The sequence below is a fragment of the Dromiciops gliroides genome, chromosome 2 (assembly GCF_019393635.1).
Source record: "Dromiciops gliroides isolate mDroGli1 chromosome 2, mDroGli1.pri, whole genome shotgun sequence".
NCBI classification, from domain to species: Eukaryota; Metazoa; Chordata; class Mammalia; order Microbiotheria; family Microbiotheriidae; genus Dromiciops; species Dromiciops gliroides.
This window is the reverse complement of record NC_057862.1, coordinates 297,555,735-297,699,913: the sequence shown is the minus strand read 5'-3', so window position 1 is coordinate 297,699,913 and position 144,179 is coordinate 297,555,735. Positions and strand designations below refer to the sequence as shown.

The 144,179-nt window shown below is 40.9% G+C and overlaps 1 protein-coding gene across 1 annotated transcript; it reads left to right on the top strand.

Annotated features, from left to right (window-relative positions):
• The first annotated feature begins 29,275 nt into the window (after positions 1 to 29,275).
• Positions 29,276 to 119,844, top strand: HHIPL1 (HHIP like 1). The gene is made up of 9 exons (XM_043985987.1): positions 29,276 to 29,881; positions 55,442 to 56,088; positions 59,917 to 60,060; positions 62,620 to 62,948; positions 64,873 to 64,999; positions 72,334 to 72,479; positions 100,677 to 100,758; positions 111,499 to 111,581; positions 119,028 to 119,844. The coding sequence occupies exons 1-9, from the start codon at positions 29,594 to 29,596 to the stop codon at positions 119,615 to 119,617; spliced, it is 2,436 nt and encodes an 811-aa protein (XP_043841922.1). The 5' UTR covers positions 29,276 to 29,593; the 3' UTR covers positions 119,618 to 119,844.
• The last annotated feature ends 24,335 nt before the right edge of the window (positions 119,845 to 144,179 follow it).

Genomic DNA, 144,179 nt, shown 5'->3' with positions numbered 1-144,179 from the left:
TTCACAAAAGCCCAGCAAAGTAGGTACCATACATTTTGCCATTATAATCAATCATCATAACTATTTCCCTCCATCCCACTCCCTTCCCATGACATTTACTCTATCTTCTTTTTACCTATTCCTCCTCAGAGGTGTGAGGCCATATTTGAACTCAGGTCTTTCTGACTCCAGGACTGATGCTCTATCCATCATGCCACCTATCTGCCCTTTCAGAAAATATATACTTTCTCTGTTTTTTGTTTCTTTGCTATTTGCCATATATGTACTCATTGTGAAACTGTTATTTAGTGGGAAAGGAGTCAAGCCTTGGCTATAAAGCTTGAGGTCCTTCTTCCCCTCCTTAATGAAACAATGATCAGAAGTTAGCTTGAACCTGAAAATCACATCCCCCCAGATGAACAATATTTAAGGGAATAGATCTCTATCTCTATCCCTATCCCTATCCCTATCCCTATCCCTATCCCTATCCCTATCCCTATCCCTATCCCTATCCCTATCCCTAACCCTCTCTCTCTCTCTCTCTCTCTCTCTCTCTCTCTCATCTCTATCTCTATCTATTTATATATGTATATGTATCTGTATTTATATATAAAATTCTAGTCTGGTACCCCGTCTTTCTGGGAAGAGCAAAGAATTGGCCTCTGCCTTTTCTTCCCCATGTGTCAGGGAAGAAAGACTCTTAAAGAAGGGGTGGGAGGAGAAAAGGATAGAACTGTCTATTCTGCCTCCTTTAAGCCACACAATGACACCCCATGCTACATGTTGGGGACAGACCTCTTAACATCGTTGTTGGTTTTGGTTTTTTTTGCAGGGCAATGGGGGTTAAGTGACTTGCTCAGGGTCACAGAGCTAGTAAGTGTCAAGTGTCTGAGGCCGGATATGAACTCAGGTACTCCTAAATCCAGGGCCGGTGCTTTATCCACTGTGCCCCCTAGCTGCCCCAGTTCTTTTTTTTAAAACATAATGAAACAAAGCAAAATTAATTCTTAAGAGACAAAGGTAGGGGACACAGGCTCAGTGGGAGAGTCAGAATGATGCTACCAGTTGTATTCTTGGCAACAGATGACTATAGCTCCTCTATATCTGTTCCCAAGTTCAGTTACAATCTTTTCCATGTTTATTTCACACTCTCCCTCCTGCTAGATCACTTTTGGTCACCAATCTTAGAAGCAGTAGCAGTGGTGAACCCCTTTCTTTTTGCCAGCAGCTCCATCCTCTCACACTTTGTTGACATCAGCTCTCAAGCTTCTCCTCTTTTCCCCCTCCCTAAAGAATTAGAGGTTGACGACTCACTAGAAAAAGCACAAGAGAACTTTGAAAATCAATAGACTAAGTATTTGATGTCAAAAAACTCCCTGTGGGCTCAAATGACAAATGAAGAACTGCAGAATGTCAGAGATGAGAGTTGTAGTGGATTTGTATCATGTAACAAGGCTGTTGGCTACAAGACAGACCATCCAACTAGCACAGTGCCTGGCACATAGTAGGTGCTTAATAAATTGTTTTGGTTTTTTCCCCATTCAGCTAACTTGATGCTAGAGCACCACAAACACATTTCTGGTCTCAGTTGTATGAGATAAAGGTTTGGTCATTTGTGTAAGAGACCCTCATGATCAAAGGGCCCAAGCATACTTGGAGGGATTTTTGTACTCTTTTCACACCACTGCCACCCATAAAACATGGGAAAAAAGTAAACCTGGTAACCCCTAGAGTACCGAGAACAGCTCCTCACTTGTAAACACACATACTTTACAAAGTAACAGAAATAAGTTGTATTGACAAGGGGGAAAGAAACAAGTATTTCTTATTAAGTTCTCCAAAATCAAGATTTTCTGAGCAACCTGACCCCAAAGATCTTTAGAGACTGTCAATAAGTACCATGGGTTTAGTTGGAGGCCTACCAGGGCCCCCAGCTCCTGCAGTGCCTTGGCAGCTCTAGTAGCATACAGCACTGGTCATCATGGTTCCTCTTCCTGCTCCTTGTAGCTCCCAGCAGGCTATACATTTGTCACTGTCTGTTGTAGTTCCTCTACAGGTCTGCCTGGCATTAATCTTCATTCTGGCTCCTCTTGTGATTTAATACAATTCTATAAGGGCCATACTATTGCTGTCATTATGTAAACCTCCCATCCCCACCCCCAGATCCTCTACTGGAATCATTTTGTCATTGGGCATAATCTTCCACCACAGAGGGGAAAGATCTGCAGGGTGTCCTAATCTTCCAGGAGATAGATTTCTCTCTATATCACAGATTTAGGACCAGAAGAACCAGATGAAGCTATTTCTCTTTTGTGTTACTCTTGCAAGACTAACAAACTTTGCCCAGGGAGTAGGGAATTTGCCACTTTTCATCTCCAAGAGAATCACCAACTCTAGGTAGGAGTGAGATTTGTAGTTATTACTACTCATTGTCCTGTCTCCCTCAAACAATAGGAAAAAAGGTCTCTCCTATCCAGGTGATTACTCTTCATTGAAACACTTGAGAGGAGCAAGAATGTTCCAGCCCCCCATATCCACTAAATACCCCAGACATCAAGCATCTCAACTCCAGAACCTCACCCAGAAATAGTCTTAAATATTATACCTCTTACCACCAGGGCATTATCTATAAGAAGAGATTCAGAAACCAGGGTTGACCAGGAACCATACATAAGTCCCACTTTCAGGGAATCTTCTGATTATGCATCATCCATCTCCCTGGCTTGCCATGTTGGAATGAGGAACTGGCACAGGTATTGAATTTATTCCAGCTGCTGGAGACCCAATCTCTGAGTATTTATTGATGCATATACCCTGGGCTGTGGTGTTGGAGAGAGAGGAAAAATTGATGCTCTTATCATTGCAGAACCCTTGAGGGTGACTGTGGAGTTGGGCTCGACTCCTGTATTAACACAGCAGCTCCCTCCTTCTGACCTTCCAAGCTGTTCTTGGTTAGAAGATGATTTCAGCACATTCTTCTGTGAGTTTTGCTGCTCCGGGCATTTTCCTATGGTGTTATTTGGATGCTTTTTGGGGTGATCGTGTCATGAGTTTGGGAGCTCGCTGCCTTTCCTCCACCATCTTCGCAGAACCCTTGAGAGTGGAAACATCAGTCAAATGTCCCATAGCTAGTAAAATTCTATACCTCCTCTCCAAATCTCTGTGATCCAAAGCCACCTGATGCGTAGGCTAAACTTCTTGCCCTTTCTACAATTCATTAATTTATCATCCTCTTCTACCTCAGCCCTATACCTTCTAAGTTACCAACTAGTTCTGCCCATCATCATGCTTCGGGGAACCCTTGTTCTATTATTTAAAGACTTCCCTTTGATGTATACTTCCTCTCAATACTTCTGGTCCCTTGCTGTCAGTTCCAGACCCTCCTTCTCAGTGAGGTTCACTCAGTGTGTGTATATACATACATACATACATACATACAACATACTTATTTATATATAAACATATATGTGTGTGTATATCTGTATAAAACCCTACACTTGTTACTAGTATCTTCTGGATACCACTGGACATACCTGTCTGTCTCTGTCTCTCCTTTCTTTTTTTACACTTTTTAAATCAATACAAATTTGCCTTCTCTCCCTTCCATTTCCCCCAGTTCCCATTCATGAAGAAAGAAAGACAAACCTTGGTCACAGACATGTATGGCCAACCAAAGCAAATTCCCACATTGTCCATGTCCAAAAAAGATATCTTCTTTCTTTTTTTTTTTTTAAAAAGGAGTTCAGAACCTGGATCAGATTCTTCTCATCCTATCTGTGTCCTTATACAGGGGGTTTCAAAGTGCATCAATTTATTTAGACTTTTATTTTTCTCAAATTTACATGTAATAACAAATTTTAACATCAATTTTTTAAACTTTGTTTTCCAAATTCTCTTCCTCCCTCCCTCCCCACCCCCTTAAGAACTTGAGCAATTCAATATGTTATACATGTGTAGGCATGCAAAACATTTCCACATTAGTCAGGTTGTGAAAGAAAATAGACAAAAAACTTTAAAAAAAGGAACTAACAAAAAATTATGCTTCAATCTGTATTCAGATACCATCAGTTCTTTCTCTATAGATGGACTGCATTTTTCATAAGTCCTTCAGAGTTGTCTTGCATCATCAAAGTACATCTTGATATTCTCTCAAACACTCAGGCTACCGCCCACATTTCCAAATTCTACACCTTTACTTTGTCCTTCCCATACATAGAAATGGTCATATCTTTGCCGTCACTGCTAGAGTCTCATAATTGTCAACCAAAATTGTTTGTCTTCCATGAAGAAATTCCATCTCTGAAGTTCTTTTCTCAGATCACAACTTCCTATACTTCCATCTTGCCCTTTGCCTCATGGCTCCATACTGGAAGCCCCCAGTTATTCCATCTCCTTTTCTACCCTCCTAATTCATTAAGATTATGACCTCACTTTCCTCCCTTTTTCAATCTTGACCCTTTAGTTAACCAGATAAATTATATATTGTCATCTACTTTTGGATCCCATGCCCCCTTGTCCTGTTACTTTTTGCTTTATCAAATCCTAGCCTACCACCTACTTTCTTTTTTTTTCTTTTTTTTGTGGGGCAAAGAGGGTTAAGTGACTTGCCCAATGTCACACAGCTAGTAAGTGTCAAGTGTCTGAGGCCGGATTTGAACTCAGGTCCTCCTGAATCCAGGGCAGGTGCTTTATCCACTGTGCCACCTAGCTGTCCCATGCCCAAGTTTTTAAGGAAGAGAAATGCATCACTCAGTGGCCAGCTCTTGGATGATGAACATCTCTATAATTGGACTGGTCCTTGGACAACAAACATACAGTATGCTTCCAAGCTTATACTTGGAAGTGCATAGATTTAAAAAAAAGTTTTTAAAAAAATAAATGTATTTATTTTATTCTGAATTTAAGAAGTAAAACAAGCATTTCCATTACAAAGTGGGATAGAAACACAGAACACTGCTCTGAGATTGCCAATATGCTATGTAGAACTTGCTATTTCTTTCAAATATACCACCCAGTTATCATGGAACTTTCTTTTTCTCCCTTTTCCCCTCCCCCTGCCAATGGCTAACATTAGACATAAATCTGTATGTGTGTGTGTATACAGTGTACATATATATGTATGCATATGTAGGTATGTGTGTGTATCTATACATATATGTGTGTGCCATTTCTCTTTTCTATGTTCAAGCTTTTTTCTGTATTCTATATGTATAGATTTAAAACTGGAAGGACACTACAGAATCTATCTAGTACAACCCTATAGCATTTTTTTTTTTTTTTTGCAGGGCAATGAGGGTTAAGTGATTTGCCCAGGGTCACACAACTAGTGTCAAGCGTCTGAGGCTAGATTTGAACTCAGGTACTCCTGAATCCAGGGCCAGTGTTTTATCCACTGTGCCACCTAGCTTCCCCCAACCCTATAGAATTTTATAAATGAGGAAACAGGTCCAGTAATGTAAAGTGATATGACTACAGTCACATAAATAAATATTAAGCATCCCGGGTGAGATTTTAACCAAGTCCTGTAATTCCAAAGCCAGAACTCTTTCTTCCATTACCACATTGACTTACAGTTTGATATGACCTATTACAATGTGTGCTCTGTTGGTATAGCTCATAAGAGTTCAGAGTCCTTTCCGTACCATGAGGAAACATTGAAAGAAGGTATCTATAGTGACTCGTTATTTATTATTCATTTTAAGTAGAGGCCTTTTGCTGGCATAACAAGGTGATTATTGCTGTGCTCATTGGTGCTTGCTATGGGACTCTAGTGTTGTCTGCATAAACCCCGGGAAAATCTCAGAAAGAATCCGTGTGCAGTGTGAAGATAAAGGATTAATTTACAACTTGGCTGATCACCTTGAAATAAATGTGAATTCACTCCTGATTAAAGGAAGTTTAGCATTGCTTTTCAACTTTCTTATCCTTTTGTCAAGGCTTTGCCTCTTCCAGAAACATTCTTCACCAACATACTGCCTATTAATGAAGAACTGGCAGCTCTGTGACTAGGTGGGAGGTATGAAGACCGAATCAGAGACAGAATTTAGACAGGTCTTTGTGGAGTAGGGTCAGTGACCATCAAGATCCTAGAAAAAATATTAGGAGGGGAATCTGGGTAGGATCCTCACAGGGAATGGGCATAAGGGAAGAGGCAGAGTTCCATGCAAAGAGATGGTCAGCATTAGGGAGGTCTGGCATCAGGGTATAAGGAAATAAATACAGGGTCTGTGGTTTATAGACAGCTTAGAAGGAACTGGAGTCTCATGCCATTCTCCTGCTCAAAAATGTTTAGTGGTTACCCATTGCCTACCAAATAAAACAGGAATGCCCCCACTTGGAATTCAAGGACTTGACTTACATAATTGGTAACTGAGCTACCTTTGCAGTTTTAATTCCCATTATTCCCATTTATAGAATGTAAACTAAATGAGAATAGAGATTGTTTCATATTTATATTTTTATCTCTGGGGGGCAACTAGGTGGTGAAGTGGATAAAGCACTGACCTTGGATTCAGGAAGACCTGAGTTCAAATCCAGCCTCAGACACTTGACACTTACTAGCTGTGTGACCCTGGGCAAGTCACTTAACCCTCATTGCCCTGCAAAAACAAACAGTGCCTGGCACACAGTGGTTGTTTAATTACATCAGACTCTTTGTGACCCCATTTGGTGTTTTCTCAGCAAAGATACTGGGGTAGAGTGGTTTGTCATTTCCTTCTCCACCTTATTTTATAAATGAGGAAACTGAGGTAGACAAGGTTAAGTAACTTGCCCAGGGTCACACAGCTAGTAAGAGTCTGAGGCTGGATTTGAACTCAGGTCTTCCCAACTCCAAGCCCAGTACTCTAACCACTGTACTACTGAGCTGCTGGTGGATAGTAGACATTTACTAAATACTTGTTGATTGATTCATACATTCTATGCTCCACACAAATGAGGGTTACCAATGGTCTACAGATGGATATGAATGAAGGCTTTTGATAAAGCTGCCCAAAGAAAAGGACTGATATCCATTCCCAAGTTTGGTCATGTTCTTTCCCAGATCCATGCATTTGTACATGAATCTGTCCTATCTGTCAGTCAGTCAGTCAGTCAATAAGCATTTATTAAGTGTTTACTGTGTTCCAAAGGTTTGTCATGCCAGGGTGGGAGTGGGTATAAGCTCCCACTCTCTATAAAATGCTCCAATGGCGTGCATCTCAAATAACCTCTGATGACCGAAGCCCAACTCCTGGCCTTCTCGGCGGAACTGTTTTCACTAACAGAGGAAGGGGCAAAGGCGAGTCACTGGTGCCTTAAAACCAGTTGCTTCGGGTAGGTGGGGCTCATTAGCTTTGGCAGGCAGGCACCTTGGGGTGTTTTGCAGCTATACCCATATATGGGAAAGGTTTCGGGAGTTAACCCCAAGGAAAAAACAGGAGTCGGAGTCCCTTAGGCAGTTGGATGTTGGACATCACATTCCTCTGGCAACTCCTGCAGTGGCACTGGTGCCAAACTGTATTGACTCTGCCTCTCCTTTGGATCCACCAATGTCACGGAGAGGGAAAACCTGCTGCATGGGCAACAGCTTGTTTTCCATATTGATCTGCCCAGGCCAGTGCCCTGGAGAAGACTCTCTAGCTACTCCTCATGGGGTGAATACAACACAGGATGTGGCAGTTACTGGTTATAAATCAGTGAGGAGCTGTGTCTCCCGTATCGGACTGCACAGCCACACTGTGGCCTGTGGCTCTTCAAGGTGCTGATCCATGGTCCTCCGAGACTGGTGGAGGCCTACTACTACTACTACTACTACTACTACTACTACTACTACTACTACTACTACTACTACTACTACTGTGTTTCAGTATTGGTGTGTTCAGGGAGGACTAGCACCTCTGGTGTGAGGGCTTGCTGAGCCCTTTTCAGGGCTACTCATCCACCTTTGGAGTCTAGCTGTCATTCAACTCTTATCTATGACTCCAAGGAACTGTAACATGCATAGCAGCCATCCCCCAGTAAAACTGTCTTGGTTGATGGGCTAAACCAAATAGAGGGTAGCTGATAGGGTGAATTAAGGGGATGTCTACCTCAAGCACATGAAGACCTTCCCCAGTGGAATGGGTAGAATGAGAACAATTTGTTCAAATGCCCACAAAGGCAGCTGAAGCAGGTCCTGTGGAGCACTTAGAGCTAGGTCAGACAATCGAACATGCCAAGGTCATGCAATGCATCTCAGACCATGGACAGTGCTCATGATTTTGGTCTTGCCATTGGACTTCAAAAATTCTGAAAGATATCTGGCTGATAACTGTGCAACTCTGCCTCACAAATCTATTTCACACAAAAGTCAAGACATTGTCCATCGCCCTGTGATGTCATGAGTCCTCTTAGAAAATGAGGGTTGAACAACAAAAACAACTCTGTTCCAGGGACTCTAGCAAGCACCAGGGACACAAATACAAGCAAAAAGAAAGATGACCTTGCCCTCCGGGGGCTTACTCTCTAGTAGAGGGGGGGGAGACAATACCTAAAAGGGGAGCTGAAAAGTGTGGTGGAGGAAGAAAAAGAGGTACAAGCATGGGGGAGTGGTGGCTAAATCCCAAGAATCAAGGATAGCTGCTCTTAGGCCCTTCCCCAAAATGGAAGTTCTGGGAAGAACTTGCCAATGGAAGAAGGGGCATTCCAGAGCTGAGTCAGGAAGCAGCTGGAATGGACTTCTAATCTTTTTTGGATTTCTTTCCAGTCTTCAAGGCAGGATCAAGTTTCACCTCAATGAAGTCTTTCCTCCAGCCAGAAGTGTTCCTCTTCTGCCCAAATCTCTTGTAGGATTATGAGAGATTAAGTCCCTCATAGACTTAGAGCTCAGAAGAGATCTTGGAGGACATTGAATTCAACTCCCTCGTTTTACAGATAAAGAGACTGAGATCAATGTGGGTTAAGTAGTTAGCCCAAGGTCACACAAGTGGCTAATGATGGACTGGGATATACACCCAGGTCCTCTGACTTCAAATCATCTCTATCTATTTGACCTCCCATATGTTATATATTCCAACCTGTATTATTTTTATTTAAATTCAATTCAATAAAAATTTATTAGTTACCTACTGTGTGCAAGGCATTTTTATCATACAGGTCTCATCCGTCTATACAACCATAAGCTCCGTGGAGATGGACACTATACATTTTCATCTCTGGCCGCACCAGGCACATAGTAGGCACTTAATAAATAAAGGTACAAGGGGCAGAGGCAGGGTTGATCTCAAAGTACAAGGCAAAGGAGCCCACATGTTAGAGCCACGGTCTTGGGTCAAACTCCAAGGTTGAATTGGTACTGATCCTTTAGATCCTGGGGCCTTAATTTTTTCCTTGCTAGAGGCCATATAAGTCTCAAAGTCTGGAACACAGATCAGTTGTGTCTGACTCTTTGTGACCCCATTTGGGGTTTTCTTGGCAAAGATATTGGAGTGGTTTGCCATTTTCTTCTCCAGCTCATTTTACAGATGATGAAACTGAGGCAAACAGGGTTAAGTAACTTGCCCAGGGTCACATAGCTAGTAAGCGTTTAATATTTGAACTTAAGAATATGAGCCTTCTTGATTCTAGTCCTGGTGCTCTATCCACTGAGCCACCTAGCTGCCTTAGCTGAGACTGCAGATTTAAATGACTCAAGCAGGAGGAACCCTGGGAAAGGAAGCCAGTCCATTCATTTCAACTTCCAAGCTTGGCATTCAAGGACTTTTTTGTTCTGGTTCCAACTTACCTCTACCAGCCTTACTTTTTCTGTCTTATCTTTATGTCCTGGATATTCTAGTCAAACTAAATTCTCCTTTTCTTTTGCTCACGATGTCTATCATACCTTTAGTGGATTCCCCCTTGGCCCCCCCTTTTTTTTCCTGTTCAAATCACCTTTTTCTCCCCTCACTGACTAGCCTTCTCCATGATACTTTCCCTGACCTGCAGAGATGAATCAATTTTTTTCCTCTTCATATTTCTCATAATACCTTTCCTGAACCTCTCTTTTCTACTCGTCTCACTCCCCTCAGGACAATGTTTTGTATACATTATCTTTCTCCCCATTAGATTCTAAACTCTTTGAGAACACAGCTTCTTGTCTCTATATTTGTATATAAGCAGAAGGCCTTGCACACAGTAAGCATTTAATAAATGTCTGTTGAGTTGAATCGAATATTAGCTCTACAAAGAGACCTTGGTAAAACCATTGACCCATAGAAAGCCAGAGCCAGAAGGGACTTGAGAATTATAGACCCATAGAAGGATAGAACTGAAAGGGACCACATAGATGAGGGTTTCCTAAACCCTAATCCATCCACCTCTGGCTCCATAGATATATTTCAGAGGGATCATGGACTTGACTGGGAAATAAACCACATCTTTATTTTCACTAACCTTTAATTAAAATTTAGCATTTCTTTCAATTATGAAACTTTTAAAAGGAATTTTAAAAGAAAGGAATCATAGGTTTCACCACACTGTTGGTATAAGAAAATGTTAAGGACCCCTGCCATAGATCACCCATTCTGACCTTTTACTACATGAAAGAGATGCTAGTTGCCTTCCAGAGTAAAGGAGGGTGTGTAGCCTTGGTTTCCACATATCCTTCTAGGCTCTGTCATTCCCTAGGAAACCTGGTTGGGTGGGCTACAAGAAGTGAGAGCTGGGTTGGAAAACTGGCAACTCCACAGACCTCTGCCTTGGACCCTCCTAAATGCTCTGAATGCCTGTCAGTGCTGGTGTTATTGCTAAGGAACCAGTATTAGAAGGGAAAAGGAAAAAAACAGAGTTGGGAGTTTAGGCGAGTTAAGGAATCTGTGACCAAGAAAGTAGGTCAAAATTCTAAGTGCACATGAATTTAGGGAGCCAGAGAGTAGGTAGGCAAACAGTCTAGGGCTCAACCAGTGGTGGGATGAGTCAGTAGGGATATGGCAAATAGAAATAATAATAATAATTAAAATAATAATAGTAATAAAAATCATTCACTCAAATCTGTCCTCAGACACTTGATACTTACTAGCTGTGTGACCCTGGGCAAGTCACTTAACCCCAATTGCCTCACAAAAAAAATCATTCACTAGAGTTCTACTACAATGCTTAATTGTAGTATGGAGGTGACCCTGAGTTCTCAAAGATTACGCAGAAAATAAGCTCCAGCACCTATGAAGTCTTTAGATATATAGGTTTGTCTTTGGGGATTCTGAATAGCTAAATTAGAAGCAACATCACCAGAAGGGGGTCTAGAGGTGGTAATTTTATTTCTTAACAGTTATTCACAAGGACCATTCACTAAGACATAGAGGGATTACATTGAAAGTACCACTCACACCAAAGAAATTTGTTGTTCAATCATTTTTCAGTCATGTCTGTGATCCCATTTGGGGGTTTCTAGGCAACGATACTAGAGTGGTTTGCCATTTCCTTCTCCAGTTCATTTTACAGGTTTAAATGACTTGCCCAGGGTCACACAACTAGTAAGTGTCTGAGGTCAGATTTGAACTCAAGAAGATGTCTTCCTGACTCCAGGCCCAGCATTCTATGCATTATGGCACCACTTAGCTGCCCCAAAGAAATTAAAGATCCCCTATGGAGGTCCTTAATGATTATAATGCAATTGATATTTATTATCCCATTTGATCCTATGTAGTAGAGTCTACCATGTCCCATATCTGTGGGAACCAGTGGTACCCTGGGGGCTGCCACAGGGATAACTGAGTTAGTGGGACATTGAAAAGAGGACTGTCTGAGGATGGGTTTAGGGCATGGATGAAGCCATGCCAGAGATATGAATGAATAAGAATGTCTTGGAAGGAATATTGGTCTTCCATCCATTTAATGTGGGTGACAGAAAGGAGACACTGTGGGGTGACTGAAATCTCTGCCTGCCATATAGCTAAGTAGCAATGGGTTTGAGGAGTCAAATGTCTTGGGTTGCTAACAGTGCAGTTTGAGCCTCTGATGTGAAATGGGGGGCTAAGATCCAGATCTCAAGTGGCTATGTAAACTGATGGCTGAGGTTGAGGGTAGTGTGGCTACTGGGGTGAGTTCTAAAATATTGGGTATAGCCAACTAGAGCAGAGACAAGCAGTGAGTGGGGGCACTGTGATGGAACTTTTTTCTTGTGCTGCTCTTACCTTTCAATTTATACTCTGAGATCCCATATATACAATTCCTTGCCCTAATCTTGCTTTGTCGTTGTTCAGTCTTGTTCAACTCTTCCTGATTCTATTTGGGGTTTTCTTGACAAAGTTACTGGGGTGGTTTATCATTTTCTTCTCCATTCCATTTTACAGATGAGGAAATTGGGGCAAACAGTGTTAAGTGTCTTGTCCATGGTTACACAATTAGTAAGTTTCTGAAGCCATATTTGAACTCAGGGAGATGAGTCTTCCTGACTTCAGGCCCAGCACTCCTATCAACTGTGCCACCTAGCTATCCATCCCTAATTTTGCTGCAACCCTGCAAATCTGACATTCTCTTCTCTGCTGGTTAATCCACTCAGATTTAGACTTGAACCTCCAGGTTAAACTGCTCTGACTGGTGAGTATAACTTCTGAAAACTTATATCAAGCTCTCCCCAGAATATTATTCACATTCCAGCTAGCAACCTACACTAGATATCTTGCCATATTCCTCTTTTTCTCCCCATCCCCCCCCTCCTTTCTCTCCCCTCTCCCCCTTCCCCCCCCCCTCCCCTCTGCCCCGATTTTCTTCCTTCTGCCTGCTCTGGAAACAGTAGTCAAATCAAACCATTGCTTTAGGAAAGGGCATGGCAATCAAATGCCTTGTGGCTTCACTACTGTGACTGCTAAGACCAAAATGACTTTCCCGGACTCTACTCAAATATTTGAATGTTGTCTTCCATCATTAGAATGTAAATTAATGATAATCAACCATGAAAAATTTAGCTACTCTGATCCAGACAAGGATCCAGGACAATTCCGAAGGACTCAGGATAAAGAATGCTATGCACCTCCAGAGAGAGAACTGATGAATGTTGAATCCAGGTTGAAGCATATTTTTTCTTGTTTTTTTTTGGCAACATGGTAAATGTGGAAATATTTTGCATGACTTCATATGTATAATGGGTATTGTGTTTCTTACCTTCTAGATGAGTGGGGGAGGGAATGGGGAGAGAGAAAGAATTTGGAACTAAAACTAAAAGTAAAAGAATATAAGTTACTTAAAGGCAGGGAATGTCTCACTTTTATATAGGTATATTTTATATCTGCATTTAGCAAAGTTCTTGGCATATAGTGGGCATTTAATAAATGTTTGTTTATTCATTCATTTAATAAATTATTGTTACCTTTTGTTTTTTAAATCACCAGAATTTTTATAGTATTTCCCCTCTTCCCCCCATCTATCCCATATAACAAATAATACTCTTTAAAGAAAAAATATGAAATGAAAAAAAAGTAGAGCTCCCCCAAATCAGCAAGACTGGCCAATATATTGAAAAAGTTCGACAATATTTTCTATCTACTTTAACCATAAGCTTCTTATCTCTGCAAAGGAGTTGCATGAGAGTGTCTTCTCATATCTCTTACTTGGTATCATACTTGTTCTTTGTAATATTGTAACATTTCCCTTTTTTTTTTTTTACTTTTTTTAGTGAGGCAATTGGGGTTAAGTGACTTGCCCAGGGTCACACAGCTAGTAAGTGTTAAGTGTCTGAAGCCAGATTTGAACTCAGGTACTCCTGAATCCAGGGCCGGTGCTCTATCCACTGAGCCACCTAGCTGCCCCAACATTTACTTTTGATTGTTTCATGGTTATGCTTTTCATTTACATTGTTATAGTAATTATGTATATTGTTTTCTTGTCTCTGCTTACTTCACTCTGCATCAGACCATATTTTCCATGCTTCTCTGTATCCATTATATTTGTCATTTCTTAGATCATAGTAAAATTCTATCACATTCATTTACTACAATTTTTGTAATCATTCCCTAATGGATGGGCATCTTTTTGCTTCCAATTCTTTACAACCACATGAAGGGCTATTATAAATATTTGGCTATACACGGGGACTTTTTTCTTATCAATAACCTTCTTGGGGTACAAGTCTACTGGTGGAGTCTTTGGGGCAAGCTGTATAGGCATTTAATTTCTTTTCAAAACAGCTATACTGATTCATAGATCTGTCAACAATGCATTAGTGTACCCATCTTCCCGAAACCTCTTTAATAATGATTATTCCCATCTTTTGTCATCTTTGTTAATTTGCTAGTTGCTTAGTGAAACCTTGGGGTTATTTTGATTTGTGTTTCTCTTATTATTATTAGTGATTTGCTGCATTCTTTCATGTGGTTAATAATCATTTGCAATTCTTCTTTTGAGAACTAGTTGTTTCTTATCCTTTGACCACTTACCTATTGGGGAATGACTTTTGTTCTTATACATACATATATATATATACATATATACATAAATATATATCTATGTACATATGATCTGGTCATGTCTATATATCTTGGATAGCTGAAAGATTTGATACAAAGTTACACCCCCCCCCATACTTTTGATGTATTTTTCAAAGGCTTTTTCTGCATCTAATTAAGATCATCATGGTTTTGGATGTTTTTCTTTTTCTTTCTTTCTTTCTTTTTCAGGGCAATGAGGGTTAAGTGACTTGCCCAGGGTCACACAGCTAGTAAGTATCAAGTGTCTGAGGCTGGATTTGAATTCAGGTCCTCCTGAATCCAGGGCCAGTGCTTTATCCACTGTGCCACCTAACTGCCCCCTGTTTTTCTTTTTAATATGATTATCGATCCATCCTTGCATTTCCTAATATATCCAAATTGAATAAAAAGAATGATATTCTAGATGAACTTTTATAATCCAACAGGATTTTAAAATGTTTTGAATTAATATTCATTAATGGTATTGATCTATAGTTCTTCTTTATTTGTTTTATCCTTCATTTATTAGGCATTAACAGGGTATGACCCATCTTTATTTTAGGTTGGTGTTACTTGTAAAGCTTTCAAAGATTGCTGAAGCCATAAAGCCTATTTATAATATGACATAGGAAATACTGAAGAATATGGGGTACAAGTGATGCCTAGGTTCTAGGTTGACAGTGTGGAAGCAAAGGATAGCTATATACCTTGTTATAATAATAGCTAATAGTTACCATTTATATAGCACTTACCATGTGCCAGACACTGTGGTAAGCACTTTACAATTATTATCTCAATTGATCCTTATAATTCCCACTTTACAAATGAGGAACCTGAGGCTATAGAGGTGAAGCCCAGGGTCACACAACTCTTAAGTGTCTAATGACAGATTTGAACTCAGGTCTTCCTGACTCTTGGCCTTGGGGCTTTATCCACTGGGTCACTTTTGTTACTCAGTTGTTTCAGCCATGTCTGATACTTTGTGATCCCATTTGGGGTTTTCCTTTCCTTTTTTTTTCATTTGGGGTTTTCTTGAAAAAGATATCAGTAGTTTGCCATTTCTTTCTCTAGCTCATTTTACAGATGAGAAACTGAGGCAAACGGGGTTAAGTGACTTTTCCAGTGTCACACAGCTAGTAAGTGCCTGGGGCCAGATTTGGACTCAAATGAGTCTTTCTGACTCTACCTATCTACTCTAACCATTGTATCACCTGGCTGCCCCAATAGAAACACAGAATTTTTGAAAATAATTGAAGGTCACTGGCCTGTAGCTTGAAGATTCTGCTCTCTCTCTCTCTCTCTCTCTCTCTCTCTCTCTCTCTCTCTCTCTCTCTCTCTCTCCCCATAGTTTTTCAAATTTCACTCATAGTGAGTTTTTTTTTTTCAGGGCAATTGGGGTTAAGTGACTTGCCCAGGGTCACACAGCTAGTGTTAAGTGTCTGAGGTCGGATTTGAACTCAGGTCCTCCTGAATCCAGGGTCAGTGCTCTATCGACTGCACCATCTAGCTGCCCCCTACCCATAGTGGTTTTAAGTGACAATTGTAAGTTTGTTCAAAGTTCCAGGACACAGTTGATGCATGTCTGCTGACTTGAATTTATGGTAAGTAGTTAGATATTCCCTTTACAACCTCCTCTCTTATCTTGACTTTAATTTTGTTAACCATTTTTTGTTCTATCTTTTCTAGGCCTAAAATAAATCTTCTTGGTACAGAAAGTGAGATGAGAGCTGAATAGTTCTGCCTTTTCTCTCTTGTCTGTTATCTTTTCTTAGGTCTTCTTCTTTTTTTTTTTTTGTGGGGCAATGAGGGTTAAGTGATTTGCCCAGGGTCACACAGCTAGTAAGTGTCAAGTGTCTGAGGTCATATTTGAACTCAGGTACTCCTGAATCCAGGGCCGGTGCTTTATCCACTACGCCACCTAGCTGCCCCAGGTCTTCTTATTTTTTAACATTCTTTTTGGTATTCTTTATCATTCTTATCATTATCATTTGGCATCCTTTATCACCAAGTGCCCTCTTATTTTGAGCTTTTTAGGACCATGCCAATCTTTGGTGTTCACTCTTAACTACTTGTTTTTTCTTCCATCTTCTGTACCTGTCTTTGAACAGCCTAAGCCAGTCAAGATGCTCCCTGTGAATAACAGCAATAACTGATACTTGCATAACACTTTAAAGTTTGCAAAGCTCTTTAACAAATTATTTCATGTGAGTCACAATTATCTCCATTTTATAGGTGAGAAAACTCAGGTTCCTAGAGAATGAGTATCTTGTTTATGGTCAACAGAGCCAGTTGTTATCACACATGGGATTGGAAATCCAATCTATCCAAATTCACCTGTGATTCCACAAGTTTCTTTTGACAGTTTCTACTTTAAAAAGCTGAAACCTAGAGAGGTAAGAAATTTATCTAACTAATAAGTGGGTAGAGGCAGGATGCCTGAGAGTCTTCTGATTATATTCATTCTATTACCCATCATGCAGAAGGGAGGAAATCAGGAAAGGCCCTATTAAGTCCTGTAAGGCAGACAGACAGTTGTCAAGGGGAAAGTTTGCATCAGACAAGGCAGATGTCTTAAGCCCATTGACGGTTGGAATCTGGTAAAGAGTAACAGATGGCAGCCCTGGCAGTTAGTAGGTCATTGTTAGTATCTGGCTGAGGGCATAGGGACCTAGCTGGGAACAAGGGGATGCTTCCATTAGAATTCTATCAAATGCCCTAGTGTATAAGGATTGGCCCCAAACTTTGGGTCCAAAGGGAAGCTTGTTATCAAAGATATCTATCTAGGGATAAAATGAACCTGGTGGGACAAAGGGGATAAGATGGAGGAGGGAAAATGCACTGGGCAAGTGCAACAAGAAAGGAGGGGGCAAAGATGAAATAAGAGGATATCTAAATGAGGAGATTTCCATGGTCAAAGGCAGGTACATACATAGGGGCACTTATTCAGATGCAGAGAGGAAAAGGACCTGAAATGAAGGAGGGGAGAGTGGCAGGTTAGAGGTGAAGCAAAACATGAGGAGGTACCTGGTTATTTGGCTTTCACATCCCTGGTCCCTATCATGATACCTTGTACTTAATATGTTCTTTATAAACAAACATTGAGTTTAACTGAATTGTGGATGGTATTTAATGCTATGTGTAAGCAGCAATAGAGCTGAATTGGGGATCAGGGCCATTCCCTTGGTGAGGCCTTGTATAGTGAATGAATAAAGCTGTGCCAAATATTTTGATCACAATTTGCTTGAGTTATTCTGACTCCTGCATGGGGTGGGAATGGTAACAACTTCAGGGAAGGAGAATAAAGATAACAATCAACCTCAGACTTTGTGATGGACATTAGTAAGATGGAGCTTGTCCAGAGGAAGGCCACCAGGATAATGAAAGAAGAGTCCAAACAAAACCATACTTGTTTTTTGTTTTGTTTTGGCAGAGCAATGAGGGTTAAGTGACTTACCCAGGGTCACACAGCTGGTACATATTAAGTGTCTGAGGTTGGATTTGAACTCGGGTCCCCTTGACTCCAGGGCTGGTGCTTTATCTACTGTGCTGCCTAGCTGCCCCCAATACCATACTTGTTGTTTGTCCTTCATTCTCAAAGAGGACCATGATATTGGAAGGTGATGTCATGACTTGCACTGAATTGGATTTTAGTGAGGGAGGACTGTGCAAAGTCACCAGTCTCACAATCTCCTCCAGAGCCATCTGGGTCCAGTGGCAAGATATATATCAGGATTACTGGAGATGGCCCCAGATGTTTTAATGCAATTGGGTGTGTGTGTGGGGGGGCAATTGGGGTTTAGTGACTTGCCTGGGGTCACGCAGCTAGTAAGTGTTAAGTGTCTGAGACTGGATTTGAACTCAGGTCCTCCTGACTCCAGGGCTGGTACTCTATCCACTGCATCACCTAGCTGCCCCAAGGCAATTGGGTTTAAATTACTTTCCCAGGGTCACACAGCTAGTAAGTGTCTGAGGCAGAATTTGAACTCAGGTCCCCTTGACTTGAGGTCCAGGGCTCTAACCACTTTGCCACCTTGCTACCCCAAACAACACCATGCAATGATTAGTTGAAGGAAGTAAGCTGGAGAGTAGGAGAATTAGAGGAGATATGATAGCTGTCTCAAATTAGCTAGAGAATTCACACAGGGAAGGAAGATTAGAATTATTTTGTGTGGTTCATTCAGGTTTTTAGGTCGCTCTCTCTTCCCTGAATTCCTGGATGAAGGTGAAGAGGAGTCTTAATCTACCCCCACATAAAGAGGGGAATCATTGTTCAGTCATTTCGGACCTCATTTGGTGTCTTCTTGGCAAAGTTACAGGAGTGCTTTGCCACGTCCTTTTCCAGCTCATTTTATAGATGAGGAAACTGAGGCAAACAGGGTTAAGTGATTTGCCCAGGGTCAAACAGTAAGTGTCTGAAGCTAGATTTGAACTCATCTTCCAGACTCCAGGCCTGGTGCTGTATCCACTGCACCACCTAACTGCCCTAATATATCATATACTTTTTTTTTTGGTTGGGCAATGAGGGTTAAGTGTCTGAGGCTGGATTTGAACTCATGAAGATGAGTCTTCCTGATTCCAAGCCCAGTACTTTGTGCAATATGGCGTCACCTAGCTGCCCCCATCCCCTCAGTAGAGGCTACTAAAGGGGCAAGGATTTTATATTATCCCTCTGATGGGGCTCCCCAGTAGGGGGTTATAGCTGGTGGGCTGGGAAATACTCAGTGGATAATAGTAAAGATCAAGTTCCAGTTTTGACTCCAATCCTGGGAACAGATTGTATGGTCTTGTATCTTCCAGGGATAACCCTGACTGTGGTTGGGATGGCTGAGGGGTTAAGTGGAGGTTTCATCACTGGCTGCATCACCCTAATGTTCTTCTGCTACTATTCATTATTGACATTTTGGATCAGGAGGCATGAACAGCTTTTGATATTATTCCCATTGCATGAACTGTGCTTTTTGTGCGTTTGCGTGTGTGTGGTTTTTTTTATTTGTTTGTTTGTCTTGCGGGGCAGTGGGGGTTAAGTGACTTGCCCAGAGTCACACAGCTAGTAAGTGTCAAGTGTCTGAATCTGGATTTGAACTCAGGTCCTCCTGAATCCAGGGCCCGTGTGTATTTTAAAGAAACTTTTAAGTTGTTTGATATTTTTGTCTCTTTCATTTGCATTAAGTTTTCCTATGGGGCAGCTAGGTGGTGCAGTGGCCCTGGAATCAAGAGGACCTGACTTTAAATTTCACCTCAGACATTTACTAGGTGTGTGACCCTGGACAAGTCACTTAACCCTGATTGCTTCAAACATTGAGGGCCCATCTACAGTCATCGTGATGCATATCTTGCTACTGGACCCAGATGACCCTGGAGGAGAGTGAGGTTGATGACTTTTAACAGCCCTCCCTCACTTAAATCCAATTCACCCTAAGTCATGATAATCACCTCCCAAAGTCATGGTCCTCTTCAAGAACAAAGGACAAACAACAACAAAGAAGCTTCTCCTCCAGTGCTAGGCTTTTTCCCAAGGTCAGAGTTGTTTGGTCAATAGTTTCAAAGCCATTTAAGTAGTTGAAGGTGCCCTGGAGAATTTTTTTTTGGTGGGGGCATTGTCACCAAAGTGTGGGATGGGTTAAGTGTAGAATCTTCTTTACATAGGGTGGATTGGTTTCCCTTTAAGAGAGTGAGAAGCCTGTCTAGGATTCTGTTGGTCTGGCTCTGGAGGACTAAGGCTCAAACTCCTGCTGTAGCTTCCTTCTTGCCTGAAGCATAAAGATCCCAAGGATTTAGGAAACATTTTTCGGGAGCTTTGGCAGAGTTCCCCTGGCTCTACTGGGTTTTTCTGACCCAGGTTTTTCTGCCTTGGCAAATGTGGAGATGAAGGAGAGCTTTGTCTACTTTAATTGGATTGTATGTTTTCCATTTTATTGAATTTGATGGTCCATGAGTGTTTCATCAACTTCCAATCCTGAATCTGAATCACTGGATTGCCCTGAGCTAGGCTTGGCCCAGAAATACGTCCTTTACTTTATGGAAGCAGCTAGATGACATAATTAATAGCATGCTGGGTATGGGTTCAGGAAGATACCTGTGTGATCCTGGAAAATTCACTCAAACTTCTAGGAGCTTCAGTTTCTTAGAGTGTAAAATGGGCATGATCATAGCATTTATCTTACAAAGTTGTTGGTTGTGGGAATCGAATTAGACAGTACATATGTGTATAAATATATGTGTACATGAACACATGCATATGTGTACATAGTGCTTCATAAACCCCCAAAAAAGTTATTATCGTTAGAGTTCTTAATTTGTTTGGTGATGCAGCCTGTTCACTCCCACCCTTGTCCTCTGTTCCTCACTTTAAATTCTTCAGAGACTGTAGTAGTCCATGCCTTATACCCTTCAAACAACAATGGTAGATGGAAGGAGGGCAGGAAGGAAAGAAAGAAGGAAAGATGGAGGGAGGGAAGAGAGGGAGGAAGGAGTACAGGGTCAGAGAGAAGACAAAAGGAAGGAAAGAAGGAAGGATTCATTAAAGAAGCTTTGCAGTTTTCAAAAGGCAATACATTCTGTTCTCTCCCTATTTAAATGACTCAAGTAAGTATGGCAAGGATAGAGGGTACTGATAGGTGAGGTAGGGTCACAAAAATGAAAGTGATTAATTTCACAAGCTTCCCCATTCTTAGCATGGTATAGTGGAAAGGCCATTGAACTAGGGGTCTGAGGATCCAGGTTTGAATCCCATCTCTGTGACTTACTAACTGGCCTCCAGTCATTCCAGGTTCAATGTTCTATGTACTTGGGTTCTAAGGGCCTATTTAGAACTATGGATGCTCCTCAACCCTTTGCCTTTGCCTCAGAGAGAATCTTGCTCTGTGCCTTTATCATTTTTTGACAGCACTGAGGAAATATTTGAGGGAAAAAAATTCTTGAGGTTATATGAACCCTGGCTTCCCGGTGCTGATTGCTTTCTTTCTATTAAACAGGGTTTCTTTCACACTACAGCTGACTCAAAGTAACAACTTTGTAATTTCTTCATTCTCTTTTTTTTCTATTCCCAAACCCTGTTTTTGGAAGTGTATCATAAGATCACAGGACTTAGAGCTGGAAGGGTCCTTAGAAATCATCTAGTCCAATCGTCTGATTTTAAGGATGAGGAAACTGAGGTTTGCAAAAGGCTGGGGGACTGCCCGTAGTTATTTGGAGAATTCAGGGAAAGTGCTCAGAACTGAACTAACCTTTCTTTTTTTGTTTGTTTTTTGTTTTTGTTTTTGTTTTTTTGTTTTTCAGGGCAATGGGGGTTAAGTGACTTGCCCAGGGTCACACAGCTAGTAAGTGTCAAGTGTCTGAGGCCGGATTTGAACTCAGGTACTCCTGAATCCAGGGCTGGTGCTTTATCCACTGCGCCACCTAGCCGCCCCTGAACTAACCTTTCTAATGGGGCCATTGTCAGGATCAAATGGCAGAATATATATGAAGTACCTCCTTAAAACTAAAATTATACAAATTAATTCATTCAACAAACATTTCCTGAACAACTGCGTACTATGTATTAGCCACCCACACTAGACACTCAGAGGGATACAAAAATGAATGCTGCTATTCCTTGAGTCAGCAGGACTCTTTCTAGAGTCGAAATCTGACTTCAGACACTTACTAGCTGTGTGATCCTGGGCAAGTCACTTAACCCTGCTTGCCATTTTCTTCTCCAGCTTATTTTACGGACAAGGAAACCACTCCACCATTTTGCCAAGAAAACCCCAAATGGGGTCACAAAGAGTTGGATGTGACTGAAAAAAGTGACTAAACAACAGTTGCTTAGAGTACAGAGAACTCTGAAAGAAATGAGGCATTTTGGTTTCGTCCCCATGCCCAATTGCCTAACCCACAGTAAATCTTCATCCTTAAAGATATCTGTGGCTGCTCTGAAGCAGTGTTCTAGACTAACTAGAACAATGCAGCAAATTATTATAAATCCATGAAACTGGTACTACCAAAGATCTTGCCTTTTTTTTTGGAGACTAATTCTTTGGTTTTTGTTGTTGGTTTTTTTGTTTGTTTGTTTGTTTGTTTTTTCCCCTGGGGCAATGAGGGTTAAGTGACTTGCCCAGTGTCACACAGCTAGTAAATGTTAAGTGTCTGAGGCCGGATTTGAACTCAGGTACTCCTGACTCCAGGGCCAGTGCTCTATCCACTGCGCCACCTAGACACCCCATGGAGACTAGTTCTTGACCAGCAGTGGACACTCACAGGCCCAATCCCACTACTGATCACTATGGAAATGGAAGTTTTGACCTCCTCGGTTGCTGACCTGGGAAAGTCTGTTCCTCCTTAGGCAGTTTGGTGGCCCCTGATCCTGAGGGCTCACCATACTGGTGCCAGTCTTAGTGCTGACACTAATCAGCTTTGGCCCTACTGCAGCTCAGAACTCCTAAACTCAAGTAATCCACCAGCCTCAGCGTCCCTAGCAGTGGGGATGGCAAGGCATGTGCCATATTGTCTGATTAAAATCTGTGTACTTTAAACATTGACCCTTTTTTCCCTATCCTCAATCCTAGGCCCTGTCACTTCCAAAGTCAAGAACCTATAGAGGATAGAACAGAAGTATCTGCCAGAGGATGGAAGTATTTTACTAATCTATTTATACCTTGGTTTGTGAGTACTGCTTTAAAATAGTATTATATGCACCTGTCAAAATCACAAGCCTTAATAACTTGGTCAAGTTGACACAGAAAAGAAACAAGCAGAGAGCTCGCAATTATAGCTCCCATTTCTATGGTACTTTTGGCTTTTTTATAAAATTTAAGCTGTCTCAGATGAAACAAACTGGTATGGAAGAGAGAGAGAGAGAGAGAGAGAGAGAGAGAGAGAGAGAGAGAGAGAGAGAGAGAGAGAGAGAGAGAGAGAGAGAGAGATGTCTACTATGTGCCAGGTCCTGTGCTATGCCCTGTACAAATAAATCTTATTTGATCTTCACAATAACCCTGAGAGGTAGGTACTCTTATCATCCCCCTTTTACAGATGAGGAAACTGAGGCAGACAGCAGTTAAGTGACTTGCCCAGCATCACGTAACTGGGAAGTGTCTAGGTCTGGATTTGGATTTGAGTCTTTCTGACTCCACTCTATCCACCCAGCAGCCTTAGCATTAGGAGTTACTGACTGGTCACCTTAGGAAAGTCCTTCACCTCTCTGATCCTCAGCTCCCACATCTGTCAAGCAGGGATATTAATCCTTCCCTATCTCCTTTATAGAGTTGGTGTGAGACTCCAATAGAGTTATGGGCATCAATTGCTATAGAGATGTCACCTGCGATTTCCAGAAAGATGACAGAGTGGTGGTAAGACAGCCCAGATCTCCTCAAAGCAGCAGCAGCAGCAACAACAACAACAACAACAAGAACAGAATTGCCCAACAAGGGGAAAGAATAACTAAAATACTGAAAATGAAAATCACTGCGAGCCAGGTGAGGTAGCACACAACTCAAACCTTGCTACTGGAGAGACTGAGGCTGGCATATCTCTTGAGAGGGAGAGAAAGAATGAGGAATGAAGGAAGGGCAGGAGGAGGGAAGGAAGGAAGAAAAGGAGGAAAAGAAGGAAGAGAGGAAGGAGGGAAGGAAGGGAGGGAGAAAGGAAAGAAGAGAGGGAGGGAAGGAAGGGGGAAGGGAGAGAAGAAACAAAGGAAAAGCTTAAGGTGGGTCAAACTAATAGGCAAAGATAACAATTCTGCCCATTATTTGGTAATTTTCTCAAGGAGCACAAGATCATAGTTCAAGAGTTGGAAAGAGACCTTAGAAATTTTACCATCTAAACTCATTTCAAAGATGAGGAATCAGGTCCACAGAGGGTAAGTGATTTGCCAGTCACTAAGGAAATAAACAACAGAGCTGGGAATAAAGTCTAGCAACATGGTACTAAACAATGCTTTTTCCACTATTCCATACCAAACAACATACTATTTTGTCAGCTGTAGAGTGTCTTGTACATTGTCAATGTAGAATAAGTATTAAACATGAATTATTTTAATAGTGAAGAATGTTATTAACCTATCTGACTTAAGGATTATAGAATAAGTAAAACAAATGATCACTTTAGATAAATTTTGTGTATAATCAAAGTCTGTTAAAAGTGGAATAGAGATTAGACAATCCTTGACTTTTGTTGAAGTAATCAGGTCTAAAAATATTGAGGATCATTATTGAAAAGCATTTTTTGTGTACTTATATCTAAAGACATTTTCATAATTGCTAGAAATGTATATCTATACATACATCTATATATACACAATACATATTCACATAAATACATGTACATATGCATTCACAAACACACACATACATACACATATATGTGTATAGATATACATACATATATGTATACACAAATATACCTGTGATTTCATTAAAACAACTGGGCCCCATCACTAACCCAAATGCCTTACCCTCCTATTAATGTTTTGTCCCCTATTCAGAGATAAGATCCTTGAGGGTAGGGATTTTCTTTTGTATTCGTGTCTCTGGGGGAAGTTAGGTGGCAGTGGAGATAGAGTGCCAGGCCTGGAGTCAGGAAGACTCATCTTCCTGAATTCAAATCTAACCTCAGACACTAGCTATATGACCCTGGGCAGGTCACTTCACCCTGATTGCCCCTGTTTCCTCATCTGTAAAATGAGCTGGAGACGGAAATGGCAAACCACTCCAGTATCTCTGCCAAGAAAACTCCAAATGGGGTCACAGAGAGCCAGATATGACTGAAACAACTGGACAACCACAAAAATGTATTATTATCTCCAGCATTTAGCATAGTGGTTGGCAAGTAGTAAGTGCCCAATAAATGTCTTTTCATTCATTGCATCCACTTGGGGAATTTCCAGTGTAGAAATTAAATTCTCTTGCACTAAAGCAGATCAGTGACTGCAATTTCTAATCTTAAAATGTTGTTTATCTTAAAGTGTTGCTTAGGAGCCAGAGAGGCTGAGCTAATTGCTTTTGTCACACTTTCAGTGTGCTAGTATGTTACAGATAGGACTTGAACTCAGGTTTTCTACATCCAGGATACTGTCTCTCACCTATGTAGACTTAATGGAATAGCACTCAAAGTATCAGTGGGGTACTTAGTATTGGATAGAACAATACAATTTAATTAGTGGGACAAAAGGTCAAGAATATAGTGGGAAATAATGGAAAGAAAAAACAAACAACTGATGATGCTGGCAATATGAGATCTCAAATTATACACTAATGTAGTAAAAATAAAAATTATCTGGTGTTGGATAAAGAACAGAACAACAAATCAAAGGAACAGATTCACAATCTGGAATATAATATATGGAGTAGACTAGTGCTTTATAAACCAAAGATCACTGAAACTTTGGGAAAGGATTTAATTATTCAATAAAAATGCTGAGAAATTGGATGGCAGTTTGGTGAAGATGAGCATTGACTCTAACCCACACTATACTACACAATATATTTCAAATCCATTAATGTTTTAAAATATTTGTAAATCATTAAAAATTACAGAATAATGATATGTTGTATTTCACAACAACGGAAAGGGGGAACATCCTTAACCATTCCTGAGTTAAAAGAAATCACAAGAGAAAAAATGGACGAATTTGATCATATAAACATGAATTATTTGTACAGAAAAAATGCATTTAGAATAAGAAGGAAAGAAACAGACTGGTAAAAATATCATTACAGTAAATAGTTATGATCAAATTATGTTATTCAAAATCTAAAAGAAATGAACATACATTTGTAAAAAACATTAGTCATATCTCTGTCTCTATCTATCTATCTATCTATACTATAAGGATTAGAATGATGTCACCTGCTGGAGACTTACTATAGGAAAGCTCTGCCATGAGGAGAAGGCGTCTGAGGGCAAGCCATGTGGCTTTTCTTTGGGGTCAGGAAGTGATGTTTGCTTGTGGGAGGAAGAGAGGGTGAGGCTGGCTCTCTCTCTCTCTTTTTTTTTTTCGTGAAGACTCTTGTGGAGAGTGGAGCTAAAATGTGCTCTCCCTTTGATAGATAGATGAATCTAGGCCTTTCTCTCTCTCTTCACCAAATTCTTATTCTCCTTAATAAATGCTTAAAAGTCTAAACTCTTGCTAAAGCTTCTAATTTATTGGTGACCACTCATTAGGTATTTTAGACAGACTAGCTAGAATTTTAGTCCCTTACAATACCAAAGGACATAAATAGACAGTTCTTAAAAGAAGAAAGACAGGTTATTAATAACTACATTCAAGAGTCCAAATTCTCTTACAGTCAGAGAAATACATGTGAAAAGAATTCCAAGATTGCATCTATCCTTTTCTACCCAACACCGTACTCATCAAATTGGCAAAGATAGTAAAAGAGGATAAAATTCAAAACTTATGCCTCTGGAAAAACATTCCTTGAGAAGCTCTGAATTTATTCCATCTTTTTGGAAAGCAATATGGAATTATACAGTAAGAGTTAGAAAAATGTCCATACCCTCTTACCCAGTGATCTCACACTAGGATTATCCCCTAAACAGAACACAGACAAGAAAAAGAGACAGATCTGTTAAAAAATATTCCTAGCAGCAGTAGTTGTAATAACAAGATTGCAAACTATGCCTCCAGTGATGGGGGGATGGCTATAGTAATTATAGCATATGAATTTAATGGATGATGATGGTTCATAAGAAATGACAAATATGACTTAGTCAAAGAAAAATGAGAAGACATATGAAATGATGGAGATTGAAGAAAACAGAGAAAAAAACCCAATATACACATTGACCACATGCAGCTAAACAAAGACAACAATAACTACAACCAAGCCATTTAAATACGCAGGAAAGTACAAAAGGGGTTACAGAAACAAAACAAAACAAAAAAAAGGAGGATTTTGTTACTCTCATTAAAGTTAATCTATACATCCTTTCATTTGTTTAATGAACTATAAATAAGAGATTTTGTTACATGTACCATCATTTAAAATATATTTTTTTTGTTTTTTTGTTTGTTTCTTTTTCTTTTTTTGTTTATATAGTTGAGTGCTTTGGTGTTGGAAGTTAGACTAAAAATCATTTTGAGGAGAAAAAAAAAGAAATAAAAGCTATTATTACTATTAGGTATCAGTCTGTGCCAGAGTGTAGGGACTGAGCAAAAATGACTTTTTTCTTGTGTTTTGTCACTCTCTTATTTCCAGGTTCATCTCTGCCCCTCACTGAAAGAGGAAGAATGATTACCTACTCATTGACTCCTCTCTAGGGAGTTTTCTTTTTCTTTTTTTAATTTTTATTTTTAATTATGAGTTCCCTCCTTCCCTCCCTCCCTCCCCTCCCTCCTCCCTGAGGCAGCAAGCAGATATGGGTTATACATGTAAAACATGTATATATATATATATATATACATATATATGTATATGTATATATATATATGTAAAATTACCATATTTGTCATTTTGTATAAGAAAACTTCATTAAAAGAAAAAAATGAAAGAAAATGAAAACTAGCATGCTTCAGTCTGTTCCATCAATATCAGGAGTTCTCTTGACCTAAGTGACCTAAGCATCTTCAGCCCCATCAGCCAGGTAGGTATTACTTCTCCTCTAGATTCAATGCACTCTTTTTTTTTTTTTGGCGGGGCAATGGGGGTTAAGTGACTTGCCCAGGGTCACACAGCTAGTATATGTCAAGTGTCTGAGGTCGGATTTGAACTCAGGTCTTCCTGACTCCAGGGCTGGTATTCTATCTACTACACCACCTAGCTGCCCCTTGAGTCTAATTTATTTTCAATTATTTGTTCATATTTCTTATTTCCCTAGGGTACTTATGCTGCTCTTTATTCCACCATGATTCCTGAAATAGCAGGATACTTTACGGAAGGGTCCCCATTCCCTAGTTCTTGAGGTGAGCCCCTTTTGAGGATTTGCACAGGAGGACATAAAGAAGAGTAGCATAGGATGAATGGTGTGAATGGGTTGTGATCTGAACCACTGGAGGGAGTAGCCAGTTGCCTGAGGTCACAGATCCAACTGTAGAAGTCTATTACTCTCCTTTGCGACTCGGTCTCCAGCACATAGTTAGGTCCTTAATGCTTGCTGAGTTGAACTATCTTCTTGACAATATTTCTTTACAATTTCTTGTATTCTCCTTTCTTCCTTAAGTCCATAGAAAGGCTTTTAAATTCACTACCTCTAAGCTGAGTTAAAGAAAGAAAGACAGTCTAGGGGGCCAGGGCATCACAGCATGTTAGAGCTGGAAGGGAATGTTAGAACTGGGGGAGAGGGATCTTAAAAATGCAGTACCATAGAATGTTAAAGACCTTAGAGACCTTAGAACAAAGAAAAATATCAAGCCAGAGATGTTTAGAACATGAAATGTCAGACCTGGAAGGAGTCTTTTAATATCATGGGATCATAAATGATCAGAACAAGAATGGGCCTTAGAGACCCTCTAGCCTAGGGGTCCTTAACCATTTTTGTTTTCAGAAATGTCTGTTTTCATTGGCAGCGTAATAATGTTTTTAAATAATGAAAAGAATTACTAAATTTCAGTCAGAAGTTAATAAAAGTAAAGATGTTTTTCCCCCGTCCAAGTTCCCTCTGAATTGTATGTCTGTGGACTCCAGGCTAAGAACTATTGCTCTAGTCTAGCCCCTTGATTTTAGTGAGGCACAGTGAGAGAAGTGACTTATGCAAGAACATTAAAATTCCCTTCAGGATCTGATGAAGGTTTGTGGTTTGGGGAGAGAACACCACGGGAAAGACTTCTGGGCCCAACGACTTTGCCTGCTGTGGATGGAATCCCAAGGCCTCCCCAGAGGCTCATTAGAGACAGACTTGGGCTGGAGGGATCTTGGAAGTGACCTTAAACATTCTCCCAGGCTCGTGGGGTTCCGGGAAGGAAAAGCCCAGTTACGGGGCTGGGGGTGGGGGGAGAAGTTGTTAAGGAGAAAGCTAATCATCTTTTCCTCCCCCTCAGCCAGGGCGGGGGAGTCCTGAGATGGGTGGGAGGAACGTCCCGACTCTCCTGGGTCCCCTCACCCTCCCCGCAGGGCGGGGCTGCAAGCGACCTAAAGGGAGGAGGGGGGCACAGCTGGAGCTGAGAAGGCGCCGGAGGAGCTCGAGGCTCGAGGCTCGCCAAGTTGGGGACTAGAGGGAAACTAGAGAAAAGGAAGGAGTGGAGGCGGGACAGAAGCGAGGAGCAGGGGGGTAGCGCGGGGCAGACTGGCCGCACCGCGCGCATGGCTCTGGCCGGCTGCAGGGCGGCGCTGGCCCGCCTAGTGCTGCTGCCGATCGCTCTGGCCCCGCTGCGGGCCGGCCCGGGCCACGCGCACCCGCAGTGCCTGGACTTCAAGCCCCCGTTCCGGCCGCCGCGCCCGCTGCCCTTCTGCGAGCAGTACTCGGCCTTCGGCTGCTGCGATGCCGAGCAGGACGCCGCGCTGAGCCGCCGTTACTGGGCCGTGACCCGCCGCCTGGAGCCCGACACCTTCGCGGTCTGCGCCGCCTACGTGCGCGACCTGCTGTGCCAGGTGAGGGGCCGCCGCCAGGGCTTCGGGATCGGTTCCCAAAGGCCACCAGGACCCCACATTTTCTGCCGCACTACAGCCCCCGAGATGATGGCCAGTGCTGTGCGGAGGGAGCTCGCGGAGGGTGTGGCTGTGCCCCTGCAGCTGTGGGAGGGTGGTCTGAGGGACTGGGGCAGATGAGTTGGTAAGCACCAGCGAGAGGGGTAGTGGGGAGACTAAAGGATATGGCAAGTCTGCGTCTCTGGAAGAGGTACAGACCATATCGGAACTGGAAGGGCCCCCCAGATGTCATCTGTTTCTATCCTCTCATTTTACAGTAGGGGAAACTGAGGCGCGGAAAGGGATTCCCAAAGGTACAACCTATGCTTTGGGAAATCCAACATTTATAATTTTAGTTGAAATGGACATCTAGAAGAATCGTGGCTAGAATCTACACATTTTGAGTGCAAATTTAACAAAAAAAAAATTTCACTTCCACAAGTACGTGCCTACTATGTGCCGAGCAAATCCAGTGCTCTTTCCATTAGGTCACAGCTGCCTCACTCTGTGACCTTGGGCAAGTTCCTTGCTTTTTCCCCCCGGGATTTTAATTTCCTCATTTATGGAATGAGGAGGTTGGACAAGATGGTCTCTAAAGTTTTTTCTTTTTTTATCATAAAAGTATTTTATTATTTTCTAGTTTATGTAGAGATTATCTAAAGTTTTTTCTTGTTTAAACAGTTCCACTTTCTTTGATTCTAAGAGACTTTTTTCTTCCTAGTTCTAACAGTTCTGAGTTCATTGCTTATAAGGGTGGGGGGTCAGAGTCTCTAATATTTCTTCAAGGTACAGGAAGGTTCAATTAAGTTCAATAACATTTCTTTTAAGCAGCTACTGTATCAAGGGCACTAGGGATAGAGTCACAACTGAACTGATTCCTACCATCATGGAGCATACATTATATTAGGGGATATAACACCTACACAAAGAAGGATAATACACAGAAAACTGAGGAAAGAGAACACTGTCTAGGAGGGGCCTCAGAGAAGGCTTCATGAAGGAGGTGGTAGCTTCTCACTACTGAAAGAAGATGGGGTTTTGAAAAACAGATACAAATAGGAAGCACATTTCAGGAATGGGGAAAATGGCTTATGTGAAAGCAGGGAGGTTGGAGATAGAGTTCAGAAAGAACAATTAGCAGTTCATTTTGGCTGGAACATGGAATTCATGAAAGGGAGTAGCACGAATAAGGCCAGAAAAGTGGGTGAGAGCCAAGTTGTGGAGGGCCTTAAATGTCAGGCCAAAGAGTTTATGTTTTATTCTATAGGCATTGGACAGCCACTGAAGAATTTTTTGGGGGGAAGGGGGGGAGGATAATGTGCCCAGCACATAGTAGGTGCTTAATAAATGTTCCTTGACTGACTGATAAAACTTTTTTAGGAACATTATTTTATCAACTGTGTGAAGAGTGGATTGGAGATTAGTAGCGATAATGGACTGAGTTGGAGTGGTGATTGTGTAAGTGAAAAGAGGAAGGATCTGAGAGATATTATGGGCATATAATTGAAAAGATTTCACAAGAGATTGGATATGGGGGTTGAGAAAGAAAAGATTGATGAGTTTGTGAACTGTGACAATGAGGATGGGGCTGCCTTCTAAGGAAACCAGAAAATTTGGAGGAGGGATGGTTTTTTTGGGGGAAAGAGAAGGAATTCTATTTTGAATACATTGAGTTTGAGAGCCCCATTGGACATCCAGGAGGAGATAGCCAACTATACATGGCCAGCACTCAAGAGAGATTAGGGATAGATATGTGGATTTTTCATCTTTTGTATAGAGGTTATACTTGAACCTATGGAAACTGAAAGGATCTCCACAAGAGAGAAAGAAGAGAAGAGGAGAAGAGAAGAGAGGAGAACTGAGCCCAAGACAGAGACCTGGAAAACAGAGAAAAGAAAAGAAGAGAAGAGAAGAGAAGAGAAGAGAAGAGAAGAGAAGAGAAGAGAAGAGAAGAGAAGAGAAGAGAAGAGAAGAGAAGAGAAGAGAAGAGAAGAGAAGAGAAGAGAAGAGAAGAGAAGAGAGGAGAACTGATCCCAAGACAGAGACCTGGAAAACAGGAGAGGGATGAATGGAAGTCTTCCCCAACTCCTCTTAATTCTATTGCCTTCCCTCTGCTAATTATTTCCTATTTATCCTGCATATCACTTGCTTTGAATATTTTTGTTCGCATGTTATCTCCCCCATTAGATTGTAAGCTCCTTAAGACCAGGGACTGTCTTTCACCTCTTTTTGTATTCCAAGTGCTTAGCTCAGTGCCTAGCCTGGCCTGGTTGATTGGTGACCCAACAAAGAAACCAGAGAAGTTATGGTCGAACAAGTAGGAGAGCCAAGACAAAGTAGTATAACAGAGGAGAAGGGAGGAGAGATGTCAAGAGAAGGGGTTTAATTGACAGTGTTTAGTCTTCAGAGGTTAAGAAAGATGAGGACTGTTAAAAGGCTATGCCATTAAGCAGTTAAGAAGCCATTGGTAACCTCGGCTAGAGCAGTTTCTGTTGGTTGGTGAGATCCAAAGTCACACTGCAAGGGACTGAGGAGTGATGAGGAAGTGGATGGAGGCAGTCAACATAGAGGATTCTATCTAGGAGTTTGGTGTGAAAGGGTACTGGATGATAACTTGAATGGATGGCAGAAGTAAGTGCCATTTTTTAAAGAATGAGATAGACCTAAGCATGTTTGTGGGCAATATAGAGCCAAGAGATGAAGGGATATTCAAGATGAGGGAGGAAATGATTGATGGAGCAAGTTCCTGGGAGAGTTGGGTAGGCATGAGATGGAAGTAGAGATCAGGCCTTAGGAGAAAGGCTCACAGACTGGAGTAAAAGAAGAGAGGCTAGCTGAAGACATAGGGAGGCCCTGAGGTTTGGAATTGAGTAGAAAAGGGACTTCATGGTGTATAGCTTTTATTTCCTCTTTAAAGAAAGAGGACATATGTTGAGAGAGGAGTAAGGGGGAAGCAATTGGGCCCTTGAGAAATTTTGGAATAGCTACTGAGTGTCTTGCATGTAGTAAATGTTGAATTGAAAAAGTAGAAGTGTATGGTATTTCCTTTCCCTTACCCCACTCCCCTCCAATTTCTGTAACAATGAAGGTCCAGTTGAGATTTTTTTAAAAATCTGAACTTGTGATTTCATTGGTATGGTAAAGGGAACTCTCATAGGAGAAAACTCTTCTGTTATTACTGATTAGCAACTCCTCTGTCACTTATAGTCTTAGAGGTTTGCCACATCAAGGTGGTGGTGGGGTGTACTGAGTTATTAAATAACTTGCTCATGGTCACACAGCTAGTATGTTAGAGGAATGACTTGCACCCAGGTTTTCCTGATACCAGGACTTTGCCTCTATCACCTGAGCCAAGCTGCCTCTTCATTTGAGATTCATTAACCTAAATTTGTAATGATCCCAATTACCATGACACTAAAACTCCCTCTAGTGCTCTTCAGTACCATGGGAGCTGACAGAGAAGAATATGGATCATGGAAGGTGTGATTCAGGGCTGAGGATTGGCAGAGAATGAACAGGACAGTAGGATTTGGGTGGTGGATATTATATATAGTTGTTCTGATCATTTGCAGGGTCAAGACTATAGAGGAAAGTGAGATAGGAGTAGGGGTGACAGTCTCTGTAAACAGGAAGGGATGGAAAGACTGGTGGTCATGGTGAAGATGAATGGGTTTAAAAGGAGTGAGTCAGAGGGAGAAACAGAAGAACTGAGGATTTTGATTAGACGGAAGAATTTCAAAGTTCAAAATAATGGAGTTTGTGGTTTGGAGTGGGGGGGGTGGGGGCAGGGTGATGGGAAGAAGTAGTTCTGGTAGTTGGAGAACCAACCTAGAAAAAAGGCTGTGCCTCCAAAGTCTTTTGAAACATGATTCATAGGTCAACCTGGGTTGGACCTGGACCCCAAGGACTGCTTTGGAATCAGGGGAGGAAGGCAGAGCTTCCTGTAAGCCAGATGTTCCTTCCAGTCGTTATTGCAGCATGTTTGAGAGGATTATAGAATTTGTAAACAGAGTTGGAAAGGACCTTTAAAATAATTTAGTGAAACTACTACAGTTTGTATTTGGGGAAATCAAGGCTAGGGGAGATTAAATAATGTCTAAAGTCAGATAGCTGGTTAGTGGTAGAGTTGAGTCTAGAACTTGAGTCTAGAATCCTATTTCAGTACTATTTTAAAGTTCTACTGACTCAAAAAACCCTATGATGTTTTTTGATATCTTTTATTTTTTATATCATCATTATTTTCCCCAAAGTCCCTTCCTTTTCCTCTTCCAGAGAGTCATGCTATAACAAATAGTATTTTTATGACAAAAAATAATAAAAAGAAGAGAAATCAGCACAACCAATACATTGAAAAATTCCAAAACCACATTAAATGTGCAACACCTGTAGACCTCTCACCTCCATGAAGGGGTGCTTTGAGGGTGTTCTCTCCATCCTACTGACTCTTGATTAGAAAGGAATATATGTGTGACCCTTTGAAATTGTCGATTCTGGATTGGCAATTAAAAAATATTTGTCATGTATCTTAACACAGAATTTTCTCCTTGTTTCCTAGTGCTCCTCCAAACTCCCACTTTCCATCTCCACCCCACCAGCTCTGGATGACTGTTCCTTCTTAAAGGCTACTGTGAGCCCAAGTACACTCCACTCTGAGGTGCACCATAAAGCTGGTGCTGGTCACCTAGTACCAGGGTTGCTTGGCCCCAGCTGGGTCCTGGAAGACTAGAGGAAAACTGGAAATTCACCTACCTTCCCCAGTAGGGGGTGGTAGCTGGGATCATAGGATCACAGATTGAGAAGCCCATCTTAAAGGTCTCCCATTTTACAGGTGAAGAAAGTGAGTCCTAGAGAGGTTCAGTTACTTGCCTAAAGTCACATAGGCAATAAGAAACTAGCAAGAGTAGGGATTTGAACCTATGTTTTCTCACTCTAAATCCAGTGCTGGGTGTCTCTGCAGCTCATTGGAACCTTTACCTCTTCCTTTTCCAGCAGAGAACAAGAAGAGAACAATCATTTGAAGAACAACTTGTGACCTCCAAGTTCAAGGGCTGCTCTGTCTTAGTGGGTCCTAAAGAACTAAGAAGTTTAAGCCCTCCCAACAGTAGGAGAGCTTGGTAGCTATTAAGGGTGAAATAGTATATCAGTGAGGGGCAGCTCAGAGGCACAGATTCATCTTCCTAGGTTTAAATCTGGCCTCAGACACTCACTATCTGTGTGACCCTGAGCAAGTCACTTAACCCTGTCTGCCTTTGTTTCTTCATCTGGAAAATGAGTTGGAGAAGGAAATGGTAAACCACTCCAGTTTCTTTGTCAAGAAAACCCCAATAGGATCATGAAGAGTCAAACACAACTGAAATGAGAGAATAATAAAGGACATCAATGACTTTCAGGAGACCTTGTTCTAATTCAGCTAGAAGCTTAATGTGTTGGTCTTAAATGATCACTTCCTCTCTGGGCATCAGTTTTCTCATCTGTAAAATGGGTGGCACGGACTAGATGATCTCTGTCTCCTTCCAGTTTTTATATTTTATGACTCTCATACTAATCATAAGAATTTAAGCAGCATTGGGAAAAGGGAAAACTTTGGGAAGAAATCAGGCAACTATTGCAGGTATTTTATATTATGAACAAACAGCAGGATTTGTCCATGAATGAACATCTGTAAAATCCCTTGAATGGTAGTAGGGGTGGGGCAGTGATCAGTATTCTCCACAAACAAGTGTAGAACAAACAAATTCCCTGAGTACTAAAAGGGCTGTTTCGTAAACTGTATAATATACAAATAAATGCTAGCTATTATTTTGTTGCTGCTCAGTTGTTTCTGTCATGTCTGACTCTTCTAGATCCCATTTGGGGTTTTCTTGGCAGAGATACTAGAGCGGTTGGCCATTTCCTTCTCCAGATCATTTTATGAATGAAAAACTGAGGCAAACAGGGTTAAGTGACTTGCCCAGGGTCACACAGCTAGTGTTAAGTGTCTGAGGCTGGATTTGAACTCAGGTACTCCTGACTCCAGGGATGGTGCTCTATCCACTGTGCCATCTAGCTGCCCCTTCTAATGCTTTTTAAAAATATATCTCATTTGGTCTATTGATCATGTTGTGTGGTTTTCTACTATTTCAAATATTCTGCCTTGTGTCAGAATTGTTTGTGTTCTTGACTCAGCCTCCCTACTTGATTGTGAGTTCTTTAAAAGATCACAGAATCTTAGACTTAGGGCTGGATGGGAATCTTAGAGATCAGACCTCTCATTTCACAGATAAGGAAAGTGAGGCCCAAAGGGGTTAATTGACTTATCCCAGGTCAAGTAATAAGTGACAGAGCCAGGATTTGAACCCAGATCCTTTGACTCCAAAGTACTTTCCATGTTGCCTCAGGACATTTTCCATCTTTGTATCCCTTGCCCATAATAGATAGACATAATGAATGGGGTATGTTTCAGTGATTTGAGGGTTATGATATTTTATTTTATTTGATCAGGGGTCAACTACATTTACCCATTGTTCTTCTTTTTGTTCTCTTGTTGAACCACAGTATTGCATAGGTGTGTCAGGTTCCTTTCGTCCCTACTGAAGGCTGACAAGGATGCCATTACTTCTTAGAGACATTGTAGACAGAAGTCAAGCCTCCAGGTGTGGGATGGCAATCCTTGATTGGCTAAAGGTTTGTCATAGTTTCTAAGATGTGCCAGTGGGATCAACTCACACATCTAAATGAACATTTGTGAAGAGCCAACCCTGCACTGAGAGATTCCAGGGAAGAGATACTAGTCTTGTGGAAAGTTGAGTTGGTAATCACCCTGGCTTTTTTCTGGTGAAGAAAAGCACGATTATACCAAGTGAACAAATAGAACAAATCCTAGATAGGTTTAGAAGGACATAGTATTTTGAGTTACAGGGGACCATGAGGGCTCTTGGTCAACATGGGTATGGAGGGATTGGGAAAAATCATATATTCTTGAAGTACTAAAGAAATGAAGTGAATCAGGGAAAAGGCTAATTGGAGAAGCCCTTCCTAGAGTGGATATGTGTAGATGGAGAGGAGGTAGAGAATTCATTTTAGGGTCTTTCATTCCACCTTAATGCTCTATATTTTGCTTTTTTTTTTTTGACACATTTCCCTTCATAAATCTTGGTAGCAGACGATTCCACAGAAAGGCATTTAATCTGGAAGAACATATTTGAAGTGTGACCTAATGTCTCGTTCAGGGTAGGAAGAAAACAGTATCTGGTCAACTAACAGAAAGGATGGGCAATGGGATTGGGAAATGATGTGAAGGGAAGAAAAATTATATTATTTAGTCTTTCTTTTTGGAAGGGGTACCATCTTTTAGCTCAGATCTTGTGTGTATTCCATTTAATCTCACAAATATTTATTGTATGAGTACTCTATGCTTAACTCTACGCTGGGTGCTGCCTTTCAGTCAGTAGCAGTAAACCAGGAGGCGGGACCCTGTTACAGGTGGGAATCAGCTAGGAACTACAGTGGATAAAATGCTGGACTTGGAGTCAAGAAGATACGAGTTTAAATCTTGGCAAGTCACCTGACCTCTCTCAGACTTCCTTTCCTCATCTGTAAAATGGGAATAATGATAAAACCTACTTTCTGGGGTTGCTTTGGGGATCAAATGAGATGTGTGTAAACTACTTTGTAAACCTTAAAGATCTATATCAATGCCGGCTGTTATTATATAGTTCCTTGTCAAAGGAAGATGTTCACAATTTCTCACTGGGAAAACAGTTGAAACATAACCCTAGAATATCTCAGCAAAGATTTTCATTTTATGGTCTTCATTCTCTGGGCTGTCTTTTTTTTTGGGGGGGGGTGAGGCAATTGGGGTTAATTGACTTGCCCAGGGTCACACAGCTAGTTAGGTGTTAAGTGTCTGAAGCCAAATTTGAACTCAGGTCCTCCTGAATCCAGGGCCGGTGCTCTATCCACTGTACCACCTAGCTGCCCTGCTGGACTGTCTTTTTTTTTTTTTTAAAGTGAGGCAGTTGGGGTTAAGTGACTTGCCTAGGGTCACACAGCTAGTAAATGTTAAGTGTCTGAGGCCAGATTTGAACTCAGGTACTCCTGACTCCAGGGCCAGTGCTGCCCCTGGACTGTCTTTTAAGGGGAGAGTTTGGACTGAGTCATGGTGGGAAATGAGTTCCACCTGCTTGCTTAGGCTTTTTCCAGAGCACTGAGGGCTTTTGAAATTCTTTATCATTCTAGTATCTGTATTTTAAGAAAGAGCAGAAAGAGTTATAGGAACATCCTTTTTATCTGACATTACCAAGGAGAGAGGTGAGTAAAATATCTTGTTAAGATCCATTAATTTGAGGGAAGGTAACATCTTGTTACTATATCCAAAGTGGTGAAATGAAAAACATTATTTTAAAATTAAATTAAAAGAAAATTAAAATAAAAACATTTATAGAGTGCTTTAAAGTTTATAAAGGACTTTCCCTATAATAATCCTGTGAGCTAGGAAGTGCAAGTGTTGTTAGCCCTATTTTGAAGTTGGGGAAACAAGCCTAGGAAGGTGAAATGATTGGCTAGGGTCATACAGAAAGCATGTGTTGGAGCCAAGATTTGAACCCAGATTTACTCATTCCAAGTCCACTGCTACCTTTTGAAACAGGACACTGGACACAGTCTAACCTTGTCTTTTTTTTTTTAATTTATTGGTACCTTTTGTTTTTACATCCAGCGTTTTCAAATGTAATACCCCCTTATATTTTCCATCTAGTGGAAACTTCCTTTGAATCAAAGAAAAATAGTAATTAAAGCCAACCACTGTCTAATATTGTGTGCAACATTCTATACCCATAGTCCTCCACTTCTCCAAGGAAAGAAAAAAAGATGCATCACCTCATCTCTTCTCTGGAGCCAAGATTGGTTATTCTAATTACAGTGTTTCATTTCAAATTAACCTTTTTTTTTTTTTGGATTATTACACGTAAGCAGACTAACTCCCCCCCCCCAATCATTCCCCCCCTGAGAAATAGTAAGAAAGCATCAAAAAATCATCTTGGAGTGATCTGAAAGATTACTATCTCATCTTTTAAAAACTATCAATGCCAAAATAACATCCTGCTCTACTCTCTGACCCTTATTAATTTTGTAACCCTAAGTAAATTAATTTAATTTCTCTGAGAGTGAGGTTTTTTATCTGTAAAATGGGGCTAATATCTTCTATCTTACAGGGTTATTGTAAAGATCACATAAAGTAATGTAAGTAAAGTGCTCTCCAAATATTAAAATGCTATTTAAAAGTCAGTTATTATTATTGTGTAGCCTGAAATGGTCTAAGCTTCACTGTCAATACAGAGAATAAATGATGGCTGTGGGTGGTATTTGCTCATTAAGAATGACTTAGGGGCAGCTAGGTGGCACAGTGGATAGAGCACTGGCCCTGGAGTCAGGAGTACCTGAGTTTGAATCCAGCCTCAAACACTTAACACTTACTAGCTGTGTGACCCTGGGCAAGTCACTTGACCCCAGTTGCCTCACTTTAAAAAAAAATGACTTAAAGTAGGGGGCACAGTGGATAAAGTATCAACCCTGGATTCAGGAGGACCTGAGTTCAAATCCTGCCTCAGACACTTGACACTTACTAGCTGTGTGACCCTGGGCAAGTCACTTAACCCTGATTTCCCCATTAAAAAAAAAAAAAGAATGACTCAAAGCCTATGAAATACTGGGCAAAGTTTATCCCTTGACTTCCACTGAGACTGGTTGGTGTGTTTGGACATTTTTGACAACAAACTCAGGTTGATCCCCTTCTAGATAGATTTTGAGATATGACATAGCTTGCACAAATACCCCATCTTTGTTGCTTAATCAGTTGATACCTCCTCAGCCTCCCCATAGTACATGAACTTGAATTCTACATATAGAATGTCAGCTCCTGGCGGGCAGGGACTATTTTATCTTTGTCTTCCCTCTCCCAAGCATGGAGCTTGGTACAAAGCAGATACATAGTAAATACTTACTAATTGATGGTCCCCCTCTTCCTCAGTAATATTGTGACTGTCCTCAGTACCTGATAAGTCTGTCAGTCCTGCTTTTCCCCATGCTTAATAACCCCTAGAGTACTGTACTTTGTGAATTTCTGTGTCTGCTTAAAAATTTTAAAAAGTAAACAGTGCATCAGGGGCCATTCCGTGGAACATATGTGCAATTGCTCTTCCCATTTCTGATAGAGCAGATAGAATCTCTGGTGTCTGTTTCCTGCTATGTTGGGGTCAAAACGAATTACCTTTTTAATGACACGGCAAGCCCTCAGTTGCCCTCTCTTAGCCCCTTAAGAGTGATGAAATGTAGGAACTGTGTGAGTTAAAAGAAGAGAGAGTTCTGGGTTCAGTCCCTTGTTTTGATTTTCCCATGTGGCAGTATGCTCTTCCTATAGATTCATCATGAAAAGGTTGGGGAGATGGGTAGCTATCTTTCTCCCTACCCCACTGCCACTCTGCTGATGGACTCAACTGGTGAGCTTGGGCTTGGGTCCTGGCTTCCTATGCCTCTTTGTGTTTTATTTCCTAAGTGTGTGATTGAAAATCATTCTTAGGGTGGGTTTGACTTGTTTGGAGACAACAGCGTGAGTTTGCAAACTCTGAAGGCCTTAAGTCTCATTGTGTTGGAGCTGACCAGTAGCCTGAAAAGCTTCTGAAGATGGCCACTGAAAACCCCAAACCTGGCTGGCTATTTTACCAGCAGACATCTACTATGAGTTAGTCAGACAGTAAGGAGCTGAGGTGAAATGCAAAATGCCTAAAGAGTAATCCTTTCAACTGTTTGATGTTCTCATGGGATTTAAGTATCAAGCATAGCAATAGATTGTCACTGTGGACCTAAGTTAAGGTAATGAATCTTGTTTTAAGACATTCTGTTAATATGCACTGAGACTTTTGTTTATTCATTCATTCATTCATTCATTCATTCATTTATTTATTTGGGTGAGGCAATTGGGGTTAAGTGACTTGCCCAGGGTCACATAGCTAGTAAGTGTTAAGTGTCTGAGGCCGGATTTGAACTCAGGTCCTCCTGAATCCAGGACCAGTGCTCTATCCACTGCGCCACCTAGCTGCCCCAAGACTTTTAAGATTAGCATTTCTTTTGTGTGGAGAAGTAAGTTACCTGTCCCATATCTGATTCATATTGTACATGGAGTACCCGTTTTATTTCTGCTTTTTGGAGAAACCCTGGATGGGAGCCATAACCTAAGCTAAAAGTGAAATCATCTTTGGAACAGGAGTTTAATGAGCTGTAGAATGTATGAAAAGGAAGCCTAACCCCTCTCATTAGAAGACAGACTCCCTTAGAAGGGACTGAACCTTGTCCAAACCACCTCTGTGGATACAGAGCAGGGAGTGGTGCAATGCCCTACCCCCCTGTTTGCCCAGTAGGGTTTCCTCAAGTTAAATTAATAACTACCAAATGAAAACAAATGATCAAGAAAATGTGAAAAATAAGTAATAATATATTAAATGTTATGTCCTATTTTAACAAACCAGAAACAAATTAATCAAATTAATGTGTTTGCTTCCTGTCCCTTCAATTTCCATTACTGGATTAAAAAAAAATTAAAAAAAAAGTTTTTTGCAGTGCAATGAGGGTTAAATGACTTGCCCAAGTTCACACAATTAGTAGTGTCAAGTGTCTGGGGTCGGATTTGAACTCAGGTCCTGCTGAATCCAGGGCTGGTGCTTTATCCACTGCCCCAACTAGCTGCCCCTACTATTGGCTTTTTAAATATGTACATGTTTGTTTGGTTTTTTATGATCATTGTAGAATATCCAGTCTTTCCATATTCTTCATGTTAATATTTTGACACTACTATACTACTCAATCACATTAATATGTGTAAAGAATTAATTGTTATTTGAAGTTTTTATGCCTTGGTGTGCACTGGCCTGGGGCTCCACAAACCACACGGTGCTCCACCCACTGGTTGTAGCCATTGCCATGGCGCTGGCATCTCACATCATCACCACTCGCAGATGCCAACATGGGCTTGGCAAAATTAAAATGATTGGAAGTCTAGTGAGGGCAGTCATGTGACTGTCAGAGCGGCCAGACAATTGGTTGGGGGCTGTGTGGAGTTTTGGAGAACGGGGAGAAGTCACCATTCTAGCTGGAAGTGGGAAGGCGATAGGAGCGGGGCTGTGTATTCTCAGCTGATTTCCTGGTAGTGGTATTTTTTCAGGTTGTATAATTTCCCTTTCCCCATTTTATTTCCTTTCCCTTGATCCTACTGATCCTGTTTGTGGTTTTTTTTAAAGTTCATTCTTGTTAAAATAAATCCTGTTCTGTTTTGAGGGAGGCTGCCGGTCTCCTTCCTTGCCCCAATATTGCGGTGAGCCGCTTAGCTAACACTCCCCAATTAAAAATTGGTCCCCACACATGTCATAATTTATTCAGAATGGAGTTAGGATATGAACCAAGATCTTCCAGTCTCTGACATATTATCTATGTAACCATGCTCAGGCCTTGATCTAAGACTATGAGTTACCTTTGGCATTAATTGAAAAAGTTTCCACACTGGACTAGAACCTCATCTGGGAGTTCCCCAACGTGGAAGAAATTACAGATCCAGACTACCACCCCTTTCCCCCAAATCATTGCATTGCTGTTTTCAAGTTTTAGTTATTGCAAATAAAACTCTATGAATTGAATAATTTCCTGACCTTCCCTGCTCCCACCCCTCCCCCATTGTCAATGTTTTTGTTTCCATTGCAGTAAATCTTCTGTTGGTTGTTTTTATTGATTTTAAGGCTATTGTGATATTGCTCATCCTTTTAATTCTTTCCTCCATAAATTTCTTTGTGATACCTTCAATTCCTTCAATGATTTTTAAATTTTTTACAAGTTTTATTTTTTTATCATTGTGGTGAATGTTCATTGTTAAAGTCATAGTTGTTATTTTCATGTTAAGAACTAGGTATTAAAGGCTTTTTTGTTGAAATTTTTCCTACAGGGAAAACATGTCTTTAAAAAAATTTTGGAATCCCTTTCATTTTTAACAACTCAAGAACTTTTTGTTTATAGATAGAGAAACTGGTATATCAGTGGTTCAGGAAGGCACTGGAAGCATGAAATCCAAGCCTAATATTAGTGTTCTGTAATCTTTGACCGCTTGGGTTCATAACCTTGAATTCAGTCTCATCCGAAACATTTAAGGAAGTGGTCAGAAAATCTTGTCCTAGATAGTGCCATCATTGCTACATCTTTCTTTATCTTCTATGTCCGAGGCTTGAGGAAATTTGTAGGACAGATAGGCACCCAAGAGTTCTCCAGGGGAAAACACAACATAGCGGAAAACAAAGTCAAACAGAAATCAATTTATGAAGCTCCATCATAGTAGTCTCACCAGGCTTTCTGTCTCTTCCTCTGCCTATTTTGCAATAACAGTTAAAAGACTGACCTGTCAATTACCTATCTAGATGTCTAAATTCTCCCCACTTTTAACTGCCACTTGTGGCTGTTTTGGGGGTTTGTTTGTTTTTTAAGTGAGAGAAAAAGCTGGTGCTCTTGATATAGTATGGGCAGCAGCTGTTCCCTGCCTTGTTTCACAACTAAACTAAGCTACTTCTATGATCGTGGCAACACCTGTCTTCAGTCCTCTTATCCTTTCCATTCTTGCCAATTGGCCTCCAGAGAAGATAGGGTAACTGTGTAACCGGACTGTCACCAAGTAGGAGAAACACCTAGAGACAGGACCAAGGAATTTCCATTTGTCCCAGTTGTTTTATGTCACAACATCTCTTTGCTCTGTGAAGGGACAAGATTAAAAATCAAAACCCAGAGAAAAGAAGCTTCAGCCCCTGGAAGGCACTTGCTGAATCTTTCAGAAAGCCACTGGGATATGTTCAATAATCTGAACCGTACTTTAAGAATATAAAGTGAGGCTGAAGCTGGCCCATTTTTCCCCCAAGAAACTCTTTCAGGATGGATGAGTGAATACGTCCAGTAAAAACACTGTTGTTTGTTCCGAGTACCCGTCTTGATTTGTCTCTGATGAGAAAATTAAGGCCAACTTTGCGCAATAGGCCTAATAGCATGTCTTCACTGTGTCAGTCAGGATGTGGAAACAGCAGCATCTGTTGAAAGACTTGGCAAAGGTTCTCAATCCCAATCAAAGGGGTTGTCATGGATACTGCTTTTAGAGGAAAGGGTGCTAACAAGTGAGTCAGTATGATATAGTGGAAAAACACACTAGACATGGAGTAAAGAAACCTGAGTTTGAATACTGACTGACATTTACTCACTATATGACTATGGGCAAAAGTCATTGTACTTCAAAATCTGTTTCCTCATCTGTACATTGGAATAATAATACTTACATTGTCTATCTCATGGGCTCTTTTTTTTTTTTTTTGCTTTAATTTGTGTGTGTGTATGGCAATTGGAGGTAAGTGACTTGCCCAGGGTCACACAGCTAGTAAGTATTAAGTGTCTGAGGCTGGATTTGAGCTCAGGTCCTCCTGACTCCAGGGCCGGTGCTCTATCCACTGCACCACCTAGCTGTCCCATTTTGCTTTAAATTTTTTAAAATTATGAACTTAAACACTAACAAATGGGTGTTTCAATATACAAATAAGAAAAGAGAAGGAGGGTTATTTAAGAAATTGTGAATTCTTATGTATATTTAATTTTTTTTTTTTTTGCGGGGCAATGAGGATTAAGTGACTTGCCCAGGGTCACACAGCTAGTAAGTGTCAAGTGTCTAAAGTTGGATTTGAACTCAGGCCCTCCTGAATCCAGGGCCAGTGCTCTATACATTGCGCCACCTAGCTATCCCCTATTCTTACAAATATTTTTTAAAGATGCATTTTAAATTTAACACTATAGTAACAAAAACACACATCTGAACTTCCTTTTGCTCTCTTCTGTTAATTCTTTTTTGTTTTTGGCATCAAATGTCACAACCTACTCCTTGTCATGACTTATCTCCTCCTCCCCTCAAATAAAAACTCTCCCTTATAACAAGTATAGTCAAGCCAAGCAAATTCACCCAGTGGCAATGTCTGCAAATGTATGCCTCAGTCTGCACTTCTAGCCTATTACCTTTCTACCAAAAGGTGAAAAATATATTTTTATCATTATCTTCTGAAGTCATGATTGTTCATTGTATTGATCAGAGTTCTTGTCATTCAGAGTTGTTTTCATTTTCATTATGTCAGCTACTGTATGCATTATTCTCATAGTTCTACTTATTTAGCTCCCCACAGTTTATTTATGTCTTTGCAGGTTTCTCTGAATACACCTTTTTCCATTATTTAATAAAGTGCAATAATATTGTCTTACATTCATATGACAAAACCTGTTTAGACATTTCCCAGTTGATGGGCACCTATTTTATTTCCTGTCCTTTGCAACCATAAAAGTCCTATTTTGGATATTTTTGTATGTATGTTTTTTCCCCTCTGTCTTTGAACTCTTAAAAGTATATGCCTATTAGTGATATTGTTGGGTTAAAGAGTATAAACAGTTTAGATACTATTTGAGTATAGTTCCAAACTGCTTTCCAGAATGTTGAACCAATTTACAGATCCAACAGCAATGCAACTAGGGTGCCCATATTTCTACAACTACTACTATAACAATCATTATTTTTGTCATCTTTGCCAAGCTGATGGCTGTGAGGTAGAACATCAAGTTAATTTAATTTGTAGTTTTCTTATTAGTGAATTGGAGCATCATTTTTATGTAGTTGGCTGTGACTTCTGCTTTTCCCTATTGAAAACTGTCTCAGACTATTTATTTGTTGGGAATTGGCCTTTGTTTTTATATATTTGTATCAGTTCCTTATATATCTTAGATATTTTTACCAAATGAATTTGGGGCAAACATTATTTCCCTCAGTTAATTGGTAAGTTAAATATTTTCCCCAGAAGTTAAATAATCATTTCCCTACTAACTATATTTTGTTGATTTTGATTTTGCAAAAAAATTTTATTTTATTTTTGTAAAAATTTTCCAATTTTATATAATCACAAATTTCCATTTTATCTTTAGTAAATCTCTCCCTTGTTTGGTCAAGAACTCTTTCCTTTTACATAATTGTGAATGTCATCTCTTTATTTACTTCTCTAATTTGTTTATGATATGATCTTTTGTATCTAGATCATGGATTCATTTGGAGCTTATTGTGTTAAATGGTGTGAGCTAGTGGGATAAATGAAATTCCTACCAGACTGCTTTCCAGTTTTTCCTCAGCAGTTTTTGTCAAATAGGGAGTGCTTTCCTTTACTGCTGCTCTTTCATTTTATCAAATAATGTATTTCTAGGTTCATCTGCTTCTTGGTCTTATTTACCTAATTTGATCAACTTCTCTTTTTAAAAATAAGCACCAAATATTTTTTGATGATTACTACTTTGTAGTATAGGTTGAGATCTGGTATTGCTGAATCCCCTTTCTTCCCAATTTTAAAAATTATTTTCCTTTTAACTCATGACTATATTATGTTCCTCTACATGAATTTTTGTTATTAGTTTTTTCTAATTCTACAAAAGAAACTTTTGGTAGTTTAGTATGGTAATAAATCTGTAATTTGGAAAGTATAATCATTTTTATTATATTAGCACAACCCAACCATAAGCAACATACATCTCTCAATTATGTCTTCCTTTATTTCTATAGAGTGTTTTTTAGTTGTATTCATATAATTCCTATGTATATGTTGGTAGGTAGATTACCAAATATTTAATGGAAACTTTTGGTAGTTTAGTATGGTAATAAATCTGTAATTTGGAAAAAATAATTATTTTTATTATATTAGCACAATTCAGCCATAAGCAACATACAGCTCTCAATTATTTGTCTTCCTTTATTTCTATAAAGAGTCCTTTTTGGTTGTATTCATATAATTCTTATGTGTATATTGGTAAGTAGACTACCAAATATTTTATACATTCTCTAGTTATTTTGAATGGATCTTTTTTTTCTATCTTTACCTACTGGATTTTATTGGCAATATGTAGAAAATCTAAAGAAAGGGCAGAAGAAAGAGAAGGGGACAACACTGGTAATTTATAATTAAAGTGGTGTGGTCCCCATCCTCTTACTCTTTATGTGTAGGGTGTACATAGATAAGTAAATATCAGATCTATACAAGATAAGGTCAAAGTAATAGATGGGGTGGGCATTGACAACTGGGAAAAGGCCACTTGAAGGAGGTGGTCCTTGAGATGAAGATGAACCTCAAAAGGGAACTAGGGATTTCAGAAGAGAGGCAGAAAGGGAGAGCATCCCAGCCAAGGGGACAGCACATACAAAGGCAAAGAGAGAGGAGATGGAATACCATGTAAAGGGAAGAGCAAGTGGGCCTATTTTGCTAATGGGGCAGGCATGAAGGAGGAGGAGTGGGGGGAGTAATATGTAATCAAACCTGAACAGGAATCCCCAACATCTATGACATTTAGCCTTCTCTTGAAGACCTTCATTGAAGGGGAGCCCACTCATGAGAGATAACTTTTCATTTTTGGACAGCTCTAATTATTAGAATGATTTCTCTTCAAAATGAAATCTACATTTTTGCAATGGCTATCCATCATTCTTGGTCCTTCCCTCTGAAACTGAGCAGAAAAGTTTAATTCCTTTTCAGTATGATAGTCCTTCAGATAGCTAAAAACCATGATGTCCTTACTATGTCTTTTCCAGGCTGGACATTCCCACTTCCTTCAGCCAATCCTCATGTGACATCCCTTCAACATTCTGGCCACTCTCACTCTGAATCTCCGGGGGGGGGGGGCAGCTAGGTGGTGCAGTGGATAAAGCCCAGAGAGATTAAACGATTTGCCCAAAGTTATAATAGGTTATAAGTTGCAGAACCAGGATTAAAATTCCAGTCCCCTGACTAAATCTGACTCCCTATTCTTATGGGACACTGAGCTGCCACCAATCTTTGTGAAAGTCATTACTATCCTGGAAGAAGAATTCTCATTTTGAATCACACTTAATGATAAAGTAGGGCTGTATATCCTGTGTTTTCAGAAACAGCTTTTACAATGGGCTACATTTCAGTCAGTGATGCAACAAAACAGAAATCTAATGAAATTGAAGTACTTCACATCTAATTCTCAAACATGTGTACTGTGGTATTATGTCTATTTTGTGTGCATTGGAGCCAACTGGCCAATTTCCCATGAATGAAGAAATGTCTAGAGAATGCCTTTTCTTTATTATTAAACTGAGCAATGCTGGTTCCTGGGAACAGGCCTCCAAATTGGTGCTGATCCTCTACCCTCTTCATTCGCCTTCTCCCATCCTTACAAGTGACAACATCTCTCCCCATGTCCTGTTCATTACTGTGTGATCATTGCTTTTTCTCATATACATATATATTTTTATATACACAATACATATACAAATATATATACATATACATAATACATATATATATATTTTTTTTTTTGGTGGGGCCATGAGGATTAAGTGACTTGCCCAGGGTCACACAGCTAGTAAGTGTCTGAGGCCAGATTTGAACTCAGGTCCTCCTGAATTCAGGGCCAGTGCTCTATCCACTGCGCCACCTAGCTGCCCCCTGTGATCATTGCTTTTTAAAGTCCATTTTCAAATTCAGAAAATTGGCATGTGTAAACTGTCACACACAAGGCTGATTCTGCCTTTGTACATGATGTTATACTGAGAGAAAGATAATAAGGGAAAGTATAGTGGGATAAATTCAAGGGTGTTTAAGAATTGGCTTACCAAAAAAATTTGCATAACATGCTTTTAAGCTTAATCTGCATTATTAACATTTCCCCATCCCTTTATTAAGTCTAAGCAATCAGTAAAACAATAAATCAAACACCAGTTTGTAGTAGTTGCAGATTTTCCATGTATAAATGGTCACACTGAAAATTTAACAATCAGTTGGGAGCTGGCTCTAGCACACCCTTAGATATACATACATACATACACATATACACACATACACAATGCATATATGCATATATCCATAATCTATATGTGTATTTTATATCTATATCTATGTCTATGTCTATGTCTATGTCTATGTCTATGTCTATCTCACTCTCAACATTCACTTAGCATCAGCACATCATAGGAGGAAGAGTTGTTTTCAGAGTCAGAAGACATGGTATAAATTCCACTTCTGCTTCATTCTATTTGTGTGACCATGAGCAAATCACTCAATCTTTGGGACTAAGATTCCTCTTCTGTGAAATGAGCGTTTTAAGCTAAATGATCTTGAAGACCCTTTCCATTTCAAATTTGTGATCCTTTTCTGAACATTTATCAAATATCACCTGTATGCAGAACTTAGTGCTAGGCATTAGGGAACAAACAGGTTGTTGTTGTTGTTGTTGTTTTTAATTAATATATTAATTTTGCAGGGTAATGAGGGTTAAGTGACTTGCCCAGGGTCACACAGCTAGCAAGTGTCAAGTCTCTGAGACCAGATTTGAACTCAGGTCCTCCTGAATCCAGGGCCGGTGCTTTATCCACTGACCACCTAGCTGCCCCTGTTTCATGAGCTTATAAGAGAGATTTGCATCTGGATCTTCCAATCTAAAATGCAATATTCTTTCTATAATACTACATAGTTTCTCTGGATTATTTTGAAATTTTCTTTTAATTTTCAGTTACAAATTCTCTCCTTCCCTTGATCCCTTCTTCCATCCATTTAGATGGATTTTAAAAAATTACTTTTATTAAAAAAATATAATCCTCCTAATAGCTCCATGAGGTATCCAGGGTATGTTTGTGTAGATGGGGTAGGGAGGAGGGGAAAGTAGTGTTTTACTCTTATAACTCATATTTTATAGACAAGGAAACCAAGGTTCAGAGAGGCTCAGGGACTGACTTCCCTGTAGTCAGATGTCTATTAAATAGTGGAGCCAAGAATAGAACCCCCATTTTCTGATTCTTGCTTCACAGTGTTGAGGTTGTCAAAATCCATGAAGCAACTTTTATCTACATTTCACGAACAAATTCCACCTTGGAATGTATTTCTCAGGTCTACCCACTCTTTCTTTTCTCTCCTTCACCTTTCCCTCACCCACTCCTGGGTCTCCCAAAAGGTATTCCATATTTAAAATAACTTATGAACTGGCATCTATGCAAAACCACACTTCAAGAGCCCCTTTCCCTTTTAGTAAAAAGAGAAAACATTCATTCAAAGCAAAAGACAAATAGTGTAACAAAATAAGTGACCAGAAAGCTTCCCTGCATACTCTTCTTCTTCTTTTTTTTTTTTTTTTGGTGGGGCAGTGTGGGTTAAGTGACTTGCCTAGGGTCACACAGCTAGTGTCAAGTGTCTGAGGTCAGATTTGAACTCAGGTCCTCCTGAATCCAAGGCCAGTGCTTTATCCACTGCGCCACCTAGCTGCCCCTCTCTTCTACTGGTGACCCCACTACTATTGAAGAAGGGGAAACATGTGGCTAGAAAAGTTGGGTAACTGGGAAAGGTGTTTTTGTAGGATCAATACTCTAGTGATTTAGCGCGGTGCCTGGCACATAGTAGGTGCTTAATAGGTATTTGTTCACTTGACCCTCGAGCTAGAAGGGGTCTAAAAGGTCATCATGTCCAATCCCCTCATTTTACAGATTAGGAAACAGAGGCTTGGAAAGTTGAAATGACTTGCCCAACTGATGGCTGGGATTTGAATTCAGTTCCAGTGACTTCAAGTTCAATGTCCTCTCTCCTGTACCATGAGGACACACGTCTGGCTTGGGAACACATGCAGAGGGACATAAATGTAGGAAATATGGTCTAGCCAGGGCAGCCCACACTTTTGATGTTATAGAGCCTATGAAATGGGATGAACTGGGACCCTCTGCTGACCTGCTCTCTGCTGCCATCTGTTGATCTACAAATGCTGTGGTGCTTTGTCAGGTCCTATGCTGCCCTCTATTGCCACTGCCTTGCAGAACCTTCCCCAATCCCTACCCCCAAGGGAGGCATCTAAAGCTCTTCAGCCATATCCCAGGACCTTTGTAACAGCCAAGCAACCAGCAGAACATATCAGAACACTAATACTTAAAATGCTGCTAGGTGGTGCAGTGAACAGAGTGCCAGACCTTGGAGTGAGGAAGACTCATCTTCCTGAGTTCCAATCTGGCCTCAGACCCTAGCTGTGTGATCCTGAGCAAGTCGCTTAACCCTCTGCCTCAATTTCCTCATCTGTAAAATGAGCTAGAGAAGGAAATGGCAAACTACTCCAGTAGTTTTGCCAAGAAAATCCCAAATGGGACCGTGAAGAGTTAGATACAACTGAAAAACTACTGAAAAACAACAATAACACTTTAAAAATAACTCTATCTTTTGAATTAATTTTCTTTTATTTCTGGGGTTCTTCCACCTATAATCTCATCTGGGTGGCCTGAAATTTCTTTTAATTCCAAAAACAACAACATAAATAGCTAACATTTATGTAGCAATAATAGCTAAAATTTTAAGGTTTGCCAACTGCTTTCTGTATGTGATCCCATATGATCCTCACAAATACCTTGGTGAGGTAGGTACTATTATTTCCCCCATTTTACAGATGAGCAAACTGAGACTTACTTGCTCAGAGTAACATAGCTAGTAAGTGTCTGAAGCAAGAGTCAAACTGAGGTCCTGCTGACTCCAAATGTAGCACTCTATTCATCAAGGCACCTAAATTTTTCATATCCATTGGTTTTATAGGGGTTTTTTTTGGGGGGGGCAGGGCAATGATGGTTAAGCGACTTGCCCAAGTTATCCCTTGGTTTTAATCTGAGTACCTGCCAACTCATATTGGTGACTCTTACTTAGCAGAACTGGAAAGGAACTAGACTGGAGAGAGTCCTTTTAGCTTCTCCATAATGATCCTGGTCACTATGCATATTATTTCAGAAGCAACACTGAATGAAAGGGCTGATGAGCCAGTCAAGAAACTAAAATTGTGGCGTTTCCTTCAAGAAAAACTGTTAGGCTGTGGGAAGCATCCCTGAGACAAAACCAAGTATGCTTCTTTAGAAACAAAAAAAGTAGAATTCTAGGACTTAGAGCTAGAAGAAACCTTATTCTGCTTGTTTTATAAATGAAGACTATGGATATTCCATATCCATAGTTCTCTATCACTGCAAAGAGGAGTGGGAGGTATATTTACCCAGTTCTTCTCCAGAGCCAAGCTTGGTCATTATAATTACATAGCTTTCAGTTTTAAAAATATTCTTTCTGTTTACATTATTGTCATTATGTGTCTATATATTATATTATGTATATATAATGTATATACATGAAATGTGTTATATTATCATTATATACATAACAAGAATGTAAACAAAAACCTTAACAACTATACATTGCATATTTTATATATAAATACACATAAAGAACATATATTAACATTCACATATACCATAGTTACATTTGTATATTTTAATATATAGACATATAATATATCATATGTTATATGTATAGTTTTATAGATATCTTGTTTTCCTAGTCTTTTTGTATGCTGAAGTGGTTTATATAAGTCTTTTGATACTTTTTTGAATTCTTTGTAATTGTTGTTTCTTGTGGTATAGTAATATTGCATTGTATTCATGTATCATGATTTATTTAGCCATTCTTTTAAAAAAAATTTTAAGTGAAACAAAATAAAATTTATCTTGTTACATTTTAAATTCCCTCCCTCCTTCCCTACCCCATACTAGAAAAGGCCAACATTTGACAGATTTACATTTATATGCAAAACTATACTATATAGATTTCTATGTATCAATTCTTTCTCTGTAGGTGGATAGTTTCATCCTTCATAGGTCCTTTGTAGTTGATTTGAGTATTTATAATACTCAAACTAAGTTGGTTTTTCACAATTAGTCTTTGGACAATATTGCTGTTACTATATTCAGTGTTCTCTTGGTGCTGCTCACTTCACTTTTCATTATTTCATGCAACTCTTCCATATTTTTCTAAAATCAACCTGCTCAGCATTGCTTATAGCACAGTAGTATTCCATCACATGTTTAACCTTTCTTGAGTGAATGGGCATTTACTTTACTTCTAGTACTTTGTTACTGGTATTAAATGCTATGAAGAATATTTTAGTATAATATTGGTACATATTTTGATATTTATTGTCTTGAATAACTTTGGGATTCATATCTAGCAATGGCATCTCCGAATCATAAAGGTTATGAATCCTTTAATCGATTTAAAAAAATAGCATAATTGTCAGGTCAACATTTTTAAAGCACCTGTACTAGCTGCTGGAGATTCCAAGACAGAAACATGATAGCACAATTCAGCCATGGGTGACCATTCCTTGCAAAGTCACAGAGGCAGGAGATATAGTGGTGCAGAAGACCAGTAGGGTAAATTTGACTTAAACAAGAGAGGTTCAGTCTATTGAAGGGCAATAATATGAAATGATACTGCAAAAGGAGGTGACCCAGATTGCATAGGCCTTTAAATGATGGATTTTGTATTTTATCCTAGAAATAAGGAGCACTCTAAGGATTAGTTTTTAATCCACCCTTTGATACTTACATGTATATATCTTTTGATTCCTGGGAGATGATGAAGACAGGAACTGTGCCTTGGAGGTCTTTCTATCCCTTATATCACCAGGGATGACTAAGGGGAAGTGCATTGAATGAATTATGACCTTATGACTTTAGGCAAAGAATTCTAGGGAATTTCCAGGGATATTTGTTGCACATGCTATTCATTTTTCCAAGTTTTGGTCACAGAGTTTCTATTAAATTCTCTAATGGAAAGTAGGTAATAAGTTTGGATTTTGGATAGACACATCATATGCATGTATTTTTCAAAACATTGGCACAGTATTTGATATACAGTAAAGACTTAAATACTTTTTGTTGACACTTTTCTAGAACACTGTTGTAACTGGCCTGGTTTTAATTTGTTTTGAGATGTAGTAAGGGCATTAGTACCTTTGACAGTAACTTCAATTGTAAAATGGGGGAAATAATAGCACCTACCCCCAGGGTTGTTGTGAGGATAAACTGAGATAATATTTGTAAACTGTTTAGCATATGGCAAGCATTATATAAATGTTCCTCCTCATCCTCCTCTATTTCGACCAAACTTATGAAAATAACCTGCTTTGTGACTTTTGGGCCTCAGTCACCTCATTTATAAAATGAAGAGGTTAGACAAGGTAATTTCTTTTTTTTTTTCTTTTTAAATCATAAAAGTATTTTATTATTTTCAGTCACATGTAGAGATAGTGTTCAACATTTATTTTTATAAGATTTTGAGTTCCAAAATTTTCTCCCTCCCTTCCCTCCCTCCTCCCCAAGACAGCAAACAATCTGATATAGGTTATCTATGTGCAATCACATTAAACATATTTCTGCTTTTAGACTAGGTAATTTCTAAGCTTCCTTCCAGAGCTCAAACATTCCATGGTTGTGTGATTATTAGTTTTCTTTTATTCTGACATTCTCTGAAACAATGATCTTGGCATTCCCTCTAGTCTAGCATGTTGTTGATATTCTCTTTCTCTCTCTCCACATACATAGATGCATACATGCATATATACATACACGCATACACACATATATCCTAGACAACATACAGATGATAAGTGGATAAGACATTTGTAGATACTAAGCAAAATAAGTCACTCTTCTTTACCAATTCAATTTGGTAAGCATTTATTAAGTGCCTATTGTGTGTCAGGCACTGTACAGGGTATGGGGAATACAAAAGCAAAAAGCCATTAAACCATCAGTGCATCAATGAGGCCTGAGCATGGAAAGGTCTCCGGAGCAGAACAGGTCTATCAGAAAAAGAACTGAACTCAGAGTCTAAGATTGTTTGAGTATCTTGGCTCTGGCATCTAGGTGCTCTCTGTGACACAATGTAAGCTCCTTGAGGACAGGGATTTCTGTTTTTGTTTTTATATCCTTGATGCTTAGCATAGTGCCTGGTATGAGGAGGCACCTAATAAATATTTGTTGAATGATGAATGAATGAATTAAAGAAAAGTCACTTCTCTGAAACTCATCTACGAAATGGGTATGTTAATACTTATGTTACTTATTCCACAGGAATACTGGGAAATCACTTTGTAAACCTTAAAAGCACTATAGAAATGTGAATAATTATTGTGGGAATAACTTTTAGCAGAGAGGAATGTGGTATAGTGGATAGATCACTGGTCTCAGTGCCAGAAAGCTCTCTAGTCAAATGCTTCCTCTAATATACACCAACTGTGTGACCTTGGGCAAGTCACTTAATTTCCCAGTGTTCTATGCAATTTCCTATGAGTTGTTTGGAACCCTTCTTTTAAAGAAGGTGCCTTTCTGGTTTGATAGAGTTTCATCATCTGGGAGTTCCCTGTGCCAGTGAAATCACAGGTGTAATCCCTATTTTATTTTAACTTAGCTAAAATGTTATTAGCAGTTTTTATCTCTTTTCTGAGTAGTGCAACAAGGCCTCTTAGAAGAAATAGCATTATAGGAGCCATTTGAGGGAAATGGGCACAGCTCTTTTCTTTTGGTTATGGAAAGAGTTGTTGGCCAGGAGGGCTTTGGGGTAAAAATGAAGACCAGTTTCTCTCTGTCTATAGGAATGCTCTCCATATGCTGCACACCTGTTTGATGCAGAAGACCCATCCACACCTCTCCGGACAGTGCCCGGGCTCTGTAAGGACTATTGCATAGATGTATGGCACCAGTGCAGGACCATATTCCGTCATCTCTCCCCGGACCCAGAGCTATGGGCCCTGGAGACAAATCGGGCCAAGTTTTGCCGCTACTTATCACTTGATGATGCTGACTATTGTTTTCCTCACCTATTGGTCAACGAGAATCTGAATGTGAACCTGGGTCAGGTGAGGGCTGACAGAGAAGGCTGCCTGGAGCTCTGCCTGGTGGAGGTGGCCAATAGGCTCCGGAACCCTGTGGCCATGGTGCATGCCAATGACGGCACCCACCGATTCTTTGTGGCTGAGCAGGTGGGGCTGGTCTGGACTTATCTCCCCAACCGTTCCAGGTTGGAGAAGCCATTTCTGAACGTCAGCGAGGCTGTGCTCACCTCTCCTTGGGAAGGTGATGAGAGGGGCTTTCTTGGCATTGTCTTCCACCCTCAGTTCAAGTATACTGGCAAAGTCTATGTTTACTACTCTGTGGAGGTCAGTTACGAGGAGAGGATCCGCATCAGCGAGTTCAAGATTTCCGATGATGACATGAATACTGTGGACCACAGATCTGAAAGGTAGTGAGTGCCTTTTGGGGAGAACTCACCCCTGAAATTCCCAGGGGAGGGAGGAAGACAAAGGGGAAAAAAGTACAATAGGACTTTGGTTGTTTGAAGCCCTCTGGATTGAATTACATTTTCTAGATAATGGAAATTCACCCTTTTGAGAAGCAAAACTTTAAAAAACAATGAACATTTGAGATGGAAATCTTCCTCAAATGTGTCACACACTCCTTTGGTGTCTTAAAGTTTAAAATTTTAGAATGTTAGGACTCAAAAAGTGACCTAGGAATCATAGGATCATATGGTGTAGTACCAGAAGGGACCCAAGAGGTCATCTTAGTCTAACTCATTCTTTTTGTCTCCATCCCTTCATAGTGCTCAAACCATAACAAGAGCTTCATAAATGCTTGCTGATTAGCTGATTGATCTAACCCCTTGTTTCACATATGAGGAAACTGAGGCCTACAGAGGCAGCCGCAAATATTTATGAAATCAATAAACATTTTTAAAGTGCCTACTATGTGCCAGCGCACCGTGCCAAGTTCTGGTGATGTAAAGAAAAGCAAAAACAAACAAAAACAATCCCTATTCTCAAGGAGCTCATAGGTAACATGCGAACAGCCATGTATAAACAAGATCTATACAGGATAAATTAGAGATGATTTCAGAGGGAAGGCACTAAGCTGTGGGAAGACTGGGAAAGTCTTTTTTTGTGTGTGTGAGGCAATTGGGGTTAAGTGACTTGCCCAGGGTCACACAGCTAGTGTCAAGTGTCTGAGGTCGGATTTGAACTCACGTCCTCCTGAATCCAGGGCCGGTGTTCTATCCACTGTGCCACCTAGCTGCTCTGAAAGTCTTCTTAAAGTAGGCAGGATTCTAGGCAAAGGCAGAGATAAAGAGGGAGAGGTTCTAGGCATGGGAGACAGCCAATGAAAATGCCAAGTTTGGGAGATGGAGTGTTTGCCATATGTGAGGAGGCCAGTGCCACCAGCTCAGAGAGTGTGTGGAGGGGAGTGAGGTGTAAGAATATTGGAAAGGTAGGAAAGAGCCAGGTTAGGAAGGGACAGTAATTAACTTGCTCATTGCATTGTAAAGGGCAGCTAAGTATGCAGTGGATAGAGCACTGGGCCTGGAATCAGGAAGATTCATCTTCCTGAGTTCAAATCTGACCACACTTACTAACTGTGTGACCCTGGACAAGACATTTAACCCTGTTTGCTTATGTTTCCTTATCTAAAATAAGGTGGAGAAGGAAATGGCAAACCACTCCAGTGTCTTTGTCAAGAAACTCCCAAATGAGGTCATGAAAAGTCAGACATGACTGAAAATGACTGAACAACAAAACTGGGTTCTAAGTTGCAGGGCTGGTATAAAACACTGGTCTATACCCAGTGTTCTTTCTATTAAATCATACTTCTCATTCAACCCTCCCACTGTGCTGAAAATAATTTTCTCATTTTCCCCTCAATGTCAGCTGTCATTTTTTCACAACCATTCTCCTTCAGTCTAACTGGAAGCTTCTAATCTGTTGGGGCTAGAGAATAGATCTCCAAGTTTGTTAAAACAGTGTATAAAGTAAGAGTAATTTGGCATAAAATAACTTTCTATTAATTCTCTTCTTTAGAACTCTCCATTTTTAACTTAATTGTGGTATTTTTCTCTGCCCCCCCTTAATTTAATTATTCTTTTCATTAAAATTTCTTTCTCTGCATTCGAGTAAATCCATTCTGACCATTTGCATCTGGGTCATTCCCTTTATACATCATCTATGCACAGATTATCTTTCCATGCCTGGAAAAGACTCCCTTCTATCTCCACCCATCCTTTAAGGCTCATCCAGACAGTCAACAAGCATTTTTTATCACAAGCCAGGCAGTGTGCAAAGCACAGGGTCTACAAATACAAGGAGATAAAGGTATCTGGCCTCAAGAAGGTTACATTCTAATGAGGGAAGATAAAATAGAAAAGGTGGAGAAAGAACATAGGAAAAGGGGCAGGGACAGGGTAGGAAAAATCCAAAGTACATGGTGGAGATGACTGAGACATGATTGGCCTGGGCACCCTCTTTTTTTTTTTTTTTCAGGGCAATGAGGGTTAAGTGATTTGCCCAGGGTCACACAACTACTAAGTGTCAAGTGTCTGAGGTCATATTTGAACTCAGGTCCTCCTGAATCCAGGGTCAGTGCTTTATCCACCACACCCCCCTAGCTGCCCCCCTGGGCATCTTTCTTAAATGGAAATTCTGGAAGGGGCCATCTAATTGAAGGGGAAGGCCACAGGGGCAGAGAGTACTTCCAATATGTGAATTTCAGAGCTGGAGTGAGACTTCTAGATGAAGAGGTTTCTGGGGCATGGTCAAGAAAATCCACAGGTTGAGAGGGCCCAGCTCAGAGGTGCCTTCCCCATGAGGTTGTCTCTGTTTCACCGTTCTCCCCTACTCGCCAGACCTTTCCAGCCATTTTCCTGAGAGTCAATATAGTCTGGAGGAAAGAATGCTAGACTTGGAGTCAAATGCTGCTTCAATTACTTACTAGCTGTGTGCTTTAGCAAATCCTTTAACCTCTCAAGCTTCTGGGATAGGGAAATCTGTAAAATGGAGATAATTCTTGGTTTTTTTGTTTTTGTTTTGTTTTGTTTTCGGGGCAATGAGGGTTAAGTGACTTGCCTAGGGTCACATAGCTAGTTGAGTGTGAAGTGTCTGAGGTCAGATTTGAACTCAGGTACTCCTGAATCCAGGGCTGGTGCTTTATCCACTGCGCCACCTAGCTGCCCACAGAGATAATTCTTACACTACCTACCTGAGAGGGTATTATGATCTATGATAGAATGTAATATGGGCAAAACAGAGATCCAGGTCAAGTGCCATAATAAATATAAGGAAGAAAAGATCACTTTCAGAATCAGGAAAGGAAGGGTTTGAGCAGTCAGCACTGGAGTTGGGCACTGCAAGCTTTCATGGCATGGTACTAGCCTGAATCCTTGAGAGGAAGGTAGGGTGAGATTGGGGAATAGAGCAAATTTGTTTTTGTTTTTGTTTGTTTTGTTTGTTTGTTTTGTTTGTTTGTTTTTTGGTGAGGCAATGGGGTTTAAGTGACTTGCCCAGGGCCAAACAGCTTGGAAGTGTCAAGTGTCTGAGGCCAGATTTGAAATCAGGTCCTCCTGACTCCAGGGCCAGTGCTCTAACCACTGCGCCATCTAGCTGCCCCATATAGAGCAATTTTTTAAAGCACTTACTATGTGCCAGGGATTGTGCTAAGTGCTAGGGAGACAAATACTAGAAAACAAGATTGTTTCTCCTCTCAATAGGTTTACCTTTTAACAAGGAGAAAACAAAAAGGAAGGATAGGAAGGGGTGAGGAGGACTCATGTCAGGACAAAATGTTAGGTGAAAAGCTAGAGCAATCCAGGGAATGAGTTGAACTGGGATTGGTGTGCAAGGAATAGCAGGCCTGGCCAGAGACTCACCAATTAGGAGAGTAGGCCCTAGGGTGAAGTGAGGTGGTGAGGGTTGTTGGGGACGACATGTCCAGACAGTTGAGTTGGATGCAATCAATAGGCTGAGTGAAATAAGCAAAGCTAGCCAAATCATTTCTCCCCATCTGGGCCTCAGTATCTTTGTAAAATTAATGGGTTGAGCTTTGAAGATTTCCGTGGTTTCTTCCTGTTTTTACATGCTGATCCAAAGGATGCTTCTAGCTCTCAGTGTGTGTATTTTTAGAACCACAGAACCTAGAATGTCAGGGTTGGAAGGGACTTTAGAGGGATAGGACCCCACCAGCTGTTTCATTCTGTGATCCCAACCAAATGTGACATTCTGATTTGAGGGGATTTTTTTTCCATTAGGATAATTTTGGAAATTGAAGAACCAGCATCCAACCACAATGGTGGACAACTGCTCTTTGGAGATGATGGCTATCTTTACATCTTCACTGGAGATGGAGGAATGGCAGGAGATCCATTCGGGAAGTTTGGAAACTCACAAAACAAGTAAGGGGTTTGTTTTGCATTAGAGGAGGGGTTTGTTCTCATTGAACCAGGACAACTTGCTAGAATAGTACAAGTGCTCCCCTGCTGGAAGCAGTGCAAAGGTAGGGGATGGGTTTCTCCTTCCTCAAGGTTCTAGTCTGAAGCTTCTGCTCATAGCCAGGGTCTTTTGAGTCTAGAACATTTAGGACTGCTTTTATTTCTCCCTTTTAATCGACTGTGTGAGTGAGGTCAGTTAACATACATCCAGGAGAAACAGCGTTGAGAGTGTATGTGTTTCTCTCTGGGTACAAACATCCTTTTCTTTTCTTTTTTCTTTTTTCTTGGCAGGGCAATGAGGGTGAAGTGACTTGCCCAGGGTCACACAGCTAGTGAGTGTCAAGTGTCTGAGGCTGGATTGGAACTCAGGTCCTCCTGAATCCAAGGCTGGTGCTTTATCCACTGTGCCACCTAGCTGCCTTGGGTATAAACATTCTTAACTTTAAATAGTGCCCAATGAGGATAATTTGCTGAAAATCTGAGTTTAGTTGTAGAAGCCCCTTCAAGGAAAGGAAACAAAAGGCCATTCCTGACTGTCAAGGATCTCTGGCTGTAGGCCATCTGCCCCAGAGTTCCCTTCATTGGCATGGGTAATTGAGAGTTGACTTTATTTGTCCATTTCTTCTGGTTTAGTAAACAGTCAGCCCATGTAAATCTACTAAATATAAAAACAAAATTAGCATCCAGTTAGTGTAAATAAGGACTCTGGATTTTCAAGGCAGCTGGCTTGATTCCCTTGGTGAGATGATAGAAATCTTTCTGAGAAGGCCAAATAAAAATAGAGAGTATATCGCTAATTACAATAATTAAACCTATCATGATTAGTTATTTTTGCTTTCATATAGCAGAGTATAGGACCTTCTGAACCCCCTAATTTTTTGGATGATTTAAAAGACAAATTTCAGAAAATGGAAACTGAAGGATTCATAGGGGACGGGGCAGAACTTTATTTTATTTATTTATTTATTTATTTTTGCAGGGTAATGAGGGTTAAGTGACTTGCCCAGGGTCACACAGCCAGTAAGTGCCAAGTGTCTGAGGCTGGATTTGAACTCAAGTCCTCCTGAATCCAGGGCCGGTGTTTTATCCACTGTGCCACCTAGCTGCTCCACTCTTTTGTTTTGTTTTGTTTTTGGTGAGGCAAATGGGGTTAAGTGATGTGCCCAGGGTCACACAGCTAGTAAGTGTTAAGTGTCTAGGTTAGATTTGAACTCAGGTCCTCCTGTCTCCAGGGCCAGTGCTCTATCCACTGCGCCACCTAGCTGCCCCAGCTACCTCACTCTTAATGTACTTTAACATTTGACTTGCACTGTAATTATTCGTGCTTGTGTTCTATTACCCTTTTACACTTCAGGTTCTAGGGGTACAGAGACCGTATCTCATTCTTCTTTTTTTTTTTTTTTTTGTGGGGCAGTGGGGGTTAAGTGACTTGCCCAGGGTCACACACCTAGTAAGTGTCAAGTATCCGAGGCCGGATTTGAACTCAGGTACTCCTGAATCCAGGACCGGTGCTTTATCCACTGTGCTACCTAGCCGCCCCCGTATCTCATTCTTCTTGATTATTTTCCCCCAGCTTCAATCATAGTCGGACCTCATGAGGCTAATATGGAAAGATATTTTGCATGTATAATGTGTATCCTATTGCTTGCCTTCTCAATGGGCTGGGAAGGGGCTAGAGGGAGAGAAAGAATTTGGGACTCACAATTTAAAAAATGAATATTAAATTTAAAAAACTGCGCTAAGAGAAAAACATAGGAGGATCTAGTGTACAACCGGCAATCTGGAACAGATAAACATTTGTTCAGTTGAATTTAATGAAAGGTTTAGGATGGTTGTGATTGTCGTACAGGTGTTTCTTTGGATCCAATTCATATCTGCTACTCACTACATGTATGACATTGGGCAAGTTCTTTTACCCAGCTGGGCCTCAGTTTCCTGGTCTATTAAATGGGGGTTTTTGTACTAGAAGAGTTGGAATGGATCTTAATTATCTAAAACTAGGTACATGTTGCTTCTCCCCAATAGAATTTAAGCCCCTTGAGCTTACAGGGACTGGTTCATTTTCTCGTTGTGTCCCCAGGGTCTAGCACAACATCTGGCAGATAGTAGATAATAAAAAATACTTGCTGAATGAATGAATGAATTCCATGAACTCATAAGTGATAGTCGGGAGACAGCTTTGTAAACCCTAAAGACCTGTATGTTTAAGAGAAATGGTGTACAAAGAAGATTGAGAATGGGCCTTGGAATCAGGAAGACCTCACCTCAACTCCTCCCTGTGACCTGCACTGGCTGTTTGACTTTGGGCAAATCACTTAACCCTTCAATATACCAAGAGAGTCTCTGAGGCGATAAATGAAAGAGCAGGTGCTGGTCTGCATTGATAGAGGTACTTTCCTCATTAGGAGTTCTCTATACCCGTGAAATCACAGGACTGATCACTCCCCGTCCCTGTCCCCATCCCCAAAAAGTGCTTCCCTGTTCTTTGTTGAGCTCTGTTTTCTCTCCTCTAATTGTATCCAGGTCAGCCTTACTTGGCAAAGTATTGCGGATCGATGTGAATCACAATGACCGAGGGCCCCTGTATAGAATCCCTCCTGATAATCCCTTTATTGACGACCCCACGGCCAGGCCAGAAGTCTATGCCTATGGAGTACGGAACATGTGGCGCTGTTCCTTTGACCGAGGCGACCCCATCACCAAGGAAGGGCAGGGGAGGCTCTTCTGTGGAGATGTTGGTCAGAACAAATTTGAAGAGGTCGACATCGTAGAGAAGGGGAAGAACTATGGATGGAGGGCCAGGGAAGGCTTTGAGTGCTACGACAAAAAACTGTGCGCCAATTCTTCACTAGGTAACTTGGTTAAGCCAACTCTGTCCCTTGCCCTCTTCCTACCCCCAATCCCCTGTACCTTAATAGGGATGATTCATAGACCCATATAGAATCTCAGAATGGGAAGCCACTTTGGACATCATCTAATCTAACCTTTTAACTGAAGCAGTGATCTCCTCTATAATATGGATAGGAACAGGACCTGTGATTTCATTGATATAGTGAACTGGATGGAGAAGCTCCCTCTACCAATTTGAGCCTGCAAGTCTTAGTAGCTTAGAACACTGGGAGGTTGTGACATACCCAGGGCCACAAAGTCATTAAGTGTCAAAGGCAGGACTTGAACCCAGGTCTTTTTGGCTTAGAGGTTAGCTCTTCAGTCACTATACCACATTTCTCTCTCTTTCTTCTAAAGTTTCCCTAATAAAGTCTCTTCTGGCTTTAAAATTCTATGATTTCCTCTAGTCATATAGTCTCTCATTGGTGTCTTCTAGTGATGGGGATGTTGCCACCCTCCAAAGCAACATGCTCCAAGGTTGTATGGTTCTGATTGTTAAGTTCTTCCTTTTTTTAATCTCTAATTAGATTCCCTCTTAGTTCTACCCATTGGCCTTAGTTATGCCCTCAGAAGCCTAGCAAAGTAAGTCTACTCTTTGATTTGGGTAAGGTACAACTGAAAGATCACTGGATATGGAGTGAGAAGACCTGGGTTTGAATCCTGACTTTGTGTATATGACTCTTAACAGGCACTTCCCTTTTTTGGTCCTTATCTTCCTCATCTGTAAAAAAGAGAAAATTGGACTGAATGACCTCTAAAATCCCCTCTGGTTCTGGCATTGTATGAGCCTGGGAGATATTGAAAGACAGAAATCAAATGTCCCTTATGTCTTCTCATCTATGTGAATACCATCCCTATGATATTATCATCCCTACATCTTCAGCTTGAGCCCCCATGGAATAATTCTTTTGTTGTGCTCATCTTGCTTCAACTAGTGAGGTTCCATTAATGAACTTTTTTTTTTTTTTTGGTGAGGCAATTGAGGTTAAGTGACTTGCCCAGGGTCACACAGCTAGTAAGTGTCAATGTTCTGAGGCCGGATTTGAACTCAGGTCCTCCTGACTCCAGAGCCGGTGCTCTATCCACTGTGCCACCTAGCTGCCCCCCATTAATGGACTTTTGATCAATTTTAGGACAGAATTTGATGTAGATAGTGTATCAAATCAATCAGTGGTTTCAAACTTAAATGGGGGAGGTCACTCAAATGTACATGAGGATCTTTTCTGGCTGCACATTGACTTAGAAAGCTTATATTAATATTATCTATGTTCTAATGGATTTTTATTTTGTTAAATATGTCTCATTTGTATTTTAATCTGGTTGGGGGTGCTTGGGAGTGTTATGGCAAATATGGCCACATGCAATTATTATGCAAATCTTATTCAAATGAAGATGTCAATCCTTATTTTAAAATTAACTTTATCATGATATTCAGGAAAATCCTAATGGAAATGAAATATAGGCTATACAAGAAGGTGGCTAATTACAAAATGAGAAACTCTTACATTTAGGACAAACCACATCGGAACAGGGGTCTCCATTCCAGCATCCTTGACAAATAGCTATCCATGTTCTGCTTGAAGACTTTTAGTGATGGACAACTCCCTGCTTACTGAAGTAACTCATTCCACTTTTAAGTAGCTTCAATTAAGAAGTATTTCCCTGGAGAGAGACAAAGTTTTCTTCTTTATAACTCCTGAATAATTGCTCCTAGTTCTGCCCTCCAGGGTTAAGCAGAACAATCATTTTTTCACATGATAGCCCTTCCAATATTTCAAGCCATTCATCATGTCTGGTCCACCTTCTGGGCTGGAGCTTGACTGGGTTTAGCCCAAGCTGGTAGCCAAGTGTATGAAGAAAACAGAAGCTATTTGTCTTTCCCTACAGATGATGTTCTTCCAATCTATGCATATCCACACAAGATGGGAAAGTCAGTTACAGGAGGCTATGTCTACAGGGGCTGCGAGTCCCCCAATTTGAATGGGCTGTACATATTTGGGGATTTTATGAGTGGGTAAGTAGCCATGCTGGCCAGCTCATTGACTTAATTAACACTATTGCTTGCATATATTGTCTGTTTCACCTGTTGCTTCTTGCTGATTCTTCTCCAAGTCTAACATATACTGGCTCATTATAGCTTTCATGAATGCCAGAGATATGATCATGTTGGCTTTATGCAGTGGGGTTTTTTTGTTGCCACTCACAGAACCCAACATCAATTGATCTTTCTCCCTAACCAACGAATGCCCAAAGTTCCACCATTAAGGCATTATTAGCAGAACAGTGCCTATTTGAGGATCTCCAGGGCAGAGTCTGAATGGCCCTTGAAACTTCTCCCTTTTCCTGGATTCGTGAGACTGGTTGAAAAGGAAAAGAATCAATCTTTTCTTTATTCCAAGGCTTTGATAGTGGTTAAAATGCAGCCCCAATCTGAGCTTCTGAAGTTTTTTGTTTCTGTCCCTGAACATATTATTTGGAGCCTATTAAAAAAAAACACAAAAAACCCAACAAAAACCTGTTTGACCTATCTTTAGGAGATATCTATTTCCATAGAAACCTACATTACTGAAATATTTATAAGCTCTAGATAAATGACCTATGTATTTCAAGCTGTGATCTATACAACTAGCTTACAAAACTTGGAGGGGCCCTAAAAGCATGCTGGGATAGCCTATAGCCTGTGGTAACAAAAAGGAACTCTGTGTGCTTCAAGCCACACCTACTATGAGTTATTATTTACTGAGTGGGAAGGAGAAGAGCTTGCAAGACAGCCTTAGGTATATTTCCAAATGCCCAAACCACAAAGCAGCCCATAGGATAATTCAACAATTCAACAGTTATTGAGTACTTGATATATGCTTGGCACAAAGCTAGAAACAGAGATACCAAGACAAATTTGAAAGATTTCCTGCCCTTAAAGAGCTTACATTCTACTTGGAGGGAGGGGATACAAAATTATGCAGGTAGGTAAATCTAAGATAATTTGAAGGAGAGCAATAATAACTGGGGCAGGGGAAAGATTGGGGAAACCTTCATGGAGGAAATGGTACTTGAGCTGGGCTTGGGCTTCTGATAGTCAGAGATGGGAACAAATCTCACTTTATTACTAGGGTATGGTGTGTAAAGGTAGTAGGTGCAATGTTTACTTTGGAGGACGAGGTAGTGGTTGAGTTTGGCTAGCATGTAGGGTAGATGAGGGAAGCAGCTCTGGCCCTGGAATTAGGGAGACATGAGTTCAAATTTGACCTTAGATACTAACCCTGGGCAAATCACTTAACCTCTTTTCACTTCAGTTTCCTCAACTATAAAATGAAGATCATAATATCTCACAGGGTTGTTAGGAGAATAAATGAGATAATATTTGTAAAGCATTGAGCACAGTTCCTGGCACATAGTAGGCATTTAATGTTTGATTCCCTTCCTATATGAGGGGAAACATCTGAAAAAGTAGGGTAGCAACAATTTGGGTTGGACCTTAAGCACCAGGCTGAGAAGTTTCTATTTTATCCTAGAGGGTAGGGGAGTGTCATGATAAAAACCTATACCCTAGGAAGATTCATTTGACAGTGGGATGGAGGGTAGATTAGAGAGGGAAGATTGGAAGGAGGTTATTGCCAGCCTCTAGGTGAGATATAAGGAACTGAACTAGTATGTTAACTGTGAATTTAGAGGAAATGAATGCAGAAAACAATGGGATAGAGAATATCCAAGGAGGAGGGGTTGGTCAATATTATCACCAGATTACATGATAACTTTGTTATATATTTAAAAGGAATACCAAGTTGTACGTAATAGATTTACAGTTTCATGCACAATCATTGTTTTTAAAAAATTCTACATTATAGAAATCCTTGTGTTATTTCATAATTTAAAAAAAAAGATGTAAAGAAGTCAAGAGGACTGAGGACTGAGAAAAGGCCATAAGATTTAGCAGTTTATGGATGATTGATAACCTTGGAAGAGAACAAATTCTTTAAAAATTTTTAAAATTTAATTTAATTTAGTTTTAGGTCCATGTTCTCTCTGCACCTCCCTTGCCCATAAGAAAAATAAAACCTGTTACAAACGTGTATAGTCAAGCAGAACAAATTGCTACATTGGCCATGTCCCAAAAACTCCCCAAGCACACAAATGTATATCTAGATCTGCACTTTTGAGTCAATTACCTCTCTATCTATAGGTTAATTACCTTTATCTATAGGTTAATTACCTCTCTATCTATGTGATTAGGCCTAGTGGTCTTGAAACCACCATAACAGTTTTCCCTTAAGGGAGGTCAAAAGATTATAGAACATACTCATGGAAAAATACTGACAATAGTATTTATGAAAGGTTAATACAGCTATGTCCCCCAAATAATATTTTGTATCCCACCATCTTATCTTTTTCCCTAATAATGAACCCCAAAATAATATTTTGTCTACCACCAGCTTGTTTTTTCTCCCTGATGATGAACTTACAAAATAATATTTTGGGGGCAGCTAGGTGGCACAGTGGATAGAGCACCAGCCCTGGATTCAGGAGGACCTGACTTCAAATCCGGCCTCAGACAGTTATCACTTACTAGCTGTGTGACCCTAGGCAAGTCACTTAACCCTAATTGCCTCACCAAAAAAAAATAAATATTTTGTCCTGACCCTTGATATGCAACTCAGCCAGATACAGGGGGGTTACTCAAAATCAGAATATAAAAACTCCTCCCTCAGAAGGGTCCTTTGAAGCACTCCCTTTCTGTTGAATGGACACATGTCTCTGTGCTCCCCAATGCAGTGTTGCCCTTACATGAATTATACTCTGTTAATGTGTATTCCTTAGTTGTATGTCAGATTTCCTTTTCCCCTCTTCCCCATTGCTTGCAATAAGGCTTTGCATTAAAATGATTCCTATTGTCTAAACATGTTATTTTCAGCACCCGGACTCATTAAGGGGTTGTTTCATCCAGTGTCTCTGGCTGGTCCACAGGCCTTTCCTTAGACATAAACTGGGTCCTGCACAAGGACTTAATCTATTGACAGTCACTCTTACTTTGGGGGAATATGACACTATGAACCCAATTGTAGAAAGCAAGGGTCAATAGGACAACCCTATGTCTTCCCAGGAGGGAATCCCTCATTCCAGAGCACTGTCTCAAAGCAATGGGTAACACATTTTATCCTGAGACCTTTGGAATTGCAGTTGGTCAGTTGTATCTATTGTGTTCCAAAGTCTTGTTGTTACTATATAAGTTGTTCTTCTGGTTCTGTTCACCTCAGTCTGCATTAGTTCACACAAGTCTTCTGACTTTGTGGAGGACTCAACAATCATTGCTGCAGGTCTTCTTCCCATGGCATTTAACAGCATTGGAATAGGAAAGGAGAAGATAGTGAATGTAACCCATGGTCAAGGCTTGACAGGATGTGAACAATAGTGGAGGCTAAGAGGCAAAGGGATGTCAAGGTACATAGCTGAGCAGTTTAATGTTGACTAGGAAGAGAGGAAAGTGAGGCAAAAGCAGGTACTGGATTAGAAAAATAATGATAGAGTCATTGGAGGTCAGGGTGAGGAAAAAATTGATTTGGGAGGTGTGAGATAGAGGGAAAAGTGGAAGGACAAGAGGCCAGAATTTCAGAATTCAAAATCATAGAGGTAGCATAGGAATGGGTTATGATAAGATCCCTGGAGGTGACTGAGCTGGAATGAAGAAGTAGGGCACAGAGGCTGTGAAGGCTGATGGATTAGGAGGCCAGGATATTGAAAAGGACTTCCATATATACACTGAAGTATCCAAGAAAGAGGGCAGGGGATGAGGTGGAGAGAAAGACTATGAGCCCAGTTCTGAACTCCTTAAAAAAAGAGTTTGAGGGGCAGCTAGGTGGTGCAGTGGATAGAGCACCGGCCCTGGAGTCAGGAGTACCTGAGTTCAAATCCGGCCTCAGACACTTAACACTTACTAGCTGTGAGACCCTGGGCAAGTCACTTAACCCCAATTGCCTCACTAAAAAAAAAAAAAAAAGAGTTTGAGTGATTTTAGCCACAAGAACCTAGGCAAGGTAATTGATATACATAGGGGAAGCAAATCTCCAAAAAACAGAGGTTGCAGAGGGAGGAAGGAGCTAGAGGGGTCAGTGGGCAATTAAAAGTAGAATGATTTCTCTTTTTTCCAGGGCAAAGAAGGAGACATTCACATTAGAGAGGGTAACCAATGATAGAAATGGTATCTTCTGGAGCAGGTCAGGAGCACCAGAAGATGGAATGAGTACAAGGTGAAAGGGCCAGGTTGAGCGATAGCTTGTTAAGAGTAGAGATTCCAGAGAGCACAATGGAATGGGAGGGCAGAGGAGACTATGGATAGGAATGAGAGTATTATACATACAAAAATTAACTACATAGGATGTGTGAAGGAAGACGCTATCTAAAGAAAGAACTAATAAATAGATATATGTGAAGAATGGTTTTACATATACATATTTTTATACATATATGTGTATTTGTGTGTAATGGTAGCCATCTCTAGGGCAAGGGGCAGAGGGAAAGTGTGGGATGGGAAGGGAGGGGAAAAAAAAGAAAGTTACATGATAACTTTATTATATTTTAAAAGGAATAGCAAGTCGTACATAATAGATTTGCAGTTTCCTCTTTTTTTTCTATTCTACTATGCTGTGGAAATGTTTATTTTATTTCTTAAGTTCAGAATAAAATAAATAAAAATTTTAAAAGGAGAGGGAAGGGTAGGGGAGAAGGCTTTTCACTTGGGTGGACAATAACAGTTTACATTTCTGTAGTTCTTTAAAGTGGTTTCGTGTACAACACCATGGTATAACATACATGGATTCCTGTTCAGGCATGGGTTGAATCGGATTATGACTGAACATTTTCCACATCTGAAAGGCTGTTATTCTGTGATGGGGAAAGAGCCCTGGACTTGGGAGTTAAACATTAGTACTAGTATGAGCCTTCACACACATTGAGTGTAACCACTTTACTTTTTCTGAGACTCAGTTTCTTTATGTGTAGAATGGAGATAATAAGACCTGTGCATCTGGCTCAAGGGAGTCCTCTATAAGGAAAGTATTTTGTGATTCTTTCGGCACTATATAAACAAATTATTATTTTCATGTGTCTTCATTACAGCCCTGAGCAGGAGATAGGGAAGGAATTTATTAATACTCAAACATCTGACTTTACACTTGTTTCCTATGATTATCCTACATGCAGCCAGTGTTTCAGGCAGAATAGGCAGCTAGGTGTTCTTTTTTCTTTTTTTTTGGTGAGGCAACTGGGGTTAAGTGACTTGCCAAGGGTCACACAGCTAGTAAGTGTCAAGAGACTGAGGCCAGATTTTTTTTTTAAGTGCAACGGGGTTAAATGACTTGCCCAGGGTCACACAGCTAGTAAGTGTCAAGTGTCTGAGGCCAGATTTGAACTCATGTCCTGAATCCAGGTGCACCACCTAGCTGCCCCTAGGTGTTCTTTTTTCAAATTTGACATTGTCCTTCCTGTCTCTCTGCCTTTGCCCAGCCTGTCACTTGCCTGGTGCACATCCCTTGCCTGTCCCTACTAGAATCTCAGGTTTTCTTCAAAATTGACCTCTAGTGTTGTTACCTCTGACCTTTCTTGAGTTCTAGAGTTGTTAGGACTCCTTCCATCCTCAAATAATCACTTAGTTTCTTATCTCTGTATTGAATACTTCCAGTATAATAATAATAATAATAATAATAACTAACATTTATATAGCACCTATGTGCTAAATGCTTTGCAAATATGATCTCCTTTAATCCTTACAACAACTCTGGGAGGCATGTTACTATTATCACTCCCATTTTACAGATGAGGAAACTAAGACAGAGGTGAAGTGAATTGCCCAGGATCACACAGATAATAAGTGTCTCAGGCCAGATTTGAACTTGGGTCTTCCTGATTCCAGACTTGACTCTCCATCTACTGTATCACTTAGCTACAAACATAACTGCTTTATTTTATTTTGGCTTTATTTGTGGCTAGGTCCTCAGGACCTACCACAGAGCGTTGCCCTGAGGAGTAGGCAACAGCTGGTCAACAAGCATCTTATTAAATGCTTATTTTGTGTTAGGCACTGTGCTAAATTCTGGGGATACAAAGAAAAGCAAAAAACAACCCCTGCCCTCAAGTAGTTTACATTTAAATGAGGGGAGACAATATGTGCATACAAGATATCTCCAGAGTGAATAGATGGTAATCTGAAAGGAGAAGGTACTAACAGTTGGAAGAACATGAAAGGTCTCCTATAGCCGGGGAGATTTGCAGTTAGTCTTGAAGGAAGACAAAACCCAGGAGGTAAAGGTGAGGAGGGAAATCATTGCAGGTATGGAGGACAGCCAATGGGAAGTTATGGAGAGAGGAGATGGAGTAATGTGTTTGAAGAACATAAAGTGGTCTAGTGTTACTGAATCACAAAGTGTGTGAAGACAAATAAAATATTAGAAGATTGGAAAGGTAGGAAGGGGCCAGGGTTTATGTTTGATCCTTTAGGTAATGGGAAGCTACCAGGGATCAGGGAGCAGGGAAGTGACATAGTCACACCCGAGCTTTAGAAACATCACCTTGGGGGCAGCTAGGTGGCACAGTGGCTAGAGCACTGGGCCTGGAGTCAGGAGGACCTGAGTTCAAATGTAGCCTCAGACATTTACTAGCTGTGTGACCCTGGGCAAGTCACTTGACCCCAGTTGCCTCAAAAAAAATGAAGAAAAAAGAAAAAAGAAAAGAAACATGACCTTGGCAACTAAGTAGAAAATAGTTTGGCGTGGGGAGACGCTATAGGTACTTTTTTTTTTTTGGTGAGGCAATTGGGGTTAAGTGACTCGCCCAGGGTCACACAGCTAGTAAGTGTCAAGTGTCTGAGGCCGGATTTGAACTCAGGTACTCCTGATTCCAGGGCCGGTGCTCTATCCACTGTGCCACCTAGCTGCCCCAGCGCTATAGGTACTTAATAAACATTTTGGTTTTTTGTTTTGTTTTGTTTTGTTTTGTGGGGCAGTGAGGGTTAAGTGACTTGCCCAGGGTCACACAGCTAGTGTCAAGTGTCTGAGGTCAGATTTGAACTCAGGTCCTTCTGAATCCAGTCCCGGTGCTTTATCCATTGTGCCACCTAGCTGCCCCCACTTAATAAACATTTGTTGAATTACATTGCATCCCATTTTTCCTATAAGGGCAGGGAATGGAGATGATATTAGGAAAAAAGGAATTTTTCACTGCAGCAGACAATCATGAACCTGAGACCCAGAGAGCTGACCTCAAGTAGATTTGCGTTCCATGGCTAGTCAGTGCCTTTTACACTGCTCCAGACGGGGCCATCAGTGACTAGTATTAATACTATTTGCTTTTCCTCTTTAGGCGCTTGATGTCACTCAGGGAGAACCAGGCTACTAGACAGTGGCGGTACAATGAGATCTGCATGGGGCGCGGGCAGACATGCATGTTTCCAGGCATGATCAACAACTATTATCAGTACATCATTTCCTTTGCTGAAGATGAGGCAGGTAAACTCAAGTTTCGATGTAGTTTCACCTACAGAGGCTACTGACCTTTTGTTTGATACCTAGTAGGGGTTTTTTTTGTGTGTATTTTGTTTTGTTTTGTTTTGTTGCTTTTTGCGGGGCAACAAGGGTTAAGTGACTTGCCCAGGGTCACACAGCTAGCAAGTGTCAAGTGTCTGAGACTGGATTTGAACTCAGGTCCTCCTGAATGCAGGGCTGGTGCTTTATCCACTGCGCCACCTAGCTGCCCCCTAGGAGTAGTTTAATATATTTTATAGTACCTTTTTTCTTTTTTTTTTTTTTTTTGTTGTTTTGTTTGTTTGGTTTTTTTGCGGGGCAATGGGGGTTAAGTGACTTGCCCAGGGTCGCACAGCCAGTAAGTGTCAAATGTCTGAGGCCGTATTTGACCTCAAGGACTCTTGAATCCAGGGCCGGTGCTTTATCCACTGTACCACCTAGCCGCCCCCGTACCTTTCTTCTTTAAAAAAAAAAATTATTGATATATTTTTTTAAAAATCACAGACATTTCTCAATATGCTTTCTCTTAAAACAACAACAACAACAACAACAGTTAAAAAACCATGACTGGCAGAGTGACTATGTTTTTTTGGGTTTTTTTGGTGGGCCAGTGAGGGTTAAGTGACTTGCCCAGGGTTACACAGCTAGGAAGTGTTATGTATCTGAGGTCACATTTGAACTCAGGTCGTTCTGAATCCAGGGCCAGTGCTTTATCCACTGCGCCACCTAGCTGCCCCCTAGAGTGACTATGTCTTAATCAGTATTTATGCTTTTATCCAACAAAAAAGTTCAGTAGCAAAAAGACATTAAGCCTAGATACTACTTCTAGGCTGGCTGGGAGAAGGCTGCTGCCTTTGTGACTCAGACAAATCATATCACATTTCTCTATCTCACTTCCCTTTTTCTTTAAAATGAGGAAATTAGATCATCTGTAAGGCCCCCTTGACTCTGATGTTTTGTATGATCTGATAGGAGTCAGAGACCTAGGTTCTGTTTCCTTCAGCCACTAACTGTCAATGTGACTTTGGCAAAATAATTTCACCCCTCCTGGCTTCTGTTTCCTCAAACAGGAACGAAGGGATATGACCAGAAGTCCTTAGACTCTTCCAGGCCTATGGTTCTAGAGCAGCATGTCATCTGATTCTAAGGTCCTTTCCAGTTCAGTCAGATATTTTCTTCTATGAGTCTGGTGAGGCCTGCTTAAGGCCATTCCCTTGATAGACACCTTCCTCAGGGGAAACCAAAGCTCCTTGTGAGAAGAGGAGGGAGGTTTGGGAGTGTGTGTCCTGGCCGGTGAGGAATATGAAACTCTCCTACAGGGAAAGCGTTGGACAGTGACTTGCTTTCAGATAGCCATCTCTCTGATGTGTAACTAAGAGTTGGTAGGATAATGGTCTCTCTAGGAATTATTACTGTTCCTAGTCCTGTTGACATGAGATTATCTGCAAGGTTCACTAATGCGAGAGAGGGAAGTCATTAGGGAATGTGATAAAGTATCCTCCTTCCCATAAAGCTGTGGTGTCAAACTCAGACCGAAACAGGAGCCACTAAATTGTACGTCAGGATTTCTGCCAGATGCATACCGACTTAGAAAACAACGTATTAACATTATCTGTGTTCTATTCTACTTTTATTTATTTTGTTAAATATTTCCCAGTTATATTTTAATCTGGTTCAGGCCTCAAGCAGTCCTCAGGTTTTGTGTTTGATAACTCTGCTGTAGAAGAAACATGATATGCTGGAGGGAGCACTGGACTTAGAATGGGGTTCATACTTGGATCAGACTATAGTAGTTATGTGACCTTGAGCAAGTTGCTAACCCTGTTTAGGTCTGAATTTTTTTTTAATCTGTAAAATGGGTTCAAAAGAAAGGAGGTAATAATACTACTGTGCTCTGCTGTGGTTAGACACAGCTAGTACATTATATATAACATGTATAATGATATTGAATATTATTCTGGGTATCACATTTTAAAAAGGATATCGATAAATTGGAGCCCATTCAGAAGGACATGATTGGGAGGGTGTAAGGCCTCCTGACTGTCACAAAAGAAATAAAGAACTGGGGATGTGTAGTCTAGTAAAGAGAAAATGTGGCAGGGGACAGGGTGAGGGACATGAAAGTATTTGAAGGCATGTCATTAGGAGAGAGATGTAACTTGCTTTTCTTGGCCCCAAAGGAGAGACCGTAGAGTAATAGGACAAATGATAAGAAATCAAATTTTGGTTTGAGTTACAGAAAATGTTCAACAATCAGAGCTATTTAAAGGTGGATGTTGTTAAGTGGTGGCTAGGTGGATCACCTGTTGGGAATATTAAAGAGGGGATGTCTCCAGGAAGGCTAAGGTCAAATGCCTGCTGAGGTCATTTTCAGATCTGAGACTCTATGGAATAGTTTTGTAGGATAGTAACACTTTCATGAGCTACCTCACAGAGTTGTCTTGAGGAACGTACTTGGCAAATCACGAAAGCTTATCATAACTATTATTACTATTGCTAAGATAGCATTGCTGACCTAATCTCAACAGACAGTCTTCTTTGAGGAATTTTAGTTCTAGGTAGCGGGGGATGGATTGCCCCAATTCATCCACAGTCTCTTTCCTTGTTCCCTTTTATGCTCTGGTCCAGTTTAGGGATGCATTTTATGTTCATGGAGAGAAAGCAGAGCTTATTAGACAGAATGTCAGCCTCTGTTATTAGCACCCTGCTCCGGCCAAGTAAGCACGGATGGACTCCTGGAGAATAACTAAGGCCCAGGGAAGCAGTTGGCCACTAACATTACCAAGGCCACTGATCAGCTGCTGGGTGTTTTCCGTGTGAGCCCCTGAGCCGATTCTTGGGCTGACTTCACTAATCCAAAGATTAAGAAGAAATGAGAAATGAGTCATTTTCTCTAAAGGACCTGGACGGTAGAGTTCATGGCTATGCTAATTAGGTCTATAAATTGTGCCTGGTACAAATGAATGTCTTTTCCAGCTGATTAAGACAATCATCCCTCTAAATAGCTGGCGGAGCTTTCTGCTAATTAGGCTTAGCACTTGTACATAATTCCACCCACAGGCATTTCTAGACCTTTTCCAAACAGTCCAGGCACGACTCCAGAGGCTGCCTGTAGGAGCCTCCTGTTTTATGGCCTGAGAGGCTGAAGTCGGGGAGAATTGGTCATGAGTCCCCTGTGCTAATTCCAGGAGGGAGGTATGCAGGCTGTATTCTAGGCTTAGCATCTCGGAAATGGCATTATTTATAATTGTGGGAAAGGGCAGTTATTTTTGAAGTCCTTAAGATAAAAAAGAGGAGGAAAATGGAATGATTAGGTTATAGGCCTGCCTTGGAGGTAGGGGTAGGGATGGGATCTGGCCTGTGGCCAGGGTTAGGGGGTAAGTCTATAGTCCTGCAACAGAGGGTTTTCTTTGCGATAAGTTAACTAGACTAACAGGAAAATCGCTCATTACTTTGAGCTCCTTAGCTTCTTTGCTTTAGTGACAATCTGTTCTACAACTCCAGAATAACTTGTGCGTGCTAGAATAACATGCACGAGGTCACCAATCAGTAGGGACACATTTCTTTTCTTTTCTTTTCTTTTTTTTTGTTTGTTTGTTGGTGGGGCAATGAGGGTTAAGTGACTTGCCCAGGGTCACACAGCTAGTAAGTGTCAAGTGTCTGAGGCTGGATTTGAACTCAGGTCCTCCTGAATCCAGGTCCAGTGCTTTATCCACTGTGCCACCTAGCTGCCCTTATATTTTGTAAATCTTAAAACACTATATAAATGCTAGCTATTGTTATAATATTAACAAATGTTAGGGGCAGCTAGGTGGCACGGTGGATAAAGCACCGGACCTAGATTCAGGAGGATCTGAGTTCAAATCCGACCTCAGACACTTGACACTTACTGGCTGTGTGACCCTGGGCAAGTCACTTAACCCCCATTGTCCTGCAAAAAACCCCCAAAACAACAACAACAAAAAGATTTGCAAAATACTTTACATATAGTATCTCAGTTGATCCTCATACCAACCCTGTGAGGCAAGGGCTATTATTATCCCCATTTTACAAAAGAGGAAACTGAGGCTTGAGAAAGTTTAAATGACTTGCCCAAGATCACAATCTAGTAAGTGTCTAAAGTAGGATTTGAACTCAGATCCTCCTAATTACAGGTCCAGTACTTTATCTACTAAGCCACATAGCTGCTTCACTTAAATGCTTACTTTGTGCAACATGCTATGTTGGGGATACAAAGATGGAATATGACATGATTCCTGTCCTCAAAAAGCTTACAACTTAATAGGTGAAATTGGACACAGGCACAAATAAGGATGAGGGGAGTATGTGAAAGGGGCAAAAAAAGGGTCTAGACCAAGTGCTCTAGGAAGATTTAAGAAGGGATTGAGCACTTTCAGCTGCAGGATTCAGGGAAGGCTTCATTAGAGGAAGTGGATCCTGAACTAGGCTTTGAGGGAAGAGAAGGATGTCACTGCTCAGAGATGAGAAGGGAGTATATTCCAGGCATGGGAGATATCAGGCCACAGAAGCTGGCAAAAGCAAAGCAAGATCAGAGAATAGGTGGTAGTCTGTCCTGACTGGAATGTGGAATGTGTGGAGGGTAGTAGTACAAAACACGACAAGAAATGTAGGTTGAAGAAAGATGGTGGATAGCCTTAATTACCAAGCTGAGGAATTAATTTTTTTCCGCAGTAGATAGTGGAAAACTCTTGAAGGTTTTTGAGTAAGTTACTTGCTCAAGTCTTTGAAAAAGAGGTGTTCAGGGGCAGTTAGGTGGCACAGTAGATAAAGCACTGGCCTTGGATTCAGGAGGACCTGAGTTCAAATCCAGCCTCAGACATTTGACACTTAATAGCTGTGTGACCCTGGGCAAGTCACTTAGCCCTCATTGCCTCGCAAAAAAAAAAAAAAAAAAAAAAAAAAGGTGTTCCTTCTTCTGTATCCTCTACTTGTGCTATCAGGCCTATCCCCTTCCCTCTCTTCTGGGAGTTTACCCCATTAGTTAGTCCCTTTCTCCCAAATTTTCACCATCTACTAATCCACTGGCTTCTCCTTGATAGCTTAAAAATATTCAAGGTCTCCCTAGTTTTTATTTTATTTTTTTGGTAGGGGGAATGAGGGTTAAGTGACTTGCCTAGGGTCACACAGCTAGTGTCAAGTGTCTGAGGCTGAATTTGAACTCAGGTCCTCCTGACTTAAAGGCTGGTACTTTATCCACTGAACCACCTAGCTGCCTTCTTTCTAGTTTTTTTTTTTTAAAGTTTCACTTAACCTTGCAAACCCCAAGCTGTCATCCTATATCTCACTTCCTTTTCACTGAAAAAATCCTGAAAAATGAAGTTTACATTCACAGCTTTCACATACTTCTTGTTGTTCATTAGTTTCAGCCGTGTCCAACTCTTCATGACTCCATTTTGGGTTTTCTTGGGAAGGATACTGGAGTGGTTTGCCATTTCCTTTTGCAGCTAATTTTACAGATAACAAAACGGAGACAAACAGGGTTAAGTGATTTGCCTAGTCTGAGTGTCTAAGGCCAGATTTGAACTCAGGTCTTCTTGACTCTAGGACTAGTGCTTTGTCCACTTCGCCACAACACAAAATAATAGAGAACTACTGTAGCTCATTGACAGGGAGGGAGTGACATGGTCATCCTGTACTTTAGAAAAATCAGTTTGGCAGCTGGATGAGGGATGTGCTGCAATGCGGAGAGACTTGAGGGAGGGACACCAGCTTCTGGGATTCTATTTCCTGTTCATTTCTTTTTTTAAATAAATGCATTATTTATTTATTTTAAAAATTATTTTTTAAATATTGAGTTCCATATTCTCTCTCTCCCTCCAGTCCCTCCCCAACCCATTGAGATGGCAAGCAATATGATTTCAGTTATACATGTGAAATCATGCAGAACATATTTCCATATTAGCTATATTGCAGAAAAAGCAAGAAAAATAAAGTAAAAAATTATGCTTCAATTTGTAATCAGAGTTCATCAGTTCTTTCTCTGGAGGTAGATAGCATTTTTCATCATAAGTCTTTTGGAATTTTCCAGGATCATTGTATTACTGAGAAAAGCTAATTCATTCACAGTTGATCATTGTAAAAATATTGCTATTACGGTATACAATGTTCTCCTCGTTCTACTCACTTCACTTTGTATCAGTTCACATAAGTCTTCCCAGGTTTTTCTGAAACCATCCTCCTCATCATTTCTTATTAGCACAATGGTACATCATCACAATCATAAACCATGACTTGTTCAGTTGATATCCTGGTTCATGTCTTGTCTGATATTCCTTCTCAAGATTCTTTCCTGGATTATCATCCATATCCCACCTAATAAACATAGATATTGGCAACATTTTGGGGCACTCCACTTCTCTCTCTACATTCCTTAGGTCATTGGTATCGAACTCAAATAGAAACAGGGGCCATTAATCTTTACATAAAGATCCTAATGACCCACATATTGACTTGGTTTTAAAAATGTAGTACTATCTATGTTTTATTATTTTTTTTTTTGGTGAGGCAATGGGGGGTAAGTGACTTGCTCAGGGTCACACAGCTAGTAAGTGTCAAGTGTCTGAGACTGGATTTGAACTCAGGTCCTCCTGAATCCAGGGCCAGTGCTCTATGTTTTATTGTATTTTTATTTTATTTTGTCAACTTTTTGCAATTGCATTTTAATCTGGCTTGTGCCACACTCAGGAATGTTTGGGGCTGCATGTAGCAGCCAGGGGGTCGAATATCTGACATTTCTGCTGTAGGTCATCTCATCAGCTTCCATGGGTTCAACTTCTGTTTTTGTTTTTTGTTTTTGTTTTTTGTTTGTTTGTTTGTTTGTTTTTTGTGGGGCAATGGGGGTTAAGTGACTTGCCCAGGGTTCAACTTCTTGGTGTGGTATATTCCCAGATCTATAGAGCTTACTCTAATTATGCTCCTGAACTTCAGTCTCATGACTCCCACTGCAGTTGGACATCTTCATCGGTATTGGCATCTCAAACTCAATGTCCAAAATGTATCTTTTCCTTCCTGAATCCCTTCCTCCTTCTCTAAGCTTCTCTATTTCTATCAGGGGCAAGGGGAACCAACATCTTTGCCATCACCCTGATTTGTAACCTCAGCCTCATCTAATACCTAGCGCAATGTCTGGCACACAGTAGTTACTTAATAAATGCTGATAGATTGATCAATTGATCCTTGACTTCTCTTTCTTCATCATGTACCACATTCAGTCAGTTGCCAAGCCTTGTTGATTCCTCTTCCACAGAAACTCTCCCTTTTATCTCCCCTTTTCTCTACTCATTTAGCCACTGCCCCAGTTTAGGTCTTATAACTTCTCACCTGGAGTGTTGTAGTAACCTCCTGTTTTGGTCTTTCTCTTCTAACATCTGTCTTTCATACAGCTGGCCAAAATAATCTTCCTGAGGAACAGAAAATGTCACTTTCTTTCATAAGATACTTCAGGGTTTATTACCTCTAGGATAAAATACCAGCTCCTTAGGCTGAAGGTCTTTGGCCTTCTACAATCTGAATCCAGCCTCCCTTTCTGACATTTTTGCCCACCCTCCCTTATCTTCCTATCACTCCCTTTTAGGTACCCTGTGTTGAAATTAAACTAAATCTAACTAAATCTGTCCTCCAAACTCAATTGTCTATCCTCACCTCCATATCTCCTGTTTGTCATTTCTATCTTGCAAATCCTTATCTTCCTTCAAGGTTTAGCATAGATACCCCCTCCTCTGTGAAGCTTCCCCTGATTCTTCCTTCCTCCCCCCATTGCTAGGGATCTTCCCCTTTCCAATATACCTTGTATTTGCTCACCTGTGTACCTGTTTTGTCTCCCAGTAGAATGTAAGCTTCCTTGAGGAAATAGGCTATCTCATTTCTCTCTTTGTGACTTCAGCACTCAGCATAGGGCTTTATGCCAAATAGATATTTGATAAATGTTGAATCGAATGGTCAGATCTGCATATAAGTAATATTTTATTTTGGCAGCTGTGTAAAAGATGAATTAAAGTGGAGAGTGGAGGGAGTAGGGGAGAAGAGATTGAATTGAGGGAAACTAATAAAATAATTGAGACTGGTCCAGGATAGTTTAGATCTGTGCCTGCCTGAAGGCAGGGGGATGAACTCTATGACCTCTCAGAAATCTCTTCCCCTTTTGCTGACTCTCTTAAACAGCTGCTCCAGCATCTGTGTAAACACAGCTGCATAATGGATACCATTGACGTGTGTGTGTGTGTGTGTGTGTGTTGCCCACACCCTCATGCCTTTGCTCATAGCTCCACACCCCCCTCCTCAGTCAGTCAGCAAACTGAATACTTACTCTGCCCATCCCTGTTACTGAAGAATGTTCAAGGAGCTCATTCTGGTTCAGGAGACAAGATTAATACTCTGAAACAACAACAGCAAACAGTACCAGGCAGTGTATAATTACCTAACTACTAAATTGTATAGGATAAGCTATTAGTTCAGAGCTGTTCAAAAATAGAATGCGCTGCCTCAGGGATTCCCCATCCCTGGATATGTTCAGGAGGCCAGATGGCCAGTTGTTCAGGATGTTGGAGAGGGCATTTCTGGTCAGGTACTGGGTGGACTAGGACAGGGGTTCTTAACGTTTTTGTGGGTGTCATGGCCCCCAGGTTAAGAATCCCTGCCCTACATGGAATTTGGAAAAGGTCACCTTCATCCTGGAACACTTGGCCCCCTGCCCAAATTGTATCCATCTGTCAAGCCCCAATATGTCTCAACTCTTCCAGGAAGCCTAACCACAACAACCTCTACTGATCTATAATAAAAAGTGTTACTACAAATATTTTTATGCATATGGATTCTTTTTCTCTCTCTTTTATCTTTATGGGGGGGCCTAACCCTCCCAGGGGTATACTTGGCCAAAAGTAACGTATAATTTAATGGCTTTGGGGGTATAAATCCAAATTTGTTTTCCAGAGTGGTTGGACCACTTCACAGCTCCACCAGTGGTGAGGGCATCAGTGTGTCTGTCTTCCCAAAGCCCCTCCAACAATTGTCATTTTTCTTTTTTTGTCATCTTTGCTAATCTTAGGGGTGTGAGGTAGGACCTCCATGCTGTTTTAATTTGAATTTCTTTTATTATTATTAGTGAACTGGAGCATGTTACCATGTGATTTATTGAGAGCTTGCTTTTTTTTTAAGAATTGCTTGCTCATTTCCTTTAGCAATTTACCTATTTGGGAATGGTTCTTGTTCTTATGTATTTGTGTCAATTCCATACACACACACACACACACACACACACACACACACACACACACACATATGATAGTAGACCTTTATGAGAGAAATTTTTTGGGGTTTGTTTTGTTTGTTTTTTTGCAGGACAATGAGGCTTAAGTGACTTGCCCAGGGTCACACAGCTAGTAAGTGTCAAGTGTCTGAGGTTTGAACTCAGGTCCTCCTGAATCCAGGGCTGGTCCACTGTGCCACCTAGCTGCCCCAGGAGAGAAATTTTCTGCAAAGATTTCTTTTCTCAGTCAATAGTTTCCCTTCTAATTCTGACTTCATTGATCATATTTGTGCAAAAGCTTTTAAATTTTCTGTAATCAAATTTGGTTCTATTAGGCCATTGCTTCTCAGTTGCCTTTGCTGTGTCATGCCCTCTGTCCATAGGTGTCCAGCAGAGCTCTGGCCTGGGTTCTCTTCTCTTCCCTCCCTCCTTAACTTGATCTTACCAGTTCTCAATGGATTTAATTACCATTCCAATGCTGATTCTCCAAACTACCTCTCCTGCCCTAGTCTCTCTGCTGACCTCCAATCACACATCTCCAGCTGCCTTTCAGATATCTCAAACTGGATGTCTGGTAGACATCTTAAACTCAGCATGCTTAAAATTGAACCTATTTTTCTTCCTATACCCTCTCATTCACCTTTCTAGCTTCCCTGAGACTGTCAAGAACACCTTCCTCCCAGTCCCTCTGGCTCATAACCTAGGTGACATCCTCAACTGCTCACTCTATCTCTCAAACCCCCTCCCCCAAATCCAATCTGTCACAAAGGCCCTTTGATTTCACCTCAGCAACATCTCTCAAATATACCCCTTCTTTTCTCTGAAATTGCTGCTACCCTGGTGCAGGCCCTCACCACCTTACACCTGGATTATTTCAATAGCTTGCTGGTGAGTTAGCCTGTTTTGAGTTTTCCCTCACTCCAATGCATCCTCTATTCAGCTGTTCAAGTGATTTTCCTAAATTAAAGTTCCAATTGTGTCACCCCACCCCCTCCTCACCTCCAGGATCAAATACAAAATCCTTTGCTTGGCATTCAAAATCCTTCCTAACCTAGCCAACCCCCTCCCTTCACTATTCCAGTTTTCCCGTACCTTATTCCCTACCATATATTCTTTGATCCAGTGACACTGATCTCTTGGCTGTTCCACGAATTTGATATTCTTTCTCTTAGCTCTGGGAATTTTTCTTTGGTTGTCCCCATGCCTGGAATGCTCTCCCTCTTTAACTCTACCTACTGACTTTACAGGCTTCCTTCAAGTCTTAATTAAAATGTCATCTTCTACAGGAAGCCTTTCCCAACCCCTCTTAATTTGAGTATCTTCCCTCTTTTTTTTTTTTTAAAGTGAGGCAATTGGGGTTAAGTGACTTGCCCAGGGTCACACAGCTAGTAAGTGTAAAGTGTCTGAGGCCGGATTTGAACTCAGGTACTCCAGACTCCAGGGCCAGCGCTCTATCCACTGTGCCACCTAGCTGCCCCTTCCCTCTTTTAATTATTTATCATTTCTCCTCTATATAGCTTGTTTGTACGAATTTGTTTGCTTGTTATCTGCCCCCATTAGATTGTAAGCTGGTCGAGGGTAGGGATTGTCTTTTGCCTCTTTTTGGATCTGTAGTGTTTAGCACAGTGCCTGGCACATAGTAGGCACTTAATAAATGTTTAACCAGGGGCAGCTAGGTGGTGCAGTGGATAAAGCATAGGCCCTGGATTCAGGAGGACCTGAGTTCAAATCCAACCTCAGACACTTGACACTAGCTGTGTGACCCTGGTCAAGTCACTTAACCCTCTTTGCCCCACAAAACAAAACAAAACAAAAAACAAAAAATAAATGTTTAACTGACTCTCTTCAATTTTATCAAATGTGACTTTTCATGAGAGTCCTATTCTCAAGCTTCACTATGGCATAGAAGTGAACCTGGATTCTACAAAACTATGCTAGTGGAGCCCAAGGCAAGATATCCCATGCTAGAAAGGCTTTGAGTATGGTGCTGGGAACCAGCAGAGTCTGTTTTCTGAAGACCAGCATGGTTAATCATGGAGAAGCACAGCACAAGTAGTTTGGCCATTTGGTGACGAAACTTTCTTGGCCATGGCAACCTTGAAATAGGGAAAAATTTTTAAATGACCCTTGGTCCTTTGCCATCCCCTTTTGTTTTTACTATGATGATGTCAGAATGGTGGGGAAGGGGACAGTGGGCATTAAGAATCACAATTTTCGGGGGCGGCTAGGTGGAGCAGTGGATAGAGCACCAGCCCTGGATTCAGGAGTACCTGAGTTCAAATCCGGCCTCAGACACTTAACACTTACTAGCTGTGTGACCCTGGGCAAGTCACTTAATCCTCATTGCCCTGCAAAAAAAAAAAAAGAATCACAATTTTCAGACTGTTAGCAAACTTTAATTTGACTGTTGGTATTCTATATGTAAGATCTTTGTCTAATGACCAACGGATGATCCTATTACTAAAGCAGGTGAATCATATCATTCCCGACATTTTTGCCATAAACAAAACCAGAGGAAAAAAGGAAGTTGTAGCTAGTTGGGAGGAAAGCTTTAGAGGAACTCTTTTGAGAGACAAAGAAAGGAGTAGGAAGAGTAAGTCTGATTATATGCCCCAAAGCTACAAAGAAATATTATTTCATGGCACATTTGGTCATCAAGTATTTTAGTATTAATGAAAAGCCCTTGCAAAAAAAAAAACAAAAAACACCATGAAAAGAGTTGTAGCTAATGCACCAACATTAGTTGCTGAGGATGAAGTGGTAGAGAAATTCTATGAAGAGCCTGATAAGACCCTCTGAATCAAATCAATATTAGCCTGATAATTTGGTGACTAATGCAAAGGTGAAAGAAGGTGAGGATGGGAAATAATCTATGGGCAAATATGTTCAGAAGATAATTAGGTGATGAAAAATGCTGTCCACATCTAGAGAAAGAACTGATATAGTCTGACTGAAGATCAAAGCATTTTATTTTTCCCTTTTTTTGTATGTGTTTTTTTTCCCTTTTGGTTTCTTTCTTCTTTTACAACATGCCTACTATGGAAATATGTTTTACAAGATTACACATATAAAACTTCTATCAAATTGCTTACTGTCTTTGGGAGGGGGTAGGTGAAGGAGGAAGGGAGAAAATTTGGAACTCAACATTTTTTTAAAAAAAAAATGAATGTTAAAAATTGTCTTTACATAAAATTGGGAACAATAAAATACAATTTTAAAAAAGAATATGATGAGAGAAGCCTAAGACTTCTACATTATATAAAAGCCTTGTGCCTCTATATTGTGAAAACTTTCTTTAGAGAAAGAATTAATAGGTGCTGAATATGGCAAGTATCAAATGTGATCACTAAGAATGAATTTGACAACATTTTAGCGGACCAGAAAAGACTTATGGCCATTTTTTTTATTCCTAAGTCATTTATCTGTGCATAGACCATTGACTTGTCAGAGCTAAGATCAGAATTAATAATAAACAAGATAAGGAATAGTAATGAAAAAAGATATGGAGTTAACTTAAATTATTCAAACAAGCTATTGAAAGTAAAAAAAAATGGACAATAGACAACAGAAATTACTTTGGCACCAACTATAATAATTTTGCCCAGAAGTTAAACTAGTGTAAATTAATTGCTATGATAAAAAGACCAAAATCCTAGAAATCACATTCCTCAGCAAATATTGGACTTACTTATTTCAAATGAGATAAAATTTGTAAAAAGGCATTTAATACAATGCTTGGCAGGTCAGCTAAGTGTCACAGTGGATAGAGTGCCAGGCCTGGAGTCAGGAAGACCCGTCTCACTGAGTTCAAATCTGGCCTTACACAATTACTAGCTGTGTGACCCTGGGCAAGTCACTTAACCCTATTTACCTCAGTTTCCTCATCTGTAAAATGAGCTGGAGAAGGAAATGGCAAACCACTCCTGCATCTCTGCCAAGAAAACCCCAAATGGGGTCAAAAAGAGTCAGACATGACTGAAATGAGTAAACAACAATACAATACATGGCACATAGTAGGTGCTATATAAATGCTTATTCCCTTCCCCTCTTCTCACTTGCCAAGAAATAACTGCCAAAGGCAATAAGTGGGGTAAAATTTAAACTTATCTGCAAAATCATACAAAGAAGGATGATATACAATTATTAGCAGCACTGTCTCCTAAAGCAGAGAGAAGCTTTGGAGGGTAAAGCCATTCTAAAGAAAGCTTGGTAAAATATCCAGTTAAACAAAGTTATCTCAAAGGCATTCAAGGATGAAAATGAAAGGAGAACTACAAACAGATGAAAAAAAAATATGGATTTGCAAAAATTATTCCAACAGACAATTTTCTCTATTAAGGACAGTGGATCCACCACACTTAGATTATAAAGTCAGTCCCTAAGGTGCTTACCTCATAAATATTAATAATACATTTTTGTTAGTTGATTGATGCTGATGGGAAAAAGTGAGGAGAAACTGCTTCCATTTGAATTGTTTGAGGACGCTTAGCAAGAGAAGATTTGGGTTGGGAGCAGAATATAATATCCATCTTTGGTTATTTGAAGGGCTGTCATGTGGGACACAATAATTTAATGAAAAAATGACAAAATAGAAAGTTAATGTTGCATAGTTGATAAGGAACTGTACTTGGAGTCAAGGAGACCTGGGTTCGACTCCCATCTCTGACACCCACTAAGCTATGTCATCATGGGCAAGTCCCTTGTGTTTTTGAGCCTCGGTTTCCTCTTCTGTGAAATGAGGATAATCATAGTATTTATTCTACAGGGTTGTTGCAAGGCTGGGATGAGATAATAAACGTAAAGCCCTTTGGAACTTTTAGAATACCCTATAAATGATGTCATTTTATATAGATTTAGAGTCAGTGCCTGGGTTAAAATTTCAGTTTAGTATCAGTGTAGCCTTGGACAAGCCATTTACCCTCTTTGAGCTGCTGCTTCCTCATTTTTAAGATGAGAAGTTGGACTAGATAATCACTGAGATCTCTTCCAGTTCTAAATCCTATCAACTGTTATTCGTTCTGCTTATTCTCAGAAGAGGGAACTTCAAATAATCCGTAGAAATTTGTAGAAAGGCAGATTTCAGCCCAGAATCACAGAATCTCCTAATTGGAAGCAACCTCAGAGTCCATCTTGAACTTGTGACATTGCCTTTTCCATGGCTAAGACTTTACATTTATCCCAATGATACTTAATCTTATTTTATTTTGGATTGAGCAGCTAGGTGTTGAGGTGGATAGAGTGCCAGACCTGGAGTCAGGAAGACACTCAACTGTGTGACCCTGGCTTATACACCTTTGGAAAAGTGGGTGTTCCAGAGGGTGGTAATGAACTCCAATTGGTTAACAATTAAGGAGAGAATATTCATTATAAAGAGAAGTGGGCTCACTTCAATGAGGGGCTGAGAGGGGGACATCATGTCACTCTTGGACAAAGAGACACTTTCTTCGCCCAGACCACCCCCAGCCTTGAGTAAACACAATGTGCAGGAATTCACCTTAGATAAGGTGGTCTGGGTCGGGTAAATTTTTGGTAGAGGTCAGTAATGTCCTTCAAAAGCTGGGCTTTGAACAAGGAAACAGGATGGGGAAAAGGCCTGGATCTTCCTCATAATTGTTTATTAATAATCATTTCTCTTACTTTTATCCAAGTACTTGATAAAAATGTTAAGCACCAAGCCTAGGGAAGATACCTAGGGCATTAAAGGTTCTTTAGTTAATACTGAATCTTTAACAACCATTCTTTGGGTCTGACCATTCCACAGTTTCTGAACCCACATAATAGTGATTAATCAATAAACATTATTAAGCACTGTCTATGTTCCAGGCACCATCTTAAGCACTAGGGATATAAAAAGAGGTAAAAGACAATCCCTACCCTCAAGGAGCTTACAATTTAATGGGGGAGACAACATGCAAACAAATATATACAAAACAAATTATAGACAGAATAAATAGGAAAAGATTAACAGAGGGAAGGCACTTAGACTTAAGAGGTTTTGGGAAGGGCATCCTGTAAAAGATGGGATTTTAGTTGGGATTTAAAGGAAGCCAGGGAAGTCAGAACATGGGGGTTGAGATGGGAGAGTGTTCCAGTTATAGGGGACAGTCAGAGAAAGTACCTGGAGCCAAGAGATGGAGTGTCTTGTTCATGGAACAGTCAGGAGGCCACTGTCACTGGATGGAAAAATATGTAGTGGAAAGTAAGGTGTAAGAAGACTGAAAAATTGCTGATGGTGGGTGGCTAGGTTATGAAGGACTTTGAATGCTTAGCAGAGGATTTTGTATTTGAACCTGGAGGTGATAGGGAGCCACTGTAATTTATTGAGATCACCAGTCACTGCTTACTTTAAAAAAAATGTCCCCTAGCCATTTGCTACCTCTAAATGACTGTTGTATTGGTAAGCTTCTGCTTAGTCCAACATCTTCATTCATGAGAGTCAGACTTTAGGGATAGGGACAGACACAGTATTTTTTAAAAAAAGCAACAACTAGGTTCTAGAAGGATAGATAGATGGAAAGGGTTGGAGAGGTTGACTGGGGTCAGATTGTGGAGAGTTTTGAATGCCAGACTAGGTATGGAAGTCAAAACTTATCTAGTAGATAGTGAGGAGTCAATGAAGATTCTGGAGCCAAAGAATAACATGATTAGGAACATTTTTAGGAAGATTCAGAGTGGATGGAAAGGGGCAATGGAGTGCTGGAGCCACCTCATACTGGCTCTTGAACTGATGGTTAAATTTTTAGTATGAGTATTTACTTCTCAGAAATTGGCAAATACAACAAATTCAGATTTGATTTATTGTTTTGTTGATTGTCTAAACTTAAACTGATGGAGAAAAGGTTAATAATTTAGATTAAACTTAAGTGTGTCATGTACTTGTTTTTTGTTTTTTTGTTTTGTTTTTGAGAACTGGTTTTTCATTTCCCAGCACACCCTTGGAAAGGAGTGAGGTTCCAACTATTGTTAGTCAATAGGGTTGAAATTTGAGGACCCAGGTTGGGATTGTATAGGGACATGGCCCCATAAATATGTAGGTATTATATTCCTCATGCCCAAACTGATGTCATTGGACCCTGAAAGAGAGTGGGAAAGAGTTTGGGTCCAAGAAAATTAGTAGGCAGGGCTCCCCCTGCCAAATTGGAAAGTAGATAAGGGTTTGTTTGTTTTTTTCTCTGCCTCTCTCTGCATGTCTAACTTTCCTTGTAGTTGGTGGGTGACCTCATGCAACCCATGGCCCCACAAATGTAATGTTCTTCCCTTCCTCCCCCAGCTAACCCTCCTTAGGATGGTTCTCCTGCCCGAATTCTCTCCTTGCCCCAACTCTCCTCCATGAGGTATACAGTTCTCTGTCCCATTGCTTCAGTACCCTGTTCTCAGAGAGAGATTCTTGCCCAAGTTTGCATTTTAATAGGGGACCCTTGGAGATGCCTGGCTTTTACTTAAATGGATGATCCCCTAATGGTAGATTTTGTTGTACCATGGTATGCTAGAAAAGAAATTATGTGGCAAGATGATTTTCTAGCACCGCTCTCCCCCCCCTAATAATTTCAGAAAGGCAGCGACTAACTCTGTGTATGCAGCATGCCATAGAATGCCAGGACTGGTCATCTAATCCAGTCTTCTCAGTTTACATTTGAGGAAACTGAGGCCCAGAGATGTGAAGTGATTTGCCTCAGGTAAGGCAAGTTAGTAGCAATGCAGTTGCTAGTTTTGCTGTCTCCTAGCCCCACTACACTGTTATTAGGGGATGGGGATGCAGAAGGTTTGGCCACTAGAAATTAAGATCCTTAAAAATAAGATCAAGTAACTTTCAGTTGAGAAGAATCTCTCCTCTAGAGTTAGTGAGGCTTTAGTTTGGAAAAACATATAACAAAGGAGTGGGGGAAGGTAGGAGTCTGTGAGCTCACCGAGCTGGCCCGGGCCTCTGGTCTTTGTTTCCACTAGGAGAGCCATTCACCAACAGTCAGGGATTGTCATGGGACAAAGCCCCTTTGGGCCATTCAAAGCTGCTGAGGATGCTTGGCCAGGTTGCCAGGCAACCCCATGCACCCCTGTGGTGATCTCTGCGTCCCCATTCCCCACCCCAGCTCAGAGCTTGATGCCAAGAAATCTCTGCAAGTTCAGTCCTTCAAAGCTTTTTATTTTCCGCTGACAGTTTTACAGGTTCTTTGGGTCCCATTCCAACTGAGCCAGGTGAAGATGGGCAACTAATTTCATTATGTATTTTCCAAAGGGGCAGGGCATCCATCCCCTGGTCCCCAGACCACTCCAGTGCCAGAAAATGCTCTGAGAAGTGCCCCACTTGGAATTAACATGCCTGTGGCTAATGGGAAGTTTTCATGGTATTTGAAATTCTTTGTTTTCCATGAGGATTAGAGGGTTAATTTATTCTGCACCTCAGCCCTGTGAGGATGGTTGTGAGGATCAAATGAGATAAAATATGCAAAGCGCTTTGAAACCTTAAAAAAATTGTATACATACTAGCTTTTATGATGATTAATGTTTATAATAGTAATAAAAATAATGGTTTAGTGGGTCTGAATTTGATTAATTACAAGTTTTCCCCTGCCCCCTTATAGAATCATTTTCCATATTCATCCATTGGGTTTTCTCTGCTCTCCATCTCCCTTTCCCTTTCCCTCTCCCTCTTCTCCTCCCCCTCTCCTCTCCTTTTCCAGATCACACAATGTTAAAGCTCCGAGGGATTTTAGAATCACAATTGTAGAATGTTAGAGCTGGAAAAGACTTAAAAAGTATAGAATCACAGAACGTCAGAATTGCAAGGAGCTTTAAAAGCCTCTTCTTTTACAAATGTGGAAACTGAGACCTCAAGAGCTTAAGTTGGAGTTAAGGAAGAGGGCGAGGTGGTGACTTGGTGTCCAAAAAGCTGGGTTTAAGTCACACCTGTGCCATTTATAAACTATGACCTTAGACTTGTCCTTTTTCTTCTTTGCACTTCCATTTCTTCATCTGGAGGATGAACGTGTTAGGCAAGATGATTTTTAATGTCCTCCCCAATGTTCGGTGATTCAGTGTCATTCATTCTCCAAAGTCACATAGACAAGTGGCGTAGCCCTGTAAGACTTGAACCTATGCTTCTATGTTCAAGTAAAGGGTTCTTTCCATTGTATCAGGGATTCACAAAGGTTGGGTATGTCATGAAAGCTAAAATGATAGACATAAATGTAGTGGAAAAAAGCTCTTGATATAAATTGAAAACATCTGGGCTTAGCTCTGGCTTGGTTCATTGCTACTTGTATGATCTTGGGTAAGTTCCTTAGACTTTCCAGGCCTCAGTTTCCTCCTTTGTAAAAATGAGGAGGTTGGTCTTAATCGAGGGTTCTTAACCTGTGGGGTCCATAAATTTGTGGTTTAAAAATATTTTTATCATTATTTCAATATAATTGGTTTCCGAGGGCAGCTAGATGGCGCAGTGGATAGAGCACCAGCCCTAGATTCAGGAGTACCTGAGTTCAAATCCGACCTCAGACACTTGACACTAGCTGTGTGACCTTGGGCAAGTCACTTAACCCCAATTGCCTCACCAAAAAAAAAAAATATATATATATATATATATATAATTGGTTTCCTTTGTTATTCTATGTGTTTTATTTTATGCATTTAAAAAACATTATTCTGAGAAGCAGTTTATTCATGGGCTCCAGCCAGACTGCCAAAGGGGTCTATGACACAAAAATGATTTAATAACAAACAAACAAACTCTGTTAGATCTCAACAGCCCTTCAACTCTAAAGTCTTCTGATCCTAAGATTTTTTTAAAATTTTAACATTTTTATTAAAGTTTTGAGCTCCAAATTCTACCCCTCTGTCCCTCCTCCCTTCCCCCCCCTTGAGATGGTAAGCAATCAGATATAGGTTATACATATGTAATTATGTAAAGCGTTTTGATACTAGTCATTATGTACAAGAAGACTTGAATAAAAGAAAAAACTGAAAGTGAAAAATTGCATGCTTCAGTCTGTATTCAAACAATATCCGTTCTTTCTTTGGAGGCAGATAGTATACTTCATCATTAGTCTTTTGGGATTATTTTAGATCATTGTATTACTGAGAAGAGCTAAGTCATTCACAGCTGATTATCATACAATATTGCTGTTACAGTATACAACATTCTCTTGGTTCTGTTCACTTCACTTTGAATCAGTTCATGTATATTAAATTTCATTTTATTTTCAGATCTGCATTCTCTCTCACTACCACCACTAATTGAGAAAGCAAAATAAAATTAAGTTAAAACTCTCTTACAAACATGTTTGACATGTATAGTCAAAAAATAAATTCCTACATTAGCCATGTCAAAAAAAGGTATCAATCTATACTCTGAATCCATCACTTCTTTTTGAGGAAGTGGATAGTCATGTTTTCTCATGGGTCCTCTGCAATCATGGTTGGTTATTTCATTGATCAGAGTTACCAAATCTCTCAAAGGTGATTATCTTTACCATATTGTTATTATTGTAAAGCTTATTCTTCTGGTTCTGCTCACTTCACTCTGCATCAATTCCTACAAGTCTTCCCAGATTTCTTTGAAACTATCCCCTTCATCATTTCTCAAAACACAATAGTGTTCCATCACATTCACATACCATAATCTGTTCAGCCATTTCCCCAATTGATGGGCACCCTTTCAGCTACCATTTCTTTACCATCATAAAAAGAATTGCTATAAATATTTTATATGTATCTTTTTTTCTCTTTATGTGTCTTTTTCCTTTCTGTATCTCTTTTTTTTCTTTGATCCTTTTGGGTTCTAAACCTACTAGTGGTATCACTGAGTCAAAGAGTAGTTTGGTTGATCCTACAATACTGAGACTTCTTGCTCAGGTAGGTACATCCAGAAGATTCTGCAATAGCTTGTGTGGCCTTGGAAAGTTGGGGGAGTCCATATTAGATGAATCCTTTAATATTATTAAAAATCAATCCCTCTTCTTTCTATAGTGTTTTCTTTGACAATTTCCTGAAATATATCGTCCATATTTTAAAAGAAAAAATTCTAGGATGTTGGTAATCCTGAAATTTTTGCATCATAATCTGTCTTCCACACTTTGTTCTATTGTTTTCCAGTAGCGTGAACAATCCAATGTATTTTATTTTGTTTTACACTATATCCAGTTGTTTTTTATTGTCTACCATTTATTTACCTCTATACTAAGTTTAGTGTTTTTCACTTCTGGGGACTTTTAGTATTTTTTAATCTCATTTTCCATTTTCTTCATTAGCTCTTTTCATGCCTTGAATTCTTCCTTGATTTCCTTGTCTTATCAAAAACTTCTTTAAATTCTCCTTTTATTTGGTCTTGTGGTTTGCTTAACATCACCAAATATTGCTTATTTTCTTTGATTATGACATTTATTCACCTAAAGCCATTTCTCAGTATATCATCTTACATGGTTTCTTTTTCAATCTCCATTTGTTCCTGGAACATAAAGCTATTCAATTGTTCTACATTTTTAAAAAATTGCTTCAGCCCTCATTTGATTTCTCATCTTATAGTTAGTTTTTGTTTTCCTGTGTGTTTTTAAAGCTGTGTTTCTTCTCTTTGTGATAACTCTCTCTGTCTCTGTCTCTGTCTCTGTCTCTCTGTATGTGTTTTGGTGGGTGTGTTAAAAACCTGGCCTTTGTCAATTTGCTCCCTTCCCCAGGGTTCTATAGACTTTTCTTTCTTTAAAAAAAATTAATATTTTATTGTTTCCAATTGTATGCAAAACCAATTTAAAACATTCATTTCTTAAAAATTTTGAGTTACAAATTCTCTCCCTCCTCTCCCCCCTCTCTGAAACAGCAAGCAATTTGATAGAGGTTTCAATATCATTTTCATATCACTTTCTTATCTGTTATTTCATTTGTTCTTCATAAAAACACTGTAAGGGGTACAGAGAAGACATTATTTATCTCCATTTTAGAGGTGAGGAAGTCAAGGCCCAGAGAAATGAAATGACCTGCCCAAGGTGATATATCTAGTAAAGAGTAGAGAAAAACATGGTAAGAAAACTGGTGGAACTGCTGCTAAATAAAGTATATGTAGAACAATAAATATGATTACAATAATAATAGTAGATAAAAGGTCTTATGAGCTCAGAACAATTTTGGTCTTAGAGGACACTTAAGGAAATATTTGCTTTAGGTAGAGAAGTGAGCCAGGTAAGGTAAGCATTTTTAAGCACCTATTTTGAGCCAGGTACTTTTCTAAGCTCTGGGAATACAAAGACAAGCCAAAAGAAAGATAGGCCCTACCCTCTAGGAGCTTCTATTTGAATGAGGGAAGAGAACACATAAAAGGGAGCTGGAAAGGAATGGGGGAGAACACCAGGTGCCCAAGCAGAGGCATGGAGGCAAAGTCCGCAAAGTCCAAAATAACCAAGAAAGGAATGAAGCATGGTCAAAATGGTGGCCCTGAGAGGCGGGCCTTCAAGACAATGATTGAAAAAAAACAAAAGACATCAATGGAGGAAGAGGACCAACATGGTGGAAAGTTTTTTCTGGGTGAGAAGGAGCCGCAGGCACTGAGAGGAGTTCCAGGGTGACAGGACAGTTGGGTAATTGTGGTGATGTCCTTAGAGTCAGAAGCCCAGCTGAGAGGGGAATCAAGCCAAGTGGTGGGCCCGGTCCCCAGATTAGAGACCTGGAGAGTAACTGCAGCGATTGGATGGAACCCTCCCAGTTCTCTAGGTGCAGGGTCGCGGTGGGGGGTGGGGTGGGGGTGGGGGAGTTGAGTGTGGCCTTCACTGTCAGATAAAGATCCCTTTGTCCTCTGGTTTTGTTGAACACTTTTTTTTTCCTAAGGAGGTTTCACTCGGTGGGGGTTAGATATGGAGTTTGTGTATATGAAAGGGAGGGTAAGAGATAGGGATACCTGGGAATAACTAGTATAAAAAACAAAAGACATCAATTAAGCAACTAAAAAAGAAAAACTCCTCTTGATGTCCCCCTCAGGGACTGTGTTTAAAATGTAAACAAGGCAGACAGTGAAAATATTCGTGAAGGAGACTTGTAGTGCCTATTCTCTCCTTTTTCCCTCATCCCTCTCCCCCTCCCTCCTACATACCCAACCCCAGCTCCGCGGTGCATTCATATTAGTTTCTAGCTGCCTGGACTGTGAACTGTGATCCTCCATGGGGTTCCTGGCTCCCTGAGGCAGAGAAACAGGCAATTTGGCAAACTGGTTCCATCTAGTAGTGCTGGACACTTAGAATGTGTTCAGTCAACATTTGTTTGATTATATGTATAGCAACCAACCAAGATTTTTTTGGGGGGGGAAAGTGGGCCGGTGGGCCCGATTTCTCCCTGAGAAAATTTGCCATTCCTGTTATACAGGTGGTATTCCAGAAAGATCACAGAAGCCCTGAGACCTGGACTCTAGTTGCACTGCCATTTTATTTCTCATGTACAAAATGAGGATAATAATTTCTGGCTGGTTGCCCTGAGATAATTTTAACCTCTGCTGAATTTCTGCTAATGAGTATATTTGAGGATATGAAAGTATTAGTTTTTTTCAAGACCTACCTCACGTCCCAGCTCTTCAGGTAACCTACCCTTTTTGACTGGCTTCCTTGTCCTATTCTAGTCCATTCTCCAGTAAGCTAGCAAAATGATTTTCCTAAAGCAAAGTCTGACTATGTCACCTTCCTGCTCAGTAAACCCCAGTGTTTTCAAGTTATTTCTACAATCAAATAAGAAATCATCTCTTTGTCTTTTTTTTTTTTTTTTGGTGGGGCAATGAGGGCTAAGTGACTTGCCCAGGTCACACAGCTAATAAGTGTCAAGTGTCTGAGTCTGGATTTGAACTCAGGTCCTCCTGAATCCAGGACTGGTGCTTTATCCACTGTGGCACCTAGCTGCCCTCTCTGTCTTTTAAACCCTTTCATAACCTGGATCTTCCTACCTTTCTGGTCTTCTTATATCCTACTCCCTTCTATCTACTCTGTGACCCAGTGACATTGGCCTCCTTGCAGGACTCCAAGCATTTTTACTGATTGTCCCTCATACCTGCAATGCCCATTCTCCTCATCTCCATCTCAAGGCTTCCTTGGATTTTTTCCCCCCAGGTCTCATCTAAAATCCCACCTTCTTCAAAAAATGTTTCTTAATCCCCTTTTAATGCTAATACCTTCCAGGGGTTTGCTGGTAAATGTTTAATGTCAGGCTTGTGGTGGTGGTATTGCATCTATAACACACTTTTATGTTTAGTATACATCATTAACATTTTCTTCATCACTTTATTAGGTTCAGACAATCAACAAGACAATAAATCAAATCCTGAATTGTAGTGTTTGTCAGTTTCTAATCGGTAAATGCTCACAATGGAAATTTAACAACCGGCTTTCCTGAGCTTCCCTTCCCCCCTTCTTTCTGAGATTGCCCCCAGTTTATCCTGTCTATATCTCATTTGTTTATAGTCATTTGTATGTCATCTCCCCTACTACATTGTGAACTCCTTGTGGGGTAGGGAATGGGTTTTGCCTTTCTTTGTATTCACAGACCTTAGAAAGATGTTAGATGTTAGGCTGGGAAATATAAATTCTTACCTTCAGGAGGTGGGAAGTGGAGACAAAACCAAGAGGCCTAAGTTTTCTGGAGGACACCTCTATCTCCCTGAGCTAGGGGACCCCTCCTTCCCCTTGAAATTTTGTCCTTCCTGGATTCTCCAGCTCTTCTGAGGAGACTGGGCAGTAGAACTTTATATGGGGGCTACTTTGTGAGGTGAGATGGGGCAGGCAGAGCAAAAAAAAAAAAAAAAAGAAGAAGAAAGGGAGACAGCTTCGGAGCCCCACCTGCAGGGCTGTGCCTTTTGGGTGATGTCTCTTCCTTCTTGATCCTGGAGATTTTTTATTCTCCTGGAAACTTTACTTTCCCAAACTACTAAACTTTTTTCTGGGGTGGGAATTGGGTGAACTTGGGGACTGGGTGTACCTGGAAGAATGGACAAACCTCTTCCTTTATGAGCTGCTTGGCCTTAGTCACAAGATCAAGGGCCTTTGCTCTGGAAGGATGGTGCTTCTGTGCCCCCAATGGAGTCCATATTTTAGCAGCCTGACTGAAAGAACATTGCATCCCAAGTCAGGAAGATTAGGTTCTAGTCCCTGCTCTTATACCAACCTTCAGTGTTTCTTTTGTCACCTACTTCAACCAGTTTTTTTAAATCAATAAAAATTAATTTTAAAAATAAAAGCTAGAGGGTAGCTAGGTGGCGCAGTGGATAAAGCACCGGCCCTGGATTCAGGAGGACCTGAGTTTAAATCCAGCCTCAGACACTTGACACTTACTAGCTGTGTGACCCTGGGCAAGTCACTTAACCCTCATTGTCCCACTTTAAAAAGTAATAATAATAAATAAATAAAAGCTAGATGTCCAAAAGAAATGTAGAAAAGATGTTAATTACAATCATTTATGTAGATAGTTTCTCTTTATGTCTCTTTAGCAAATAACTAGTACACATTTTCTTGACTTTATGAACCCATCTCAAGAAATTGTCATTTATTACTTTGTTTGGGGGAAATTTTCAACTAGTTTCAAATCAGCCCATGTCACTGTCTAGTTCACATTCCTGCAGGATAACAGGAAAGACTGTCAAATGTTTGACTGGTCTCTGTATCTTATGTCTGAAAGTCTTCTTTTGCTCTGTCGGTCTAGCTGTTCTGTCTGGAAGGAAAATGTAGTTAGTCTGGTATGACCTGTTCTTGATAAAGCTGTGCTGACTCTCAGTGATTACTGCTTTCCTTTCTAGATGTTGACAAACCATCCCTTTAATAATCCATTCTAGGGGCGGCTAGGTGGCGTAGTGGATAAAGCACCAGCCCTGGATTCAGGAGTACCTGAGTTCAAATCTGGCCTCAGACATTTGACGCTTACTAGCTGTGTGACCCTGGGCAAGTCACTTAACCCCCATTGCCCTGCCAAAAAACAAAACAAACAAACAAAAAAATAGTACATTCTAGCATTTTGCCAGGCTTAGTTGTGCTTACTGGCCTACAGATTCCAGGCTCCATTCTCTTTCTTTTTTGTGTGAAAAACAGAACAATATTTGCCCCTTTTAAATCCTGTAGCATCTTTCCTATTCTGCAGGATCTTTGAAAGACCAACAGTGGTCACTCAGTAATCCCATCCACAAAGTCTTTCAGCTCCCTGTCATTTGGGGCCTAACAGCTTGAACTCTCCAAGGGCAATTAGATGCTCTCTTATTATTTCCTTAATTACCTTGCCTTTCAACTCTCTATTTGCTGATTTTGCTTTGTCTTCTCTATTCCAAAGATATTTTATCCTGGCAGAGAGAAGAAAGGGGGGGGGGGAAGAGCAGTCCTATGTGTCCTCCATTATCGGCCCATCTTCCCTAAGCAGCATTTCCATCCCTTATGTGATCCTCGTCTTTTCCCCAGAATAGCTACAAAAGCCCTTTTTGTTGTCCTTAGCATTCTTCGCCAGACTCGACTCATCCTGCGCTTTTAGGCCTTCTCATTCTTTTTCTATCTGTCCCACAGGTCCTTGCTTAGAATAACTGCTCGATGAATATTCAGTTTGACAGGTTGGTCATCTACCACTGTGCTCAGAATCACAGAATTGTCAAGGCTGGAAGGGAGCTTAGAGATCACTGAGTTTAACCCCCTCATTTTACAGATGGAGAAACTGAGATCCCAAGAAATATAGTGAGCCACCCAAAGCTGCTCAACTAATACATGACAGAGCTGGGACTTTTTGTTTTGTTTTTGTTTTTTGTGGGGTAATGAGGGTTAAGTGACTTGCCCAGGGTCACACAGCTAGTAAGTGTGTCAAGTGTCTGAGGCCGGATTTGAACTCAGGTCTTCCTGAATCCAGGGCCGGTGCTCTATCCCTCAACACCTAGCTGCCCCCAGAGCTGGGACTTTTAACCCAAATCTCATTCCAAATTCAGTTCTCTTTCACTGCTCACTGGCCAGCTCACTAACCACCCACCAGGTGGGCAGAATGCTATGATAAGTAAGGCTCCAGGCCTTCAGTTATCATAATTGAGGCTTATTGGGCAGCAGGACAGATACTAGTGGGCATAACTGGGGCTATAGGGGATGATGGGTGAACTCAGCAGGCAGGAGGAGGAGGTTCAGATAAGTGGGTGGCCACTGTCAGACATGGCAGTGGTCAACAGCTGAATGTACCACCAACAGGGAGGCAGAGTATTATTTCTAGGGAGTCTGGTAGCATATTGATAGTAGGCACATGGGCAGCAGGTCTTAAAACCCAGCATCATAGGCAAGAATCTACTTCTTAGAGTAAGTTTCCTATTATTGGAAGTCTTCAAGCAGACTAGATGACTGACTACTTGTTAGAGTTTTTTTTGTTTTTTTTTTGGGTGAGGCAATTGGGGTTAAGTGACTTGCCCAGGGTCACACAGCTAATAAGTGTTAAGTGTCTGAGGCCGGATTTGAACTCAGGTACTCCTGAATCCAGGGCCGGTGCTCTATCCACTGCGCCACCTAGCTGCCCCTAGAGTTTTTTTTAGAAGGGATTCATGCTTATTTCAATTCAACAACAAACATTTATTATCTATCTGCTATGAATAAGTTACAGAAATGATAATATTAAAGGGATCTTAAAATATCACCATCTCTACCTTCAATAAATTTACAACCTACCTAACATATAGGTTGTAACCAAACCTATAGGGGAGACAAAAAATGTACACAAATAAATGATACAGATTGGAGTGCGGTTAAATACAAAGAAGAGGTCCTGCAAAGAGACAGTTTTCTATAGGAACAAAAGGACCAAATTTTTATAAGAAATTTGAGGAGAGAGGAAAAAAAAATTACATTCATTGAGTGGCTTGGGGGAGGGAAGAAGTGGTCAGAGAAAGCTTACTGGAAGAAGTAACAACCAAATTCAGCCTTGAAAAAAGGAAGGAATTTGAATAGGCAGAGATAGAGGAAGGAAGGTCCATTCTAGGCCTGGGGGAATGATTTAAACAAAGATTGACAGAATGGGGAGGACTGGACAGAGGGCAGACTACATGAGCTGGAATATAGGGTCCAGGAAGGGGAACAGTATGACATAAGGTTAATAGATTGAAGCCAGATCATAGCAGAATCCTAGGATTTAGAGGCAGAAGGGACATTAGAGATACAGCCTTCACATTTCTACAGATGAGTAAATTGAGACCCAGAGGATTAAAGTGACTTGTTCAAGGTTATACAGAGCTGGGATCCAAACCCCGGTCCTTTGATTCCAAATCTAGTGCTTTGTTCCCGCTGTACGGAGCTACCTCTCTCATAAGCTAGGCTAAGGACTTTATACATTATTCAGCAGGCCGTGGGAACTGCTGAAGGCTTTTGAGGAAAATGAGTGATGCGATTAGAGCAGTCGATTAGGAAAATTCTCAGGCTTTAGTGTGAAGGTTGGATTGGTGAGGAAGTGGACTGGAGTCTGGGAGAGGAATGCAATCAATATTTACAATGGAAGACTTGGTTGTACAAGATGACTTTTGTGTGATCCCTTCCAAATATGAGATTCTGTGATAGGGGAGAGGCAAGGCCCAACCAATGGAAAAGATTTACTAGTTTTAACCCAGACAAACTGGGCAGTGACTTAGGCATGGGAGGGATGAGATTAGGGACCCAGATATTGAGAACAGAATAGCAAAGTTGGACTTGGTCATGGGGATAAAGGCAAGAGAAAGGCTATTGGATGTTGTATAAGGTCAGAGCAAAGCAAACTCTGTGATGAGTCTAAGAGCTCTTGACCTTTGGCTTGCCATAAATACTCCCAAACTCAGGCCTAGATTGAGCTCAGTCTGGGATGGGTGGTTAAATGGCTATACCTATAGGATTAGATGGGTAAAGTATGTGCAAGGAAGCAAAAGAGGCAATGTGCAATGGCACAAGGTAACATTTTCACATATTCCCTTGTTTTTTGTTTTGTTTTTCTCAAAGGGGAACTTTACTTCTTATCTACTGGAGTGCCGAGTGCCACTTCTCCAAGTGGAGTCATTTACAAAATGGTTGACACCTCCAGGTAAGGCCTGCTCTAGTTTTTTGTTTTGTTTTGTTTTGTTTTAAGATATACTGTGGGGGCAGCTAGTTGGCGCAGTGGATAGAGCACCGACCCTGGAGTCAGGAAGGAGTACCTGGGTTCAAATCCAGCCTCAGACACTTAACACTTACTAGCTGTGTGACCCTGGGCAAGTCACTTAACCCCAATTGCCTCGCTTTAAAAAAAAAAATAAAGATGTACTGTGCATATCCCTAGCTATGATGCATTTTTCATCAATCACTGGCCCCAAAGTCTTGTCTGAATAGAAAATGAGCACAAACTCTACTCATGTTCCCTAATACCATCCCCTCCCTATCCTGGGCCATGTTCTCTTTAGGACCTTTCAGTATAGCAACCAGCAGAGACCTTAAAGTCACTTAAAATAGATGTGAGAACTGGAATGAGCTTCAGAATCCTAGAATCACAGAGCATCTGGTCTCTAGAGGATCCTTTCAGCCACCTATAAACTCCAGTTTGATAACGAGTCAGCTTTCTTGATGATGGGGAGGAAGTAGCTCCCAACAGATAGCTAGTAACAGCCTGGTGTCTGCACTCACAAGGCATCTCCAATGTGACCACCATTCTGATTCATCAGAAGGACCTCATGGCTGTTACCCATTCTTTGTTGAGTAAACCTAGAGAATGCATTATGGGTAACGTATAGTTCCTGGGGCAAAAGAGGATTCTAACATGAATGGACTTGCTTGCTGCAATTTACAATCTAATCTTCAACTGGATCTGTGATCTAGGATTCCAAAGCTTCCTCTTGTAATGCAGATTGAAACCCATCCTCCTGTGTGGTGATAATGGTGGATTGGATGGCCCCTTTCCTGCTCTGGTGGCCCCTGCTTTATTAAGTACTTAAAGGTAATCAACAAGGGAGAGCTGCAGGAAAATACTAGCCTGTTGGGGGAGAAAAATAAACATACCCCCAAATTAGCACAAGCAGTAAATGAACCAGGAGACCTAATATGGGAGAAATCTCTTTTGCCTGTATGGATCAGGGAAGATTTCATGAAAGAGGCAGCACCATTAGGTTTGAAAGAGACAGGGGAAAGGGTATAGTTTTTCTGAACCCTCAAATGAATCCAGATCTACTGGGAAACACTGCTATAGTGAACAGAATATTTGCTTATTAGTCAGGAGGACTGGGTTTGTCATGGGGATTTGACATTGTTGACATATATGACTGCTCAGTTGTTCAGCTGTTTTTCAGTCACGTTTGACTCTTTGTGACCCCATTTGGGGTTTTCTTGGCAAAGATACTGGAGTGGTTTGGCATTTCCTACTCCAGCTCATTTTGCAAATGAGGAAATGGAGGCAAATAGGGTTAATCGACTTGCCCAGGGTAACATAGCTAGTATCTGAGGTTAGATTTGAACTCAGGAAAATGGTGTCTCCCTGACTTCAGGCCCAGTGTTCTATCAGCTGTGCCATCTAGCTGCCCTATGTAACTGTAGTCAATTTATTTTACTCTCTGAGCTACAGTTTTATCATTTATAAAATAGGAATAATACAAGCATTACCAAGCTCACAACTTGTAAAGAAAGGGCTTTGTATGCCAGATGTACATATACATGTGTTATGTGTGTATCTACACACATTAAATATATATAAAACACATATAATATACATATATATTTATATACATATGCATATGCTATACAGACATATTTTATCATATGCTGCCCAGTAAAGCTGAAGGAAATCACCAAACCTTGCTGACTCGCTCCACAACAAATTAGCTGAATCAGACTGGGCCCTCACTGCAGCCCCGTAACCCTGCTCCTCCTCTCTCATTGATTTCTCATCCCACTCAAAACAACAGCTGTTTTTTTTTAAACCTGTTTTTGATTTTTTACCTTGAGCCTCCAGCATCCCAAGGCATTCTCTCCTTCACCTTTTCTGCTGAAAACCTTGAGTCATACTTTACCCCAAATATTGTGGCTTTTCACCAAGAGCTCCCTCTCCTCTTCTCCCTTCCCGACATCATCCCCCACTCTCTCTCTTCCTTTACTCCAGTCCCTGATGATGAGATAACTTCTGTTTGCCAAGATCAGGTCCTCTATGTAGACTTGATCCCATCCCCCTCCTGTCTTCTCCAGCAGATTGCTCCCATCATTACCCCACCCTCTATATACTCATTCCCTCCCTGCTGCCAACAAACAAACTCATATCTTTCCACCCTTGAAAAACCCTTGCAACATCCTACCATGCTGTTTTGTTCAGCCCTGTCCAATTCTTTAAACTCCATGGACAATAGCCCCCCAATGCTGTCCATGGGGTTTTCTTGGCAAAGATACCAGAGTGTTTTCCATTTCCATCTCCAGAGGAATAAGGCAGAGGTTAACTGACTTGCCCAGGGTCACATAGTTAATAAGTATCTAAGGCTGGATTTGAACTCAGATTTTCTTAACTCCAGGCCTAGAGGTCTGTCTATTGAGCCATCTAGCTGCCTCCTATCATGTTCACCAACTCCCCCCACCCCATATCTTTCCACCTCTTCTCAAAACTCTTTGAAAATGCTTTTAACAATTGGTGCTTCCAATTCCTCTCCTCTAACATTATTCAATTGAAACAGCCCTCTCCAAAGTTACTGATGGTTTTTTAATTGCCAGATCTAATGGGCTCTTCTCAGTTGTCATTCTTGACCTCTCTGTGACTTTTGGCACAGTTTATCGCCTCCTCCTGAATACTCTCTTTTTTCTGAGATCTTTTTCTCTTCTTTCTCCTCTCCCTTCCCTTCCCTTCCCTGCCCTGCCCTTCCCTCCCTGCCCTGCCCTGCCTGCCCTGCCCTGCCCTGCCCTTCCCTTCCCTTCCCTGCCCTGCCCTGCCCCGACCTTCCCTTCCCTTCCCTCCCTGCCCTGCCCTGCCCTGCCCTTCCCTTCCCTCCCTTCCTTCCCTCCCTTCCCTTCCCTGCCCTTCCCTTCCCTCCCTGCCCTTCCCTGCCCTGCACTGCCCTTCCCTTCCCTTCCCTTCCCTCCCTTCCCTCCCTTCCCTTCCCTGCCCTTCCCTCCCTTCCCTCCCTTCCCTTCCCTGTCCTTCCCTTCCCTTCCCTTCCCTGCCCTTCCCTCCCTTCCCTTCCCTCCCCTTCCCTTCCCTGCCCTGCCCTGCCCTGCCCTGCCCTTCCCTTCCCTCCCTGCCCTTCCCTGCCCTGCCCTGCCCTGCCCTCCCTTCCCCTTCCCTCCCCTCCCCTCTCTTCTCTGGGTTCTCCTCTCCCTTTTGTTTTGTTTTGCTTCCTCTTCTCCCATGTCATGACCACTAAATGTGGATATACTACAATAATTTTTACTGGACTTTCTTATCATTTCTGTTTTTCCCTTGGTGATATCATCAGCTTTCCTGGAATTCAGTTTTCATTTCTATGCAGATGATTCCCACATTTACTTTTCTAGCCCCTATCTCTCTCCTGAACTCCAGTCCCACATTACCAACTACCTACTGAACATTTCAAACTGGATGTCTTATGGTCATCTCAAGTTCAACACATCCAAAACAGAATTTATCTTTTCAATCAAACTGTCCCCTCTTCCAAAATGTTCCATTACTGTTGAGGGTTGCACCATCCTCCCAGTCAGCCAGGTTCACAACCTTTGTGTCGTCCATTGCTCCACTCTCACTCACCCACATAGCCAATCTGTTGCCAAATCTTTTGGTTTCTACTTTCACAAAGTCTCTTGTAAACCGCCTCTTCTATCCATCTACTCAACACCACCCTGACACAGACCCTCATCACCTCATACCAGGACTATTGCAGCAGCCTTTTGGTTGTTCTCCCAGCCTGAAGTCTCTCTTCTCCACCCCCTTTCCTCTCAATGTCCAGCTCTTAGAATCATTGCCTTACTTTTAAGACTCAGCTCAAGTCCCAGTTCCTCCAGGAGGTCTTTCCTAGCTCCCTAGTTGCGTGTGTCATTCTCTTCTTTTTTCTTTTCTTTTTTTAGTGAGGCAATTGGGGTTAAGTGACTTGCCCAGGGTCACACAGCTAGTATGTGTTAAGTGTCTGAGGTCAAATTTGAACTCAGGTCCTCCTGAATCCAGGGCTGGTGCTCTATCCACTGTGCCACCTAGCTGCCCCCTTGTCATTCTCTTCTAAAGTCACCTTCTATCTACTCTGTATCTATCTTTTGTATACTGACTGACTGGTATGTGTTCTCTCTCCCATTGCAATGTAAACTCATTGAGGAGAGAGACTGTTTTCTACTTGGCACATAGCTAATGCTTAATAAATGTTTACTGACGTTTATATACACATACATACACACATACCTTTTGCTCCTCCTTACATATGTATATATAGGTATGTATATAGATATTGGTGTATAAAACTATATATATATATATGTGTGTGTGTGTGTGTGTTTATATACACCTGAATAAGCACACACACACACACACACACACATATATATATATATATATAAATTATTCTATATCTACAAATATATATTGGGATAGCTATAAATGTTTTTATTGTTCCCTGTTGATCTGTTCTTGTGCCATTTCTATTAGATTTTTTATTAGTGACTTGTAGGGAGGTCTAGATGGCAAGCTTATTAAATTTGCAGATAACATAGAGTTGAGAAGAATAGGGGTTTTTTTAAGTCACTGGGTGACAGAGTCAGGATCCAAAAATATTTTAACAAGTTAGACTATTTGTCCAGATCTACTAAAAAGAAATTTAATCAGAATAAATGTAAAATTCTACACTTAGATCCAAAAATTCAACTGCACTAATGCAAGAAAGGAGATCATGGCTGACCAATATGGTACATGGGATTTGGTGTAGTTAGGTGGTGCAGTGGATAGAGCAGGGTTTCTTAAACTTTTTTTCACTCATGACCCTTTTTTGCTTGAGAATTTTTTTTTTTTTAGTGAGGCAATTGGGGTTAAGTGACTTGCCCAGGGCCACAGAGCTAGTAAGTGTTAAGTGTCTGAGGACGGATTTGAACCCAGGTACTCCTGACTCCAGGGCCGGTGCTCTATACACTGCACCACCTAGCTGCCCTGAGAAATTTTTACTTGGCATCAGGTATATAGGTGTATAAAATAGGTATATATATATATATATATATCAAACCTTTCACTGTTGCCAAATATTTTGTGATTCCCCCCGCCTCCCGCCATTCAGTTATGAGACCCCATGTAGAGTCGAGACCAACAATTTAAGAAGCTTTGGGATGGAGCATTGGGCCTGGAGTCAGGAAGACCTGAGTTCAGATCCTTCTTCAGACTCCTAGCTGTGTGACCCTGGGCAAGTCACTTAACATTGTTTGCCTCAGTTTCCTTATCTTCAAAATGAGCTGGAGAAGGAAATATCAAACCACTCCAGTATTTCCACCAAGAAACCCAGGAAGAATCAGACACAGCTGAAAAATGACTGAACAATAAGAAAACATTTATTGGACCCCAGATGTTCAATTAAAAAACAATATAATATTGCAGTCAAAAATATCATTAGGCTGTATTAATATAATTAAGGCATGTAAAATAAGAGAGGCAGCAGCCCTACTGTCTTCTGCCCTGGTCAGACCCTATCAAGAGTACGTTTTTAGTTTGGGGGTCCACATTTTAGGCAGGACATTAACAAACTAAAGGTGTTCAAAGGAGAGCAATCTGATTTTGAGAGGGCTGGGAAACCATACCACGCAAGGATCAATTGAAACAGCTGATGCTTAGTCTGGAAAAGATAAAGAAGACTTTCAGAGGACACAGTCATTGTCCTCAAGTACCAGGAGGGCTGTAATATGGAAGAAGGAAAGAATAGCAGTCAGAAGGTGCAGAGACATTGTAGTTGGGTGGAATGGGCTGCTTCAGTAAGTACAGGGCTGTCCTTTTTGCTGGAAGCATTTCCAATTAAAGATTAAATGACCGATTTTCAGGGATGGGGTATAGAGGATGGATCAGATCTATAGATAGATGTAACTAAATGAACCCTGAGGTCTCCTCTGAAGCAAAGAGTCTTTGTTCCTGTGATTCAGCCCACTCATCTACATCTGTCCTCTGGGGCCAACCAAAATAAGCCCCCCCCCCTTTTTTACCCATATCATCCATATCTACCCATATATGGCTGTACATTTTATTGCTGCTCAGGCGAAATTCCTCCCTGGCCCCTTCTGGCTAGTACAGCACAGCCCGTTGTCTTTATGGGCATGCTGTCATGCATAATAATGTGTAGCTTGTCCCATTCATCGGATACTTGGCTTGTCTGGAGAGTTGCACAATGAGTCCTGCCAACAGCGGGAAAAGAGTGGGTTTTGTAATCATAATAGCTGACATTTTCATAGCATTTTATAGGTTGTTGTTGTTCAGTCATTTTTCAGTTGTGTCTCACTCTTCTTGACCCCATTTGGGGTTTTCATGGCAAAGATACTGGAGTGGTTTGCCATTTCCTTCTCTACTTCATTTGACAGATGAGGAAACTGAGGCAAGTGAGGTTAAGTGACTTGTCCAGGGTCACACAGCTAGTGAGTGTCTGGGGCCAGAAAAATGAGTCTTCCTGACTCCAGGCCCTACATTCTATCCATTGCACCACCTGGATTAGGAAGAACTTTAAATGCATGAACTCACGTGAACCCCACAACAGCACAGTAGGATATAGGTAGTAAAGCAATTGTGCTTTACCTCTGAAAAGAAAGGCTCTCTGGCCATCATCATTTCTTTGCAAAGTATTAGTGTGGAAAGCAAGAAGTGCTTTGTGCAAACCTGCCGAGCCTCAGCTTCGTGTGCTACAGAAGATACAGTCAGCTAGGATTTATTAAGCAACTACTGTATGCCAGACACTGTGCTAATCATTGCAGAAACAGTCCCTTACTCTCAAGGAACTCACAGCAGAATGGAGGAGATGGCATGGAAACAAACGACATGTACAAACAAAAGATCAGTTAAACTGGAGATATTCAGCCAGGAGAAGGCACTGGCATTAAGGGGGAAGACAGGGTTAAAGATGGATGGGACACTGCTGCTGCCCACCCGGTAGAGTAGTGATGGTGGGGGTGGGGTTTGGCTGAGTATAGATACCCCCTTGTATAAAAGTGTGATAAACACTTCACAAAGCCACAATCAAGGCACTCTTGGAGTTCTGAGGAGAGAGAGATCATGGAATCTCAGAGTGGGAAAGGACCTTAGAGGCCACTGGGGGAAAACTCCTGATTTTACACATGAAGAAACTGAGGTACAGAGAGGGTAAATGATTTGCTATTAATTATCTGAGGGAGGAGTTCAACCTAGGTCTTCCTGACTCATAGTCCAGTGCCCTATCCACTATGCCATGATACCTCTCACTTTTCAAGAGGTCCAATATGAAGGGCCGGTTGTTAACAATAGAATGGGGGGACCGGAGGGCACAATGGAAGGGGAGGACAGAAGGAGTAGTGATGAAGTGAATGGGGATGGTGGTGCTGGAACTAGCACTAAAAGAAGGGAGCTTTCTTCTACTTAACCTCTGACTGTGAATGTAGGAATTCAGCTTTTATATTTCTAGAGCAGTAGATTGTATTACTTTTCCCCAAATAACAATGTTCCAGACCCTGTCTTAAAATGTTGATTTTCCTTTCCCTTCTAGAGGGGTTGGTGGTGATATAGTACATTTAAGTGCCTGGATGGGAAAAAGGCTGCTCTCTGACATATTGAGGATTAAGGAAGGCAATTAGCAATGGTAGCTCTGTCTTCCCCTCCCTCCATCAAGGAACTTTCTCACCCTCCTGGTGAGGCTAAAAGGTTCTGGGCTGCCATTGTGTAAAAGGCCACAAGGAAGACAAGATTAACACACACCAAACAACAGCAAACAACACAAGAAAATGTAATAGTGACCCAAGTGATAAATTGTGTCGCATAGCCTACAGAAGTTCAGAGCTAGCCCTAAAAAGAATGGGTTCCCTTGTGAGGTGGTGAGTTCCCTGTCATGGAAGATGGTAAATTCTACCTCAGAGAGATTCGTTCTTTGTTCCATAGAGGCAGAGCTAGCACATGGATTTTTACCACTGCCTGTGAGATGCATTCCATCTAAGTTATGGAGCGCATGATTCCCATACTTTGAGTTGGGGCTCAGAAATCCAAATTTCACCCTCAGATACCATCTTTTTTAGCCAGCTGTTCACTTCTCAAATCTGCCTCCTCTTTCCTTTGGTTATACCATCAGTAGTGAAAAACACCACTTATGACCCCCTAAAGTCTTCAGTTTGCTATCATGATCCTTAATAGTGTACCTTAGATTCTTTTGGCAGCATCATTATATGTGCATAGACCACTAGAAGTGGGTAACAGTTAATCAGGTCTGACAAGTGGTGGTTCTCTCTTATGTCCTAAACACATGTCCAGGGACCTCTCTTCTGGCTTGCAAAATCAGGGAATGCTTCCAGTTGAATCAGATCTCACTAGGCAGGAATCAATATGAAGTAGGATAAGAAAGCATAAACAAACAAACAAATAAATAAATAAAAGGAATGGTATGAACAAAGTTACAGAGATAGGAAGGTTTCGTCTTTTTTCACATAACAGTGACCAGTCTAGTTTGGAGTATTGGGTACATGAGTGGAAACAGTGAGAAATGGAACTGCATTGGTAGCTTGCTACCTAAACCACGGAGGATACTAAATGACAGACTAAGAAATTTGAACTTTATCTGCTACATAGTAGAGAGCCATTGAAAGTTATAGGAGAGCTCACAGATCCTAAATTGGCTGCCCTATTATATCCTATCATGCTAGGATAATAGGAAGAGGATTGTATGATAGAATCCATGAAGGAAAGTCCAGAAGAACACTAAATGTTGTCAGAAGACTAGAGTTTAAATACTGGCTTTGATGCTTCCTGGTTGTGAAATTTAGGGTGAGTCACATCTCTCTTCTCACCTATAAAACGAGGGTGTGAGATTAGCACTTTTATTGAGTTTTTAATAGCAGGACAAGGGTGGCTTTATTGATTAGAGCAGGTGCTGATACTTCCTTACATCAGATTACATTGGATGTCTCACAATTTAACCATCCTGACAATTTCCTCGTGTAAAGTGGGCATAATCTGACCTTCCTCTCCCTACCTCATAGACTATTGTAAGGGTCGAGATGAAATGATAGAGGAGAAGGTGCTCTGTAACCCCTGTCACTATTAAAGTAACTGCTTGTTTTTTATGATTAGCTGCCAGTAGCTTTTCCACATGAATCTCCTGGGCTGCCATGTGGAGAAGACATTTTGTCCCAAATGTGGGGGCTCTGACAGGATCCTGGCTTCCTTTGGACTTATGACCCCAGAAGCTCCTCTCCCCTCATCCTGTGCCTCTCATCCTGTTTGATGATTTTTCATGCCTCAGCAGCCTGGTGCTCCCAGCCCATCACAATGTTGGGCAAGGATTTCAAGGCAAGATTGTTCTCATTCTCCACGGTGAGATGTTTTGGGCTCTCGCCTCTCCTGTCACCCTGATGAGCAGCTGCTTGAAGAGAACTACATTCGTTCTTTGGAGCATCCTTGGGAAAGCTTTTTTTTTTTCTTTTGTTTGAAGGGGGTTTCAACCCCTTTCTGAGTCAGGTTGATCTCTTCAAGTGTGTGTGTGTGTGTGTGTGTGTGTGTGTGTGTGTGTGTGTGTGTGTGTGTGTGTGTGTAAGAATGCCCCTGCTTGTGTGTGTATTAAGGAATCAGAGAATCAGAGAACCTTCGAGTTGGCAGACTTTTAGATGAGCATTTGAACAGGAATCCCCTCTGCACCTTCCCTTAAATGTGGTCATTCATTCTACACTTGAGGTAGAATTTACCACCTTCTATGACAGGGAACTCACCACCTCACAAGGGAACCCATTCTTTTTTTTTTTTTTTTTTAGTGAGGCAATTGGGGTTAAGTGACTTGCCCAGGGTCACACAGCTAGTAAGTGTTAAGTGTCTGAGGCCAGATTTGAACTCAGGTACTCCTGACTCCAGGGCCGGTGCTCTATCCACTGCGCCACCTAGCTGCCCCTGGAACCCATTCTTTTTAGGGCTAGCTCTGAACTTCTGTGGAATGTGCTACACAATTTTTCACTTGGGTCACTTCATTACATTGTCTTGTGTTGTTTGCTGTTGTTTTGTGTGTGTTAATCTCATCTTCCTTGAATTCCTTGAATATCTTCACCCCTTCTCTCCCCTGAAGTTTGGTTTAGCACCACAGAATATCAGGGCTGTAAGGGAACTTAGGAACCTAATACAGATTCTTTTTTTAACATAGTATTTTATTTTTTCCACTTAAATGTAGAGACAATTTTTGACATTCATTTAAAAAAATTTTGAATTCCAATTTTTTCCCTCCCTTCCTTTCCTCCTTCTTCCTAGAACAATAAGCAATTTGATATAGTTTATATATAACACTTTGATTCTTGGAGCTGGAAGGGCCTTAGAAATCCCTTGGTCCAAATCTTCTTCTGATTTGCCTGAAAGCTCTTCCTATTTCCATGCCCAGCTTCCTATCCTGTGTACCATGCCCCTTCCCAACTATAGCTTGAGATATTTAGCTTAGACATCAGGATGAACTGACTGAAGTGGGGTGAGATGCTGAAAAGGTGACTGAAGGCTGCTTTGGAACTTGCTTCAGACACATAGAATTGATTTCCCTCCAATTGAGATGCCCGTGGTGAGGTCCTTCCAGCAGACAGGGGGATGAAGAAGGTCACCTCTCCAGCTGTAGGAGATATCCCTTGACTTCAAGCCTTGGTGCTGCTGCACTGGGGAAGCCTTCTCATGGCCCCTTCTATGTGTTCACAGGAGAGCTCCTCCCGGCAAGTGTCAGATCAAGGCAGCCCCTGTGAAAGTGAAGAGCCGAATCATCAGCTTTGAACCTAAGGAGAGTAAGTCCTGCTGCTTCTTTGATGTTTGGGGTGCAATAGCCAGCCATAGAAGGCTGAGCTAGGAAGGATGATCTAGGCTGAGCTCCTCATCTTCAAGCAGAGGAAACCAAGGGTGACTTGCCCAAGATCATACATATTATAAATGCCAGAGCCTGGATTAAAATCCCGATCCTCCAGATGTAAAGCCGCTACTCTTTTGTTATAACATGCTATTCTTTGGAGATGGGCACCTCTCATCCTCTGAGATGGATATGGGAGGCTTTCAGGGTTGGTTTCAACATCATAGGATTCCATAGAGACTCTCACATCTTGACTGATACTGGTAGCATGGGCATAGGGCATGGGGCAGCTTTTTATTTCTCAGACTGATCCTAGCTTTGCAAGCCAGTTCTGGCCTTTCTGTCTCCAACCAACCTGGCAATCTAAGATGACAAATGAGAGGGAAGCAGCTGAGTTACTCAGTCACTAAGTATTTCTTGATCAGTTGCCATGGGCAAAGCATGGTGGGAGACCTAAAGAAGAAAAATGTTTTATTTTTATAGGACTTTAATATTTACATGGGCACAATAGAGTGTGGGGTCTGAAGTCAGGAGGACTCATCTTCCTGAGTTCAAATCTGGCCTCAGACACTTACTAGCTATGTGACCCTGGGCAAGTCACTTAACACTGTTTGCCTCAGTTTCCTCATCTGCACTATGAGCTGGAGAAGGAAATGGCAAACTACTCCAGTATTTTTGCCAAGAAAACCCCAAATGGGGTCATGAAGGGTCAGACATGACTGAAACAACTGAGCAACAATAAAATGTTTACAAACACCTTTTTCCTCATAACCACTTTGGTTTTTTTTTCTTGTTTTTGTTTTTGGTTTTTTGGTGAGGCAATTGGGGTTAAGTGACTTGCCCAGGGTCACACAGCTAGTAAGTGTTAAGTGTCTGAGGTCAGATTTGAACTCAGGTCTTCCTGAATCCAGGGCCCGTGCTCTATCTACTGTGCCACTAAGCTGCTCCCCTCATAACCACTTTGTGAGATAGGTAATGTGAAGATTATCTCCATTTTATAGATGAGAAAACTGAAGATTAAACTGGTAAAGTGATCTGCCACAAATGACTAGAGCAAGACAGTCCCTGATATCAAGGAGCTTATATCTTACATAGTGTTGGTGGGACAAAATGGGTGGATGGATGAGATGCAACATGTTCACCGAAAAGATATCTGCAAAATAAACAGGGGTGCTAACATTTGAGGCATTACAAAAGGCCTTTTGAGGGAGGGAGTCTTTGAACGGATCCTTGGAAATACCCCAGGAGTTCTAAGAGGGTTAGCGATGGTATTCTGGGCACAGGGAAAACCTGTGCAAAGGTGTGGAGGTGGAAGATAGAATGTCATTTTAGTAGAACCGTAGTTGGGTAGTTTGGCTCAGAGAGTTTGAAAAGGGGACCTCACTACCTCATCTTCTTCAGGAAGCCTTTCCCCAACCCCTCTTAATTCTAGTGCCTTTCCTAGTAATGTGTAGTCAGCCATAGTAGCTAGTAAGCTATGTTGGAGCTACATTGTGAATGAATGAATGAAAGAAAGAATGAATGAAACATTTTTTGTTTACTATGTGCAAAGCACTGTGCTAAGTGCTGGGGATATAAATAGAAAAGTAAGACAGCCCCTCCACTCAAAGAGCTCACATTCTATGGACAGAGATGACAACACATAGGAGGTTTCAGCTGTGTCAAATGGAAGGGTCCCATAGTACTTGGATGCACAGCAAAGCACATGGTAATGTAATTTCTCTAGTGTCAGTGACAGATAAAACTGCAAATTTTGGACCATTTGATGGTGCAAGAGGCTTTGATGATGAGAACTTTTTTTTTTTTCTGAATGACTTCACATGACAAAAAGATGTGCAAACCCTAAACGGTTTGGGGAACTACTTAAGAACTTCTTGAGTAGGGTCTGACCTGTGCTTTGGGAATATCAATTTGTCAATCAGTCAACAAACATTTGTTAAGGAATTACTCTGTGTCAGGCATTGTGCTAAGCACTGGGTATACAAAAATATATAAAAGACAGTCTCTGCCAAGGAGTTAAGAATCTAATGGAGGAGACAACAAATGCAAAAATGTGTACAGGCCAACTATATACCAGATAAATAGGATATAATTAAAAGAGAGATGGTGCTAGAATTAAGAGGGGTTGGGAAAGGCTTCCTGTAAAAGATGGGATTTTAGTTGGGATGTAAAGAAGCCAGCAGGCACTGGTGAATTTGACAACTGTGTGGAGAATAGATTGGAGAGGGGAGACATTGGGTACAGGGGGTTGTTGCGATGCTCAAATGAAGTTTAACTATATCTATATCTACATGTATATCTATATCTGTATCTGTATCTATCTGTATAAAGCTTATATATATGTTTATATGTAAGTTTATATATAACTTTTCATATATTTATTTATAAGTTTATATATAAAAATATATGTATATAAGTTTATATAAACTTAATTTGAGCATTACAACCCCCTGTATCCAATGTATATATACACACATATACATCTACATACGTCTATGTATGTATATATACATAAACATTTATATTATATATTTATATATTGTATATTGTATTATTTTATTTATATATAATTATATTATGTATCACATATGACTTATTATACATTATATATAATCACTTTGCAAACCTTAAAACACATCAACATCAGCTTTTATCTATAAGTAGTATTCCCGAGCCCTGTGCTCTCTTTCCCTGCCAGGTGGAGGGGCCCTAAGAGAGTATGTTGGACTGGTTATGAGAACATCGATTTAGATTTAGAAGGGATGTCAGAGGCCAGTGAATCCAAACACCCCACTCTGCCTCATTTTACGAACGAGGAAACTGAGGGACAGAAAGGTCAAGTGACTTGTCCAGGGTCACACAGTTGGTAAGTGTCTGAGACAGGGTTTGAACTCAGGTCTTCCTCCAAGTCCCATGCTCTGTGACTACACAAAATATCAGTACTTAAACCTTTTGGTCTCAGGATCCCTTTACAGGCTTAAAAAACGAAGATACCCCCAGAAAGCTTTTGTCTATGTGGGTTATACTGATCTGTACTTACTGTATCAGATATGAAAATAGTTTTAACCTTGAGGAAGCCCAGACCACATTTTGAGAACCATGCTCTCTCTCTGGTGAGTGGGGACAAATGAGTAGATTCTCTTCCCTTTAGTCCTTAAGGGTATCACATGGTCCCTTTATCCAGCCTGAGGACTCTGTTTTCTTAACATCCATCCTGAAGGAAGCTGTATTGTAGGTAAAAGAGTCCTATAAAAATGGGGATCATCCTACCTACTTACTACCTGCTTCCTTTGGTTGCCATGAGAGAAGTGCTTTTAAACTTCAAAGCATTCTAGAAAGATGTGTTATTATTATAGTCCCAGGTCATTCCTTAACTATCTGGATAACTTTGGGCAAGTCAGTTCCCTTTTCTTGTCCCGTTTCTCCATCTCTAAAAGCAGGGGGCTTTGCCAAATGCTCCCCAGAGACTTCTTCACTTTTAAACTCTAAGGTTTTGACTTCTCTGGGGACATGAGCTAGTTGCTGACATGTCCAGGACTAAGAAAGCTGACCTCCCGGGCTCTCTCCACCATACCACGCTGACCCTCAGAGCCACAAGGAGTTGTCAGAAATCAAAATCTTTGCAGTCCTATGGAATTTCAAAGCCGTCTGGGGCAGGGGGAATGGGGGGAGGTGGAGAAAGCACAGAAAGTCCTCTCTGTTGACTGTGTTGTCATGGCAACCTGAGCTTCTCTCACCCATTCCAGTGATGGAGGAAGGCTGTGGGGATAGATAAATTTGGGGTGCTTTCCAGTCTAGTATCCAGGAATGGGGAACTTGGGGAAAAGGAGGGGTTGTTCAGTTAGCAGAAGAGAGAAGATTAAAAAGTAGCAGCATGGGCATTGTGGCTCAAGGGAAGGTGCAGGTCAGGGAGAGTCAGATGCATTTTTTCTTGGTTGGCAGCAACCCCTGTCTTTGAGCTTGGCTTCCTCTTCAATCTTCCCCCACCCCGACATGGGGAAAGAATCAAGCAAAATGGGAGCAAAGTGCACTGTCTCTCAGCTCCCCTTTGCTTGGCCTCAGGGAGGCCCTGTTTTCCCTTTCTCTGGGGGAGGTCATGGCACTGGATTTCTGGGACTTCGGAGGAATGACCTGGGATTTCCCAGGTATGGGCTAGCACACTCTTACTCATCCTTCAGAACCCAGCTCAAACCCTTTCTATTCTGTGAGATTGCCACAGATACCCCTACCTGGAAGGGATTCCTCCTAGCCCTGACCCTTTTATTCTTTTAAAACTATATATTGATATCTTTTCTTTTTACATTAGGACATTTCCTTGCCCAGCTAGGTGTCATAGTGGATAGAGTGCCAGGCCTGAAATCAGGAAGACTCATCTTCACGAGTTTAAATCTGGCCTCAGAAACTTACTAGTTGTGTGACCCTGGGCAAGTCACTTAACCCTGTTTGCCTCCATTTCCTTATCTGTAAAATGAGCTGGAGAAGGAAATGGCAAACCACTCCAGCATCTCTGCCAAGAAAACCCCAAATGGAATCATGAAGAGTCAGACACAACTGAACATCAACTTTTCTCTTTGCCTCTTTCCCATTCTCCTCAGTACCCTAAGATCACTGACAGAGGCTCCTCAATCCCATCTGCTAAATTATTCAACCAAATCTGTTAACCTGGAATGACTGAGTGCAGCTCAGTGCTATCTCACTGCCTTCGTTTTCCACTCCCTGCTAATTATTGCCTTTCTCATGCTCCTGACAGCACCGCTAGCCCCATAGTTGCATACCCACCAGTCTGGAGCTTCAGATTCTCACTAGCTTTATCTATTGCCTATAGCAGGAGACTCAGAGAAGGAAAGGCTTATCTCCTTCTAAGGGCTGCTTCCTTTAGCTCCACAGATCAAGTGCCCTGCCTGTCTGATCCTAGCCATTCTAGATCCTAGAATTTGATCCTATAATCAAGTATACTTGATTCTATCTTTATCTTCTTTCCTTTTCCTCCTACATGTACTCTCTGCCTGGATTTGACTCTCTATCTAAAGCTGAATTTTGGTCTAGGACAGCGATTCCCAAAGTGTGGTCCAAGGGCTCCTGGGAGTCCTTGAGACCCTTTCAGGGGTTTCACAATGAAACTGATATGTCTTATGGTAAATATCAATAGGTATAGCACATCTAAGCAAGAGCTCTTTGGGATCTTCAATAATTTTTTAAGAGTGTAAAGGGGGGGGCAGCTAGGTGGCACAGTGGATAAGGCCACCAGCCCTGGAATTAGGAAGACCTGAGTTCAAATCCAGCCTCAGACACTGTATGAACCTGGACAAATCACCTAACCCCAATTGCCTCCCTCCCATGCCCCCAAAAGAACATAAAGGGGTCCTGAGACCAAAAGTTTGAGAAATGCTGGTGTAGGGTATTGACCGATATTCTGGGCATCATATTTTAGGAGGAACATTAAAAAGTTGGAATATGCCCAGAGGCAGGTGGAAAGGATGTTAAGGAGTCTCATGATTTTGAGGAATTGGTATGCTCAGTCTAGGGAAGCGAAGTCTCAGGAGCTAAGGAGTCACCATCTTCAATTATCTTATGGGCTGTCATATGGAAGAGAGATTAGGTATATTTTGAGCAGCTCCCAGGAGATAAAACTGGAATCAAATGGATTGAAATTATAAGGAGGAAACAAAGAAGTGATTTCCTTGGATCGTGCACTTGGATTAAGAACAATTTAGATTAAAAAATACAACTTTGAGAGGCAGCTAGGTGGCACAGTGGATAGAGCACCGGCCCTGGAGTCAGGAGTTCCTGAGTTCAAATCTGGCCTCAGACACTTAACACTTAATAGCTGTGTGACCCTGGGCAAGTCACTTAACCTCAATTGCCTCACTAAAAAAAAAATACAACTTTGGGGAGGCTTGGGTAGATAACAGTCCCTGTGAAAAATAGCTGAAATTTTTAATGGTCTTCTAGCTCAAGATGTCAGCCATAATATGATTCAGCAGAATGTCACTACAGCCTAAAAAGTCTAATACCATCTTAGGGGGCATTTGGAGAATCCCAGTGTCCTAAACCTGAGAGGTAATGGTACTGTTATTGCTCTGCCCTCAGTGGAACACATCTGGCAGGGGTGCGCTCACCTCTGTCCACCACCTCACTACAGAAAGGATCTAGAAGTGGGCCCATAAGAGGGTGACCAGAATGAACCTCAAGCTTGAACCTGGGGAAGAGAAGATTTAGTGGGAGAAATAATGGCCTCAAGTATATGATGATGATATAGTGCTTACTATGTGCCAGACACTGTACTAAATACTTTACAATTATTTTCTCATTTAATACCTCACAACAGCCTTGGGAGGTAGGTGCTATTATGATCCCTGAGACAAACAGAAGTTAAGTGATTTACTTGGGATCACACAGCTGGTAAGTGTTAGAGGTTGATTGGAGCTCCCTTCTTTCTGGCTCCTGGTCTGACCTTCTATGCACTGTGCCTGGGGGCAGAATTAATAGCAATAGATGAAGAGTTGCAGAAAGGTAAGTTTGGGTTTGATGTAATGAAAAAGAAAGAAAAAAGGCAGCTAGGTGGTACAGAGGATAGAGCACTAGCCCTGGAATCAGGATGACGTGAGTTCAAATGTGATCTTAGATACTTATTAGCTGTGTGACCCTGAGCAAGTCACTGCCTCTAAAGGAAAAAAAAAAAGATAATGAAAGACTTGTAGTTTAGAGTGGTATAACATTATAATGGGCTCCCTGGAGGTTCCCAGGTGGAGAGGTTATGGAGGGAGGATTCCTGCTTCTGGTGTGGGTTCTAGTTGGCCTCTAAAGTCCCTTACAAATGTGACATTTTGTGATTCTCTGAGAAGCAGGTATTCCTCTGTGGTGGAGGAAGAATCTGAATCTAGGGAGTCTAGCTTTCTGGCTAAGTTTATGTGTTTGTGTTAGCCTGGATTTTGTGTGTCCCTGGGAAGAGTCTCATGTATTGGGCTGTGCTGGGAGCTGCTTGAGATCTTAGACAGAGAATACACCAAAGGGCTGGGCAATGAGGACGCTGCTTCACAAGGCCAGCAACAGCAGAATCGATGAAATCTCCTGAATCCTTTCATTCTTTTTTTTTTTTTTTGCAGGGCAGTGGGGGTTAAGTGACTTGCCCAGGGTCACACAGCTAGTAAGTGTCAAGTGTCAGAGGCCGGATCTGAACTCAGGTCCTCCTGAATCCAGGGCCAGTGCTTTATCCACTGCACCACCCAGCTGCCCCCCCCCCTTTTTGGATGAGGCAATTGGGGTTAAGGAATCCTTTCATTCTTATACTGTCAAAGAGGTCTATGTCCGAGGCTCTGGGACCCTGTCATGGAAGGCCAAAGCTAGAGAGAAAGTCCTCTCTCACTATTCTCTTTCTTTTCCCCAGAGTTCATCTCCCAAACAGTGACTGTGCGGCCTAAACCTCAAACCACCACCAAAGCCCCACGCCGGAGCTCCTCCACTGCACGGCCCACACCACCTTCAACCCCTGACTGGGCTGAGCAGATTTTGCAACTCCTCCGAAACCGCTCAGTGACACCCACAACACCTGTTCTGACCCCATCACGGCGGCCCTCTGGCCGGAGAGGTGGGAGGAGGAGGGGAAGGCCAACTACAGCACCTCCACCTCTCCGGAATGGCTCGGTCAGATTGCTCAACTACCATTCCCCAGGTCGGGACCGGGGCCGAGTGGAGATCTATGTGGGCAGACGGTGGGGCACTGTTTGTGACGATGTGTGGGACTCCAAGGCTGCAGCTGTCGTCTGCCGCCAACTGGGCTATCCCTATGTGGTCAAGGCGGTCAAGAGGGCGGAATTTGGCGAGGGCCGCTCTCTGCCCATCCTCCTGGATGATGTTCGCTGCACAGGGCAGGAGAGAAACCTTCTGGAGTGCTCACATGCTGGAGTTGGCAAACACAACTGTGACCACAAGGAGGATGCAGGAGTGATATGTAGCTATCGAGACCCTGACCTATAGACTCATGTGGGTGGCCCTGGAGCATGATGCTAAGGGCATGCTGGGGGCAAGAAGAGAATGGTTCTGGGAAGCCCATCTCTCTCCCCTACCAAGTGGCCTCATGGGCTCCATTTTGCACTGTGTGTGTATATATATGCACACATAGGTACATGTGTTATTTAAGATCTTCCTTCCTTCCTTCCTTCCTTCCTTCCTTCCTTCCTTCCTTCCTTCCTTCCTTCCTTCCTTCCTTCCTTCCTTCCATCTCTTCCTTCCTTTCCTTTCATTCCCTTCCTCCTTTCCTTCTTCCTTCCTGTCTTTTCCTTCTTTCTTTTCTATCCTTTCTTTTCCTTTACTTCCATTCTTTTTCTTTTTCTCTTCCTTCCTTTCCTTCTTCTTTCCTCTTTCTTTCCTTCCTTCCTTCCTTCTTTCTTCTTTCTTCTTCCTTCCTATCTCTTTCCTTATTTCTCTCTCTTCTCTTTCTCGCTCTCTTTTTCTTTCCTTCTTTTTTTCTTCCTCTTCCTCTGAATATCCAGAGGAACAGCAGGGCAAAATTGAGAGTCAGTGCTCATTGCTCAGGTTTGTGCAGGTACAGAGTTGGAGTCACTTGTTTTCTTTGGCTGCATGATTAGAAGGCTAGTGTCTAGAGTGACAAAGATAATGATCCTCATCTCTTCTGCCCTGTTTGTGCCCATATCTAGAATACTGTGTTCGGTTCCATCCATTTTAGGAGGGATTTTGATAGACCGGAGTGAGAGAACGATGACAAGGGCGAGGACTGGAGACCAGGCTAAATGAGGAACGTTTGAAATATCTGTAGGTGGTTAGTGTCGAGAAGAAAGGACATAGGGAGGCATGATTGCTTTCTTAGATTGTTTAAGGAGCTATCATAGGAAAGAAAAGTTCTTTGTGACTCCAGAGCTTAGCACAAAGCCTGGAACATGGCAGATATTTAATAAGTGCTTATTGACTAAGTGTTGACAGACTCCAGAGAATAGGAATGGCTATAAGTACAGGAAGGCCAATGTTGGTTCACTATCAAGATCATTTAGTTCAATATTAAGATAAATCCTGACAATTGATGCCATCCAACAATGGAATGGGGTGACTTCTGGGATAGCGAACCTCCCCATCATTAGAGATGATTCAAGCAGAGAGTAGATAGGCATCTATTAGGGATGTGATAGAGGGCCTTTAGCTCAATTAAACAAACCATTTATTAAATGCCTGCTCTTCAGGGCACTGGGTTGGACATTGGAAGGATGAGGACAAACACCAATGGTCTCTGCTCTTAAGGACCTTGTATTCTATTGAAATTCTTATATTAGGTAGTGATCCCTGTTAGTCCTACAGTTCTTTGAAACATCATGATTCCCATATTTGAAAAGCTCTGTTCAAGTGTGTAGAGGCAGAAGAACAAACCCGGCTCCTTTCTATGTGACCTTAGGTCAATCACAACTTCTCTGTGCCTCCGTTTCCACATCTGTAAAATGAGTAGATGGTTATATAAGGTCCCTTCCAACTCTAAATCCTATGTCCCTATAAATCAGGTAGCCCTAATCCTTACCCATAACACTGACCAAGCAAAGCAGTCATGACTTCATAGCTTAGAGTGTAAACTGATTTCAAGTAGGGATTGTTTAGTAGGCACTTAATAAATCCCTGTTGATTGGTTGATTGATTGTTGGTTCTAAAGTACATACAGATAAGCGATTATCTCATCTTTAGTTTAGGCACTAGGAGCTTCCTCTTTCCAATGAGTGAAAGTTACTTATACCAAATGGACCAAGCTTGGCAAAGGGACAAGAGAGATACTTCCTACCTCCCCTAATGCAGGCCAAAAAAAAAAAAAAAAAAAAGCCCTTACCACGGGAACTGTACTTTTTTTTTTCTTTTGCTTGTTTTTTTGGGTTTTTTATGGGGCAATGAAGGTTAAGTGATTTGCCCAGGGTTACACAGCTAATAGTCAAGTGTCTGAGGCTGGATTTGAACTCAGGTCTTCCTGAATCCAGGGCCACCTTGCTGCCTCTGTGCTTTTTTTTTTTTTTCTTTACCATTCCTGAAGTCTTAGATCCAGGTTCAGGAACTAATGGGTGAGACAAGCACCATAGGTAGTCTGGAGTTGCTGTCTGATCTTGAATAAGTCACTTCTCTAAACTCCATTTCCTCATCTTTCAAGGAAAAGAATTGGGTTAATGAAACAACTCTAGCAGTCTATGGCTCTGTGATTCTGATGTCTCTTCCCACTCAGATAGTCTTTTCTATGATTCCAAAGCACCTTCTGACTTTGATGTTCTAAGGTCCTATGGAGTATCAGAAAGGGGAGGGATTATTGGATAGAGTGTTCCTAATTTAAGTGCTGTATGAATAAGGGTCTTGTGGGAGCTACTATGCTTGTACTGTCCCTGCTGAGCTAGCACCCCATGGAATCCTATTAATGCATCAACAAACACTTATTAAGTACCTACTATGTGCCAAGTGGCAGGGATAGAAATACAATGAATGAAATAATCCCTACTTGGAAGGAGATGAAATTCTAGTGGTAGAGATCTACTTACTCTAGGGACAAGAGGAGAATAATCAGATTAATTTGGGAACCTGGCTTCCCAAACCCTTCCATAGAGTCATTGACTATTACTGATGAGCAATATAACAATATTTTAGTGAGCACCTAGTGGATGTAAAACCCTTTAACTAGGTGATGGGGTAGATAAAGAGTTTAGATAAAACACAGACTTTGGCCATAAGGAATTAATTTATGTTTAGGAAGGAGATAAGAAACATATCAATAGTACCTTCAACTTTAAAAATCTGTAAATTTTGTGGGTGGGGTATGTATATTCCCTCTCCCACTACAGATCCCATTAGTGGATGATTTTCATGAATTGCCATGGCTTAAAAATGCATTATTCTGGGGGCAGCTACGTAGCACAGTGGATAAAGTACTGGCCCTGGATTCAGGAGGACCTGAGTTCAAATCCAGGCCTCAGACATGTGACACTAGCTGTGTGATCCTGGGCAAGTCACTTAACCCTCATTGCCCCACAAAAAATGCATTATTCTGTGGTGATCCATTCCTCTTCAAAAATATGCCATTACATGAAAAGTGTATCACAAAACAAAGTACTCTGAAATCCCCATGGAAAAGGTCATCTCTGGGAAATCAGGGGAGGCTTCAGAGAGGAGATAACATTTGAGCTGGGATTTAAAGGAGGGGTAGGAATCCAATAGGCAAAGTTAGAAGATATTACATATATGGGGAATAGCATGAAGAAAGACATGGAGGTTTTGAGAGAACTAGGTGTGTTTGGGTTCTAGAGATTTCTCTAACTCTGCTAGAGCTTGGGCCTTCCTTGAAGATCATTCAGCCAACTCTCTCCCTTTATAAAGGAGGAAATTCAACCCCAGAGAAGGCCGTGACTTGCTCAACATTACACAGCAGATTCTAGCACCCAGGTCTCCTGACTCATGTTGCCCTTCTCTCCAGACCATTCAGTCTAAAAAGACCCCATCCAAATTAATTTTACATCATATTTTGACATCTTCTTGTGAGGGGAAACTGAGATAGATCAATGAATTTCCCCAGGCTCTGTCATGGCAGTCTGTCTGTGAGATGGTTTAATTGGGCTGTGACCCCAACCAAATGTTTCCCCATGTCTGAGGGCCCTGCCAACATTTGAGCTGCAGAGAACAGAATGTACTGGGGGCTTGGTAGGGATGTCATCTTTGCTGCCATATTGTGACATGTCTCTAATAAATGCTGAATGCTTGGATCTTTGTCTGACTTTGTCTCTCATATGCCCTGGATCTCCCTCTTTGAAAGTATGATGAGCAGGACTGGCAGGTAGTCATTCCATTCTCCATCTCAGAATTAGCTGCATGGATTGATGGAGGTGTAGCACAGAACTGTAAAAATATAAGATCATGCACTCATGCCTTACAGTGAGAGCCTCAGACCATCCCTGTATGGTAGCTAATACTAATATTTGTATCCCCACTTTACAGATGAGGAAAATTTGGCTTAGAAAGGGAAAGTGACTATGTTCACACAGCTAATAAAGTGTGGAGTCTGGACTCAAACCCTGATCTTTGGACTCCTAAACCAATACTCTTGCTACTACACCATGAAGCCTTTGTAAAGGGTAATGTACCACGTGCGGAGCATCCTTTTACCTCCCTTGAACAATGAATAGCTTTCACTTCCATAGTTCTTTACTGTTAAGAAAGCATCCTCCTACAGAACAACCCTGCAACATAGACAGGGAAGGAATTATTACTAATAGTTTATAGATGAAGAAATTGAGGCTCCAAGAGAGAAAATGCTTTGCCCAATGTCACACAGAGCTGAGATTAAAAACCCAGGGCTTCTGACTTTCTCTAGTGTTCTTTCCACCATATTATAGATGTCCTTACCCTTATTCTCCTTTTTCCTGGTATAATTCCCCATTCTCATCTCCAGTTACTAAGGCACTATGTGTTACCCCCTGGTTGCACAGAGACCTCTCCAAATGTATACCCATCCTCTGCTTTCTGCCCCCAGGTAGTAACCCATGCTACCTACTCAATATTACTCAAATTTTCTGGCTTTCAATTCAATGGTCTTTCCACTTCTTTCTCCTGGATTTGTAGTCGAAGCAACTGAATTCAAATTCTGGCTCCACTATTAACTACAGGTGTGTACTTGGGCAAGTCACTGTGGTGCAATGGAAAGCACTGGATCTGAATGAAGTCAGAGGATCTAGGTTCAAATCCTACCTCTGCTCTTCACTTGCAGTGAAAATTTGCTAAAGAGGTATTACATGAAGCATACTACGTAAAAGATTCTGTGTGATTTTTTTGTTGTTGAGTCATTTCAGTCATGTCCAACTCTTTTTGATTCTACTTGGGGTTTTCTTGGCAAAGATAATGGAGTGGTTTGCCATTTCCTTCTTCACTAAGTGTGACTAGTTTTTAATAATTTTTCAGGCATGTTATTGAACTTGTCATGACTAAGTTTGAAGCTGGAAGCACTGTTATATTTTCAGTTAAAATTCCTATTTGTTCCTATATCTTTGACACCCTTAATTAGTTTTACATTCATCTCCCAATCCTTGTCATGATTCCTAAACCTTTTAGATATTTATTTTTTATTTGTGTAAAGCAACGGTATGAGGAATGTCCTTTGAAATTTGTAACTGAAATGAACACCTAATTTGGTTTTAATACAAGAGCTAAGAATGACCTTTGGCAAGTCATTTAACCTTCCTCAGTGGGCCTCTTCTGTAAAAATCAAGGGGTGTTAGATTAGTTGACCTGTAGGATTCCTTCCGGTTCTAGATCTCCTCTCCTGAGATATTGGGTGCTAGTTTGTGGGGACTAAGTATTTCAATTTGTGGTGAAATATTTATCAATAGTTCCAAACAAATTCAAAGATGTCCTTGGGAGATAAGGCTTTGATCCTGAATCAAGATGCTTATTCACAGAAAAGGGGGGGGGTTACACTTAGCTTCCTGGGGTTTATGCTTGGTTTGGAACAGACTTCCCAAAAAACAGTGTCTTGTGAAAGATTTCAAGGAATATATGCAGCGTGATAGTGCTTAGGGCTTAGGTACCTAGGTAAGATACTATTTCAAGCCTATGAGATGGTGTGGAAAAAGTATCTAAGGAAAGAGTAAAAGCCTGAGAGGGAAATGAGAAGAGAAGATATGTTTATGGAACCTAGAGTAGGAGGTGTGTTGAAAAACAGGATACAAGTAGGCATCCTCTGAAGGAGACATTGCTTTCAGTTCAGTCATTTTTTGTCATGTCTGACTCTTCATGCACCCATTTGGTTTTTCTTGGCAAAGATACTGGAGTAGTTTGCCATTTCTTTCTCTAGCTCATTTTACAAATGAGGAAACTGAGGCAAACAGAGTTAAATGACTTGCCTAGGTTCACATAACTATTAAGTGTTTGTGGCCAGATTTGAACTCAAGAAGATGAATCTTCCTGACTCCAAGCCTAACACTCTACCCACTGTACTGCCTAGCTGCCCCCAAATTGCTAAGTGGGTATGAATTTAACTTTGACTAATTAGATTATAGGAAGGCAGGTTCAGCTCAATAGAGAGAAGAATTTCCAAATGGTACTGGCCTTCAATGAAATGGGCTGCCTCAGGAGGAGCAGGGAGAGGGGTGTTTGTTCAAGCAGTTATTGAATAGTAACTTGTTAAGGATGCTGCTCAGATTCCTATGTCAGGCAGGGGGTTAGACCAGATGACTTCTGGGGACATTTCCACCTCTAATGGTTTATGATTCTGTAAGTACCCTGGATGGTAATTAAAAAAAAAAAACCTGTGATAGGACTAAATATGAACCATTGCCTCAGTTTCCTAATCTTTAAAGTGAGAATGGATGATACCTGTTTCCTCAGGCTCATAAGGTCATCAGGATCAAAGGAGATCATGAATATGAAAATAATTCGTTAAATGTAAAGCATTGCATAGAGTCTGCTTCAAATTAGGAAGGCTGCATGGCATAGTACAGGGCTTGGAGTCAGAGGGTCTGGGTTGGAACCCTAGCTCTACTGCTTCCTCTCTGTGTTACCTTGGTAAGTCACAACCTCTATGGGCCTGGTGCCACTTCTGTAAAATGGGGACTTTTACTAGAGCAGGAGTTCTTAGCCTTTTTTTGAGTCATAAACCCCTTTTGTAATGTGGCAAAGGCTTTGGACAGACCTCTTTTTAGATAATGTCTTTAAATGCATAAAATAAAATACACAGGATTACAAAGGAAACCAATTCTATTGGAATATAGTCATCAAAATATTTTTTAAAAACAAGCTCACAGACCCCAGGTTAAGAACCCTTAGATATAACAACAACAACAACAACAACAACTAGCATTTTTATAACACTTTAGGGTTTGCAAAGCATTTTACAAATATCTCATTTTATCAACACAGAAACACTGTGAGGTAGGAAAAGGGGAAAGGATTTTTAGAGTGCTGACTATATACCAGGCACTGTACTAAGTGCTTTACAACTGTATGTTATGTGATTTTCAGAAAAACCCTGTTACTTTGGGGCTGTTATCATTCCCCTCTTACAGTTGAGACAGAGGTTAAATGACTTACCCACTGTCATACAGCTAGTAAGTGTCTGAGGCTGGATTTGAACTCAGGTCTTCAGCTTTGTCCACTGTACCATCTCTATAGGTTTTCAAATCCTTTATAACTAGGGAAATACGATCCTAAAACAACTATAATGTCATAGGTGTTGGCCTTCCTTCCACTGACAGAGATTATAGCCCCTTTGTGCCTTAGTAGATGCTCAATGAATTGATCTGAGGAAGAAAATGTGTCCCTTGGTGGCTAAACCTGCAGGGATCAATCTCTGCCCTTGGCTTGGTTGCTCCTTCTATTACATAGTGAATTCTTTGTCAAGCCCATAATCCAGCTCATGTTTCCCTATGGCAGCCCAGACTCACTTCCAGTCCACAAAGAGTTATCAGAGGAAAACTCCAGGAAGGAAAAAAGTAGAAGGGTTTTTGTTTTTTGTAGTGGCAAACACAGAAATAGAAGGAAATAATTTAAAATGAGCTTTTGATTTATCATTGTGCATTCAGGAAATCATGTCTTCTTTGACTGTGGTGAATATATAGAATAACACACATTGTGATAATGCATTATTATGAATTAATAATTCACATTTATATATTGCTTAGAGGTTAACAGAGTGCTTTCCCCACAACAATCCTGCCAGTCTTCTCTCACTGGGATTCATGACAATTTAGGCAGGCTAGGCTGAAATGCATCTTTATACTATCTGCCAAGAAAGGATTTGCTGAGCAAATTAGTAACAAACCCAACTGGGAGGATGTTTAAACTACTTTAAAGAACCCATTGTATTAAGATACACTTGATCTGATAAATAGCATTTTATAAAAGTAACTTGCTAAATGCAAATCATTATTTGTTTATTAACACAGACCTTAGTTTAGGATCACATTTAGTATTTTAGAACTGCAGTGAACTTTCAGGTTAGTAGCCTTGGATTCATGTTATTGTGTATGCTTTAAAAAGAATTTGTAAATTTATTTATTTTTAAAATATACTCTAATGGGGCAAATCACTTATCCCCAACTGCTTCCAAAAAGAAAGAAGAGGGGGGCATCTAGGTGGCTCAGTAGATAAAGTGTCCTTCCTGGATTCAGGAGGACCTGAGTTCAAATCCGGCCTCAGACACTTCACACTTACTAGCTGTTTGACCCTAGTCAAGTCACTTAACCCTCATTGCCCTGAAAAAAAAAGAAAAGAAAAGAAAGAAAGAAGAGAAAAGAAGAAAAGAAAAGAAAAAATTCTCTAATCCATTTTTCATAGTAGTAGAAGGGGGTCTTTGATATCATCTAGTAAAATTCCTTTACAGATGAGGAAACCTAAGACTGACCCAGCACCCTAAATCATAACCCACTTTCATGTTCAAGAACTCTGAAATTCCTTCACAGCAAAGTGGTGGTACCAGCAGTGGGGCTAGACTCAGGAAGATCTAGCCTCAAGAACTTACTAGCTGTGTGACCCTGGGCAAATCAATTAACCTTAGACTGCTTCAGTTTGCTCAACTTTAAAATGGAGACAATATCACCTACTTCACAGAGTTGTGGTGAAGATCAAATGAGATATTATTTGTAAAACAGCCCAGTGCTGGCATATAGTAGATACTTAAGAAATGCTTGCTTCCTTCTCTTTGCTGGGCATTGAGGGTTAAGTGACTTGTTCAGGGTCATACAGCTAGTAAGTGTCAAGTGTCTGAGGCCGGATTTGAACTCAAGTACTCCTGAATCCAGGGCTGGTGCTCTATCTACTGCACCACCTAGCTGTCCTCCATCTTTCTTTATACCTTAATATTCTCAAATCTCTTCTTCATTCTTGCTGTGACTTCTACTATCTCCTCCCTTCAGTATTTTTCTAGGCCATCACCCTTGTGGTGACTACACTCTCTTCCCTTTTCAGTCTTGACCCCTTAATGGCCCAATTCATCTCTTCACCATCCTCTATTCTTCTTCCTTTGTCTTGTCACCCTTGCCAGACCCTCACCCTGGATTACTCCTATCATCCACATCCTTCCCTCCAGTAATGGAATCCAAAAAACATTTATTAGGTTCCTATGTGTGCCAGCCGCTGTGGTTAGCACTGTGGTTACAATTAATACAAAGAAAGACAGTCTCTGCCCTCCAGGAGCTTACGGTGTAAAGGGGTAGATGACACACAAAAGGAGTCAGTAAAGGGGAGGGGGTGGGGAGAACAGCCTGGTGTGGGGAGATCCTGCTCCATGGAATTGAAACCAGGCAGGGCAACAGATACAAAGTGGAATGAGCTGGGATCCAGTTCCTGCCTTCCATAAAGGAAGGCATTGGGAGGAGTTTGGTACTCTGCACTACAATCAGAGGGGGGAGGAGGCTGAGGGAGGTAGTGTCAATCAAAGCTTGAGTTAGCAGCATGGTGGTGAGTTTAGAAGTGATGAGCTTATCCTGAGAGAAAAATCTTGTTCCAGGGAGTTGGTGCAGAACATCAGCTGCAAAGTGGTACTCCCAAGCCTAGAGGCCTAAACTCTGTCTTAAGCTTCAGGGCCACATCACCAAATTATGTGTTGGACATTTGGAAATGGATTTGTAGGCACCCAAGTATTCAACACGTCCAAAATAGAACTCATTATCTTCCTGCCTTTCCTCTTCTAAAATTCCTAATAACTGTCACCACCTTCCCAGTCAACCAGGTTCCCAACTTCAGGGTCATCACTGACTCCTCACTATCCCTCACCCCAACATACCCAATTAGATGCCACACCTTGCCATTCCCTACCTTCACAACATCTCTCAAATCCAACCCTTTATTTAATTTCATTTATTTATTTTTTGCAGGGCAATGAGTGACTTGCCCAGGGTCATACAGCTAGTAAGTGTCAAGTGTCTGAGGCTGGATTTGAACTCAGGTCCTCCTGAATCCAGGGCTGGTGCTTTATTCACTGAGCCCCAAAACCCTTTACTTTTACTCACACCGGTACCTTCTTGGTTTAGGTCCCCATTGCCTCTCACCTAGACTATTGCAAAATAGCTCATTGACAGGTCTTGGCCTCGAACTATCCTCTACATAGATTCAAACCTGACTTTCTTAAAGCAGAGGTCTATGTCATTTCATGACTCAATAAACTAGTAGTTGCCTCTTCCTTTAGACTTCAATATAAACTCCTCAGTTAGGCATTTAAAGCTCTTTCCTGTCTGGCCCATTTCCATCTTTCCAGTCTTCCTAATGCTTTAGTCCCTTCCATGCATTCTAGGATCTAGTTACATTGGCCTATTTGCAGTTGCTCCTTCGTTACACTCCATCTCCTACCTCCGTGTCTTTGTATTAAATGTTTCCCATGCTCATTAAATGTTCTCCCTCCTCACTCTTAGAATCTCTAAGGGTTACCTCATCTGCTACCTTCTACAAGAGGGCTCTTCTGGTCTCCTCCCATGCTCAAGCTACTAATGCCTTCCCCTCTCAAGTTACATTGTTTCTACTTTATATATAGCCCATATCTTTACATATTTCACCCCCGTTAAAATGTAAACTCCTTGAGGGCAAGACCCTTTTTCAACTTTACTTTGTATCCTCATTATTTAGTACAATGCCAGGGAAATAACAATTGTTTACTACAGTTGGGGGGGTGGTGGTGATGGAGCATTGATTGATGGATAAAATCCATCAAATTAGCAAAGATTGAGGGTGATATCTTGACATGAATGTGAATTAGATTTGTGAGGTTGAGCTGCACAAAATCATCAGCCTCACTCTCTCCCTCAGTCATTGGAATCCATTAGCAAGACAAGTCAAGAGTACTAGTGATGGCCCAGGATGCCAGCAAAGATAATTAAAGATGAAAAAAATGTAATCTTGAATGGAGTTTGTTGGAGGAAAGTATGCTACTGGATGGAGTTATGAATTTGGTACTATCTTTTTTTGGAAGTAAGATGGAATTATATAGTAAGAATTACAGAGCTATTCATCTCCTTTGCCTGCCTTATTAATTTTTATTTTATTTTTTTTAATTAATTTAATTTTAATTTTTAATTTTTTCCCAATTACATGTACAGATATTTTTTTGAGTTCCAAATTTTCCCCCATCCTCTCTTCCCTCCCTCCTTCCGAGGCCAACAGGCAATTTGATACAGGTTATATATTACAATAATGTTAACATATTTCCACATTAGGTCTGATCCATTTTTAGCATTATATCTTGAGAACTATATGATCATATGTTTTTAACTCAAAGGGACCTTAGAGGTCATCTAGTTATATTCTCTCATTTTACAGATGAGGTAAGTAAATCCCCCAAAGGTGAAGGGACTTGCCCAAGGTCACACAGGGAGTAAGTTCAGACCTGGGACTCAATCTGTTGATAGGGGGGAAAGAGTTCTATTGGTGCAAAACCCTTTTTTTAGAGGCAGTATTTGTAAGAGTAAAAATACAACATGAAACACAAAACCAACCTCAAACTGAATATAACCTATATGTCCTGGGACCAGGGAATAGATAAAGTATGTGACATATGTGATCATGGTGGAATATTGTTGCACTATAAGAAATGACAAATATGAAGACAAAAGCTTGCATGAAGGAATACAAAGTAAAAAAAGTAGAATCAAAATGACAATATATATGGTGATTACTACTGTGTAAATAATAATAGTAATAAAAACTGAAAAATATATAGAAAACAGGAGGAGAGGGGAGGTATTTGGTATTTGTTCAAAATTAATTTACATATTTTGGTTAATTTGAATATGATATAAGTTTTTAACTATACATTTTTTTTACTTTTGTATGGTTTCCAGGGTTTGTTAAGGCTGTTAAATTGAAAATAAAAAATTATTTTTGTTTTAAAAAATGGAAACAAGACATAGAGAGATGAAGGGACTTACCTGCATTTATACGTCAATTTGTTAACAGCACAAATTAGTGGAATTTCATAAAAATATAGAATATTAGATCCTTATGGGGCCTGGGAAGTCTGATGGGTGCCCTCCCCACACTCCCATTTTACAGAGAAGACAGGCCCAGAGAGTCAAAATTCCTTGCTCAAGTCCTTACAGAGCCAGGGATCTTAGTGTATCATGAAGCTGATTGGAGAATAGATGTCAACATTTCATCTCAGTGACAACAGTTAAATGAGTATTTACAGCATCTTCTAACTGTCAAGTGTGTTTGCATACACACACATCTGCTTGACATCAATCGAAACTCTTGGGTAAACTCCTGATATATTCTAGTGCTTGAGTTCCCCTACATGAGTCGTAGGAATAATTGCTGTGGCAGCCTCCTCCTCAGTATCTCAAGGTATAGGGAAGCAGGTACCACCAGCTGCCTCTGTGTTATCTATCCACAAAGCTCTTTGTCAAGCTTAGGCTATTACTGTCTGGCAAGAAAGTATAGAATCAAGCTCTCCCGTTCTTGTCCCCAGAACTTAGGAAGCTCTTGTGATGATTAAAAATATGAGAGACACAGTTTCTGGGTAATTTAACCATTTTATTAATAGGTCAGCAGGTTATTAATAAAAGGATGGTCAATGGACATCTCTCTCAAACCAAAGACCCCTAATGGCAGTGGGGTCACAGTTTATATACCTTTCTAACTGTAAGAGGTCCATCCCATGGCAATTGAATCTAATTGGTTGACATGATTGGAGGTGTGTTATATTAAAATGAAATTCAGGGATATGTGACTTAGGTCACTCAAATCTTGGTAAAAAACAAGACAGCTGATGGGAACACAATGGTTTCCACCTAGGTGTAGTTTGGCACAGGCTAAATCTCATAAGTAAAGTCCTTCAGCAATCTAGATAAATGAATCTGTCTCCACCCAGATAAATCCCACTTTCAAGGAGAACTGGACCTCAGAGGGTAAAGGATTAAGAAAGAAAGGGAGAAGCATCAGAGGGTTGGGAGCTGGAAGAGTTTGGCAATCATCTTACCAGTCCCTTGTATTTTAGAGATGAGGTAACAACTCCAGAGAGTAGAATAGATATGACTTGTCCAAAGTTGTGGTAGAACCTTATGATAACAACAGCCAGTATTTATATGGTGTTTTGGAGTCTTCAAAGCTTTCCACATTCATCATATCATTCAAACCTCACAAAATCCCACTAAAGTAAGCGGTATGAGTATTATGTGTCATGGAAGAGCAGTAAGATTTAAGAGCAATGAGGAAGGATGGGAAAGCTTGGGAGAAGCTAGAGTTCTCAGAACTGTTCTATGGAAATGTTTGTATGCCAGAGCTTAGACTAATAGAAATCCAGAATACAATATAGCAGCTCGAGTTCTAGACTCAGAGTTAGGAAGACATTGGTTTTGAATCCTGCTTCATATTCTTAGCTAGCTGTGTAACCCTAAACGAACCCTTTAATCTCTCTTAGCCTTAGTTTCCTCTTCTGTAAAATGAGAGAGTTTGACTCTCCTACCTTTTTTTTTCTTTTTTGGTGAGGCAATGGGGGTTAAGTGACTTGCCCAGGGTCACACAGCTAGTAAGTGTTAAGTGTCTGAGCCCAGCTTTGAACTCAGGTCCTCCTGAATCCAGGGCTGGTGCTTTATCCACTGCACCACTTTGCTGCCCCTTTGACTCTCCCTACCTTTAAGATTCTTTCCAGCTCTTCCCTACCAAAGGGATTTCCAGTATCATAAACTAGTCCAACTCTGAAGACAGAATTAGGAGAGACCAAAAAACAACTATAAAACAATGACCCAGGGGTCACTGTTGACATCAAAACTTTGGGAAATACTGAAAGCTCCACGTGACTTGGAAGAAAATCAGACCAAATAGCCCACTTCAAATTGGATAGACAGTGAGGTGGAGTAGGTCGGGGACACCTGCATTCAACATAGTTCTCATTTGCTCACTAGGCAACCTCAGGAAAATTACAACACCTTCCAGATCTTCAATTTTCATATGTGTAAAATGGAAATAATGCATACATGTACTGTCTACCCACCTGCAATGAAAGTACTTTGCAAGCTGTAATGTTTACCACAAAGCAGCATAGTAATGCCCCATTATTAGTAGATATAACCCATGGTTGAAAAAGAGTCAGTTCGTGGCATTTTGTGGTGGCTAAGAATTGGAAATCAAAGGGATGCCCATCAATCGGGGAATGGCTAAACAAGCTGTGGTATATGATGGTAATGGAATATTATTGTGCTATAAGAAATGACAAGCAGGATGACTTCGGAAACATCTGGAAAGACTTGTATGAACTGAAGTAGAGTGAAGTGAGCATAACTGAGAGAACTTTATACAGAGACAGCAATACTCTTTGATGAAGACATGTGAATGACTTAACTGTTCTCAATGATCCAAGAAAATCCTAAAGTACTATTGAGGAAACATACTATCCACCTCCAAAGAAAGAACGGATATTGATTGGACACAGACTGAAGCATGCTATTTTCTATTTTCTTTCATTTAAAAAATTTTATTCAGGTTTTCTTGTACAAAATGACTAATATGGCAAAGTTTTACATAATTGAGAAAAAATAGGATAGAGCACCAGGCCTGAAGTCAAGAAGACCTGAGTTCAAATTTAGCTTCAGACTCTTACCAGCTGTGTGACCTTAGGTAAGTCACTTAACTTCTGACTGCCTGTTTTCTCATCCGTAAAATGGGGATAATATAATCACCTGCCTCCATGGGTTATTGTGAGGATCAAATGAGAAAATATTTGTAAAGCATTTAGCATAGTGCCTGGCACACAGTACGCACTACAGAAATGCTCACCAATATTATTATAATTATTATGACTTTCCTAGATCTGGTTTCCTGAAGATTCATTTCTTCCCCAACTACTGTACCTGAGAGTGACTTCATGAGGCCCCAAGAAAGAAGGCAGTGGAATCAGGAGTAAGAGCACCAAGAAGAAGATCTTCTGACCTGTCAAGAGCCAGCATGATTCAGCCCAAGGCTCTTTGTGCCAGATGTTCTGATGCAAGACATTCTGAGACTGGAGCCAAACAGAGAACAAAACAAAACACACACAAACAAAACAAGCACTAACTATGTAGGAAGCATTGGTTGGAGATACAAGTAGAAAAGTTGGAGTCTCTTTTCTCAAGGAGCTCACATCCTAATGATGGGGAAGGTTTCACCTGCAAGTCAGATGGAAAGGTTAGGGAACAGCAGCACAGTAGATAGGATCACCTCTTCATTGATGTCAGAAATTTCCACCGATAAAACCCTATCAGTTTCTGATGCCGAATCATTTGACAGTGCCAATGATTTTGATGATAGAATCAAATAGATGTGTTTACAGCACCTGGAGGAGCAGTTGCCAGGTTGCATATCCACAGTGATTGTTTCCCAGGATGGGATCTGTAGATATTGGTCTAGAAGCATTGCTCTTTCTCAGACTCTTGGCTTCAGGGCCCTGGGCCGTCTCCATAAGGTTCTGAGAGGAGATGGTGGTCGAGATGGTGGTGGTGGCTTGACCTGTTTGCCACATGTCACTTTCTCTCTCTCCCTCAGGGTGCCCTTGCTACTTCAGTTAAAAATGTGTCGAGATTGGTTGAAAGAAGCAAACATACTCCTGGGCCTGTGTATATCAGAAAAGGAATTTGATCAGGAAAGTGAACACATTTTGAGGGTGTAGATTCTTACACCTATGACTAGAGAGGAGCATGAATCTTTCCTCTCCATGTCCCCTTTGTCTCAAGGATGTCTTGACTCAAGGATGTGTGAACTTTGTTAAGTCAGAAGATTTGGCCTTCCAGTCAGACCTCGTGATGGTGTCCCAGGAGCAGCAATAGCTCATTAAACAACAAGACAAGGCAGTTCAAGGACTCTACAAGGGCATCAACCCTTGGAGCCCAGCTGAGAGCTACACTTACACAAAGGGAAAAAAGGACTTCCAGAAACCTTTTTTCATAAGTGCTCCCACTTATGAGTGAGCCCACTCTCCTCCTTACATCTTGTATGTATAAGGGGAGAGTTGTGTCTCAGACTTGGGGGGCATTTGTAAACTATACTGTCTTAGTAAATATGTATTTTATTTTTTTAAAACTCTTTGTGACTTGCCCAGGGTCACATAGCTAGTAAGTATTAAGTGTCTGAGGCTGGATTTGAACTCAGGTCCTCCTGACTCCAGGGCCAGTGCTCTATCCACTGCACCACCTAGCTGCCCCGTAAATATGTATTTTAAAAACTAACTCTAGCTAGTTGAGTTAATCAATGGGAAGCAAACAGAATGGGAGCAACCACACAAGAAATAGCCTAACCCCTAGAACTGAGGGAAGTAGTAGTCAGCTGCCCTCTAAGGGCTGCTCTCATCCATACATGTGGGAATTGGAAATATTCCACAGGTGGGTTATTACAAAGAATAGATATAAAATAGATTAAATTGAATTACAAAGAATAGATATAAAATAGATATAAAACATACACTACCTATGCAAGGTAGTCAAATACCAGGTATTTAGGGAAGGAGGGTATTACCATTTGGGAGGAACCAGGGAAAGCTTTATAGAGAAGTCACTTCCTGAACCAAACCTTAAATAAAGAGAGGAATTCTGTGAAGTGGAGGTAAGGAAGAAATGCTTATTAATCAGAGGAATGAAAAGAGTAAAGCCATGATACTAGGGGATATATGTGAGAGAAACAGAGAGAAAGCTGAGTTTGACTGGAAATTATGAAAAAAATCAATTGGGGTCAAACTGAAAAGACTTTCAGGGCAGCTAGGTGGTGCAGTGAATAGAGTGCCAGACTTGGAGTCAGGAAGACTCATCTTCCTGAGTTCAAATATGACCAAAGGTACTTATTAGTTGTGTGGCCTTGGGCAAGTCACAATTCTTTTTGCCTTAATACTTCATCTGTAAAATGAGGTGGAGTAGGAAATGCCAAACCACTCCAGTATCTTTGCCAAGAAGACCCCAAATGGGGTCACAAAGAGTCCAACACAACTGAACTGAGTTTCTATTTTAAGGAGTTTCTATTTATCCTAGGGACAATAGAGTTCTACTGGAGTTTATTGAATAGGACAGTGAAATGGCAGGATATATGCTTGTCCTCACTGTTTACTACAGCAGTTATTTGAAGGATGGATTAGAGTGAGGAGAAACTTGAGACACAATAACCAGGAAGTAACTGCAAAAATCTGGGAAAGAGGTGATGGGAGCTGTTAATTTAGGTTTAATTTAGGTGGCTGCTTGAGTAGAGGGAAAGGGTTGGATTGGAGAATTGTCATGGAGGTAGAAACAACATGGTGAGGAAGAGTGAGGAGTGAGGGATAACCTCAAAGTTACTAACTAATGAATACCTATGTAACACCAGTCTTAATGTACTTTTTTTTTCTCAATGTACTTTTTGCAACAATATATTGGACAATGGATTTAGAAAGTAATCTAACAAATCCACAGAATGGTTGTTTTCCTTTGTTCTTAAAGAGGACCAAAATGACATCATTATGTTGGGGTCAAGGTATAGTGTGTCTGACTGTGGCTGATCAGATCAATATGACCTTGGAAGGCTCTACCATTGAGTGGGATGGGAAGTACACCCACTGACCCCTGTAATAGAGACTTGAGGAGAAAGGAGGCCGAAGCATTGATTTTATTTCTTTCGAAAGAAAGGTGTACCACACTCACTGGGACAACCAGGAGGTGTGACACACCGGGATTAGAAATCAAGCAGTTTTTATACTTTTTACAGACGTCTAATTTGAGCAAAATGCGGTAATTGGGTTCAGCAATAAATCTTTCTCCTGGGATGTTCAGCGATAAGTCTCTCTCCTGGGTCAGAGTGCCCCAACCTCAGGGGTTCAGCCATAGGTTATTTTGCAAAATTTCATGTTTCAGCAACAATTTATCATATCTACATAATGTCTCAGTGCAGACCCTATGAAGCAATTTTTAAGTTGATATGCCTATATTTAGAAAGGGGGATAGTAGCTTCCCGTTATTGCCTCTCTCTAGAGAAAAAACAGAGAGAGAGAGAAATAGGGGGCTTTAAGGGGCTTTAAGACTTTGAGATCAGATCACTAGGCCGAAGGGGGGGGCACTTTCCATCTCAGTGGAGGGTCATATCCATATGTCCCTCTCACCATGGATCAGGCACAAGTAGTCCACATGAACATTTGGACTGGACATGTCTCTAAGTTTGTGCATCTCATGTTTCTTTTGAGCTATTACAACTATGCTTTGGTCATAGAGCAGAGTGCCTCCTTTGAAGCGGGCATGCATGGATCACTTTCTTTGGAAAAATTTTAGCGGGTCTACAAATTGAATGGGAAAAATGGCATCTTTATTTTTGCTAGCTTCTAACTGAAATTTATCATTTCCTTCAATTATGAATATAAACATTAAACATTATTTTGAGAAAGGCTCTATAGCACACAAAATGGGTTAAGAAACCCCAGTTTAGAACAGGGCTTCTTAAACTTTTTCCACTTGTAACTCCTTTTCACCAGAGAAACGTTTGCACAACCCCAGGCATATGAAATACATGTACAAATCAAACATTTACTGCCAAATTTTTCACCATCCCCACATTCAATTAGGCAACCCCATATGGGGTCTCGACCCACGGTTTAAACACCTTTGGTCCAGATTGTCTCTACACTGCTTCTAGCTCTGACATCTGATGTTCTATGATTCTGAATTCCCTTTCAACTCTTGACATTCCATGTGACTTACTATGGAACCCAAACCAAATTGTCGTAGTTTGAAAATTCCATGTGAGGACAAAGTTTAGGGCATTTTTTTTCACGTTCACAGCTGAGGTAGATTCTTCGATAGGGAGGTCAGTATTATTGGAGGGGGTCATGGTTTGATGCAAGGAATTCAAAGCTATTTTGTTTTCTTATTTTTCTTTCCGCAGATCAAAAAAATGTATACCAAATATTTAGCATTCTTAAAGTTGAGCTGCCCCTGGTCCCACCCAGGTATTTAGAGGGAGGCTTTTAAGGAGTATGGGACAGTTGGCTTCTCTGCCCTTTCCTCTATTCTGAAGTAAACTCATTTCTTCACCGTTCTTAGATTCTTCCCAGCCTGGCCTATACCATCATGCCCTCTGGAGGCTGTTTAGTGGTACTTCTATTGAATCAGAACATCTGGGAACCCTTTCTCTCAAACAAATGGATCTGGGAAGCAGAGAATTTCAGAGTTGGGAGAACATTTGAAAGTCAAGGAGTCATCTAACTCAATCTCTTCCTAAAGTAGGCATTCTCTCTGTAGTATCCCCAACAAAGGTCATAGAGCCTCCCATTGAAGTATTCAAGTAACCAGAAGTTCACCCAAAGCAGTACATAGCATTGGGGGTAGGGGGTAGCTTTGAGAGCTACAGAGGTTTTCCTTATATCACATTGAAATCTTTCCCTTTGTGACTTTAGTCCATTGCTCCTAGTTCTATTCTCTAGGACCAAGTAGAATAAGTCTTGCTGTATATACTTCTACAACCTGTCTTAGGGATTGGGTCTCTATGGGGTGGGTGAAAAAAGAAAAACAAAAATTACTCATGCTTGGGTTATATCCAAGTAAGCTTTTTCATTCCTGAGGGAAGCCATGGGTATCGGCCAGAAGGTGGACATTATGGACTTTATATAACCAGATGCAGCAAACTTCTTTGAAGTTTCCAGCATAGAATAGTGGATAGAATGTTGGACTTGGAGTCAGGAAGGTCTGGGTTCAAATCCCTCCATAAATACTGTGTGACCCTGGGTAAGTCATTGGACCTCTCTGGCCTCAATCTCATCTTCTGTACAATGAAGGGGTTAGACTTGATGGCCTCTAAGGTGTCTTTTAGCTCTGAATCACTGATTCTATAATCCTTTGGGACTAACTCTAGCCTGTTCAAAGTTTGTCGCTCAGTCATTTTTCAGTCACATCTGACTCTTCAGGATCTCATTTGTTCATTCTTGGAAGAGATAGTGGAGTGGTTTGCCATTTCTTTTTTCCAGCTCATTTTACAGATGAGAAAACTGAGGCAAATAGGGTTAAGTGAGTTGCCCAGGGTCACACAACTAGTAAGGGTCTTTGGTTGCATTTGAACTCAGGAAGATGAATCTTCCTGACTTGAGGCCCAGCATATCCACTGCACCATCTAGCTGCCCACTAGGTTACTGTTCAAAATACTGGCAAGATATTGCATAGCCTGGGGCTCAGTCTACCTGAATATCTCAACAATATGTGTCTCCTGTGTGTAAGCTAACAAAAAAGATAGTAGACAGTGTTGGCAACAAGCAACAAAAAAGCACTGAATAACCTAGCTCAAGAGGATTTCAGTTTGGTTGACTCTCCAGTGTCTAAAGAATGGAAGGTCATTTTAAGAAGAAGCCCAATGTGGGTGTTGATTGATTGCATGAGTGGAACATGGAGTGTCGAGGTCAAGGATTCAAGCCCTTGATGGTGGTTGAGGATTGGAGACGATTAATAATTGACACATCAGCTCCACCTAATGTGAATAACTGTGTGTACTTTATTATTGGGACAGCTCAGTATTTAAAGCAAAAAACCACAAAGTAATCAAATAAAGTCTCTGCAAGAATAATTCTAAGAGAATAAGAGTAATTTTTCAATCTTTCAGCCTTGACATGTCAGAACTTGTTCCAGGCCTTAACAGAGCAAAGTTTGTACAGCTGATTCCTCGGACCCTGGGAGACCAGCCAGACATTGTCTCCGGAATCTCTTGCTGCTTCAGTGACCACGGCCCAAGTATGGGGAGGGGGAACTCAGTCAGAGGGGTCTGGGTTCGCCACAGTGGAGTGTCCCCAAGGAACAACAGTGCCATGGGATCATAGATTTAGAGCCAGAAGGGACCTCAGCACTTGAATCCCATCCCTTTAACCCAGTTGGATGAAAGTGACTTGCTGGAAGTCACACAGGTATTAACTCCAGTCCATGCCCTTTGTCTCTAAATCTTGTATTTATTCAACTGCCACTGAACTGCATCTGTGCACAATCCTTTTCATGAACTCATGAAATTTTTGAGAATAGTCTTGGAAAATTGCTCTGTCTGAGATGGAGGACCTCAGGAATCCCCTGAAGGAAGTGTGGGTTGTCAGCATTGTAACTTACCCATAGTGGTGACATGGAAGACTCATGTATGGACCATAACAACTGCAAATTCAATAGCAAATGCACTTAAGTAAGACATGAAAACTGTGTAAGAGGGAATCAAGTAATAGAATCATTCTTCCCCTCCCCACCCCAATACACAAATGCCCCCAACACTTCTTGGAAAAGAGGTGGAAGAAAGGGGAAAGAAAACCACATGGAAATTGTAATCCTGGGGTGTTCCTCAGTGGTAGTGGTTGGACAGTCACACTGGGTTCCATGTCTGGGTTCCAGTGATTATGAAGGAAGGATCCCAAAAGATAGCCTGTCAGCTTGTTCTCCATTACTGTTCTCTTGGGAGCTGTCTCTGGGCTGCTCATTCCTTCTGGGTTCCCTCCTCCATAGTCACTGAAACCTGGACATGCTAAGCATAGTTGTGGGGCTAGAATCTCCTGTTCATTGGAGTAAACCATCATGACATCAGACTAGGATTACAATTTCCATGTGACTTTCCTTCCCTTTTCTTCCACCTATTTTCTAAGAACTTCTCTTCTTTTTTTCCCCTTTCTCTGTTTGTATCCCCTAATATAAATCCCTTGTTCTGATGGGCAGTTAGGTGGTACAGTGGATAGAGTGCCAGGCTTGGAGTCAGGATGACTCATCTTCCTGAGTTCAAATCTAGCCTCAGGCACTTACTAGATGTATGGTTCTGGGTAAGTCACTTAACTTTGCCTCAGTTTCCTCATCTATAAAGTGAGCTGGAGAAGGAAATGGCAAACCACTCCTGTATCTTTGCCAAGAAAACTCCAAATGGGCATCACAAAGAGTTGGACACAACTAAAAAATGGCTGAAAACCTTCCTTGCCTTTTCTTCCACCTGCTTTCTAAGAAATCTGTTTCTCTTTTCTTCTTTTTCCCATTTGCACTTCTGATGCAACCCCTTGTCTTCATACAAGTCTCCTGGGATTCTGAACTTCTGGAGGCTCTCCCAATAAACATCAAGGAGTACTCTTTTTTTTTTTTTTTTGGTGGGGCAATGAGGGTTAAATGACTTGCCCAGGGTCACACAGCTAGTAAGTGTCAAGTGTCTGAGGCTGTATTTGAACTCAGGTCTTCCTGAATCCAGGACTAGTGCTTTATCCACTGTGCCACCCAGCTGCCCCTCAAGGAGTACTCTTGCCTCAGCCTCAAAGGCATTCTAGATGGTTCTGTCATGGGCAAAGGAATTCTTTGCCTGAATTATATGGGGATGTAGTTTCTATGATTTGAACTCATGGAGGGTGGTTAGATGCTCCATTCTCAACTCCTCACTCATCTTGGCTTTCAACTCTGTTTTTCTTTCCTTTCCAGTACAGTGAGGATTCTTCTTGCTAGAGAAAATGGAGGTAACATAAGGAGTCACAAGGTTTAGAGCTGGGAGGAACCTCAGAGGTCATTTAATCCAATCCTTTTGTTTTATAGATGAAGAAACTGAGGCCTAGTGATGTTAAATGACTTGTCCAAGGTCACATAGGTAGCAAGTATGATTTAGGCCTTGAACCAAGGCCATCCGACAGCAAATCTAAGTGCTTTTCCTATTATATCAAGAAAGGCTAGGGGGCAGCTAGGTGGCACAGTGGATAGAGCACTGGCCCTGGAGTCAGGAGTACCTGAGTTCAAATCCGGCCTCAGACTGGACCCTGGGCAAGTCACTTAACCCCAATTGCCTCACTAAAAAAAAAAAAAAAAAAAGAAAAGAAAGGCTTTTTACCTTCCCATATGGTCTTATCTACCCTACCCGGGGCTGCGGTTCAATTCACCAAAAATTAGAAACTTCCTATCTCTTACTTCAAAATTGTTTTTTTTTTTCAGTCATTCTTTTGTCCTTGCTATTCAAGCATGTTGCAGAAAGGGCAACACATGACCTGGGCTTGAATCTGGGTTTTGTCATGTGTGATATAACATGTGTGTCATGCTCTGGTCCTTTCTCTGAGCCATATATCTGCCACTATATCTGCCTTTCAGGGCTCCAGGAGACCTTAAGTCCTTTGGGTGGCCTTTTCTTCTCTATTAGCTCAAGCCTCCATTGGCTGTGTTCCCACCACTGTTAGGGAGCCAATGCCCAGTGTCCAAGGTCTACTTAGCAACTTTAAACTAATTGTCTTTTACAAAGTGATATTTACTTCAAAAGTTGTGGTTTGTCTTTCAAAGAAGACCAATGATATCATGAGGTGATGTCTTGACTTCTTTGTGAATTGAATTGTGTAAAATCATCAGCCCCACTCTCTCTTCCAGAGTCATTGAAGACCAGTAGCAGGACAAAAGTCAAGATGACTGGTGGTAGCCTGGGATGCACTGGATGACCTTGGTGTCTTCCATGTGTGAGGAATAAAATGATTACAAGAGAAAAAATGATAATACAAGATACAAGAGAAAAAATATAATACAAGAAAAAAAGTTACAATCAATTTCATCAATCACAGCCAGTAAGAGATTAACAAAAATGGCTCTTTAGCCTCTCATAGTTTAATGAGACCTCATGGATACTTCTTCAGGTTTTTATGCCTTTTGGACAAGAGGTAGTCTATTAAACAACAATCAGATCTAATTGGTTAATGTAATTGAAGGTGGATTACATTAAGATGAAGGACTGAGAATCCCTTGGATTTGGAAAATATTTCTATATAAGACAATCAGTTCAAAGATTGTAGACCTCACCCAAGCTGAGCAGAGCACACTTGCTTCTACCTGGGTGTGGTCTGGTGCAAGACAGTGAGTCCAAATCTGAAGATTAAATTTCAGCATTAGTTTAAAAAAGCTGGGGGGAGATGAATCTCCCCATGATATTGGTTATTCATAATTATTTCTTACAATTCCCATCTTGATTCTAATTGAGAGATGAAATCTCCTCAATGAGTCACTAACATATTACAAATACTTCATCAAAGGGTTTTAACTATGGAGCTTATTACAGATAACAATGTGAAGGGTGGGGGGGAAGGGAAAGATGGGTAGCACTTTGACAAGATCAAAGGGGGCAAAACTCTTTAGTAAGTAGACCTTACAGATAAAGTACACAAAGAGGAAAAGTAAACAGTAAAACAATGTCCATTTAAGTCTCAGAAGTTCCATCTCATACAGCGGTCTGATTCTCATGATACCATCTGATGCAGCTCTCTGGTCCAGGTGTGATCTCAGAGTAATTTCCAGCTGTCTTCTTAGACTAGGTCACTTGTAGAGATCCTCATCCTTTATTAAAAATCTACTACAAGGGGAAGCTAGGTGATGCAATGGATAGAGCATTGGCCTTGGAGTCAGGAGGACCTGAGTTCAAATTTGACCTCAGACACTTGACACTTACTAGTGTGAGATTAAAATTGGATATTAGATCATAAATCTCCCCTACTTAACCTTTCCCTTAATTTATCTCCCAGACTAGTAAATGGAAGAAGCTTCTGGTTTTCTAGTTAGAGCTTTTATTGTATGGTAGTCACAAGGTGATGTTGATTAGAAGGATAGGAAAGTAGAAATACAATACAAATCGTCTTAAGTCTAGGCTTAGTCTATATTCCATATAA

Excerpts from the sequence above, each read along its gene's own strand:
- HHIPL1 (XM_043985987.1), top strand. The coding sequence starts at position 29,594 with ATGGCTCTGGCCGGCTGCAGGGCGGCGCTGGCCCGCCTAGTGCTGCTG. Across the intron at positions 72,480-100,676 it reads CTTTGCTGAAGATGAGGCAG|GGGAACTTTACTTCTTATCT; the intron begins GTAAACTCAAGT and ends TTTTTCTCAAAG. Across the intron at positions 100,759-111,498 it reads AAAATGGTTGACACCTCCAG|GAGAGCTCCTCCCGGCAAGT; the intron begins GTAAGGCCTGCT and ends ATGTGTTCACAG.